The sequence below is a fragment of the Polyodon spathula genome, chromosome 6 (genome assembly GCF_017654505.1).
Source record: "Polyodon spathula isolate WHYD16114869_AA chromosome 6, ASM1765450v1, whole genome shotgun sequence".
NCBI classification, from domain to species: Eukaryota; Metazoa; Chordata; class Actinopteri; order Acipenseriformes; family Polyodontidae; genus Polyodon; species Polyodon spathula.
In genome coordinates this window covers 19,095,170-19,239,348 of record NC_054539.1, presented here as the reverse complement: position 1 = coordinate 19,239,348, position 144,179 = coordinate 19,095,170, and the positions used below count along the sequence as shown (strand labels likewise).

General features: G+C 36.8%; 7 protein-coding genes across 14 annotated transcripts; 2 read left to right on the top strand and 5 right to left on the bottom strand.

Moving 5' to 3' along the window:
• The first annotated feature begins 5,326 nt into the window (after positions 1-5,326).
• LOC121316661 (hormonally up-regulated neu tumor-associated kinase homolog A) lies at positions 5,327-20,448 on the top strand. Its single transcript, XM_041251701.1, has 9 exons — positions 5,327-5,566; positions 7,831-8,123; positions 8,737-8,792; positions 10,430-10,568; positions 11,387-11,514; positions 12,794-12,929; positions 13,728-13,905; positions 15,257-15,488; positions 19,249-20,448. Exons 1-9 carry the CDS (start codon positions 5,327-5,329, stop codon positions 20,016-20,018), a joined length of 2,172 nt encoding a protein of 723 aa, XP_041107635.1. The 3' UTR covers positions 20,019-20,448.
• Positions 20,449-36,304: 15,856 nt separating this feature from the next.
• LOC121316971 (dynein light chain Tctex-type 1) lies at positions 36,305-41,492 on the top strand. The gene is made up of 5 exons (XM_041252428.1): positions 36,305-36,408; positions 37,128-37,169; positions 40,108-40,231; positions 40,842-40,919; positions 41,180-41,492. Exons 1-5 carry the CDS (start codon positions 36,340-36,342, stop codon positions 41,248-41,250), a joined length of 384 nt encoding a protein of 127 aa, XP_041108362.1. The 5' UTR covers positions 36,305-36,339; the 3' UTR covers positions 41,251-41,492.
• A 3,459-nt stretch (positions 41,493-44,951) lies between these two features.
• LOC121316970 (transmembrane protein 181-like) lies at positions 44,952-61,000 on the bottom strand. 3 transcript variants are annotated; one of them, XM_041252425.1, is made up of 17 exons: positions 60,403-61,000; positions 54,183-54,286; positions 52,993-53,060; positions 52,794-52,884; positions 52,182-52,303; positions 51,820-51,939; positions 51,320-51,400; positions 50,573-50,672; positions 49,997-50,127; positions 49,556-49,647; positions 48,872-48,929; positions 48,492-48,594; positions 48,346-48,397; positions 47,836-47,918; positions 46,811-46,900; positions 46,282-46,348; positions 44,952-45,770 (listed from the first exon to the last, which is right to left on the bottom strand). In XM_041252425.1, the coding sequence occupies exons 1-17, from the start codon at positions 60,531-60,533 to the stop codon at positions 45,686-45,688; spliced, it is 1,578 nt and encodes a 525-aa protein (XP_041108359.1). In that variant the 5' UTR covers positions 60,534-61,000; the 3' UTR covers positions 44,952-45,685. The 3 variants fall into 3 exon arrangements, with proteins under 3 accessions (XP_041108359.1, XP_041108360.1, XP_041108361.1); XM_041252426.1 differs by lacking the exon at positions 60,403-61,000 and adding an exon at positions 57,614-57,699; XM_041252427.1 differs by lacking the exon at positions 54,183-54,286 and having other exon boundaries at positions 60,403-60,509.
• Positions 61,001-62,374: 1,374 nt separating this feature from the next.
• On the bottom strand, positions 62,375-109,297 carry LOC121316969 (tubby-related protein 4-like). Of its 3 annotated transcripts, XM_041252424.1 has the most exons (17): positions 109,263-109,297; positions 100,844-102,562; positions 84,520-84,648; positions 83,460-83,621; positions 81,708-81,888; positions 80,695-80,829; positions 80,353-80,519; positions 74,783-75,007; positions 73,954-74,188; positions 71,843-71,987; positions 71,235-71,379; positions 70,836-70,929; positions 70,320-70,463; positions 67,023-70,057; positions 65,435-66,738; positions 63,540-64,622; positions 62,375-63,281 (listed from the first exon to the last, which is right to left on the bottom strand). In XM_041252424.1, exons 2-15 carry the CDS (start codon positions 101,090-101,092, stop codon positions 66,622-66,624), a joined length of 5,163 nt encoding a protein of 1,720 aa, XP_041108358.1. In that variant the 5' UTR covers positions 101,093-102,562; positions 109,263-109,297; the 3' UTR covers positions 62,375-63,281; positions 63,540-64,622; positions 65,435-66,621. The 3 variants fall into 3 exon arrangements, with proteins under 3 accessions (XP_041108358.1, XP_041108356.1, XP_041108357.1); XM_041252422.1 differs by having other exon boundaries at positions 62,375-64,622; XM_041252423.1 differs by having other exon boundaries at positions 62,375-64,622; positions 65,441-66,738.
• A 2,327-nt stretch (positions 109,298-111,624) lies between these two features.
• On the bottom strand, positions 111,625-113,224 carry gtf2h5 (general transcription factor IIH, polypeptide 5). Its single transcript, XM_041251553.1, has 3 exons — positions 113,136-113,224; positions 112,451-112,527; positions 111,625-111,884 (listed from the first exon to the last, which is right to left on the bottom strand). The coding sequence occupies exons 2-3, from the start codon at positions 112,483-112,485 to the stop codon at positions 111,704-111,706; spliced, it is 216 nt and encodes a 71-aa protein (XP_041107487.1). The 5' UTR covers positions 112,486-112,527; positions 113,136-113,224; the 3' UTR covers positions 111,625-111,703.
• Positions 113,225-115,607: 2,383 nt separating this feature from the next.
• Positions 115,608-136,603, bottom strand: serac1 (serine active site containing 1). Of its 4 annotated transcripts, none has more exons than XM_041252418.1 (17): positions 136,513-136,603; positions 135,560-135,659; positions 134,959-134,995; positions 133,957-134,093; positions 132,027-132,128; positions 131,491-131,622; positions 130,829-130,950; positions 129,571-129,699; positions 128,808-128,921; positions 121,430-121,592; positions 120,789-120,939; positions 120,479-120,614; positions 119,198-119,298; positions 118,400-118,497; positions 117,743-117,925; positions 117,502-117,645; positions 115,608-117,018 (listed from the first exon to the last, which is right to left on the bottom strand). In XM_041252418.1, exons 2-17 carry the CDS (start codon positions 135,648-135,650, stop codon positions 116,882-116,884), a joined length of 1,977 nt encoding a protein of 658 aa, XP_041108352.1. In that variant the 5' UTR covers positions 135,651-135,659; positions 136,513-136,603; the 3' UTR covers positions 115,608-116,881. The 4 variants fall into 4 exon arrangements, with proteins under 4 accessions (XP_041108352.1, XP_041108351.1, XP_041108353.1 ...); XM_041252417.1 differs by having other exon boundaries at positions 136,435-136,591; XM_041252419.1 differs by having other exon boundaries at positions 132,027-132,116; positions 136,435-136,591.
• Positions 136,604-139,044: 2,441 nt separating this feature from the next.
• On the bottom strand, positions 139,045-142,821 carry myct1a (myc target 1a). The gene is made up of 2 exons (XM_041252416.1): positions 142,670-142,821; positions 139,045-140,171 (listed from the first exon to the last, which is right to left on the bottom strand). The coding sequence occupies exons 1-2, from the start codon at positions 142,725-142,727 to the stop codon at positions 139,648-139,650; spliced, it is 582 nt and encodes a 193-aa protein (XP_041108350.1). The 5' UTR covers positions 142,728-142,821; the 3' UTR covers positions 139,045-139,647.
• Between the last annotated feature and the right edge of the window lie 1,358 nt (positions 142,822-144,179).

The following is a 144,179-nucleotide window of genomic DNA, read 5'->3' as shown; positions in this document are numbered from 1 at the left end:
TCAATAATTACCTCTAGGACAGAGATTGACATCTTCTCCAAAAGACTGACATCTTCTCCACATCTTCTCACAATATATAATAATATAGTCATGTGTTGGTTAACTTTGTCTTTGATATAGGGTGGGTATAGACTGTCTGCACATCCGTGTATCTCTATGACTCACTTACATTTTTGCCTAAGGTATTGAGAATATCAGAGTGTTTGTCTATCCTTTCATCAATCTGTCTGTAGGTCACACTTATAGTTTGCCTATATGTGGATAATCGCTTCTCAAATTGTCATGAGAAAGTTTTGAATTATTATTACACACTACCCCAGCTTTTAAGTTCATTGGAAAGCTAGGACTGCAGTTAAATAAAAACAACTAGCCACTTGTTTATTTACTTCTGGTTTAAGTAATCAAGCCTCCAGTCTAGTTAATCCATCACTGAAGTAATTTAGGAAATCCAACCAAAATGTTAATGACTATACATAAGTAGTCAAGGTCTCTGCTTTAATTTTGTAGTAAACTAATCAGAAAAGAAGATACTGTATGGTCTACATAAAATTATCTCCACTGAAGCTACATCTATGTGGGGGAGCTTTTTATTGGCGTATATTATATAAACCTGTCAACTAGTATATAATCAAAGCTGTAAATCAGAGACCTTGAAGGAATCCTGCAACCATTTTACTCAAGTCAAAAGTAGCAGATTTCAATTTCATTATAACCTACCCCGTACTGTTTTCTTATTGTTGTTTGGAAATGCTTTTATTGCAAACACTATTTTAAAAAGTTGTTTTTAATTTATATATAGCTGTGGCAGCTGGTATAATGCTCTAAGCTATAATTGTTGTTTTTTTGTTTGTTTGTTTGTTTGTTACAGGTGAGATAGAATTGCTTTGCTTGCTCCACCAAATTTGCCAATGGCATAATATTTAAAAACATAAAAAGTGTGAAGGAAATTTTAATGTTTTAAGATACAGCAAACCGAACAACATTGCTGACACGTACTGCTTGGGTCACTGTAAATTTACAGTGTAATCATAAATCTCGAAAAACTACTCACTTCTAAATCTTTTGTAGTTATTTTTGTATTACTTTCGTATAAATACATGTTAATTTGGATTCATATGTTGTTTTTTTCTGACTTTATGTGAACGAAAAGACACAAATTCGCCAGTTTTCTCATTGAAAATAGTGATATTTTGAAATTTACCTGTCCTGGTCACAAAAGCAAAGTTTGTGGGGAATAATAGCCATTTTCTATACTTTTGAGGCATAAGCAATTAGGAAATAACACTTACTACCCAGGAACAAAAAATAAATAAAAAATGTTACACGGTGTAATCTGTCACTGGAAATCTTGTTAGACCCAAGGTATTTCTACTGATTTCTTGTGCTGCATCTTCACAATTATGTACTACTGTGCATTGGCAATTCAACTCTTGCCAGTTTCAACCTATGAACATTCCTCTTTTTGAGCAAAAGATTCATTCAAGACCAGGGGATTCAGGCAGCATGTTAACACTTTCCGAAGTCAACCTTAACTGAGAATTACTGCACTCCAACTGCAGTGATTTTACATCACTCTGGATTTAAGACTAGGTCATGGGTTCTAAAAATATATGTACTGTGTATATATAAAGTACATAAATACACACATTCAACCACTATGCCACTCCTATACGGCCAGATTGTTAAACTAATCACAAGGACTGAAACGTTTCTTTGATCCTGGCAACTCTGTGTTGTTTGATGTTTCTGAACCACACTGGATTTGTTAGAGAACAGGGTGGACTGTTGAAGAAGGCATTCCATTTGAGGGTTATGTTGGTCTTCAGAAGATCCAAGCCTTTAATACCACTGTTTGAGCAGGAGCTCAGGAATTTGCTGTGATCTTCTGCCATTGCAGAGCAAATAAGAAACAGAAAGATATCCCTCTGTGAGGAAAGAGGGGTTTATTTGCGCAATGATCTTACTCTTAACCCTTTCTTTTTTTTGTGGTTAACGTGTGTAGAATTCCGACAGCACTTTATTCTTCCATACAGGGATAGAAAAAGAAGTGGAAATGTAAGTGTTTAAGTGGCAATGTGTATGTATAGTAGAGGCGTGTGCATGTAAGGAAAGAAAGAAAGAAAGATCAGCAAAAGCCCTCGTGGGATTATTTCAGAAAGCAGCCACACCTAGCACCAACTGCCAAACAAATTCTAAAGTCTTGTACTAGGGATTTATATAGAAATTAAAATGAAGATGGTGCAGATTGTTTCTTTTACCTCACGTCCCAGCCGATTGAGACGAAATTCTATATGTGTCACTTGGCTGGTTCAGCACCATGGAAAGCAGTCGTGGAGAAGCGCTACTTGCACAGTTTCAGCACCTCTCACTAGATGTCCTAATGGAACAGAATCCATGATAAGGTTTGTGTCTGAATTCCTGCTGACTGAAAGAAGATAGTTAATTGTGTCTGCACATGAAATGTGGAGAAATTAACTTGCTACATATGCCATTAAACAGATTGAAATAAACCACAATAGTGAAGTAACTTCAAGTATATGAGAAACAGCAAAGTCATTTAGTTTGGTCAATTTGCAGGATTTATAATAATGATTAAAAAAAAATGTGTTTGGAGTTCCAAGTTTTTGTATGGAATTTAATCACAGAGGTATTTTTTCCTTATAGAGTTTGCCAGCCTTTGTTTTTGTGTCCTAACTCTTGTCCAGTGTATTATAAACAATCAAAGATATTATGGGCAGAGCAATTCCAAACTGAAGTGTTGCTTTGATCAACAGAACTCAGTGGTAGGATACTTAAATGGTACACATATCATTACAATGCAATATGTGTGGACTAGTGATTGTAATCTGCATAGAAAGCTTAAAGTAAAATATATATGTATTACATAAACCATCTATAATCTGACAGCTGTGTGGAAAAAGCTTTGAAGAATGTGTTTAGTCACTGTTTTGCCAACATATCAGTAAGAAATCACAATATATCAATACCTTGTTTTAGGTTTTAAGATTATACACCACCGCTCAACATGTAACCTACAGAAATCGACCTGGGGGACGGATATAATCCAAAAATCAGCCTGAGTATCCAGAAAACATTTAAAAAAATTCTGAATGGAGTCAGAAGCATAAACCTTTTTTGTAATCTATTAAACCAAACCACTTGTGTTTGGCTTGGCAGAAGAATTGACAGGTAGTCTAAGAGATGCATGAGAATGTACTGAAGAAAATATTCTGTATCTTTAAAACAAGTTGTAAAAATATTTGCATAAATGTTGATATAGATAGCATTTAGCCTGGCAACAAAAAATTCTGGGCCTTTGCACGGGCTTAAAATGTCTAAAACACGTGTTTGTGTGTATAACGGGGATTTGTTACATGTGTGGGTCATCATTGAATAATACTGAATCAAACACAGAGCAGTGGGTGTTGACATGCCCCTTAGATATTATAAGAGCTCATGCAGTCAAGACAGACTGTCTTTGAAATCTCTGCTCTGTTCAGGGATTTTGGGAAACAACAACAGTATGCAATGGTGTTGTGCTGTTTATTATAATGTATTTTGTATACAGAGAAGAATGTACGCAATGACACACCAACAAAACAAAAAAATCCTGACATGCGCTTAACCATATTGAGTTTTTCTACCGTGCTTTATTCTCAGTATTGTTATGGTTGATGTCACCACCTTTAAATTAAAACATATCAGTGGCACTTCTCAGAATTTCCTTCAACTGCAACCTTTTACCTCATTTCAATGAAAATCACAGTGGTCATGAAAGAACCAAACTGGAGGAGAGCCCAATTAGGTTATGAATGGTGGAGAAGGTTTGGTCTGTTATTTGAAAATGTTATGTCAGTTTTTGGTATGCCCACAACATAAAAGTATTGTCTCTATTTTGTTTAAAAAAAGAGATGATATGCCATGGTGCAAATAAAAAAAAAACACATTTATTTAGAAATCTTTGTTTGCATTTGTTTGCACATTGTGGAGTACTGCTTCAAGCCATGGACTGTTTAAATAGACAGTTTCTATGTTTTAAGGGAACACGGCTCTTACATGATTTCCTGAATTGTTTACCTATGAAACTAATCATAAGTGATTTGAGATGTAATACATCTGACAACCTATTTACATGTATAGAATGAAAACGTGATTTTAAATGATGTGACTGGCAGTCACATGGTTTCAATGTGTGTTGACTGGGCAATATTTAGTTAGTGTGGATAGGAAATCCATAAATAAAGTTTAGTGGTTCCAAAATGATTTGTGTATTTCAGGTTTTTTAAACTGTCCACAGGTCCACTCTCTTATAGGCATGGTTCAAGATCATTCCGGGGGGGTTGTGGGGGAATGTGCAAAAGCTTTAGGCTTTAAAACTTTGAAATGTTGTTTAACACATCTGTGATCAATCATAACTACTGACTACTTCCCATCACACTGTAAGCTATCCACAATGTACGACACGCCCATTATTTTGTGATTCATTTAACTGTTGTCATTTTTATTTGTCTTCTATTCAATTAATTTAATTTTAAAAGAACACTGTACATCAAGTGCTGACTTTTATCCTTTTCCATTTCAACTCCATTAATATAAACAATGCCATGTCATATCATTTTGAGAATTTTAGAAGAAAAAAAATAGTGTCCCTCATAATATCTTCCAGATATGTAATAGCTCTTACAGATACTGTATGTATAAACTTTTAGAAGATGATATTACACTAATGCTGGTTAGTATAATTTAGATTATTTTCACTATTCAAGATTAATGATAAGAAAATGTTAAGAATTTAAAATCCATGTTAAAATGTATTTGTGTTGTAGTTCTTAAATTGTACCCCTGAAAGCTATTGTAATGTTAGTTGATAATTAGCTTTGGAGAACTATCCTTCAGTTCGTACCCAAAATGTATTTGTGTTGTAGTTCTTAAATTGTACCCCTGAAAGCTATTGTAATGTTAGTTGATAATTAGCTTTGGAGAACTATCCTTCAGTTCGTACCCAAGCTGCCTTTTGTTAAACAATGTGATGTGCTGTACTCAGGGACACTAATAGTATACATTATCCTTGCTGTTAGCTCCAGGACATTCATACATAGTGTATCAGGTTTGGTTAATTATCTACTGCTTGGTTCTGCTTGAGCAAACCAGTTTGCCTGCAGACAGAGATTGTTGACTGAGAGGCAGTCGTCTGAGGGAGGATCTGCCTTTGATGAGTGCTATGAGTGATTGTTTCCAGTGGAAGTAACAGAGTAAACAGTTTGTCATTCACATCTGCAGGAGCTGCTACCTTGTCTGCCTCCACGGAGTTAGATAAGCAGTAACAATGCCTGTAGCAATTAAGACAGTGGAGGCTATCATAGCAGACACTGGGGACTTGGAGAGAATCATTCCAGGCTGGGGCAGGGACAATCAGGTGACAGCCTGCCTCAGTAACATACCTCAGGATGTGGTGAAGAACTTCCCACACACCAAGCGTGTTGGGAACTACCTGGTGGGCAAGATGATCAACAAAGGGTCGTTCGCCAAAGTGATGGAGGGCCTTCATATCAGCACAGGGGAGAAGGTAATTTCAACTGGGTTGATTATTAGGAATGTGGTGTTTTAGCTGCATACCGTCACACTGGAGACTTCCTTCCTTGAGCAGATGGATTTAAACTTTAGAATTCTTCTAGTGGAACTGTTGAAGTGTTTTAGCATACATATCACTGTATAAAAAGTGAATACTGTACTCCCTCGAGAATTCACCATTCGATAATTCATTAATTGGGTTGATTCACTGTTATGCCATGTTACCAGTAAACAGAAAGTCCTATATTTCCCTTGATAAGGTTCTGTCACTAATTCAGTGTTTTCAATATTTCAAAGTTTGTCTAAGTGACACAGAGAAATAAAGAAGGAGCAATGTATAAATTTATTTTTAAACATTTCTGAGTTAATGGCAAATAAACCAAAACTAAAACTGATTTTGAGATGCTTACCAAGGTAGATACTTGCAATAAATTGCTTAGGTTGCTGGTAGTTTTCAAGAGCAATAACTTTATAAATGATACTGCTTACATTACAACTGGAAATAATTGTCCTAAACTTCCATCCAATATACACAAGAGCTTGTTTTAAAAGTATATAATAGCAAGGAGTGTGTATTACTTTATTGACACATAAAGCTGCTGCTTCTTTTTTCCTTTGACTATTTTTCATTTCCTTTTTCATAACTGGTTTGTTTTCCTTATGAACTAATTATCTATTAACTTGATAAAATAATGGATTTTTTTCTTCGCGCATTGTTAGTTAATCTTATTCGCTACATAATTTTCTTGTTTTTTCATCATGCTAAAGTGTGTAGAATGCAAACACCTATATTCAAATCATGTGAACTGTCTAATGCACGCCCAAATCAGTACTGGACTGTTACATATCAAAACACAGGCATCACTACATCAATATACTTCAAATATTTATTTTATGTTATTTATATTAAATTTGTATTAGATGTGCACTTACCAGGTACCGGTGTCTGAAATACTTTGATAGCCTACTCTTGACGACGGGATAATGTGATACCGTAGGTATGGTAATAAATCCATAACTTCACAGAGATAAATTAATTAAACTGCGTTAAGTAAACAAATGCTTAGGATAATGTTTTAATCAGAGAAGAGTTGATTTTCTTAATGGAATTCATTACCAGATTGTAACTTTAATTAAATCCTCACTGTCCCAAAGTGGACATATACAGTAAAATAATATTTAATTAACCCTTACAAAAAATATATATTATGGTACCATTTGTATAGAGTACACTGAATATTATGGATACTATGTTTTACAATACAGTGTCCTAATGCGTACAGTACAGGAATGCCTGTACATATCATTTTAAATGCCTGTTGCCTAGCAATGCCTGTCATAGGGGTTATCCTGAAAACAATATGCAGCATATCAAGTTATCTTTGTAAAACGTAAAAAAAAATAAAATACAAAATGCCCAGAAACCAACAGACACAGATAAAAAAAAAAGTGAGGTAAACTAGCAAGAATTTTTACCTACAATGCTTTATTTTTAGGAACACATGATTTAATACAATAAAAGATAAGAATGTGTAAGATTAAGATTCTTATTTTAGGAATCAATGTATCTTAGTTACTAATGCTTTCATCAAGGTTTAAGAAAACAATTACAAGTGAAGAATAAATAAGTGAAATATGCCCTTTAGTAATATTTTAACCTTGAATAACAGCTACCAGAGTTAATGTTTCACATGCTGGAAGCATTATCTTCTACAGGCAAAGGATTGAGTATTACAATTAATATGTAGGTCCTGATTAAAAGAATAATAAATGAGGACTGTTTATAGTTACCAGGAACAGTTGCTCAGAACTACTGCCTTACATTTTACTCCCCTACAAATCTAATGAATGTGTCACCAGGCTACAGACCACAGCACAGCAGATAATGATGTTATAGGGGACAGATCAGCATTCAGGCACTGTCCTGTAAAGCATGGGAGAATAAACAGGGAATGAGCAAAATGATAGAAACACAGGGGCTAATTGTCCCCAAAAAGTGCCATTAAAATAACTTGGAGTAAATTGAATGATCACATTTAGCATGAAGACATTATTCATGTGTAAGCAGAAGGGTTGCCAGGGTGCTGGTTTGTGACATTAAAAAAAACAAAATACAATAACAAAAAACAGCTTGTTCCCTAGGTAATGAATCTCACCCACAATAATGTCACCACCATCAATGGCTTACCTAAAGAATACATTTCCAACTGTGTAAGACTACTTAAGTGTAACAGTACAGAATTAAAAATGTATCCCCAGGTGGCAATAAAAGTGATTGACAAGAAGAAAGCAAAACAGGACTCTTATGTTCTAAAGAACATGAAAAGGGAGCCCCGGATTCACCAGATGATTAAGCACCCGAACATCGTGCAGCTGTACGAGACGCTGGAGACGGAAAACTCCTACTACATGGTGATGGAGCTGTGCCTGGGAGGGGACCTCATGGACAAGATCTGTGACAGGAAGAAGCTGGAAGAGAGGGAGGTCAGAAAGTACACCAGGCAGATCATGTCAGCAGTGGAGCACATGCACCGCCATGGCATTGTACACAGGTAGAAACGCTATTGTTAGAGACGGAATACTCTTTGGTCACACTTTAGTTTCGGAGCTGCAGGGTCCAGTCATTCAGTCCTGGGTCCCCCTCAAGTATAGACTGACAACCGTGCAAACTTTGAATTGAACTCATGTCCAATGGTATCCATTTCTCATACGACCTGATCCAGATTTCCCAACAGCCCCCTGTATGTAAAATGTAATTGAATTTAACTAATGCTTACTTAGTGTGAATTGATTTTGTGTTATTGATTAAAAAACATAAACACATGGTAAAACTATTGTGCTTTACAGTAGTGTAATTGATATGCATTACCGGTACACAGAAATATTATTTAAGTACAATTCAATAATAGTTTATATTTATTTAAACTAATTCTGGATTTGTAACCAATAAACTATAGTTGTACCCACATTTTATCAGTTTGATGTGTTAAACATAGTTTCAATTTATTCATATATTTTAACATTTTAAAGTAAAAGCCTGTGTTAAATGTATTAAATTTAGAGTATCTTGTTAAGTTTTAAGTCTGTTTCAATTGAGTTTACTTTTTAGTTGTTTTATGCTCTTATTCTTTGCATTATTTATTGTTCTCTCGTTTATGTTCGTAGGGATCTAAAAATTGAAAACTTTCTTTTGGATGAATACAACAACATAAAAATTGTCGGTATGTATAGATATTGAAAATTTTAAAAATTGCCTCATAATCTAAAAACTTGGCAATTAAACCCATTTATGACTATGAGGCCTCTCAAATCTGAAACCTTTTTACTACCAGCTCCCTAAAGCTGGTTGACTTGAACAAGATTCTGGACTTAAATGAAATGGAAGATGATTTATTTTATTGTACTGTTTAATGTGTACCAGTGATTCAGAAACCTGCATCCGGGGGTACCCTGCAAAGTTTTGTGTTTTTAAGGAAAGTATTTTCAAGGAAACTAATTAATGTGAAAAACATGATGTTATTCGACACAACAGAAGTAGGAAGTAGGTAATTAAAAACATGAAGCAAAGTCAATGGACTAGGCTCAAGAGACAACAAGGTAGGACTTTTAACTGTGTTTCCTTGGATACACAACTTTCAGAATACTTCATATTATAATTTATTTTCAATCCTTATATCATGCTAGCACATACAATCACATCATCAAAAACTTAAGCTCCTAACTTATCGCCCATTCCGTACTATTCCATTCTTTGCTGTCTCAATTATCCAAACTCATCTCATCTCATCTCACTCCTTTAACAACATAATTATTTAATACATGTTTTAGAAAGTGTTTTAAATTTGTTATGTACAAATTAAACCTCTCTAGGGTTTCCCCATGGTGCATTGTGGTACAGAAGCATCACAGGTTTACATGTATTTTAATTGTTTCAATAGAGTTTTTCTGTGTGTGCCTTCAACAGTGAATGAGGTTTCATTTACAATATCGACCATAGCGATAACCCATAAAGCATACAAAAGCGTTTGAGAAATTAGGTTAAAAAATTTGTGGTGGGGAAGGGATAAACAGATGAAAAAATATAACATTTGTAAATATTATGTAACGCTTGTAAATGTTAGATTAGGAGTTGCTGAAATAATCGATGTAATTCACTGAAAGAAATTAGGGGTTTAAAAAATCTTACAAATCTTACTCAAATCATGTTTATTTCTACTGTATTTAATTACATTTTTAATTTACATTTTTTTTTTACCAGTATCAAAATGTAATATACATTTAAAATATATACTGTATAATAACACTATACTGTATAATAATACTTTCAATTACAGAGCAAATAAAATACAACTTAGTAATTATCATACTGAGTCATTGTTAACGGAAAGCGTTATCATAAAAAGCAAAGCAGTACTTGGGTATCATTTTGATACAAAAAAACAAAAAAACAAAACAACATGACCCAGTTTGAAGCCTGCAATTACAGTGTGAAATGTGTGAATGCTATATATATATATATATATATATATATATATATATATATATATATATATATATATATATATATATATATATCGTTAAACGTTTGAAGCATGTTCAAAGGCAAAAGGACATTTTCTGAGAAAATGACCCTGTAACAGTGTAAATCTAGTTTCAGAAAGGAACAGTTAGATTTCTATGTATTTATTTGAATTTTTTTGTCCACTCATAACTACAATGGCATAAATTACCTTTACTATAAAGTGTGCCCAGTCTAGTCAAAAAGTGTAAAATTGTATCAGAGGTCAAGCTTGTGTACGTGTGCTGTAGCTGAATGGATTTGAAAATGTACCTACATGTTCTCCTTCTATGTACACAGATTTTGGGTTGAGCAACACTTTGAAACCAGAGTCTCTATCCCTGGAGCTGCTAAATACACAGTGTGGGAGTCCTGCTTATGCTGCTCCAGAGCTCCTGGCTCATAAGAAATATGGTCGAAAGGTAGACGTGTGGTCAATGTAAGTAGCTAACAGGACAGAGAGCTAGTTTACGGTCTTAAGGAGTCCTGAAAATAGTGCTTAGTCAATAACAAATGTTTGTGGCAAATACTTGCAGCCATGTGGAATCTGTGGCCGTCACCTCACTTTTTATCCCCTTTATTTCACTTTCATAAGTTTATTAGAGAGGTATATTGGTTATGGAAAGTTCAGCAGTTCCTTTAATAAAAAGTGGATTGGATTTCCATTAGATGTTTTTTTAGGTTTACACTCTAATTAATGCAGAGGTTTCTGGTCGCCAGTTTGCTTCAGACCACTGCAGACTGGCTTGAAAAAAAAATTACTGGAGTAAATCATTAATGTTGCTCGGTGATTGTAAACAGTAAGAGAAAAAAAAAAATGATATCCACACAACATTAAGTCTCCATATGCAAAGCATTATAATTTTAGTGTCATTAACCCTGAAACCATAGCACACTGTGCAAGGGGTAAAATAAAATACAATCCGTATTTCAGTAGGCCAGGTCAATTCGCCCTTGTGCCATGATTATTTCATAAAGACGAGTTTGCAATCTGACACCCATAAAATATTAGATCCCAGTGGCTATTAAGCATTTATGGAGATCAGTTCGGCAATTGGAGTTTACTATAATTATACCAAACCTGACTGGCTGAATTGTTGAAGGCGATACTGTATCTTGGGATTGCTGCCAGCCTGATGTTTCAGATACTCAGTTGACTTTCAATGAGATTACATATGTTTACCATTTAGGATTTGGCAAACTGTTTATTGTTAGATTTGTAATACATTTTAATCCTGTTGCCGTTGGTGTTGACAGTGGCGTAAGCATGTTCGCTATGCTGACCGGCACCTTGCCTTTTACTGTGGAGCCATTTAACATTAAACAACTGCATCAGAAGATGGTCAATGGTGAAATCAGTCCTATCCCGCCTGACATCAGCAAAGGTAACGTGTACGTTCTAAAAGTGATGTTATTAATAATCTTACGTCAGCGATTGCATTGTTTCATTGTTACGGAAGTCAAATACTTATGGAGGGAGGGTTGGAGTAAGTCATGTGTTAATAAGCCATTTTCTTTCTCCTGATAAATAATACAGTTCTCCTAATCTGCAGTAGTGCTGGTGCCAGGATTCTTGAAGGCACACAAACATACTGCTATAGAGTGATTTCTATACTATTGTTTGCTGTGTTAGCCCTGATCATCACAACACATAAGCACACACTCAAATCTCAATTTCGAGTTATTTTTATTCAGGTAACATTAAAATATAATCTAACCAGAATATCAGTGGAGATATATATATATATATAATTTTATATATATATATATTATATATATATATATCTATATATATATATATATATATATATATATATATGTGTGTGTGTGTGTGTGTGTGTGTGTGTGTGTGTGTGTGTGTGTGTGTGTGTGTGTAAAGCAAGAAGAACAGTGCAATCTCTCTGGATTAATTTCACAGGTTTTAAACCCTGATCAACACCTGGGTGGTGATGTCAGGGTTCCTGAGTTCAGTCTCTCACGGCTGTCACATGGGTTACGTCATGTTGTACATCAAGACCAAGAGAGAACTTGACCAGGGAGACTTGAGACAGCCAGATAATTATAACTCGATATCTGAGCTGGTACAGCACCACCTTGCTTATCAGGTGACCTGGGTTTACCTGATTGATTTCTTTATACTGTGCCTCAGTTGCTTCAACAAAGCCTTTTCCCAGGCAAGCTCACTGGGCGATGCTGTAATGGCCATTCCTAAACAGGGATGCAAGCAAATTACATTTTCATTCAATACTCGCGTCATCTGACTGAAGTCCTGTCGTAATAATAAACTTTTAAAAAAGATTTAAAAAAAAAAAAACATATACTGTGTTATGTTAAAAGTGTTACCAATAATTTAATAGGAAATTGCAGCTGCAAATCTACTGTATATTCCTATAAATTGGAAATGTGAATTTTTGACATTTAATTACTGGAGATGCATATCTTACATACATGTCACACTTTAAGAAACCACTTATACACTTGTGATGACATTTAAGATAGTAGAGGGTATTAGAAAAAAAAGCCACCCTGTCAGTCTGTCCATCTATTTGTCTGTATGTCACAAGTATTTTATCTACAAACCGTTTGTATTGAGAATGGCAGGCTATGAAGCAGGTAACTTGGCTCCAAGTATGTGTCAGTAATCCCGGGTTGTGTTCTTTACAGGGGCTGTGCAATTTATGCTGTCTTTCCTTGAGCCCGACCCTGCCAAACGACCGCACATTAAAGACGCTATGGAAGAGAAATGGTTAAACAATGGCTATATCAAGAGACCCCTTCATTCAGTATCTTATAAAAACAGGTACAATGTATTAATATTTCAGAGAAATAATGTTCGGAGAAAAAGGAATGCTTTCTGGAATACTATTTTAGTATTTTAATATTTTTTTTTCCAGATTATCAGTAGTGCTGCAAGTGAGCTCAGGGTGGAGCTCTGATTTGTTGGCTGTGGTCCACTTCTTTTCAACGATCAGCTTGTGTATCTTTATATCTCTATCCTTGACTCACTCACTGTTTCACAATGGTGTGTATACCACACTGTCCGGAAAGTTGTGGCTAGTGAGTGAAGTCGGGCAAATGATTGGCTGTCATTATGGGAAAATAATTTAGTTATGTAGGTTGTTTTATTATTATTATTACTACTACCATGAAATCTTTATTTTTAAGACTTGTTTCTCAGAAATGAGGGGGTGTTCAGAAAATCAATTTGGGGAGTGCTTTACATATTTCAGAAAGAAGAAAACGGGGGCTGTTGGATAATTAGGTTTTACTCTAATGTTGAGAATAAAGCTTCATCATAACATTGTTTTGTGTAGCAAAGTTATGAAAGTCAAATATGTAACAGTGCATGCACGTCTATAGTGTTTTCCTCATCTTCTTATTAACACTTTAAAAGCTTTTACTGATCAACAGCATGTAACCTGGTCCACTTAAGTGGATGCCTGCAGAGCTGCTAGTAATGAAATACACAGTGTGACAAATACACAGTGACCTATGATTACAAGTTGTTAATATTGGTGCCATGCTTGTACCAGATTATTAATCAGGAAAAACTAATCAACTGCCTTAACGAACCACTTACTTATACGTTCTGTTCTAGGCTCCGTCCAGATGAGCTCAATTCTGCAGTTTTAAACCACATGACAGAAAATCTGGACTTCAGCCTTTCAGACATCATTAACACATTGATCAACAACCGTCCATCTTCAATCTTGGCAGCTTACTGCTTACTTGTGAGGAAACTGATAAGGCACCAAAAAGAAATTAAAACCATGAAGGTACGTTTATTGTAATGATTATACATGTAATATTGTCATTAATACGTTAACGCCCTTGTATTCAGGTGTGTATATTATTATACTTGATTGATAATTGTTGGTAATGGAGATATTACAATGTAAAGGCAACTATTCTAACAATTTTATTTTATTGAACCAAAACAAATACTGCAATGCTAGCATCAATACTACTACGACGATGACTACTACTCGCAGTTCTCCTCAACCCCCTTCCCCTCCTCGTCAAGGACAACCCTGTACGTGATGCTGCTCCACACCCTCCACTTCCTCGCCCTCCTCTCCCGTCGAGACATCGCTTGGCAGGAGCCCCTCCGACCACTGGAAGGCGTCGGTCCCCAGTGGGAGGAGGTCCTGCACTCCCCGCTGGTCCCTAGGGGTAGCTGGGGACGTGAGATGGAGGGTGCTGCACAGAGCGCTCGCGTCAGGAGAGATCCTGAGTCACTTTACCGACTCGGACGCCGCATGCCCTTTCTGCGGTCAGTCCGAGTCGGTTGTTCATATTTATTATTTGTGCACCAGGCTGCAGCCGTTCTTCCTTCTGTTGAATAACCTTTTGCTGCAGTTCTGGCTGCATTTCTCCCCCACCCTTCTCATTTCTGGGCACCCTGTTCGTGGCTCCATCAAGGCGAGAGACCACCTGATGAATCTACTCCTGGATCTTGCTAGACTGGCATCTACAAGACCAGGAAGCGTAAGATCACTGGGGAGGGTCTCTTTGACTGCGGAGCCATGTTCAGGGCCCTGGTCTGGTCCCGGGTTAATTTGGAGCATGCCCACGAGAGTCCGCTGCCAACATGACGGCTTTTGTCGACCAATGGGCTCTGTACCACCCCCCACCCCCCACCCCTTTTTCTGACTATTTAATTTGCAGTCTTTTTGACCGGTTTTATTATTTAAAATCAGTTAAGGTTCACCCTTTTTAAGGGTGCTATATAGAATTTTTTCCAGCTGTCGTTTGACAGCGGGTGCAGTCCCATTGTTATGGGCCTTAAATAACACTACTACTACTACTACTACTACTAATAATAATAATAATAATAATAATAATAATAATAATAATAATAATAATAATAATAATAATAATAATAATAATAACTATAGAATTATACATACATAAGTTCCTACTCTAATCATTATAGAAATTGTTGTCAGATTATTGATGCATTGAATGTTTAGTATTGGGTTACTATAGTGTCAGTTGCAGCTGCTGCTATGTAATCCTCTCTGTTGTTATTAAACATGTCCCATCTTTAAAACGAACGTTAAAAAACAAAAGATGCATGTTGTGTGAAACTGGTCACTAAGAGACCTCCTTTGAAAATTCTTTCAGAGGGACACTGTCACAGAAAAGAGTGCAAAGCAAATCAACAAACCATTCGCGAACCCCAGTCATGAGGCTGAATCCGAGAGCAGAAAGAAGACTGTGATGGCAGTACAAGAAAACCAGAAGAACAGTGAGAAGAACGTAGCTATCCCTTCCCCAGCTCCTGCACTGGCTCAAGTGATAACTGAGGAGGAAATTGACATCACACTGGAAAACAAAGAAAGTTACTTTCCTGAAGGTAATGTGACTTTGACTGTAGGACCCAGTCTTATAAGACTACTCCAGGGTGATCTAGTCTGGGATAATGACTAACACCTGAATCTTTTTTAGCTCTTTTGAGCCAGTTTTTACATTAGAGATGTAGGTTATCTGAAAGTTGGGCATACATTTCTGGGAAGCTAGCTAGTGGTAGAAATAGAAGAGAGGGAAATATAGGAAGATTCAAACATAGAGTAATTATTTATTACAGAAATGTAAAACAAAATTCTCAATACATTATAATTATCCAATTGTCCAATAAATAACTAAAGTTGCAGCTTAATACAATATTTAATAACGGGTACAAAATTTGTGAAAATAAAATCTAAATAATATCAATTCAGCAGAAGCCAGAGAGAGATTCAAGTTACTCCTGATTAATATAAATATCAATCATGTTAACAAACAACTAACCTCTGTAGAACTATGCCATGCTGTTCTTTAGTGCAAGCATACTATATGAGGTTACGAATATAACTTGCATCATCAGGTTACGAATATAACATGCTCTGTGAGTGTATAAGACACATGTATACTATCCTATCAAAAACAACAATCTATAGCAGTGGTTCCAAACCTGCGGTTCAGACCCGGACCAACTCCAGGTGGTCCATAAACAACTCACAAAAGTTCTAAGCAACACAACAAACGATTGTATAAACATGATCATACTGAAGTGTCATTCTGGGGCCATGAACACGATAACAAACTTCGTTTCTGTGATTTGATGGGCAAGCATAATTTTCAGAACTGCTTGTTAACGCATTTCATTGGACTGGGGAGGAATTGAATTGCACTGCCTGCTTGTTTGTTTTTTCCTGTAACGTCACTGGGACGTGTATTTAATTTTTAAAGTGCCGAGACATTTTCAACAGCACAGAGAAGCAAAACATGAAACTAAAACTTGTTTACAGCTAAGAAAGCAAACAAAAATGAAAACACTGTAAATCTGATGTATTTGACTTATAGTGATATTAGAATATTGTTTGTGTTTTAATATAATTATTTAAACACTTGATTCTAATTATCCCCTTAATTGAGCTGATAAAACCAGGGGTTCGCTTACTTTTTCACATACCCTGAATCTTAATTACTCATTGTTTGTCTAATTCATACATCATTTTGTTTCAAAAGACATGGAATTGGTTAATCCTACTTGCTATTTAAGAAAAGATTGTTTTTGATTGGTTTGATTTTGAAAAGACTGGAATTTCCATAATTATCATTGGCATTCACAAACTTTTTCTCAGCACTGTATAGGGCAGCTGGCTCTCTTTGATATATATATATATATATATATATATATATATATATATATATATATATATATATATGTGTGTGTGTGTGTGTGTGTGTGTGTGTGTGTGTGTGTGTGTGTGTGTGTTTTTTACAACATTTATAAATATCAAGAAAACGAGTGGATATAAGCAGATACTATTTCATGAACTAAATTTGTCAGGTATGTTTTTTTTATTATTATTATTTACTATATTTTATCTTATGTGTATAATGTATGAATATATTATATATATATATATATATATATATATATATATATATATATATATATATATTGGAAAATAAGAGAAAATAATCGAGATTAGTGTCCATTCTTGCTTAAAGACCCACCCTCAGAATAATTGTGTATTATGTCATTCCAATCACTCAGGTGAAAACAAATATGTCAATATGTATAAATATACCATTTTAAGGAAGTATTGTAAGGTCCCTCGGCCATAGAATAACATGCCATAGAATAATAAAAAATAAAAAAAAAAAAAAAAAAAAGACTTGTTATCAAACATACCAAAGACCTTTGTAGATGAAATATTACAAGGGTACTTTATACCAATTTTTTCCTGGTGAACTGGTTAAAAATATATGTAACCAAGCATGCTACTTTTAAAAATATATGTTTTTAGTGAATTTATAGGAGGAGAGAAAATTACAGCCAAAAAAAAAAAAACTGGTCCTGGGGGAGCATCTCACTGAAAAACGCTTGGTCCTTAAAGGGTTAACCACATTATATATAATTATAACACGTCTGTAGTCTGCATTCTTCCCCTTTATCTGTTTTCTTTTATTGTAATAGTTATTGGTGACTCAGTGAGTGCAATACGTTGTGTTACTACACAAGGTAACGGTTGTGGGGCCCAGCACTGGGATTTACATTTACTGGATCCGAGGACGAAACAGTGCATTATTTATCAGGAGGTTTTGTCAAACAAAACTCTTAATCCTGCAAAATTGAGATGCCATTTATCTAAAAAGCATTCAGAATGTGAAAAAAATAATGTTAAACAAAAGAAACAGGAGCTTTGCCTTTACTTTACTTTCAAAACATAAAATGACAGCATTCCTTGATGAACTGGTAGTGAAAATTAAAGCCCAGGAATCTCATTAAGTTAGGTACGTTACATGAATTATTTACTTTCTACATGTAGTTATACACAAACAAATTAGATTCAAAATACTTACACTGAAAAAGTTTGGGAATCACTGATCTATACTATAATGCATACCTTGTATATAAACAACGTATACAGTATATATGTAAAATGCATACATTCTTATAAATTTAAGTACATATAAAAACTTGTTACAATATGGGGGCCCTTATCCTTCCGTCACACTATACCAAGTAAGCACAATAACTGCCTTGATTGTGCACCAGTCTTCAGGAACCTGTTGTCATAGACTCATAGCCTCCTGCAGACATTTCAGATTGACTAAAAACTTTGGATTTGATATAAATATTTGTATTCTGTACATGCACTCATTCACTTTTTTACTTTAAGTAGTCCAGAAGCACTATTTTATGCCATATCCATCTACTGCAATTGCACAAATATACTGTAGATGCTAGAGAAATCCATCAAGTAACATTGGGTTGTAAAGTAAAATGTAATGCCTGTTATACAGGCAATACACATAGCACATTACTTTCCACAGCAAAAAGCCGGGGTGAAGTTAGTTACTCATAAATATTTGCAACCAATATATTGGGCGAATCTCACACATAAAACCTATTTTGCTCCAGAAATGTTGGCAACCAGTGGCAATATACGAAGTATGTATTGTTAGTGGAGTTTGAAATTCGTGCCAAAAATGTGTGTTTTTTTTGTTTTTTTTTTCATACGCCAAAAAACGCATAATAAAAGGCTCGGAAATATTTATGGCTTTAGATTAAATGCCATTTAATTTTAATTTCCAACGTGTTAAACCAAAACAACATGCATTCAATGTCATATCACTGTCGTCAACGTTAATCTTTCGTTCTTGAACAAATACGGTTGCAACATTATAACAGGTGAGTTTGAAAAATAATTACAGTGTTGTAAACATTTTATTAATGGTTCTAAAGTAAAAATTGAACACGTCACTCACTTATTCTATGAACTGCGGATGTGCACACATATTGAAGTAACACCTTCTACTGTAAGCCAAGTTTTAACCGAATAGAATGCTGCTCCACTTAATTGATATTAAATTACCCGCATAGTCTACTCTTGTCAATATAACACATCTACATTTAAACAGTTACACAGATAGAATTTGTGTTCTATAAAGTACAATATCTAGTAAGTTAAATATAAAAAATTCATTGACCCACGTGTCTGTATAATTAAGTTGTAATTAAACTGAAGCATAGTGTATTCTGTTAACCTAGTAAAATGTATTGACTGATTAGGTTAGCTTCATTTAGTAGCTTTATGACTTCCTATCTTTATTATTTGCAGTTTCGAAATTTGCTGATAGAGAACTTGTCCATCTTGCACCACCAAAGTGTTCTGGGAAGGACGTCTTGGATAAGCCAGGAGAGCCAGTTGTGGATATACAAGTAAAGGCTGAGGTAAACATTGACCCAGTGGAAGCCAGGAAATCAGCAAAACTTCCAGAGCAAAGAACAAATGCCTTTGAGAATACTCCTGTGGAGCCAATAAAATATCAAGATGAACAAACTTCAAATCCTCAAACACCATCCAAGGACAAAGGGACTCCCAGACTAGGTCTGGAGAACAAAGCTCACAGCACTGGATCACATCAGGAAACAAGGTTTAAAGATATTCTTCAAGTGATGGATGACAAGGGACTGTCTCCTGCTTGGCGTTGCCAAGAGAAGGAAGGACGGAATTTTGTTGCAATTGATTCACCTCAGCTGTCCCCTTTGCCAAAGCTGAGGCAGACTGCACTGAGGGACAGTATCACCAGGAAGGTCACATGGGTTGGGACAGCGAAACACTCAACAGATGATTCCCCTCCATTCCTAGTCAACGGCTTGAGACCTCCTTTTTTTCCTTCTTCGCGTCAGCAAACACTGATTGTTAAAAGCTTGCGTCATTCCAAAGAAAAGACTCGCGCTCCTGTCAATAACAACATTGCCAAGAGGAACTCCATACAGATCAGACACACTCATAAAGGGACTGACTTGAATCTGCCAGTGCTATCTCAACCCTTTCAGTTCAAGTCCAACAAGAAGACTGAGTTGTTAAGAATAGATTTGGGGTAAATGAGATTCGGGAGAGGGAATCTGAGGTTTTAACCTGCACTTGCAAAATACATAGGCACATACTGTACAGTAGCAGCAGCTGCTCATTTTTAATGCATGATAATTATACTTTTTATTCTTTTGCCAATAATTTCATTAAGGAAATCCAATGAGACTGACATACACATACAGTGCATGAATCACAGTAAGAGTGACAGGCTGCACTGTCCTTTGATTCTGTAACAGATTTATAGGGCCATATGAATTCACATTAGGACAGGATGAATTCATTTGCGGATGGGAAGGCTATGTAGTACTGATGTGGGTGCTCTGATGTGATAATGTTGGTCTAATAGTCTAACCCTAATGCATGTTTATAGATCTTAGAGATGTGTTACCGGGTGACTTCAGTGCACTGATATGTGTACAAAATGTTGTATTAAATGCATGTGCCAAGGCTTGATACTCACTCTGAGAACTAATGATGAAGCAACACATTTGACTTAATTATTTAAATAATAATCAATTTGACTTAATTATTTAAATAATAATCAAACAATCTGGTATAATTTTTTATTTCATATTTTTTGTGACGATAAATGTGGCAGTACATTTCTTGTACGTGGTTCAAAAACAAGGATTTTGCTATATATTGACTATTTAAAACATTCACTTTTACCTACGGGTAAAAGTTGTACACAGAGTGGTTTGCATATGTTTCCAGTAAGAAATATAAATATGTGTAAAAAAAGATTACAGTTATGTAAATATGAAAGTTTACAGTTTTTAAATGAATGTTTATTGTATTATTGTAATAAATATGTTTGGTTGTAAAATGACAGTTACCAAATACATTTTAAAAAAAAAAAATACCACTGCTGTAAAACAGCCACAATGGGCCATTTAGGCAAATTCCTTTTCCAGTATTTATTTGCCTTTTTAAAAAATATATTTATACTTATCTGTTCAGAACTGTACATCAGTGGATATTGTTGAGTGTATTGTGTGTTAATTCAAGGTGACCTGCTTTTTTAAGGCTCTGACACAGAACTGGCTAAGCTAATCAAACCCCTTGTCTGATTTGAATTAAACTATGCATTTGTCATGGAGTGCCACTATACATACTGTGTCTTGGTGGCATGCCTTTTCACAGTATTGACACTTGTAATACTATTAAAATGTCTATTTTATATCAATAGGTTTTCTATTCTTTTTTTTCTTTTTTTCTTTTTAAAAATCAGTGGTACAATATTTAATATGGCTATGGCTTTTCAAAATTATATCAGTAAAACAAAGAGAAGTAACCCAGTACTGCTCTTTTTTGTCTCATGTTACAGAAGTATCATGTGGTACCACAAATTATTTCTGAAGTGAATTTATGATAATCTATTCTTTCAAGGGGCCAGTAACAGCTTTTAATAAGTACCAGAGTAGAATATCTGTTGCACAAGATACCCAGCTTTTAAGGTTAGTATCCTGGATTTAGCAGGGTGCATAATTGTTATGTTTACAGAACTCCAATTTCAAAACAAGTTTACAGTCATAGAAGCTCAAGGCATTCTGAGTATTCAGAAATTATTTTGATAACATCAAGGTCACACGTGGCGACAGAAAGTGGCTTCAAATAAAATATCTTAACCCCAAAGTGCCATGTGAATAATGTAAAGTCCAGCAAAAATGAACATATACTTGTGATAATGGTTTTAACAATCATCTTATCTGAGATTTCAACACCAATACAATTAAAACAATAAAACATATCGTTTGACGACAGCACAATAAATGCTAATGTTTTCTGTTAAAGTTAAAACAGTTATGTTTAAAAAAAAAAAATCATATTTACAAAACTATACGCTTCAATTAACTTTAAAAATGTTAGAAGCTTAACATTAGGGTGTCCTTGAAGAAGCAACTCACTTCGAGCAACAATCAGACTTCATTTTCTTGTGTTAATCTTGTTTTTTATGCAAGCAGTGCCTGAAAATAAAATCCAGCTCCATTTTTTTTTCCTCTGGTGGTACAGAACAGCACCAGTAGTTTTGAAGTTCTTACCCTTTTTGTGATGTCATCAAATTCACCCTCCTTCTAAGCGACTGATGTATTTACAGATAGGGAAATGCAGAAATTAGCCACTTGTTTTCAGATTTCCAGACTGAGAAATAAAAAAATGACACCAACAGCAAATAATGATGCAGACCAGCAATGAAGAAAACTCAGCCCGATAGAATAATAAACTCAAAATAAAAACAACAACATTGAATACAGACAGACAACATGAAAAGAAAACACATTTCAGAAGCCTGAAGGAACTAAAAGGTACTCCTTGTCTACAAAGGTCTTTTTGTTTGTCTTTCTGTATTTTTTTTTTATTTAGTTATTTTACATTTTGTTTATAGGTGTATGGCATACACATACAAAAGTAGCCAGGGCAGTATTAAATGTATAGAGTCACGCATCACTGGTAAGGCTGGTTATCAGCAGGAGAGAGAGACTCAGAGACACAGAGCTGCAGTCAAGGTGCACACTTATTATTAACAAGAAGCCAGAAACAAAGAAATAAGGCACAGAGGCTGAAGTAAAAGGTTCAGCCAAAACAATGCCCCTCCAGTTCACCATAAACTCCTCCACCAAACAAAGCATTTGCGCTCCTTATACAGCATGTGGTTGGGCTTAATTGATCCTCAGTTGATCAATTAAACCCCAGCCACGTTCTGCACAAGGATTTTGCAGAGATGAGATTTTACCCCCCCCCCCCCCCCCCCCCCCCCCCTTCCACTGTTCACACTGGTAAAGCTTCTGGCCTACTACAGGCTCTCTAAGGGTTTTCAGTGGCAAATTAACTTCTGTTGTGTGTTATTTTTCTTTTAAATGCAATAGCAGATTCAAATAAAGTGAAATTATGAAAATAGACATTGTATGCTATTTAGTCTCCAAAATCGGTTCATACGGATGAATCCGTTATACTAACCTTCAGTTACATTTCTAAAGGTTTTTTTTTTTCTAAACAGAAAAATACACGTTTATTAATAATTCAGTTGTAAAGGAATCTTTGATTAGGTTCTGAACACTTCCTGAATTATTAACTAGCTGTTGTGATACCAGATATCCCATTCAATAGAGCTGTCATTGCAGTGTGAAATGACGAAGAGAGATTGAAATGACTGAAGTCCTGTGCACTTCTCCAGTTACTGTTTATGAGCAATAAAAGAAAAATTACAAAAGAACCACCCTATCATCATTTATATTATATCCCCCTGCAAGAGCTCTTTGGTGACATGTCATTCTCATCTAATTGCTTTGGTGAGCGAGTAATAAACAATAAGTGTACGTGTAATGAGTTAGAAATGTACATTGTAAAATTCCTGTTTTGGAAACACTATTGTAACTAGTTTAAATGTGTTATTATTTACAATTGTTCGGTCCAATAAAAGGGTTAATCCCTGTGCATTGAGGGAACTGTAGGCTGTACTGCTGAAGGGAAAACGCAGTTTTTGTTCTCTCTAAATATGTCTTCCTGCATGGAGTAAGAGAGCACAGGCAATGACATAGAAAGGGTTAATGACTGAGCAATTCTGCTCCACCCTTCAGTTTTTTTATTAGCAAGTTCAAGCGATTTAAGTATTAATGCAATAATATTGTGAATGTTATTGCCATTTATTTTTCACTGTCAAATTAACTAGTACACACTCATAATGGAGACAAACGGTGATACAGGGGAAATGTTTGGTCAGATGCATGACGATACTGGAAAAGTACAATTTACTCCTGTTCTGAATCCTAGAAAAAGTGATTAGTATGTTACATAGTCTTCTGGAGCAGACTGCACAAAGGCAATAGTGTTTCATAGGCAGGCCCCACATTCTCAGTCCCAACCAACTCAAAGTCTTCCATGTAAAGTATGTGGAGATCAGGCCCACACAACTTAACCACAACAAGGAATAACCGCTGTCTGGGTGGTTATACATTAGACCATCAGCAGAGAAATCGTCCACTAAGAGTTCCCACTGTTTGAGGTGCTGACCCAATTAGCAGGTTCCCAGTCAATTTTCAGGGAAACTAGATAGCCTGCATTGAGCAAGGGGCAGTGTAGAAATACCCTCAATAACTGATCAGGATCTGGAGTTACTTTATTCGTATTACTGTGAGATTTTCCCTGATAGCACCACAGTTATTATTTTTTTTTTTTAACAATTATTTTTATTCATTTTCCAGTTTTTCTCCCAATTTTGGAATGTCCAATTATTATTCAACCTGGCTCACCGCTGCCATCCCTGAATTGATTCGGGAGAGACGAAGATGAGCATTCACGTCCTCTGAAATGAGTGCAGTCAGCCATCTGTTTTTTTTCACTCTGCAAGTCCAGCGTGCGTCAGAGGACCGTGCAGTTATGAATTGCGTACAGGCCGGCCTGCAGGTGTCCAGCCAGTCTCTTGTGTGCGGTGAGCCACAAACTCCCCAACTGACCTAATCCCTACCCTGCCCAGACAGCGCTTGGCCAATTGTGCGCCGCCCCCCTCGGAACTCCCGTCCACGGTCGGCAGTGGCATAACTTGGATTCGAACCAGCGATCTCCAGGCTGAACACAAATTGATGGCAGCTGGAGCTTTGTGTGAGATCCATATCCAACAGATGTGATTTTGGTTGGGTGTGGAAGCAAACAAACTCAACCAAAAAGGGTTGTATGACCTAAAAGTATATTATTTGCCTTTCAGGTTGTAGTGCTCACTCTTCTTGTGATTGGACAGAAGGATGAACTTACCCTGGGAACTAATGTAAGTGAACATGTCATCCGCCATTCTAGGAGCTCTGATGGATACTGGAGGCTTATATCGAAGTCTGACCAGGCCAATCCTGAGGACAGTAGCAAATTCTTGCAGATGGTATCAAGCCTAGACAGATGGAGAAGGGGGGCTATCCCAAACAAAACTGGAACAGTTAGGCTAAAGAAAACTGTCACCCTGATGCCCAAGCTAGAACACCTGGTCTGGGGTAAGTTACCAGACAAAGCCTCCCTCTCAATTGGCAGTATTGTTGTAGATGAATCCATAACTGCTAGAGTGAGACCAAGGAACATCTACGTGGGTCAAATACATATATTGTGAATACATATATTGTAATAAGTATAAAGTGAATAGTCTCTTTTTTTTTTTTGCTAATATGAGATTCATCATGCTTTCTTATCATTACAATCGTAAATCTATCATGTAACGGAAACTGGTGATGTATTGTTGCAAGTAATTAAGCAATGAAAAGCACAATGCATTGTGTTAGTGACACAGGGCAGTTTATGAACTTGACTTCTGTACGTAGTCTGAGAAAACAACGCATGTAGCAACCTTTCATCATTACATATCTACTCCACAGATGCATTGTTCAGAATAAAAGATCAGATAAATTAAAATGCTTTATTTAAATATGCACGTTATCAATGATTTTAACATATACAGGAAGCAAAGTCACAGCCACTTCGCTCTAAAAAATATATTTTGTTGAGGCACCAAATGATATCCAACAAGACTGTAGCCCTCCTAGAGGGTGTCAAGTAGGTAATAGTTACAGGGATTCAATCATCATTGGAAACAGGAGAATGCATAATTTTCACACAACATGGGGAGCATTGTGTGTGGCATTCTCCAGTTTTTTTACATAAATGACTTTGCAATACACCGTCCTTTGTTGATTTGACCTATTTCCCCAGTCTGTCTGATAACAGCATCAATATGCACTTGCGATATTCCCCTTGTTTATGCAGGCTTCAAAACCGGTGCTTTTTCCATCAACTTTTTTGAGATCATATGATCTGTGTGGGTGAATCATCTGTTTTATTTATCTTTTAATGAGCCCAGTTCACAAAGTATCTATCAGGCATCTAGAGAGGCTGTGTTGATCAATTTAGTTTGAAATTACTGAAACTGCTCTAGACCAGTTGATGTATTTAACAACAGTCTAGAAAAGTTGTATGCATACTGTACGATCTAGCAAAAAAGACTCAACAAACTATTTCAATACGAGTCATGTGTTAAAGCTGTTTGAATCTTGTTGAATATTTCCATATTTTGTGGGTATGGCAGTTGCCAGAAAAGGCTAGATAAGTAAAATTGACACATAAATGCTGATTTGGTTCCTTAGACTGGCAGAGGAGCCTTAATCATTTTGGGATGCTAGGTTCTCTTAGTGAAATATTCTGCAAGCCGTGACATGATTGCAGTAAATGGCTGACGGGTCGGTTAGTTATTTGACTTCTTATCTCTGGCCAAACAAGATGCTTAGCTATTGTTGCTTTGTCTATGTAAGCTATAAAGCACTGCAAATACCATTACAGACCTCACTGGCACTGGCAAATCATTAACTGCAGCTTGCTGAGGGAGACATGTTGGAACAGGGCTGAAAACACATTAGAATAGTAACGAAGCATGCTGACAGCACATAATGAACTCTCATTGGGAAGGATGAAATATTAAACATGAAGCATTCAAAACGTCAAATGGAGAATGGAAACTTTATAGGAGAACTGGGCTTCAGGACTCCTGTTATAACTTTCCAGTGCAAATAGAATATATACAGCTGCCAACCTCTATAGAAAGAACAACACAGTACTGTTATGATTAAGTCATCGTTTGAGCGAGTAGGCGTCTGTCACATCAATTTATATTTATTATAAGAGATTTTATTATTTATTATTAAATTTTCTTTTTACTAAATTCGTCTCTGCATTTTAAAAGTATGGTTACTTATTTTAAAGATTTGTAAAGACATTAATATAACCAGAGTTGAACAGCTCACCAATGTCTATGCAAAGCTTGGGTTATTAAATAACTATTAAATACATAATTGTAACTAATTATCTATCTATTAGTTATTACATTTTCAAGCTTTTTTTTTTTTTTTTTTTTTTTTTTTTTAACAGTTATCTGTTTATATAGGCAAATTGTGCCATTTATTTCATGGTTAAATGTGAAATACATATGTAATAAAAAACAAACACACTTTTAAATAAAAAAAAAAGGCAACAAAAATAATCATGCATTTATCAAAGTAGAAAAACATTTTACTGAATTTTTGAAGTTTAATGATTCCTAAAGTTCTGTAAAGTGTCACCGTTGACTGAACAGTATTCTTTGATGATTTTCAAAGTTTGATATATGGCACGTTTAAATACAGTATTTCATTACCTTAACCGTAGGCATTAAAGTTTTACTGAATTGCATTAATTTAATGATTTGTAAAGCTTTGTAATTGTGTATGCTTAATATGATAAAATCGATTACTAGCTATATAGCATCAGTAGGTACTTGTCTACAAAGTACTTGTGTATGTTAACTTTATTCCCTACATTACTAAAGGTACAGTAAATTTTATTAATACATGTTCGATTATCCATACAAATCGATTATGCAAACTAGTATTGGTCCCAGTTAGTGTAGATAATTGACTCTACTCTATATTTTTTTAAATTGGAGTCTCATATTCCAGAGCCGCTCAGAACGATCATACTGTAAAACAAAATGACAGTTGAGCTCTTTAAGTAAATAGCACTACATTTTTATTTTCTGTGCTAACCTATGCATGGGAGACAGGGTCATACAACATCGGTTCTAAAACCACTTGTACAAAGGGACCCTGTCATGTTCTACAGTGGTAAAGACGCTCACTTGGAAAGTAGCCAGTTCAGCTGTTACCCCATACCTACCAGCACTGCTATTATCAGTGACGCTCCTGCTTCACTTTTCAATCAAAACCATTTCAATTCCACCCCTTTTTATTTTATTATCTTGCTGGTTTATTCTGTTATCAAAATGAGACCCCATCCTGAGAATAACAGCATTCCCACAACTCTGACTTCATGGAATTCTGATCAAAAGTTATAATAGTGCATTGATTCATAGGGTGGCTACAGGTATGGGTCTGTTGCCTGGAACATCAAAAGATGGGAGGTGTTATTAAACGTGTTCTCAGGGAGCAATACAAGACTATTCATTCACTGCTTCTGTGTTGTGCTTGTGGTTGCTTTCAAAAATTAAAAAAAAAATTAAAAATCACACACTCGCAGAATGCACTTTCTCAGGACCGGGTTTATAAACATTTCTGTAACAGTTTTTGTTCTATAATGACTCCAGTTTTGTAATGAAAAAAATGAAGCACTTGTTCAGCCGCTGAAATAATGAGGTGTTTATAGATTTGACAGGTTGGAGTGTTCAAAAAGGTGTCAGAAAGATGGCAATAATTATGAGAGACAGCTAAATTCCGGTTTGGAGTAATGATGACAATGTTAAAAGGAAAGTATTTAATGTGGCAAATTAAGCAATTGACATGTAATGTTAGGCACTGATATGTCTACAGAACTCTGCATCCATATGTTATAAAAATAACTTGCTGTGCTGTTTCTTATCTTCCTGGATCACTTAAAATAACTTTCAATACTTTTTTGTCATTATGAACTATGATGAAAAACATTATTATTTTGTTGTTGTTCATCTTATACTGTATTTGTCAGCCTTTTCTCCTCTGTGTGTAGAAGGGTCATATAGTTAAACAATTTGAAATCCATATTATAGATATAGTGGCATTGCAGCAAGAAATGACCCATTTCTTACTGAATACAGAGAACACAGGGAATTCAATAGAACAAATAGCAGTCCTGACAAACGCTTTCATAAATAAGATCCCATATTGGCAGGGTTTAATGTCTCTATTGTCATGTGGTCTACATTCTCAAGGCTCTTTTTTCTAAATACTTATTAGCAGAAATAAACAACTCAGACATCTGAGAGCTTGGAAGAATTATTATTATTATTATTATTATTATTATTATTATTATTATTATTATTATTTGTTTTTAGAATTTTATTTGGTTCCCTTTAGAACAAAAAATATGCTAATTACATCTGGAGTAAAAAGGTTTGAGCATTTGGCCCAATATTTTAACATGCATACTCCCAATCCTGGTCCTGGAGAGCCCCTGTCCAGCAGGTTTTATATGTGTCTTTACATCATCAGTGGCTATAGATCTGGAATACCTGTTAGTCTTGACTAATTAAGCCAATAATTGGTGCAATTAAGTAACCAAGAGATTGGTTGAAACGAAAACCAGCAGCCACAGTAGCTCTCCAGGACCAAGGTTGGAGACCCCTGCCTATTATTTAATCAAAATACAGAACAGGCTATCATACAGTTCATGTAAAATCTGCTGTCAGCATGGGCTAATCTTAATTGTCAAATCATCAAATAACCAGAGAAGACCGACAAGACTGTGCCAATGTAATTAAAATTAAATCATATTAGATAAAAGCATCTCCTATTGCAAACTATGACTGATGGCCAACAAATGGTCTCCTGTGGCATTTCAAATGGACTTCACAACACTTACATGCATTTTGGCTTATTAAATGCACTGTTTACTGTAAGTTTATCAAATCTAGAGAAGTATCTGAATACTGTGTTCATTGGGGGTCACAAACTTAAACCATGTCCTTATTTCACACTATCAGTCAGATCTGTAATGTTTAACAAATGAAATTCAGTGTTGAATAAATAATAGGAAATCTGTCTCCTAGGAAACAAAGAATAAAGCTGGGTCATATCGGAATGAGAGTATAAACTTTTGTTTTGGTCTGCATGCAACATTTTTAGGAAATGCATATTTCGTAATGGCAATACTGCTATATGAAAGGATTTTTAACCAGTGTTTCATTATCACTTGTGAAGGAAGAGAGGGTTAAACACTGCCCATAGGTGTCCCCCCCCCCGTGGTTATTAGATGTTGGTATGAAATCTGAGGTCCTTTGATGTAGTCACAACTGCAAATGCAAACCTGACTCATGTTTCTAGGGGAAATAATAACTGTGGACTAATGCTTATCAGGTTGCCAATGATATTCATTCATAATTAAACAGTACACTAAGAGAATACTACAGGACAGCATAAAGGTTTCAGACCAGGCGTGGGGTCATCTGCACTAAAAACGCTGAAAGACAAGGGAACTGTACACTGACGCTGTTTAATTCATGTTGTCTCCTATTAACCTTTAGTTAGTATTTGAGTCAATGTCAGGTTCAGAAAATACAAAATTGCAAAGACGTATCTCTAATGGTTTGTTTTTGTTTGTTTTGTTTTTTTGTAGGTGTCATCAGTGTTGTGAGTTCAGAATTGAAAACAATGCTCGGTGTGCGTTAATGTTGTAATTAATTAGGTTAATTATACCATTAACCTAATGCTCCATAGGCAGATTAATAGAAGGTGTTTCTTGAGAAACAATAGTATCAAATGTAGCACATTTCCTAATTGGGAGGATTGAAAGACAGATTGGAGCAACCAGGAAGATTAATTGTGGTTGAGATCCGGTGTTGCAACACATGGAACTTCTCAGCCACAGTATCTTTTGCCCACTGAATGAACACTGGAAAGATGAACTATAGTGAGAGTGAAAACCTAAACAGTGCATACAAAGTCTACTGCTGGATCAGAACTGATAAGGAATCTCCTTTTTTATGAAACCTATACATGTTGATAAATGCTAATAACACTGGGGCTTACTTTCAAAGCCTTTTGCTCCTAACAGGTGTTTTCTGATTGTTTTAAAGGAGAAAAGCACCTGTTAGTTACAAAACTAGAACATAGACTTTTTTTTTTAAAGGGGGGGTTTGTTTATTTTAAAGTACACTTTTTTTCTAAAAGGAAGGACATTGTTCTAACTAATAAAATACTTACTTTAGAGCAAAACCTGATTTGTTCATTGATTTATTTTAATAATAAAAAAAAAATCAAATGTATATATTCCCTTTCAGAAAAACAAAAGTTTTTTTTTTTAAGTGTAAATCCAGATGCATTTTAAACAATATTTTGAATAATATCATTTGAATGGTAAATGTATAACTACTGTATATGATTAATTTAATTAAAACCCTGCTATTTATTACATCAACATGATTATCAAAATAATCTGTTAAGATATATTGACAGCTGAAAACACAGAGATGCTGAACGCACCAGTTTCCTGTTAAGTTTTCAGACCTAACAATGTATGGTACTATTGCTTTCACTTCCAACGTTGTTCTGCATAACATTTGCATAATATTTAGCGGTGGTTGACAAATATTTCAGTTGTACCTGCAACTTAAACCTTGTTCTCATCTTCAATGATTGTGAGACTTGAATCTTAGCTATTCAGATCTATTCTTACCAAATAATGATTTCCTAAAATATGTTTCTACATTTGCATAGAGCGCCCTCGTCTGGGGTACTAATAAAAAAATAAATAGAAGCAATGTTGTTCTGTTCAGTGCAACTGCATACGTACTTGGTGAAGAGTTCTAACACTGTCTTCTGCTGGTACCATGCTGAAGAGTGAACCTTGTAGAAAAGCATTTTGACAAGGAAAGGGCTGTATAGGAATTGTTAATGGATGTGAGCACAGAGACCTCTGTTGGTGAGTATTGGTACTGACTGACAGTTGCTTTCCCCGATCCACAATTGATTGCAGATGGTGGCCGAGGGCTCTATTAATAAAGTACTAGCATGCACAGAAATATATATGACTGACATGCACCCATTGACACTAACTGATGAGAAAGGGATGTTTTATTTTCAAAAGCTTGAAATTGTGTCTTGAGTTAGAGATACTCCTGTGATTAATCAAAGCATGTATCAACAGATAACCAATTAACAAGATACAAGTATGATACCTGGTTTGGCATTCAGCTTCGCTTTTTAATGTACTTGGTAAAATGTCTCTAATTGACATCACTCAGTCTGCAGGAAGTGATGTAATTGGAGGGAAGAGAACTGCAGACAAAGGTGGTTTAAATGTACATGGCTCGACTGTGCAGTAATTGGTTCCTACTGAATGACTGACAGACACAATAAGAAATCTGATTGGTCTAATCTTTGCTTTAAGTTGTTGCTAGGTTGATAGAATTACATGCCTGGTACTGATTTGCAAATCACAATCTGATCAAAGTTAAATGGCCTATAATCTCTGGTAGCCTGTCTGAAACCGCTTCACCAGTAGCTGAAAGATATATCCCAACACAATAGCTCACACTAAAAGAATAACAGAAGAAAATAACTTATTTTAAAAGGAAATACTCCCCCCAACAGGGGAATTCAAAATCTGAAAAACATTCTATCTGGATATAGTCTAGTTTTGAGGTGAGTGCAACATTTATTAATATCCTTCAAATTCTGAATTACCATTTATACCACAAGAGTGTGTATATAGCGCGGGATATATTTTTGTTATCTCACTTGAGTGGGATAACATGAGTGGATAACATGCTTACCGGGACTAGTTTTCAGTGTGTCTTTGTCTACATTCCAATCCAGTGCTGTTCTGCTGAAATTGAGGACAGAGCTGCATGTTGGTAGTTCAAACTATACTGCCACCTATACATGTTTTGTAACAACTTCAAAATGTCTGAAATAATTACATTTGTATTGTTGTTTTGACTTGGACTCCCGATTACCTTGAACAAGTTTAGTCAAGAAATGCCAGTTATCTATCTGCCTGCGTGAGACTTAACCAAACAGCTTTTATGTAGCCCCTTCATTAAAACTGGTGAAGGTAGGAAACAAAAGAGAGGATGTATGACATCTAAAAATGGTTGTGAAGAGGCCATAAACAGGGTTCGAAATTAATCCACGTCAAATCATAGTTTGTTGACAATGAAAATGCCAGGTAAAATAATCCCGTAATTAATTGATTTAATCTAAATAATGTATGAATGATCATTCAGTATTCTTGATTTATTAGAAAAGCCTGACTTGGCAAATGCTGCTCATAAAAGCTCCATACCCTGAACATATCCTCTGTATTCGGTATTCAAAGCTACAATAAAATGTTATTATTAAAACGTTTTTTGGATCATTGTGTTTGACTATAGTAAACATTTACTTTAAGTAGGGCAAAAATGGCAAAATGTTATACACATGTTTACAGAAGTACGTATGCAGCTGCACAACTACACCATTAATCAGGGTGCGAAATACTGGCAGACTACAGTAGCTACAATAAAAAGCTGTGCTGTTTTGAAGAATAGGTTAAGAGACTGTAGGGGATTTTAATTGCTCTAAAATACACTGCAAGGTACTACTAGTTTAATGAACTCTCATACCTACAGAATTAATTATCATCCATTTATCAATCTTTGTACCACTATCAAAAATCCCTACCCAATAGTCTTTTTTGTATCTTTTGTATAGCTGGATGGAGATACATTAGAAAGCCACTTTGCAATACAGAGCAGGTATACTCCCTGTCAGTCGCGGCTGGTAGTGGTAATTCCCTTTCGGACAACCAATGACAACCATTACTGAATTGGAAGAGCCCTCTGAGCTGCGCCGACCTCGACGCCGATAGACTCGGCACCGACCTTGGTGCCGACCTCGTCCGAACCTGCCACGTCAGTTGGGCAGGCCACAGCGGGGGATCTATACCGCCCCTTCCACATGTATCACAGAGGGAGGAGTTCCAGGCCTTGATGAAGTGTGCAGCTGCTTCCATGGATGTTCCCTGGCCAGCTGAGCAAGAGGGAAAGGGGAACCTACAGAATGCCCTCCCCTTGTGCCAGGACTTTCTTGAGCTGATGTGCTCATCCTGGAGCAACCCAGCATCCGCCCCCTCATCCTCTAGAACAGCAGAGGCCCTGATACACACCGCAGGAGCCCAAGAAGCAGGTCTAGGCATGTTCCCCACCATCAGGGATACAGTCACAGTACTGGTGAAGGGGTCCACCTTCACCAAAGGGGACAAAGACCCTACTGCCCTTCCAAGCCGTGCGATGCCAAAAAAAGGTGTACGTGTCAACGGCACTGTCAACTAGAGTGGCCAATGCTATGGCCATACTGGTCTTGTACTAGACACAGCTGGCTGAGAGGCTGCAGGATAGGGCAACGAAGATGGACACAGGTGACCTATTGGCGGTAACAAGGGCAATGACCAACCTAAAGGAGGAGTTAGGTCAGGCATCAGGCAGGTCTCTAGCGGCACTGGTAGCCACCCGAAGACACCTGTGGCTAACTCAGGCCAAGGTGGTAGAGACCGAGAAGGTGGCATTATTGAAAGACCCATTACACCGGGCCAAACGTTTGGGGCGACCATTGTTGTGAGCCTTGAGAGGTCCCATAAGACCACGGAGGTTGCTTCCAAATTTTCGTGCCTTTCTGCTTACCATCAATGCCTAACATTCCTGGTGTCCAAAAGGGACGGTGGTTTCAGACCTATTCTGGACCTCAGGGTCCTCAACTTGTTCCTCAAATAGAGGAAGTTCAACATGTTAACAGCACAGCGTATCCTCCAGTCCATCCAGCTGGGCAAATGGTTCACATCGATCGACCTGCAAGACGCCTACTTCCATGTCCCAATCTGCGCTTCGCCTTTCAAGGCAACGCGTCTGAATTCTGCGAGCTGCTGTTTGGCCTCTCACTGCCATTCTGCACTTTCTCAAAGTACATGGATGCAGCACTGCCTCCGCTGTGGGGTATTCGGATCCTGAACTATCTGGATGATTGGCTAGTTTGCGTGCATTTCAAAGCATGCGCCGAGGCACACACAATACAGGTCATAGATCATGTGGTGAAGCTAAGGCTCTCTATACATCAACAGAAGAGCAACTTCATACCGTCTCAGTCCACAGTGTTCCTAGGAATAAAACTGAACTCTGTGAGCATGCTTGCCTCACTGTCGGAAGACAGGATTCGGTCGTTAGAAGCCACACTCCCTATTCAGAGAGGATGCTCTCCTACAGGCCCGCCTCGAGAATCCTTCCACTAGGTCTGATAGGACACCGAGCACTAGAGCCCAGTAGTAGAAAGTTTTCCAAGACTGGTGCATTGCCGAAGGTAACAATCCTGTGACCTGCTTTATTGAGACAATATTAACCTTCTTACAACACTGTTTGACGCAGGAAAATCAGCATCCACTTTGAAGGTATTCCTGGCAACAATATCAGTGTGCCACAACAAAATTGACTCTGTGTCCCCTGGGGCACACTTCCTGGCAGTGCAATTTCTTAAAGGGGCTCAGAGGCTTCGTCCTACCATGAAAAGTATGGTCCCCAAGTAGGATCTAGAACTGGTACTGCTGGTCCTTACGGGTCTCTCATTCGAGCACCTGGCGTCAGCAGAACGGAGCCCTGTTCCAATGAAGGTGGCGTTTTTAATAGCCATTACGTCTGCCAGACAAGTAAGTGAGCTTCATACACTCTCCATCGATGACACATGCATGGCTTTCACAGGAAATGACATTAAGAACAGTCCAGCCTTTTTGCCAAAGGTGATATCTTCATTCCACATTAACCAACCAGTGGTTTTGGAAACTTTCAGACCTCCCCCGCATGAGTCAGAGGAGGACCGTAGACAGCACACGCTTTGCCCAGTTCGGGCTCTGCGCTGTTACTTGGATAGGACGGCGTCCTGGAGAGTCCAACCAGCTGTTTTTCTGCTATGGGTCCCACTCTAAAGGTCAGGCCCTATCGAAGCAACGTCTAGCGCACTGGGTGGCGGATGCGATACGCCTGGCGTATGAACAGACGGACTCCCCCTTACCAGGGGACATTACGGCCCATTCTACCAGGGGCCAGGCAACTTCGTGGGCTTTCCTTCATGGCGCCTCCTTAGATGAGCTATGCAATGCTGCTACATGAACTGGTAGTCAGACATTTGCACAGTTTGTTCTTGATGTTGCAAACCGAGCGAGACCCTCTCTGGGCTCTAGAGTTTTGCAGGCGGAATGCCCTTAGGCGTCATGTGGGCTCTGAGGCTATTGCCGTCAGGCTGTACTGTCGGTAATCTGGAGCCACGACATCTTGGACATCACATGGTTGTCATTCCATTGAAAAGGAAAGTTAGGTTATTACCATAACCCTGGTTCCCTGAAAAAGAATGACAACCATTACTCTTCGAGGTAGTGTCCCCAGCTGACCTCTGATTTCGAAAGAAAATGGCCATATGCTACTGTGAGGACGTCCCTCTTCAGCAGGAGGTGGGAGGGACTTCCCCCTCACAGCTGGGCCCTGGTAGGGCAGCTTTTTTAATATATGATCAGTGATTGACGGTCAGTGAGGGCTCTTCACATTTGGTAATGGTTGTCATTCTTTTTCAGGGTTATGGTAATAACCTAACGGTATAACTTGACTAGAGAAAGTTTCCCCTGGACTGCATTGTAGAATCCGAAACTGTTACTAATAAGCCATAACCTCTGCTTGTAGCAAAGCGACACAGCATTTTACGAGCTGCAGCTGTGTCAAGCCGATTTGAGATTTGCACGACCTCACTCTTCTCCCGGCAGTGGTACAAATACAGGGATTCCATGCCCCCTTTGGAAGGGCCTAATTTAACAGCTGTGTGCATGCGCAGTAATTGGAGCACGGGAAGCATATTCAGTAACAACATGGAAGAGTTTCAGACTGGCGAGGAGGTAAACAATGCATTATATTTCGGTTTATGAAACTACCAATAAAAGTAATACAAAATCGACTATAACTGCACAAATAATGCGGTTTTGTTATTACGTTATGGGGTTATTTATACAACATCTAAATAACTGTAATAGATGACACAATGTCCAATTTTCATTTGTGGCGTCAGGTTGAAAAGACAAAAGTGAACTGGACAGTTTAATTATAAAGAAAACAATGTTCAGTTTATGCAAAAAAAAAAAAAAAAAAAAAAAAAATCGATGTGATTTATTTTACATATCGTCTTATCGGCAGTGAAGATTTTGGTCGTTGATGTTTTTCACTAGTTAAGACATTAAGTGTTGTGTGTGTTTTTTTTTTTTTTTTTTTAATAATTAAGCAAGATCCTATTTATTTATTTAAATTGATTTAATGTAATAACCATACTCATACATAATGTACGTTAATTTTTGTATTTTGTTCGTTTACAAATTACAGTCAGTTATATTTTAATTTAAGAATTATTTTAAATTCTGACATCCTTGTAATGCAAACACGACCAATCAAGTGCCAGGGTGTTTGGGAAAGCGTGTTCATCCCAGACTTCTTTCTGAATCCTGAAAATACTTTACAAGCGGGGTTTGTGTCTGTACTATATGTTGTATTTACCAATTTTTAATGTTTGCTACCAAAAATGACATTCATCAAAATCTAAATGCTGTCTCTTTGTTTCTAATAGACTACCTTTGTTGTTGACGAAATTAGCACCATCATCAAAGAGGTAAGGCGGAGACTATAATGTTGTCTATTACTTGCTAAGTCTCTTACAAAAATGTTGCTGCCTTATTTGTTTGTTGTATTACTTTGAATTAGCGCCCCGCCTCGAATTTACACCTCTCAGATATCAGCTTTTTAATAGACGCCACCCTCCAATAAATGCCGCAATAAATAAATAAAGAAATGTAAAGATTATTTTTTTTGTACCCCTGCTCAAAAAATAAAGAAACGCACAACTCTGGCTCTGTATATGTGATGCCCCTAAAAGACGGCAGCCTCAATCCAGCATGTATTACAAACTAATGTACACACACTTTAGTCAGCAGAGTGGGACTTTATGGTAAATGAATACTGCAGCTACCAGCCTCTACTCTAACCAGGGAGTTTAAGTGCGCCAAGGTCCAGCTGGAAATGACATTCATAGATTCATGCGACATGCGTAAGGGAGGCAGCACCTGTGTTGAAAACTGAAAGAAAGTGGGCGGCAAAGAAAGCCATGGAAGATGCTAAGGCTGACTTTCGAATCGGTAATATTATGGGGCGAGTTCAGCATGGAAGAGTGGGGCTTGATCTCAGTTCCACTCCTATTACATGGCACAAGGCAATCCCAGCTCAACGGAGGAAGCTGGTAGTCAACGAGGTGCAAAAGCAGGAGAGGATGAGGTGTGTAAAGGCCTTTTCCCAGGCCAAGCAGGGATAATGGATGAGATGGGAGACTGTGGAACAAATCCTATGGATAGTGGAACAGAATGTTCATCCATCACCACAGAACCTAAACCTCTGGGTGGGTGAGGATCCCTCATGTCCTTTGTTTTCATCATCTGCAACATTTAAGGCACATTTTGACAGGATGTAAGATGGGCCTTAGCCAAGGACGGTTTACTTGGTGCCATGACCAGGTGCTGCAATGTTTGGCCTTAGCATTGGAAGACAAGCGTAACATGACCAATAAGTTGCCACCAGTTCCATCAAAGCATTACACACAAGAGACAATATTCCTCCATCCAGGAGAGTAACCACTAAGAAAAGGTGTTAAAACCAAGCCTCGCCCAGGACAACTGGAAGCTGCTAGAGGCTGGAAAATGCTGGCAGATGTTAGTCAACGGCTTATTTTTCCACCGGAGATTGCCACTACTAACCTTCGGCCATACCTTTTCTTGTGGTCTGGATCAACATGCCTTGTTCTTCTGGTAGAGGTAACAGTGCCATGGTAGGATGCTGTGGATGAGGCGTATGAGATGAAGAAACTTCGGTTTGCTCAACTAGCTGCTGAAGCAGAACAGCTAGGATGGAGAGTCCGGGTTTAGCCAATGGAGGCGGGTTGTCAAGGATTTGTGGCACACTCTACAACCCGATTTCTCAGATGTCAGGTTCAGTGGCCAAGAGTTGTGTCGCACAGTGAAGAACTTATCTGAAGCAGCAGAAAGGAGCAGCAACTGGCTGTGGTTGAGACGGAAAGATTCTGGTTAGAAAGAAAGCAACGCTGATGTACAACTAAGTAAGCTGGGTTGATTTGAGGGAGGAATGGAGGGGGGTGGTGATGGGACGCCAGAATCACTGTCGACCCCTCCTGAGGTGTCGTAGGCTAGTCGACGAAACACAGAGGACGGAAGGTGCCCACTTGAAGACCCCAGAGATGTACCCTACTTAGCTCGGTCCAGAAGGTTGTCATGCTGATGCGCTGGGGAGACCACATTGTGGTTGATCCATGGAGCCAGCATCGCAGCAGTTATGTAAGCTGATGCGCTGGGAAGGCAAAATAAGCTGATCCCTGGAGCCAGCATTGCACTTCAGCCATCAACAGCAGGCAGAAGGATATTGACATCATCAGATGGAAAGAAATGCAAATGGATGGAGATGCAGATGGATCACATTAGTTTACTGTAAAGCTACGTCTTAGTTGGTGCTTGATGAGAGCTGAGTTCAGATCAGCATGAAGTTTTAACATCTACTCTCATGTAATGGAAATCACACACTTTAGTAAGCAAATTGTATTTTATAGTACAGTCCTGAAAGACCACCCAATATGAACTATTTACAGCACAGCAGTCCTTCATGGGGTCCCCCCACCCCCCCTAGCCCCAGCAGAGTTTAGTGCCAACACAGCAGGGGATAAAACAAGGGTGTCTGTTTACCTCGTCACCAGCTTGGATGGTGAAAACTTAAACTCAGGGGAACTTGGAGCTTTGCTGGTCACTCTAACCACTAGCTGGCTGAAGATGTCGTCTTTTAGGGGGTTTAGTTGTTTTGTTTTTTTATTCAATTGGAATTTCTCAGTCCTATACAAATACATAATAAGCAATTTTTTTTTTTTTTTTTTTTTCTATGAGAAGATTTAGTTTCGGTTTCTCTTAGAGAAATTACAAACAAGCAGGTTAATTAAAAAGAAAAAAAAAACAGTAGGATCTATTTTAGTTTTAACAGAAATCAAACCGATATTCGGAGGTAATATTTTTTGTTATGAAAAACAACTGCATCACACTCAACTACCGTTCTCTCTCTCTCTCTCTCTCTCTCTCTCTCTCTCTCTCCTCCTCTTCTCCCGTCCCATAGCAACCAAGACACACTCCTGATTCACTGGTACAATACTCCCGACCTCCCAACTCCAACCTTATGGGTCATAACCGTCCGTAAATGTGCTGTATTCAAGCCCCCAAAACACACAAATATATTGCCGCAGATCGGAAGCTCTCACGGCACAACTTCTAAAATGCCTTAAATCATGTAATAAAATACAGCACCATTCAAAAACCATAGTATTTCTGATAAACACCGCCCTCAATTAAGTGCCGCAGCTGTTTTTAACAATTGAAAATAAACACAATTGAAAGTAAACTTGCGGCGCCAATTCAAAGTAATACTGTATTTATTTAAAGATCTTTTTTTTTGTTATTGAAAACTTTATTGAAGATAAATCGTTACCAATTTTCATTTGTTTCCAGTCAGTTGAAGGTGCTATTGGAGGAAATGCTTACCAGCATAGCAGAGTAAACCAGTGGTCATCAAATGTTGTGGAGCAGTGTCTAAGTCAACTGACAAAACTGGGCAAACCTTTTAAATACATTGGTGAGTGTAAAGAGAGAAATACAATTACTGTTGTACATTGCTGTGGAATTTATGATGCTTAGGTATGACTATTTCCCCTTTTGCAGCATATAACTGCCTTAGTTTGTCCAAGTAAAGGAAATGTGCTCAAAAACAAGCTTTACATTATTTTTAAACATTATTTATTGTAAAATGTAAAACTTCTTCATAGAATTGGTATTAAAGCTGCAGTGTCCTACATTCATTTGTAATGATGTGTTGCACATGCTTCTGTAGTTCAGCTTTCTGTGTAATGAACTTTATTCAAAAACCATTAGTTTACATAAAATCCCCTAGTTTCAGCTATAAGTACACAAGCTTCCTCTGCTCTTAAAACATGCTTCCTGCAGTGCCTCTCTGTAAGAAGAATAGTATTGCAGCAGTACATTATAAAGCACATTTTCAAACTGTCATAGCTCAGGAGCAAAACAGACACTTGAAGGGTCTGCTTTTGTCTCCAGTTGATGTTTTGTTATGCTGATAACATTTAATAAAACACTACTGAGATTACATTTTCAGCATGGTCCAACACAGCATTGCCTTTCTAAATATGTAAATTGAGACACTAACAATATCTGTATTATTTCAACAGTGACTTGTATTATCATGCAGAAGAATGGTGCAGGGCTTCAAACTGCTAGTTCCTGCTTCTGGGACAATTCCACTGATGGTATGTTGAGAGGAAGTAGACCTGGGTAAAATACATGTGAAACTGATTTAGAATATTGCAGATTTCATTGAGGAGGTGTGTCCAGTTGGTAGTTAACAAGAGGACTTTAAGAAAATATTGACACCTGGGAAATATCTTAAGTTTGGGATTCTATGTTTTTACCGTTTGTTCTTATTTGTGGTTTGACGTGGGGTGGTCTAAGTTGTGTTTGTAATACATTTGTTTTAACGTTTTTAACAAACTCTTTTCTGTGTTTTCAGGAAGCTGCACTGTGAGATGGGAGAATAAATCTATGTACTGTATTGTCAGTGTATTTGGACTAGCTTTATAAAATACAAGTCTTGTTTGGTAATTTTCATGCAAATACCAGTGGTTATGTTCATTTAAAATACATTTTTGTCTGTAGGCTATGTTCAGTGTGTGTAGGTGTTATTTGTGGATTTTAACTGTTACCATAATTCAACATAAATTTTCTAAGGTGTTAAACCTGTAACATTCTGCACTTTGAATTGTTTTGTGTTTTTCTAACCCACGTTGTGTCGAATTTTAAATAAATTATTACACATTTCTAAATATTGTTTTATTCAGAAAATAGCTACAAGAATGATTTAAAGATCTTTTATTTTACGTCCCTTGCAATGTTGCTCTGTCATTTATAACCGTTTTATACAGTATAATACCAAGGTAATTTAAATGTTTTTATCACTCCAGCTACACAGCTCCCTCGCTATAAGGCTCTTGATTATAATGCACCTTGGATATAATACTCCTACAGCATATCTCCAATTCCCTATACTACTGATTCATGTAATATTTTTACAGTAAGTACAGTACCAGTGTTCAAACTGTAAACAACTTCTCAGGCTAACTTCTGTTTGTCTCCCTTTTGATACAGTATCTGAACTGAAGAAAAGCTGCGCTTGCACTTTAACACAGACATCTTATTCAGTGTTAGTTTTATAACTAAATAAATATTAGGCCTATTACTTGGTTATCTTTCCTAATGTATTTACTTTTTTGCTGCGAGCGGCAGCTTCCTCCGGGAGAACAGACACTTCAGCCCCGCTCCGGCAGCTGAACCTGGGGCAACCCCATTCCCTCTTCCCCTCGCCCAAACCGCTCTCCTTCTCACACTTGGTTTGCTTGTCTATCACTTCGAACTGAACTCCAGACAGCTGTTTAGCCAGGCTATTTGTAGTTTTAAAAGTGCTAATTTAAAGTGATCCATATGTGGGGAATGTGTTTTTTACAAAACAAAAAAAAAAAATATAGCATTGATTACATGGTGCTTTGTGCATGGTTAATTCAGTTTAATTTTTGCCTCAGTATACATGCATTAGAGAGGGAGTTTTATTTTTTTTATTTGAATCATATGCATGTTGTGTCCCACGGTGCCCCTCTTCCCGTTTGTAACGCTGTTTGGTTACAACGCTCATATTGTGTGTGTGTGTGTCCTCGACCTGTGTTATAGCAAGGGAGCACTGTATTTGGCTTTAAGCAAAGTGGGATGCTAAAATTATTGAAGTAAAACATTGTTTAAAATAATCTACTATTGTGCCAAGTTTCATTACAGTGTGCTTTGTTTCTTCAGCAAGAACAAGCTTTTCCACTTTAACTGCCTATTTTTCGTTAACTTATTTTTGTATGTAATGCATACAGGAAAATAATGATGACATTACAATATTTGGAATAGCTGCAGCACTACCCTTGGTTTGCTATAATGTTTGGTCGTGTACAGAGTCACAGTAGTTATTTCTTCACCCTTTTATAAGTCCATATTGTACAAATTAAGTTCTACTTTATTTTTGTTTGTTGAATTCATGAAAATATACTTGGTAATTAAATATTTTTTACATTTGTGCACAATAGCACACCCACACTTAAATCTGATTTAATTGTATCTACCATTAGTTAAAATTAAAAAAAACATAACTATACATTTAAAAAAAAAAAAAAAAAAAAAAAAAAAAAAAAAAAAACATGAAGAAAGGACTTGTGGTCACAAAACAAAAATACAATTACTTTTTCCATAACTTGTAAGAGAACCAAAAATTAATTTTTCTCCTGGCTAATAAAATGTCATTCTGGTTATTAGTGTTAAAGATGCAATCTTGCCTTGAAGAGTCCCTTAAGAGCAACTAGACTTCAGAGAATAACTACCTTTTTCTATTGGTGCCTGCACATTTCTAAACTTGTTTTTCTTAGTAAGAGGGAGAGAGTATCTTTGTGATTTATTAACACTTTATAGCTGCATCTCCAGTTTTAAAGTTGTGTTCCTCTATATTGTACATAGTGAGTTAACTAGCACTGTTTGTGCAGCTTGATATTAACTCTACATTCATTTTATCATACACATCTTACATCACTTTCCTAGATGAGTTACAGATTAATTTCATACAAACATACAATATACAACACAATAATTACCTACATAATGACCTGTGGTTTGCCATTCAGAACTGTACAATAGGTAACTGGCACCCACGTGACATTACAAATACAAATTAATCAAAAGGTACAAATCTAGTGATTATATATGGTTTCATGTCATGATGAAAGGTTCCATATACAAGGCACAAGTTTGTTGTTTTTGTGCTATTTGTGCAGAAGAAAAACTGAGAGGCTTCAATTGTGAATTATTGTGCAGCACAGTATATGCTACCTGTTTACACGTTTTTTCATAAGTGTTAACATGAAAAGGATCAATCCCTGCATATAACAAAAAAATCTACGTTTCTTCCATTTGATTACAATGATTAACAATAAAAACTAATACAGCAAATGTAGGGTTCAATTCCGCGTACTATGAAAAGTACATATAGTATTGGCAGCCAACTAAAATAATCCAGAAAATGTTGTTTCAAGATCCTACCCAGCTTAAAAATGGGCATATTACGACTACTACTACTACTAGTACTAATAATAATAATAATAATAATAATAATATCAAACCACCAAAAAAGGCAGTTGCTATTTGGCATTTAACATTTAGAATTTGAGGAAAGCTTTCTCTAATGCATTGCTGTATTTTAAAACTTTCAAAAAAAGTGACCAACTTAAAGAATGTTGGCACAAATATGTAAGAGTTTTCCAACATTGTTTGGTTTGTCAGTTAGCCATCAGGGGGTGTCTAATGCGAGTATTTTACAGATGTTTATTGGAGTACAAGCCATGCTGGTTAGTTGTATAAATAGTTAAAGTCAAAGCATATTTGCCAATGAAGAGTTGAGGTTTTAGTATGTGATGTTTTTATAGCACGCTTTTAATCTATTCTAACTGGATAAATGTAAGGGCCCCAGTTGTGTTTAAGAAGGTGTAGCACAGAATGTACTGGATGAGGACATAAGAACTGTCATTTCAACAGGATAAACCACTAAAACCAACCTCCAGCAACAAAAACTTAGCTTCTATACGTTCACATATGGTAAGTTATATACAGTTATGATACAGTTTAGCAGCCCTTCCAGTGTGTGAAATCCCTAGAAAAAAAAATTATGCCAATCGCCTACTTTTGGAAATCCAAGAAATAACTGCAGCTTTATGTTTTTAATTAACAAACTTCTACCTCAAACAAAACCACCCACTACTGTGCGATTTTACTACAATGTAATACATTTCATGCTTTGAAAAGGTGTATGTGCTATGGGCAAAGACTGAATTCAGAGAACAATGACAATACATGGGCAATATCTGAAATAAAATTCAATAAAATACAATTCCTTTTCATACACTGCCACTGCAATGTCCTCCTTGCCCACACATTAAAAGCCTGACTGATGGGCCCCAAATCCTAACAGGAAAAAAAAAACAGCTGTTCTATTTCACCTTAACATATGAGCGCTGCTTTTTTCATGATACAATTTTTTAAATGTACAGTAATCTGAAGTATAAATACCATCATGCAATACAGAAAATACACATTAATACAAAAGAAAAGTCAGCAGCTTCAGCATTAAACATGGAATGTAAAGTTGACACATCAGCACGTGCTAACTAAAAAATTGTAAAAAAAATACTGTATTTTAAAAGAAAAAAATAATTATGAATTGGGAAACACTGTACTTCCCTGGTTACCTCAGAAATATAAAGAACACCGTTAGAGAAATCAGGGAATCAAAGCATGAATATATCAAAACGTGCAATTTAAAGCTATAAAAAATGCTACAAATAATGATGTAAACAGGTGTGTAAAGATTTACATCAACTGTAGAAGGGCAATTCTTTCATAAAACACTTCCATTCCTTTCCCTGTTAAGTTCTGAGTAAAACTTGGCCAACTTAAAATAATACACCTATAAATCATAAAGAAAAATTAAAAAAAAAACACAATGCACTTCTTCAAAAATAAAAATATGATTTTAACGTAAATACATAATGTTTTTTTCAGCTAGATATTTTTATACATTATGATGAACAAAATGTATATTTACCTCAAATTAAAGGGGTTTCTTATTATACAAAAAAAAATAATTTTTTTCAGTAGGTCAAATCTTAACTACCTCTCCTTGTATCGTGTTGTGACTGAAGTTAATGTTTGGTAGCAAAATCAATCACCAATCTCCCGGGCAGCAGTACAATTATAACTAACTGTTCCTTGTTAAGTGGCATTTGATTTCTAAATAATAATTTTAAAAAAATATCACCATCCCCCATACTTTTAAATAAAATGCAATTCAGTAGTACACGTAATATTTATACTTATGGTTTTAGTTTGCTACCAAAGCTTAACAGTTACACAAACAGTTTCATTGAAATAATGAGAATGCTCAGTCGCTGTCTGTCTCATCTTCGTACTTGGTACTAGCTTTTACTGCACGTCCATTTTGTAGGGGCATTTCTTCATAGTCACTCCTTTATAAAAAAAAAAAAACATAATAAAAAAGTCATATTGTGTTATTTCATCAAAAGGAAAAAAAAAAACATCAAACCACAGGAAGAATCCTGCTTGAGGAAACAAATTAGTTTTGTTTCCTTTGGCCTTACTCTTCTATTTGAGCTGCTGGAGACAACTACTGAAAAACAGAACACAAAATACAAAGACTTCCTCTGTACACAGTGTAAGAAATAAAATGGAAAAGCAACCGTAATGGATTATAGAGGATGTTCCATAGTCCTGGTCCATGAAGACTATCACAACTACTGTCAGCCCGGACTTTTGGAACACCCTGCGTGTGTGACATTATATATATATGTTTTGAGTTACACAGCTTATATAATAATGATGAAATATGAATACTTTAAAATGTGTACTTCTTTAATAAGCACATTGTGAATATTTCATGTTTTGCTATTTATAACCTAACTTGTTACCAACAAATAAGTAAAATCAACAAAAGCTTCCAAATTGAACCAGAATAGTTACCCATAAATAACCTCGTCGTCCGAGTCATTCAGCATACTAAAGGCTGGATTGTCCTTCAACTGGGAATCTACAGAGAACAATGGTCAACCATTTAACTGACAAAATGCAGTCATTAGAATATATTTTTTGTTTGTTGTTCATATTAATTAAGATAGTCTTTGTCTTGCTGTCTTCACATCACATTAACTCAATTTAATTTAATTATCTAATTAATGTAAATGGTGTATCGTCCAATAGCTGTTTTGTTCTATTTTAATATTTAAGCACTAATCTAAATACTATTATGGGTTCATTCTTTAACAATCCACTTATTACTACATACAATGAAAATACAGGGAAACAAAGTATGTAAAAAAACAGTTATAAATGAATGTTTACGTCATTAGAATAGACTAATGAAATAACTTAGTTTGGACAAATTATATAAAGTCTTCAAAATGTGTACCATAGTGTGGTAGAAAATGATACAACACCAAAAGCCAACCAATGGCTAATTTCTTAGTGTTTGTAACAGAAAAATGTCACTTACTATATAGAGCATTTTTCGAAGGAGAGTACACAAAGGCCAACGTGTAGAGGTAAAAGTTCAATAAACCATAGAAGGATAAAAATTCGGCCGGTGTATACTGAGTTAAGGAAGATCTTAAACAAGAGTATTAAAGCATTCTCAGAAGATCCTCACTACATCTGTATGCTATCCAAAATGACAATGAAAAGCAGACATTTTAATAGCCATTCAGGAAAAGATAACAAGATACAAAATAGTAACAACAAAAAACAGTAGGTAGTTTCTAAAATCAGCTTGAAGTGGCGTTTGTACCATTGTTTATTTTACATTCCCACAACTTTTCATGATGTTTGCAATTTTTTACGAGTAGTTCCGAGTACAGCTGCTCAGACAGTTAAGAGATGTTTTTCATATGAGCTAAGAAAATTATTAAAGCTTTTTTGAAAAGCTCAGAACATTATGGTCGTGAATTTCAATGGACACCTGTAGCATCCATTGATCCCTCCATGACACCACTCTAAAAATCTAAAAAAAAAAATCAGATTCTGATGCAACAAGCACAACACGGACTGGATGATCAATTATATTGTGTGAACAAAGTGTTACGATAATTAAACTCTCAAATAAACCTGCAGCCGCCAATTTTGAAAAGCAAAGTTTTTTGTTTTTTTTTCTGTGAGAGGTCAAACAAAGCACACTACTGGTAGTCATAACAGGAAGAAGAAAGAAAACAGAAGTTACAGCAACTTCAACAAGTTGTGGGGCTTTTCAAAACAGATCAAAGCACTGCCCCACTTCATACTTGCACGTCCATTTTGTTGGGGCATTTGTTCATAGTTGGTCCTTTAAGTCACTCAAGTTCTAATTCAGAACTGCTCAGGCAATTGCAAATAACATAAAAAGGTAAGGAAATGGTAAAATAAATAAACAGATAAATACAAATAAAAAGCCATTTGAGGCTACTTGCTCTTTAACATTCAAAACAACAACGCAAACGGCAGAACTTAAAACAGCTGCTATTTGTGATCATCATCTTGAAAGGATATAGTTTTGATAGTTGGTTGACAGCTCAGATACAAAGTTATCTTGCAAAACCTTTGCTCCAAACCTCAGGTAGAGTATAGCAATGCTGGAAAAAGAAGACTTTTAAAACTGATTGCATCTCAGTTTACTATATCATTATAGCCTTATCAAGTATTATTGGACTGCAGAACATGAGGCCATGTCCAGTATTAAAAATGTACACTTGCATATAGGCCCACCCTAAATGACAGTAGTAAGCTACAGACATGGTACTGGCAGCTTGTTTTGTAGAACCATCAGAATCCCGCCATTGGGAGATTCAGAAGCTTGTAAAAATATCCACTGCTTACCATATGGTCGAGTGAAAAGTGTACTGTAATCAAATGATGTGTACAAAAATGAAAAGGTGACAGTAATAGTATATTAGACAAACAGAAAATACACCCAGTAGGAGTTTTGAAAGGGATATGCATCGTTTAAAACAACTGGTAGCTTTACATTTTGATGATATAAAAAATGTGAGGCACTTTTACCTGATAACCAGCACAACAAATGTCAATGCAGTCAAAAACTTCAATCTAAGATCTAGAAGGAGCAAATAAAATAAAAACAAATAAGTACAAAATCATGTTGCCTTTAAATGATACAGTAAATTATTTACGAAGTCAAAAGAACCTACCAATATATGGCATATTTTTCAACTCTGAGCAGGCTCTTACAATCAAGAAGATGAGATATAAAATATACAAGGAGACCACAATCAGAAAGAAAACCTTCATTCCCTTCAACCAAAAAAAACAAACAAAAAGATTGTAAACATGTAGAAAATGAATTAAGCAAAATTAAAAGCAACTTTATCAAGGCGTTTTAATAAGACGTTTATTTTTATTTTTAAATTTAGTTGTCTCCATTTTTTTTACCCCCCTTTTCTCCCCAATTTAGTGTGCCCAATTATTATCTGTATCCTGGGCTCATCGCTCATGAAATAATAAAATTGCAGCTAATATATTAAATGAATATTGCTTTATGATCAGTTTAATATATATAGTCAGTACTGACCTGGAAATTGCCAGTGTCTACTTTGAATTGGTAGGTTGGGTCGTGCAGCTCATTCACTCTAAAAGACACATGGGAGAAAAATAAAAAGAACTGCAATCTTATAAAATATATCCTCAAATGTGTGCTTTATAGTTTAAAACAGTCTCTAAATTTTCTGAACACCACTCTCACATGTGCATGACTTACTTAATTAGATTCCCCTACTGCACTGTAACAGTCAATTATCTCAACGAAGTCAGGGCGGAGAGCACAATTATGCTTGCATAATTATTCACCTTCAGTCAGCAGTGATTGATAAGGATGTCAGTATAGAAGCAAGCTGGTCTAGTGATTACAGAGCAAACATGTTTGGCAAGCCAGACCAGTATTGAATTCCATGAAAACTGGCGCAGACAACTTTCAGCACAGACTGGTTTGCAAACATGAAAGTAAAATGAATATGTGAAAAATATAACATTACTGATTACACATACCAAAACAATCTTAATAACCAGAAACAGAAACTTGATAGCACAGCAACTATTTTGAGTTATTTAAATTGTAATCCATGTTTATGTATATTAAGTAAAATATTCTACTATGAAACGCTCCAAATTTTAAAACAGAATATTCAAAATTATTTGAACACTGCACATATAAAATTAGGTAAAGAAAAAAAACTTTATTAGGTAATATATTACTTACGTTTGCCATATCCCTAGTGTTACAGCAGATAACCAAAGAAGGCCAACAATAAAAAGCTTGGGCATATAGAATGTTAAACACTTCCGTTCTCCCTAAAACGAAAGTTGAGATATAGTAAAACAAGTTGGAAACCTTGCATATCAATGATAGTGACATACTGGTTTCATTTATATGGTAAAACCTATTAAAAGTACTAAAAAGAAACTTGTTAGACAAACATTTTCACAGGTTGTTTCGATCAAGGTCTTCAAGTGAACATGTACTGCATCAATATGTGCACCTTCTCTTCTTTATTATCAGGAATGGGGGTTTAATAAAGTTTCTTTACTACCTTGAGGTTGACATCTGAGGGTTAAAGCAGACCAGATTAACCAGTTATTCTGTATTACCAGCACAGGCACTGATCTTCAGGAGACAGAGATGTACAAATATCTTCCTTACCTGAACCCGAAATCCGTGGTAGACACAGAGCCAGAATAGTAAAAGGGCACACAGGAATACAGCCTGGAAAAGATCATCCAGCATCCCTGGAAACCAGCTGTTCATCAGGAATGAGAGAGGGAAGAATGGATCTAAGACAAACACATACAAGCTTTAGAAATCACAGGGAAAAGTTCTGCATGTAGCAGTGAGACAGTCAGCGGTTTCTGGACAACAACAATGCAATTTGTTTGAAAGAATCATAGAAAACAGTACCAACTGTAAAAACAGCAACTGTAAAGAGTGTGTGGTTTGCATCATTGATATGGCCTAGGCCTAAAGGTTACAACAGTGAGGTAAAAATGTTACTGGACAACAGGTTGATCTAATTGAGAACAATTTGGGTATCAAATATTAAGAGAATTTTCTGTGGCAGATTTGGCACATGACCACATTTTATGTAATCCATCTTAAGTTACAGGTAAAAGTGAAGGGCACCGTTATCACATTTAGCCCAGTTTCCATAACGAGGACAATATCAAAAGAAAAGTGTACATTCAACACTCCGAGCCTGAAATGAGAAGAGTGGTGGCTAACCGTTATAAAGCAGCAGCAGTGGTAACAGGATAGACATCCATTTCTGTTCGATTCCCCAGTCTCTCATGGAGAACTTTCGGAGGGAGTGCGCAAACAAGCACTGAAAGAAAGACATTACAGGGTTGCTCTTAACTCTGTACAGTCCTTACAAGGCTACCAAATACAACTGCAGCAAAGAATGTGTGCAAGGCAGAAAGAAAAAAACAAAAACACACATTTTTAGGTTTTAGTTAGGTTATTGGATTTATTGATGTGCACATATTATTATTATTATTATTATTATTATTATTATTAATAATAATAATAATTATATTTATGTATAGTTTTTTTTTTAAACATCACTCTGGATTTTTTTTATTTGTTTAGGCTGTGCCTCTGAGGATAAGACTGGGCTCAATCTGGCAGGCAGGACCGCTGTGGGCTGCAGTCAGTAGGACAGGGCTGGGCAGGGGGCTCCTACCCAGGATCTTTCCTTAAAGATGGTGTCACGTTCAGGGTTACAAAAAACTGAAACCAGACACTCTACAAAAGCCAATAACAGAACCTTGTGGCTTAAGTGTCTGTGTATCCCAACACCCTAGACCACTAATGCTAGTACTAGACTTGAATGTACTTTCCAAGATCTGCACTTTTGTCTGCATTACATTGCTGGACCAATATGGCTGCTATATTTGAGATCAAGTAATCCAATAATAAAATGGCTCCACTGTTTGTTTTTTTGTTTATAAAATACACATATATACTTACTGTGACCATAAATGTGAAGACCACGAAAACAAACCGAAACCAAATTTCAACTTGAGAAAATGAGGGATTGTACATCTTCCACTGCAAGTTGAATAAACAATGAATTCAAAAGGGCAATGTGAATTTAAAAAAAAAAAGGATCAGTCACTTCTGCATTTTAAAATGTCAGAATATACACTAGCCATTTAGGTTAAAGTATTTAATAAAATATTTTATTTTCATAATTTTAAGCTTCAAGTTACAAATAATTGTTTTCATTTTGTAAACAGTGATGGATTTACAGTAACAACCAATAATTCTGAGGTACTGTACCTATCAAGTTCATACAATTTTAGTCAACTTAGCAACATTCCTGAGAACCTCAAAATAAAAATAAAAACTTTACCTCAGGTTGACTGTCCTGCCTGAGTGAAATCTTTGTCTCCAAATGGGTTTTATGTGTATTTAATCCCATTTATAGACATCACCAAAAAATACATATTTTAAAATGCTGTACTTACCGTGAAATATACCTCCTTAATTTCGTATTTCATTGTCTGGAGTTTCGCTAAGTTAACGTTTATCTGATACCTTGTATAATTTAGATACCCAAGGTGTACCACAATGATTTCCTCACAATTCTGAAAATGTACAAAGCAAAGCTGAATGTTACATTCCTACAATTATTTAAAGGAATACAGATTTTCTTTCAGTCCCAAAGGAAACTGATAAATAAACAATGTACCTTTTAAATATAGTTCTATAACTGGTAACAAAATTGCACAGAAGAAAATGTATTTGATTTGCTGCATTAAGTTGGGCACCAGGTTTATTCAACTAAAAAAAAAAACATTGAGATTTGATAAGCTTGTGTAATACTTACAGCACCACAGTGAAGTAACCTGCTACGATTATAAACGTTGTCACGGATGTGCATCACACTAGCATTCTGTATTATACCTTTTATCTCAACGCTCATATCAAACTCTTTATGAAAATCCATATCTACAATGCAGGAGAGACATACAGTTAGTACTGTTTGATTAGTTTTCTGATTAAACAATATTCTTGTCTGATGAAAAAGCAGTGGTTCCACTGTTCACATCTGTAAATTTTCAGTTTACTAAAACAAAACATTCAATCTAAACTCAGAGATATCAGACACTAGACTAACTCAGTGCATTATTTACTTGCTTTTTAGTAACTTGAGAGCATTTATATGAACAAGCTGTACTGCTTACTAAATAGGGACCCCTTTTTCACCAATGTATGAATGTTAGTTTTGCAGGTTGTGCTTCTTGGAGAATTTGGCACCAAAGATAAGTGGCTAAGTGTAAACAGTACTGTTTAGTTTACTGAAGTCAGAGAACACAATTACATTTAGTAACCACTGCTGTCCCACTGTGGAGCTATAACTGTTCAAAGGACACGCTATCAGATGCAAGGGCTCAACAGTGAGAACTCTACCCTAGCAGTGAGACATTAGAACACTTACCATCAACCTGAATCAGCTCTATTTGACAAGTCAGCCATAGCTGCTGATTATATGTCGACAATGCTGGCGACGTCAGCTGAAATGGACCAGTCTAAAAGAAAAACAAGCATACATAACTTAAGACATTATTCATAACAGTTCATTCACAACTGCAGTGAGGCTTAAGGCATTACTAAACAGCTACAAGGTGTAGTTCTACCTTTGAAGTGTTGCTCAGTATTGACAGCTTGGACCCACTAAATGTTGACTTGTCAATGATTTTAGGGCCTGTGGGGAAAACAATTTAAAAAGAAAAAATATAAGGCATTTAATACGGCACAAGATGTGCGTACTATACAAGAAGTGTGAATTCTAAAAAGGATGCTTACTGCTAAATACTTTCCTTTTGCCTACTTCAGATACAACCCTTTGTGGTTGTAATGTGTAACAAACCTACCATACCATACCTTTACAATCTGTTTCAAAGCTCTTTTCGAAATGGCCGCTCTAGTGCACCGATAGTGAAAGGATTACTGCCCACCTTGTCGAACAGATAAAACAGCAATAACAATCCTTGATGTTGTACGGAACAGAAAAGCCAGAGCACTTGTTATGTAATGTTTTTTATTTTTTGTTTTTCAAAATCGCTCTTCCTCCAGTGATTTAGAGGACAGATCTCAAACCCCAGTGCATTAGGGTACATTTTGAAAAGAGCTTTGAAACAGGCTTCAAAGTTATGTGTAAAAAGTTATCAGGATGTTAATGAAAAAAAAACAAACAAACAAAAAAAAAAAACAGGTATGTTATTTAAACAGTTGTAGCAACACCTATAACATATTTTTCGGAACCCCGCTACTAACTTTTTAAAGCACAGCTGTCTGCATGTTTGAAACCGGGAAATGTTTTGCTTATCTACCAAAGTCGACAGCAGCATTTCCCCAAAGGCACAGAAAATTGAAAATGGCACAGTACATGTTAAGAATGCGTTACATTCAAAAAATGAAAAATGCTTCTAATTTTTAGCAACTAGAAACTGGATGTTAATGAGAACCTTAACATGTAATAAAACGCCTTGTCAAATTACCAAGGTACGTTTCTATTCAGCGTCTCTGAAACCAGGACAAGGATATGCAATCTCTGAAAAATGCACTTCACTGTAAACCCACCAAGAGTTGATTCAGCAGTACTCAGATTGATACACTTTAAAATGTGAGGCAGGTCTGACATCACTGTAATTACTGCCTTTGGATAACAAAGGTTAGCACTGACAACACACAAAGGGTTGCACCACAGCCCTTAGCAGAAACAACCTTTAGCACTTACTGTGTAAGGCAATAATAATTCCTGTAGTTTAGGCTTATTGTCTATAATTTGTCACAATATAAAAGAGCATCTTTTTTTTTTTCTTACCTGCTATACCAATGAAAACTGTTATCCCAAAGCAGATGAAGAAAATGACAAAAACAAGGACAAAGTGTCGCTTGGAGAGAGTGTACAGCCGCATCGGCGCCAGCCTGAAACAAACACAAAAGGCCATCATGTCAGGCCTTGAATACTCTAATTCAGTTCCAAATTGTTTTTACTTAAATTCGAACTGAATTATACGCCCATGATTTTGGTACTCCAGGACCTTCTGAAAATAGGGCTATGCCACATCCAGCCTATCGAGATGTTAGGATAAAAGGTCCGAATTTGGTCAATCTTAAAGCGTTACCGGTAAATGTCAACTTTTACCAAATAAGGTGGTAAATGTCAGAAATGAAGATGAAATAGATTGCCTTTCAGACATTTACCAGTTACTCTTATGATTTACCAAAGAATGTACTTATTCCTGCATATAAATTGTCAATTAACAAAATAACACCGTGTAACAATTTTTTTTTTTTTTTTTTTTTTTTTGGTTCCTGGGTAGTAAGTGTTATTTCCTAATTGCTTATGCCTCAAAAGTACAGAAAATGGCTATTATTCCTCACAAACTTTGCTTTCGTGACCAGGACAGTGATATTTTGAAATTTACCTATTTTCCAGAACATTCCAGATAGATTCAGTGCTGAGTAAACTTGGAGTAACTTCTAGAACTTTCTAGAACTTTCCAGTAATATAAATAGTAGTATAAATACAGGGGCTTTAAGCCCACCAGTTCAGTTTAGTTCCAGCTGCCTAAGTGGATACATATCTGCATTTTTCTGAGATGGCATCAAGAGGCTGCAATGGTGGCATTCCTGATGGGTCTCCAAGGCGTTTTTACCAAGTTTCCCTGCTATCTTTGCCTTTGGGACAGCAGGGACACCAAGGCGCACTACCACAGGCAGGACTGGCCACAGCGGACCGAGTTCTCTGTGGGGAGGAACAACGTCAAGTGGGAGCCACTGGTGGACCCCCGGAAGGTGCTGATGCCACCACTGCACATCAAATTGGGCCTTATGAAACAATTTGTCAGAGCTCTAGATAAGGAGTCGGCAGCCTTCAAGTACCTTCAAGACTTCTTCCCTAAGCTGTCTGAGGCAAAGGTCAAAGCCGGTGTTTTCGTCGGACCACAGATAAAGAAGATCCTGGAGTGCAATTAATTCTCCAAGAAGTTCACTAGTAAGGAGAAAGCGGCTTAGAACAGCTTTGTCGCAGTGGTTCGGGGCTTCCTGGGCAATCACAAGGCCGAAAACTATGTGCTGGTTGAGACTCTGGTGAAGAACTACGGCACAATGGGCTGTAGGATGTCCCTCAAAGTCCATATCCTTGATGCTCATCTTGATAAATTCAAGGAGAACATGGGAGCGTACTCGGAGGAGCAAGACGAGTGCTTCCACCAGGATATACTGGACTTTGAACGCCGCTACCAAGGACAGTATAACAAGAACATGATGGGAGATACATTTGGGGGCTGATTCATGAAAGTGATTTACAGTATAATCGTAAATCTCGAAAAACTACTCACTTCTAAATCTTTTGTAGTCATTTTTGTATTACTTTAGTATAAATACATGTTAATTTGGATTCATATGTTGTTTTTTTCTAACTTTATGTGAACGAAAAGACACAAATTCGCCCGTTTTCTCATTGGAAATAGGTAAATTTCAAAATATCACTGTCCTGGTCACAAAAGCAAAGTTTGTGGGGAATAATAGCCATTTTCTATACTTTTGAGGCATAAGCAATTAGGAAATAACACTTACTACCCAGGAACAAAAATTGTGTTACATAGTGTCATTAATGTCAGATTATATTTATTTCTGCATACACATTTTACATTAAGAAAAAAAAATTGATGTCAAACATGCCTCTTCCATTATGAAAATAATAACGAATAAGCTTACAGTAATGCACAATTGAGCGATTTAAACTAGTTCAACATGGTACTGAACAATATTGTGATCCAGTAATGCAGAACAACCAACATTCTGGTAAATTTGCATATAAACAATTCACAATGGTGTTGAAGGATACGGTACTCCAAATACACAGTAGTTTGATGAAAAATATGCAAATTAATCATTTCGGACCTTAGTTTTTTCAACAGAAAATCCCACTGGTTATGACACAAAATGCCAGACAGGCAGTGAATAGCTATATTTACTTATTGCAGCGTGGTAGACTTTTGTGTCACTTGGAGTTACACATGACTACTGTAAAGAGTGGCAAGTGAATTTGTAAAAGTACTCTGAAGTCAAGTGTTTGGCTCTTAAGTGTTCTATCCCTTCCAGTTGAATTGATTTCTCTGTTGGAGATGGAAAACTAGAAGTAAATTGTGAAGACTTGAACAAAGTACAAGCGGGCCAGACAACAACAAAAAAAAACAACAACATCCAGGTTGGATATACCATTTGTGCAGCACAACCTGCAAATATGAAGCCATTCCAACTTGGTCCAATGTATATTTTTACGGCACAATTTAATACTGAAGATGTTTTTTGTGCAAAAAGATGAATTTGTTGAGTAGTTGTAAACAAAGTAGTTTTGTGTTATGTTTTATTTCTCGATGTATAGTGTAACGTTAGAAGGGGTTGATTAATTTCTGCTTGCACATGCTCTTTAGGAAAAATATGTTCTACCGAAAAACAAACAAAATTCACTATAATGCACGTGTTACATATTTGGCGCTGTATAAATCGCTGCATTTGTTAGACACGTTTTGTTTACTATCCTGTAATTCCTGTCCGCAATTTATGTAGCATCAAGAACACAAGCAGCGTTCCCACCATCTCTATCAATACAATGAAACACAACTACATACGTGTCTACTCTAACATTATACCCGAGTTTTAACTTTTTACCTCAAATCAACACTGAGATCAAATACTGATAAATGAAAATGTGTATCTGTGTGTCTGACTTTTTATTATTATTATTATTATTATTATTATTTATTATTATTATTATTATTAGATTTCAAAGCGCTCAGTAGCAAGGCAGTAACGTTAACTCAACTTCCACGTCCTGCAGGCGTTTAATCGTGAATTCCAGATTTCTTCATTGGGCATGTCGATTTATGGTTGCATTTACTGTTCAAATGCCCGTTTTTAAAAATGCAGTTTTTATTATTGGCACTGAGGTATCTGCGCTATTTGTAAAGTATATAACGTAGACAAATACATTTTTTGTCGACTCCTAAACAACTGAACCTTGTATGCAACGTGTCATGAGGCATATGTCAAAGCACTTCAACACCCGTCACCAATCGACTGCGTGGGGTGTACTTATGCAGGGCTAAATTATAATTCAAACATGTAGTCAGACCCTGAGTTTTAAACCAAGCAGACTAAACCAACTATTGGAACGTAGGCTATTGATAACTTCTCAAAACCTAATTAATAGATTATCAGACATTACCAAAAATATTTACTTACCGATCCATGATTATACTTTGGAATCAGGCTGAAGCCCAAAGATAAACTCACTCCCACCAGCCCATATCCGCATACCTCAATCGGCGCAACTGCGATTGCTACGAAACGTCACACTCAAATCATGTGACGAGTGATCACAACAAAGGAGGGCGGGGCAAGTAATTATATAGAGCCATTCACTGCAGCAGCTTCTTTCTCCAGCTCTTTCACAGCGGAGTGGAAGATGCAATACAAAACATGAACGATTATATATATATATATATATATATATATATATATATATATATATATATATATATATATAAAAGGCACCACCTTGAGGGCTATAACCATTTTCTGACTGTAATATATAATCGTTCATATTTTGTATTGTATCTTCAACTCCGCTGTGAAAGAGCTGGAGAAAGAAGCTGCTGTGTGTGTGTGTGTGTGTGTATATATAAAGTAGCTCAAATCAAGATTGATATATGCAACTTGAACTATTCATAACAGCAAAAATGCTGCCTACTGAACAAATCCTAAACAGTAACAAATACTGTACTATGAAAACTCAAATGCATCTAATTTAATTACACCAACATTATAGTTTTACTTTGCTTTTCCATTCAGAAAGTAGTGCCATCTGGTTAGTGTGAAAACAGGCCTTTTAAATATTGAGACTACAGAGATGGAAGCATTATCAAAATGCTTGCCCAGTAAGCCAGGTTGGCTATTCCAGCTTGTTTAAGAGCCCCATCACTGTGCACACACCTGTCACAAATCTATTTGAAAATATTACCAGAAGGATAATACTGAATGTGCCCAGAGGTGAATGTGCCATGTTTCTGTGCAAAAAAAAATATGCTTTGATTATTGTTAGCAGGCAGTCCTTTAAACAAAACAAAATATAGCTAGCACTTTCTAAACCTGATTATCTGAAATTAAATTTGATTATCCAAACAAATGTCACATCTTCTCAAAGTCTAGCCTTTATTATCTCAAATACATTTTATTTTTTTTTCAGTTTAATATTTTTTAAAACAACTGTTAAGAAAGTAAGCTTCCCATTTTAAAATCAAAGGTAAACAATGACACCTAAAAGAGGCCAATTTGGGGTGATTTCAATTGCCTGAATCTGCCACAAAGCACAGATGGTGTTTTTTTTTTTTGTTTTGTTTTGTTTTTTCAATAAGCATTTTATTGGTGCCACTGTAGTTCTTTAAAAAAAAGGATGTGACTTAATTTATTGCTCTACATGCTTGTTTGCTGTTACCAGTTGTATATGCAAAATAAACATTGAGAAATACTGGAATATTTTACCATGGAGGAAACACATGGGTTTGTTTACTGATCCATTTATCTGTGATGAACCTCAACAGGGACAGGATATTACTGTTATGGTACAACAATAGCTGAGGATCAGATTTGTTTGAGGTGGCCGATGTAAGGAAAAAATAAAAGACTTTAATATAAGTCTATACTATTAATTATCACTTAATGGATTTAGTAAGTATATTGCTTTCTGACTAATGGGGCTTTGCTATGGAGACCTTATGCCCTGCCCTACCCAATATTTGAATGTATATTTTAATGTCTGCATATTTTATATTAATTATAAACCACAATTAATCTGGCAATGACAGATCTGTATTATAGAAAACCTGTTTTTTAATGTGTCAATGCTGTACAACAAGAAGCATTTTCTTTACTTTTAACAGATGTAGTGTAAAACACAGTCAACTTATTAGTTGGTACTGTATTAATATTGTACGTTTTACAATACCCGTGGGATGTGTGTGTTTATTGTGCTGAATTGAATAAGTTTATTATCATATAATAGTGCTGCGTGAAAGGGGATCCACATCTTCCTCAGATAAGCCATTGTTTCAGTGAATCATCACTATCTAATCAGTGACCATATAGAAAAGACATGTACAGATTTTGTAAAATTGCTTAAGGGATGTTTTCCTTCTCAGTGGTCGTGCTCCTGGCACATGTGGTATGTGAGCCCTCGTTTTACAGAGATAATGTGAAAAGTGAACAACCGTTATTCTATTATAAAAATCTTCACTGAAAAAATCTATTTAAAACCCATTTGCCAATAGAGCATCAATAGACCAAGATGGCTGCTGCGTACCTGCTATATAGTACAGTATAGCAGTTTCAGGAACATACCCACGCAGTCGCCAATTTGAGCACACAGTGTTTATTATATAAAACGTACAAAGTTATTCCTAAGAATACACCAGACGACCGGGAAGGGGCTTTAAAATGATTCGCATTATGACAATTCCCAGCAGTCATTTAACCGCGCGCGGGGGACATTTTGAAAGAACTTGTCATCATTCATTCTGTTGCATTACTGCATATGTAACATTTTGGTATTTCCCAATAAAATGCAATGATGCTTGATATAACAAATTATGCCAAAATAATCCCCCGAATAAAGATAAATGACAGGTGCGATTTGAATGGCTTTTTTTTTTTTTTTCCACCCCGTGATCGTCCGGTTTTTCTTAGGGAGCAGTGATTTCTATGCCCACGACTCTAGTAAAAACAGAATGGGTGTAATGTGTCACAAAAACAAGACACCAGATAATTACACTTGTATATAATGCTTTTGTGCACATAACCCTGCACAAATTTGATTAAACATGAGTTTGCAATATCTGCCCCAGCTTACTCAAGTGGTTTGGTTCAATACTGCTAGGATGAGAGGAGGTTTAGCATTTATAAATATCTCATCTTTGAAAGCAAACACATAGTCCTGTAATTAATATCTGTGGGTGGTGCGTATATTGAATTATTACCTGTAATATCGATCATCTCTATCCGGTGTTAGGTCCTCCTTTAATTGTTTATAGGCTTCGTGCGCCTTTTTACAGAAGTACTTCAGCTCGGTGTACAGCGGAATTTCAAAGCCAGGATACTCTGAGTCCATAATGATGTATTAATGTTGCTGCTTTATTTTTCTTTGTGGAAATGGCGATATTGAAGCCCTTTTTATTCTGCCTTTATGTTTTCTTCGTAGTTCTGTTATCGATGATGTAAAAGCAGCAGCTGCATCTTTTTGTTGTGTTGTTCTTAATAAGCAAAGGTATATTTATAAGTCGTGGAAAACGAAGACAGTACCACTTGCGTTGTTTGTGAGCACTGCGCCTAATTTCATCACCAAGGTTAGAGCACTGTTTAACCTTGAAATAATATAGGTATGTTACTATTATGATGTGCTCTGTGCAAGTGCTCAAATGGTAAATCAGCCAGGTTTTTTTTTTCTTCTTTTTTTTTTTTTTTTTGGTGTTGCAGGTGTAAAAGACAAATGTGCTGGTGCTACTCCGTATAGACTATACCGATGGATGGAGTCCCGAAGCCTGCAGCACAGGAGGTGAATCATAATGCAGCACAGGATAAATGGACGTCACCACAACATGACAGAAACTTGAAAGTGGTTATATGTCACTCAAAATGCTGAAGGTGTTTTTGGTCGATACCTACCTACTATATTTCATGGATGTTAATCCCACCAAATTGAAGTGCTTTGTACCCAGGGGCATGTTAATGCTTGTTTAATAAAAGTCAACTGCCGGGAAACTGAATTTCAATAAGGTACAATGTTGGTCCCTTGAAAAAAATAATTTGAAGCTGAATCTAGTTCTTATCTTTGATTACAGTATGTGATTTGTACATAGTATACTGTATGCAAAAACGACACAAGTATGAAAGTGTTGTTCTTCAGAGAAGTGTGACAATTTACCAAAGGTTACCACTTCTGCAAATGGTGTTCTCCAGAATGTCCCACAATGCCACTAACACCGCAACAAGCACCATAGATCTGGATATAGAACTATCTCCAATATAAACTGCCAGCTCAGCTGTTTCTTTTTCCACAGGGAGATATACAGAATAAAAGCTGAGAATTCAATTTTAATTAATTGAGGGGCAATGCATTTATTTACACAAAAACATGTGTAGGTGTTAGCAACGGAAAGGACCATCCACTAGAAAGTGTCTTGAGGGCATCAGATGATTCTAGGCATTTACCAAGCACTGCCACCTTTCACTTTCTGAGCTCGTCACCTGTCCAACCCCAGCACTAAAACATGAACCTAACCATTAAGGATCATCGGATGCCCAGAATACAGTTTGTAGTGGATAGTCCTTTGTGCTGCTAGGTGTTATTGGAAGCTTTTTAAAACACCTCAGGATATTCAAAATTACTTAATGTGCTATACAATTGGGTGTGTTCATTTGTGATTTGTCATGGGTTGTGTGACATTTTGGGGCTGCTTTGTCTGTTTTGCAAAGATAAATGATTTAGGGAAACATTTTAAATATCTCAGACCTCTTCCTTTGTCGGCTTTCTCTGTCTGTGAAAGGGATCAAGACAGTAAAGCATCTTGTCCCTGTATCACCATTGGCAACCCAAACATTAATTCTGTTGTACTCACAAGTCTAGAATTATAAGGGGGACTGATTTGTGAGTCAATACTGTACCATGATCCCCAACCATAAACTGTTCATGTAAAAATGTGAGTCAAGTTCGTCCACAAATCCAGACTCCCAGTTCATAATGTTGCAACCATTTTTTTTTTACCACAAAACATTTCTCTAGATGCAAGTTAACAGGTAGGAGTAACATACATGTACAGACTGCAGAGCAAATTGCACACTTCTTGGTAGTAAACCAACAGACTGAGCCCATAATACATGCAATCCTGGAAAGTAGTTTATGAATTCTACAATAGTAATTTACCTTAATACAATGATAACTGAGAACATAGGTCATTTTTCAAACTGCAGATTTTATTTTATTTAAAGCAACAGCTGGACAACTCACAACTACATTTTTTCCAAGGGGGGAAAAAAATAAATAAATAAAAAAATAAAAAAAACATTGGGGCAGTTTGTTACTTCCATTTCATTACAGTACATTACAAAACCTTGCACAAACCAGTAACAATAATGAGAATTGTATAATTTAAGGTTATTTAAAAAAAAAAAAAAAGGAACAACAGCAGGGCAGTTTAGTGTTGCACTTGAAAACTGGCTTACAAAATAGTTTCAGAAAAAAATGATCAAAGAAAACCTGTGTCAAGTAAACATACATCCCATTTCACAAATACTGGCACTTCAAGTGCTTAGTACTGCTATGGGTTATTTCAATGGGGGGGGGGAACACAACATTATTCCTCTTTAACACACAAGCCCACAAGAGTTTTGATCAAATTAAACAATTATGTTCAGTGTTACAGTACTAAATAATGCATTTATAAACAAATGCAAATACCTTTTCTAGAAAATGTCACAGTGCCTTGCCTTTTTTAATCAGAAGCATACCCATGCTTTTTTCTAAAACACAAATGTTTGTCACAAGAAAACAGAGTAAAGTGAATGCCTTGTCTTATCGCCATGAACCTTAATACCAGTCTACTTTGACCCATTTGTCCTCATGTATTCAGAGGAACCTGCAAAAGCCAACTTGAGTGCCAATCCAGATTGTGTCTTGACCACTGATATGAAGCCATTTTCATTTTCAAGAGAATCCTAAAATGTGTATTAATTTGAGCATATACATTTGTGATCTCTCACTAGACAAAGAGAAACATCAGAAACTTTATTTCTTCATATCAAAACTCTCTCTTATTCCAAATCAATGTTTGGCCTGCACCTTTTTTTTTCAAAGTAGCATCTTCCAATGTTCCCACAGGCCCCTTACTTTGATAAAGTTTCCCATGCTTTTTCTCTGACTGACCTAAATTCATGTCCTGTGCAACAGGTATCAGGGGCCCAACTGAGCCTCCCAGTGTAAGTGCTGTCCTAATGCTTGCTGCACAGCATGCAAGTTAATTGTGTGGTAGAACGAATCACCAAAGCAAAATTATAAGGGCATTGTGCAAATGAGGTTACTGCTTATGCTATGAGAAACTTTTTTTTTTTTTTTTTTTACCTGTTTAAAACATCAAGTAATCCTGTTAAAGTAAGATCATGAGTAAAGACCAGATTAGTGCTAAGCAATGTTGTGTGGCTTGTTTGGTTTTAATAAAGCATACAGATATTAGGAATAGGTCATCTTTTTTTAAGAGGTTATTCATGTTGACAAGGCAATATTAAAAAACAACAGAAAACTATAGAACACAAAACATGTAAGAGAAACAGAAAACTGACCAAATATGTTGAGACTGCACAAATAACACCAACAGAATTAATCAACTCTACAGACAAGGCATGTCCTACAACACAAACTACAATAGTCAACTACTTAATACTTACTAATGTTCTTTCATTTGCATTACAAAACAGTTCTTGCATAACACTCAACATCGACCTCCTCACAATACACTGTGAACAAATACCTTCAACACAAAGAACAGCTTCCCAGCAAATCCCCAAAATTATAATTGTTAGTTTCAAATATTCTTATACAAATAAAGTAACTGTATATAAACCACCAATACAAGGATAGATTAACCTCCTTAATCCACACCTTCTACACATAACCTGTGTAAAAAGGACTGTCAAGAAATTTCAAATCAAATTTGAAAAAAAAAATATATATACTGTTATGTTCTTAAATAAAATTTAAATATTGCACAACTAAAAACCGTCAGTCAACACACTAGGCAATATATAAATAAACAGGACTAACCATCAACATTCTTTTCTCAGATAACACATATCACATAAATGCTGCAAGTCCACCTTGACTGCAATTACTTAAGCAGAATGGTCAGCTTTAGATGTATTCTAGAAAAATATTTTGACAGACTTGTCTTGAGTTTTTTTCTGCCTAATGCAGAACCCAAAACACACAGCTCATCAACCCAATAGATCTGAAGTGCTGGGATCAGTCAGTCACAAAACTACTTGTGACATCAGGAAATACAGAAGACAAATATTGATCAATTATCTGATTTTAATGCATTTGATTTCCATTCCATACACTGCTCCAGTCCATGAACAAGGCTGGTGTTTTCCAGTGGAGTGGCTATATTTATATTGCACTGCAGTCTTCATAATGCCCATGCCAGCCCTAAAAATGAAAGGTGCATATGAACATTTTACCAAACAGCTGCAGTCAGAATATAAATGATATCCTATTTTGGGCAGAGGTGATTGTAAACACACGGTGCATCACATATAAGCATGATTTCTACCATTGAAAGCTCACAGAGTTCTGTCTGAGCAAAAACTGAAAATTCTTAGTTCTATCTAAGGTAGACGTTTTACAGCCGCAAGACCAAATCAAGGTCTTTCAACTCTGATGTCTTGAATAATTAGATAATTAAAAGTGGTAAGAGAGCCTGGATCCAAGTCAGTTTGGCTGAAAACTCCCCACTTATAAATACAGGTAGATGTGATACCTGTTAAACACAGTCAGGCTGTCTCATTTTCTTTTAATGAACGTTGCAGTAAGTAGTAGTATAAATATATAATATATATATATCTATATATATATAGTATATATATAAAGTGTATTATATATATATATATCTAGATATATATCTAAATCATAATATACAACATTTTTTTTTTCATGCTAATATAACTCTTTTACAGTAGCTTAACTTACAAGTTTTCTGCATGTGATGGGTAAAAAAGTGTAATCTGGTCCATCTTTAACAAACAATCTGCATTAGTTATGAGCAACCAACACTAATGCAGCAGATTTCAGTTAAATCATTTTTAAATCAACTATTTCTTTTATAGTTATCAGTTCTAAAAGTGTTGTTTGCCATATTTGTGAAAAATCGCTTTCCTCTTTCTGAATGTATACTAATTGATTAATATGTAAACAACAGTTTACATTATAAAAATATATGAAATGGCAGAAATGAAATTTACCTGTACCTTGATCACACAACACTAGGGGGCGACACTGGTGTCAGTCATGTAGCCAGTAACGGATGCCTGTAAGAACACTTCACAGAAGTGACAACAGAAGTGTACCCACTGGTGCCAGAGTGGTACCACATTCTCCAATTTAGATTTTTCTCTTTTTTCTTTTGCGAAATATGTATAATTAAAAATCTCAAACTAAAATTTAAACATTAACATTTAAAGCAATCACAAAACCTGAAACAAAAAAGGATATAAAGAAACTTATTATTTACCCCTTAATAAAGCTGTTACCTTTTAAATGTGACTACCTGTCCCCCAATAAAACAAACATCTCAACAACAATGTAAACAAGGTACAAAGATGACCTAATGTTACATAAAATAATAATAATAATAATAATAATAATAAGTACATTTAAATAGATTTAAGAACACAGAAATTGTACTATAGGAGATTCAGTGCACTGAACTGTGTGGCTCTGATAATGGTTTTACTTTAACAAGTTCTTCTGATTTGCAAAATGAATCAAGTATTCGTTCTCCATTTTGCCACTTCAATTTCAAGTACAGTGCCCCTGATTTCCAAAAATTGGATGGCTTGTGACCAAAACATAGTTATGTTTAGTAGTCTGCTTCAGTCCTTGAAACATAGCCCTAAATTAGGCACTATGTTTCAAATATTCATATCTGAGCCAAAATACTTACTGTATTATGAATAGTTTTTTTTAATTTTTTTTTATAGCTATATATTCCAGTGCTGGGTAGTACCTGTAATTTCTAGCTGATGAGCTTTTGCTTTTCCAGATATCATTTTCAAGTATTACTGTTGTGTTTAAAACCTGGACTGAAAAAACTCTGTGTAACAGTATTAAAAGGAAACAATAAAAGTGATATAAGGCAGTCTGTAAAGAGGACACTGTTTCTACTAGCTTCTGTCAGCTACAGCAGCATATACAATTGCAGAACAACCACAGTAAGTGAAGCTCGTGTCTCCGAAGATGACCCCTTAGGCCACTCTCTCCACTCTTCTCTCCAGCCAGCACTAGAAATACGGCTCCAACATATGGAAGCCAGCAGCACTGCAACTCTGATGCCACGGTTAATTCGCTTACACAGCACACTGAACAAGAACTTTATGTATCAGTCTAATTAGGATATTCAAAAGAAAAGCCTTTTTCTGAGCTCTATTCTTCACTTGAGGCGCTGGGTGACGTTGGCCAAGGCCACAGCGAAGGCCTGCACTGCTGAGAACGGGTACTGAAAGTCTAGGATGTAGGCATTGCCATCAATCCTTCCGAACTGCATCACCTGCAAAATAATATAGACAGGCAAGTGTAGATTAAAATCACCATTTACACAAAAAAAAGCTTTTTTTTTCCCCCTTTATTTGTAAGTTTAATGCATTTCATTATCTATTGCCAATTCTTAGCCCAATCTGCTAATTCTCCTAAAAAAAAAAAAAAAAAAAAACATTACAATGTACATATTTAGCCAATATAATATTCTATATATTTTTAGTTCTGCAGTAGTCACTTAAAAATGTAATTTCAGTGTAATTATTTAGAACTACATATTTCTGTAATGTGTCATACCTGTCTTCCCTCCATCTCAATCTGGAAGTTTTTTGCAGACTCTTGTGTCACCCTCCCTCCGAAGTCCAGCTGGTAGACCTGTGTAGCTTCGTTCCACAGTGGCTGCTTGTTGGCCATGATGTACACAAAGCCCTGGCTGCCCAGGCCACGGTCCTCCTTTTCGTTGGCTTTGCGACACTTGAACTCATCAAGTTCACTGGCCGTGCGCAGGCTTCGCTTGCTCTTCCAGCCCTTCTTGTTACTCTGGCTCTGGTTCATCAGTTCATCACCACTGATAAAAAGTTCTGGCTCACTCTCCGAGCTGTCCTGGAACTCATTAGTCTTGTTTAGCTTTTTGGACTTAAGCTGCTCCTTTTGACTCTTGGGCTTCTTCTTTTCCCGGCCTAGCCTGGGGCTGGAGATCAGGGAATTGAAGTCACTGAGAGCCCGGGCCTCCTTCTTCACCTTGCCCTCTGCGATGGCTGGCACATTGCCCTCCTCTGCCCGGCTATCAAGCCTCTTGTGGCTCTTCTTGTTAAACTTGTCTGCCCGTTGGGTGATAGGGCTCTCTGCCACTTCTTGGAAGTTGTCCCCTGCCTCTGCCATGGCCTCGCTGGTACCCATATGGTTCATGAGCTCTGCAGAGGGAGGAGGGGAAAGGACTGGCTTTTCAACCACCAGGTGAGGCTTGGGTGGGTGAGGCAATGTTCCAGAGGAGTTCTGCATAGGTGGACATGGGTTATAGGAGTTCCAAGGGTGCAAGGCAAGGGAAGGCAACTGCAGACCTGCACAGGCACTACCACCTGGGTACATGGGTGGAAGAGGGCAGCAAGCGAGGTTGGCAAGGTTAGGCGGGTAACTGGGCGGCAAGACCATTGTGGGCTCCTGTTGGGTGAAAGGGACAGGTGCCACCATTTCCTTGGGAGAACAAGGTTGCGGAGTTGGCTGCATGGCCTGCATTTGAGGTCCACCATAACCTGCATTCGGTGAAAAGGGCAAGGTTATCTGGTAACCAGCCTGGAAAGTAGCATTGGGACTGGTAGGGGATTTCTGGGAAAGAACAAATGGTAGACGGGACACATCTAAGTGTTGGGCAGGGTTGAGGATGAGAGGTGAGGGTTTGTGAGCTCCTGGGGGTGCATTCAGCCCCGAGCGGTCCTGGGGTACCCAGATCTCCTCAGTGGTCGAGGGGTCCCACTGGTAAGGTGGAGGACGCTTGGTGGCCAGACTGACCTCACTGATGTTCAGGTGCCGGATGGACTTTTCTAGCTGGCACTGCTGGTTGAGGGCCTCATCCTCTGTAAAGGCAGAGTTAATATATTCTGTCCTGTCCCTACAGCTGTCTGGGGGGCTCAGCAGGTTGTATGACGACTGAGAAGCCAGTGGTGAGGTGCTGTTGGAATGGACTATAACTGTGCTGTGTTGGCCGCTGTTCCCTGCTGGCAAATCTTGACGAACGATGCTCCCACCTGAGATGCCGTTGCTGTTACTGTTGTTTCCCCCGCCACTGCCACTAGCACTTCCGCTACTGCTGCTATTACTGCACTGACTGCAAGTGTATAAAGCCGTGGGCACTCTCTGCTGGTAGGAAGTTGCCACTGCACCACTGCTAACCTTGGATTTGGTTGGGAGAGTTCTCTGTAGGTCCGTCATCTGGGAAACTTTGAGGGCCGCCTCCCTGCTGTTGCGGCGGAGTGTGGCATGAATAAGGCTGCTGTCAATGCGTTGGCCAGGGCTTCTCCCTGACCCAGTCTGGTTGGCTAGATCAGGGTAAGGGGGCGGGTCTCCGCTGGGAATGGAGTACCGGGGCACCTTGAGCCGGTTGAGGGTGGCTGTGGCACAGGGAATCTGCACCTTCTTCTTTTCAGAGGAGGTCACCCTCAGGGTGGCGGAGCTGCCCGGGCCGGGCAGAGTATATATGTTCTGGTTGCACAAAATCCTGGTGCGGGGGCGGCACACCTCCTCTACGTTACCGCTGCTGTCGAAGGTGGTGATCCTCTCATAGCCCAGAGGGGTCTGGTACTGTGCTGCTGCTGGGTATAGGGAGAATTCATTCTTCTTGACTAACAGATCCACTGAAGGAGAAGCGGCTTTATTGTTATTGGCCGCAGAAGCTGCAGCCGCAGCTGCTGCCACAGTGCCAGGATATGGCGGTGGAGGGTTCATTTTGCTAATCTGGATCTCCAGAGGGGCACTGAAGACCACAGCATCCCCTTCAGCCAGCTGGGGTACAGACCGGAGAGGCTTGCTTTTTTGGAGATGCTCATGGTTCCTGTCGGTCCCATGTTCTGCAGTTGAAGGTGGTAGCTGGATCGCCCCTTGTAGCTGATGGATTGGCCCCGAGGGCTGATGCGGAGACTGATGGGAGGGCTGATGGGAAGGCTGGTGCGAGGGCTGATGGGATGGCTGGTGTGAGGGCTGATGGGAAGGCTGGTGCGAGGGCTGATGGGAAGGCTGGTGCGAGGGCTGATGGGAAGGCTGGTGCGAGGGCTGATGGGAAGGCTGGTGCGAGGGCTGATGGGAAGGCTGGTGCGAGGGCTGATGCGAAGGCTGGTGCGAGGGCTGATGCGAAGGCTGGTGCGAGGGCTGATGCGAAGGCTGGTGCGAGGGCTGATGCGAAGGCTGGTGCGAGGGCTGATGGGAAGGATGGTGCGAGGGCTGATGGGAAGGATGGAGGTAGGGCACGGGTTGCTGTGTTGGCGGCAGCTGCTGTTGTTGATGGGGATGGAGAAGGGGAGGTGGAGGACCAACAATTAGGCGTCCCATCTCCAGCCCTCCGAAGATCACCTGGCCAGGGTTGGAGTACCTATTGGACACCTGATACTGGGTGCCCATCCCTCTGTCCTGATTATGATCTGAGACCCCAGCAGATGATCCTGCTGTGGCAGTGGGATTGGTCAAGACATCCAGTTGGACGTTCTGATTGGCTAGTAGGGACTGGACCAGTCCGATGCTCTGGGTTGGGGACATAGCCTGAGCCGAGCTGTGAATAGGAGCAATAGGAATGTTTACAGTGCAGGTGGGGTTGTCATCAGACACTCCAGAAGTTCCAGTTGCTGCAAAAAAATAACAAATAAAATTATAAAAATCATCATATAGTGCTCCCCCTGTATGAGGCTGCCCATAATATGTTATTCTATGTGAAACTTTGTATGTATGTTATCATGTATGTTTAGACAGTTACATCTCGACAATCAGATTCCAGGATCTCTAAGCTTTAATGTCTGTACCACCACCTTGTTATTGCCATTGGAAAGTTTCATGGAAGACAGATTTATCATGCTAGGATCTTATTTTTGTGGTCTTAAATCTGCTTACCTGGCAGATCATCTTCATCTTCGCTAAACACATTGGGATTGAACGCAGGAAGGTTGATGTAGTCCATGGAAACTTTACGGACCTCTGGCAGGTAAATAGTCATCTGTCTAGGCTGAAGATGCAGCAAACTTGTCTTGTATATAACTGGGGGAAAATCACATAAACGGTCTGGTTTGTAGTAGAAAGTAGGAAGTACATTATATTTGTATTAAAATTGCTCATACATAAATTGTCTCATAAGTGTTGATTCTGGAGATGATCGTCCTTATTCAGACAAGAAGCAAGCCTAAAATGACTAAACTCTGGTCCCTGGCTGTACCCTTTCCATTTCTAAAGCTATTCAACCACAAACTGGGTTTGATTCACAGCCTTACACAAGGCAACACATTTCTACACAGAAAATCATTTATGTATTCTGCATTTAAAAGGTTTATGGTTAGCTAAGATAATTCACCTAGTGTAAACTGCAGTAAACCCATGTAGTATTAAAAAAAACATTATTGGCACCACTTTTACCTGCACCAAGATTAGTTGGTAGAAATGAAGCAAGTCCTACAATCTTGAACTTTGTTCCCCAGATATTAGAAGTGACCTGAGCAAGATAGTTATGCTGTACAAACAAAGAGATAAAAACATGATTTTACAAATAGAAAAGTGATGCAACAACATCATCTGACGTGTTTTTGCCCCATTCTACTACATGTCCATTGCTCTCCTCTTTAAAAAGAGATTAATGTTTCGTCTAGCATCCTAATGCTTGTCACACAGACAGTCTACAGTGTGAGGTGGCAGGTAAAATGGACTTCACCAGAGAAAGTGAAAATAGTCCAGTTCTTGAATGCTGTTTTAGATCAAAGTGAAAGTTAATTCAGGAGGATGGGTATAACCCAATCCCTTATGTAAAGCAGATAATACCTGAGTGATATCTTCAAAAGGAAACTCTCTGCAAGCCAGACTGGGAGATCCAATAGAAGTCTTCCTGATTGGTAACCGTGGCGACCGGGAAATTTCCTGTGTAGCCCGGGAAAGCTTAGGAGATTTTCTAGCTTCAATATTAATCCTGCCAATAAAAGAGAAGTCCTGTCATCAAAATTCAACATGCAATGAAACTACCCTACACATACATTAGATATTTAGCTTCAAACGATCCAAGTATTGTAGACTGACTGCTGTAATTCAGTAAAATGGCTGCTCCTAACCAGCTGAGCACTAAACACTTACATGAACTCACTTCCCATCCACGTTATTGACTCACACTGTGCAAACAGGCAATGGCTATGCAACTGCCATGATAACACAGCCTAGCATAGCATGGATTAATAGGTGCTCAGAATAAACCACAAAAGTCCTTCTTTATTTGCAGGTATACTGTATCTAGAATTTAAATCTATTAGACTTCAGATGCACATTAATCATATCCCCTTGGAGAAAAAAATGAATCAGTGTAGAGCTATATGCTGCATATACAGACAGTTATGATGACAACAATATAGCTGTCCATGCTACTTGTGTGAAGTGAGTACCTGGGAAGTTTAGGCGACTTGCTGCCTCTTGTTATCTTTGGTGATTTCTTTCCAACCCAGTCATCGCTCAGCTCGATATCACTGGAGTCGGAACAGTTACAGCTGTCGATCACAGACAAATTCAAGCTGTTTCCATACACCTCGTCTATAGAAATGACACAAACCTGAGTTTAGAAGACTGCATTTTTTACAAGTGGGATTGTGGGATTATGGGATCAGTTTTTTTTTTTTTTTTTAAAACGTACATATATTTTGAAACATTCTAGTACATTTAATCTCCTGCCACTATTTTATTTCAAAGGTTTACTACTAATATTTTTTGAAAACGTATTAAATAGTAGACAGTGTATTTTGTAGTAGTGTACAGTATATGATCATGACTCAACAAATAACTAAAACGAACAAGGAGTAACAAGAACCTACAGTACTGCTAGTGTAAAACTGGTTATTTATTAAACCAGCGATTATTGAATTAAGCAGCAGAGGGCACTGTTCTTTCCCTCAGTATAACAGAATCAAGCAAAGTAAGCATAATAAATCTTTAACAACAACTTATTTTGAACATGTGCAATTTTTAACTTATGTAAAACACATCTACTATAAAGCTGTGATTTTAATCTAAAATCTGTTCATTTTTGTTTCGATGTTCCTTGTTCTGAAGGTCTGCCTGTCACTCAGAACAGGAATGAAAGAACAGAGGGAGTGATTTGGACTCTGCCTGAGAATTTTGCCCAGGCAAAGCCTGAAATAAGTTATTTTAATTTTTATTTCGAGCTTTGCTCAAAGTCAGCAGGCAATTGTGTATATATATAGAATTGTATTACATTAGAGGTCGGCATGGGTAGAAAACCCCAAACCGGGTACCCGCTGTGAAAAATACCCGGGTAGCAGGATCATTTTGGGTAATGTCCCTTCAGATCTGTAGACTTGTGTAACCTTTTTCAGTACTGGAAACCTCAAAATAATAATAATATTAATAATAATAATAATAATAATAATAATAATAATAATAATAATAATAATAATAATAATAATAGTAATAATAATAATCTCTGTTTCAATACAGTTATTAATATTAATTGCGCATCATGCTGCAGGATTCTTTGCGACATATATTGGTCATATTCCGCTGTTGTTGTTGTTGTTAACATGGCTGTTATGTTCAGTTTTAAAACTAATGCAGTAATACAGCACTGTTATTACATTATGGACTGTCACTGTCACTCAAAATAGCTACAGTAAATTGAGCCAGCTGGGTTTTGACAGCAGTCACAAAAGACACATGTGCATCTGTTAGGTTGTAACAATAAAGTGCCATTCCTGATAACTAAATGCTGTCTTCTGAATACATAACAATGGCACCCAAGCAAAGCACTGGGTGGAATTTCTTTACCAAGCAGGAGAAAACAGAATTTGCAAACTCTGCCAAGTAAATATTTCATTCGAAAGCAGGAAACACACTTACTTAATGTGCTCCACATTATTATTTTGTTTATTATTTTATTTATTTGCAGCTCGCTGTGTGTGTTAATGTTTTCTGTAAAACATTGATATCCTGTCCGTTAAGAAACGGCATAATGCAAAGCTTGTTTTAATGTTGTCTTTATAAATCGTAACCCGGGTAGCGTCAGGTAACGTAAAACCCAACCGGTACCAGAGTTTTTTTGTAATCAGTTCGCTTTTAAGAATCAACCCCTTATAAAGGATCAAATCATCCGTGACAGATGTGATCATTATAAACAGAGTGCACTGTAGTGAGAAAAAGATCTTATTTTATTATGCCATACCTTGACCTGTGGAAAAAAAAATAATAATAATAATATTGAGTCAAATGTATTAAGATCTTTACAAAAAAATGCAATTTGCTAAATTTTTGTTAATAGGAAAATCCTTCAATAAATCTGGGTTGCTGGTTACTAGATTTGTACAAAAAAAAAAAAAAAAAAAAAAAAAAATCTGTGACAACAAAAAAGATAAAAACAACATTTTGGTGTAAATACCTTAATAATCCTGGCCCATTAGGTGGTTACATTGTTCAGAAAAGCAGGTTGTATGTGCCTGGATGAATAGTACAGTATGTCTCCTTTGTAGTAACTGCACCACGACCGTACCTGCTTTGCCATCAGTCTTCGGATCCATGATGACAAACTCTGGGCGCAGCTTGCTGATGCGTCTTCCCTTGAGAATGGGCACCAGGCCTCCCAGGTACTCCAGGTAGAGTGTGTAGCAGGGGCCGCCCACCTCGGGGTTGTCCTCTGTGCGCTTCATAGTGCAGTGCAGCCGCTCATTCCCTGCTGTCGGGTAGCTCACAAAGTCCCGCATATTGTTTGTGTCAGGGATGGGAGGCTGCAATAAGAAAGAGTGTTCTCTCTGATAATCAGACATAGCAAAAGGAAAGATTTGTTCATCAAGCACCAAGTATCTTATTTGAAGATGCAGAGCACAAAGCTTTAACTCATGAGCTTTTAAAGAAAAAAAAAAAATGCTTTGGATAGTTAGTTATTGAATTGAGGAAGTGTTTAAAATAGCTAACAGTCTATGACAGTTTCATAAATATTAGATGCAGATGCTTAGAAAATCTGAATAATTCCCTTTAAAAAGTTTTTTTTTGACATTAGGTATGAAATGAAACAAGCCTGTTAAAAATGTGTTCATTTCACAAGAAAAGCAGCCTTTCCATCATCTTTGCAATGAACTCCTGCAGTGAGTGATTTAAAAAATGAAATACTGGTTTAAATTACTCTGGAGTTAAAGGTTTTAATTTGGGAGTACAGTATTGCCCATTGCAGCAAGGCTTAATGCCAGACTATTGTTTTAAATCATCTTTAACACCACTTGAACTAATTTGTGTTATATACAGTTTTATCAATGTCTAAATCAGATGGGTATCCCATTCTGTCGCCTTCAAAAAGCGGCTCAACAGAAGCGAGTTGCTGGAACCTTGATTGTTGGTATGAAGGCGGTGGTGAGGTATGAGCAGAGGCGGGATGGGAGCGTCAACTTGCTGATATCCTTCTCTTCACGCAGTGCACTAGCTATTGCCTGCTGGCACAGGAGTTGCAGATTTGCGACTTTGTGTTCGACCCGAACAACGTACAGCGCCGGTCCACAAGCCAGAAACAGCCGCGAGTCTCTGTGTCCCCAGCATATTGTAGTTATGGGCCTCTGCAGAGACACAATCATACATCACCATTATGCATCACATTGGATGATCCAATTACACAGTTTTGCCAGCCCTTTTGGACTGGTATGATGCATATGCTAGAAACAGCAAGCTTAGTGCTCTGTTTCCCAGTCTTGGAGATCAGGGAGAACATTTTGAAATGTACATTTACCCACCTCCCCCACAAACAGTGTATTCACATAGAGAGGATCTTAATAATCTCACATTGTAAATATTATGTAAAAATTGTACAAAATCAAGTTTACAACATTATACACAAATGCAATCTGAGAGATCTAAAAAAACAGGATAAAAGGATTGGTGAAAATTCAAGGTGGATATCACGTTCCCCAATTAGTGTGAAACAAATGGAAAGATAGATATTGGGCCTAATGGAGAAAGGTTGTTATTTTATTTATTTAGTCATCACCAATGGTTTTTACCCTGGTTTTCTCCCCAATTTGCAATGCCCAATTATTGTTTTTATCCCGGTTCACTGCTGCAACCCCCAGAGACTCGGGAAACGGCGGCAGGAACACCTATCCTCTGAAACGTGCTCCTGCAAATCCGTCATTTTTCGCATTGCGGATCCACAGCAATGCCACCAGACCTGTAGTGCTGGAGGACAACACAGATCCGAATGGCTCCACTGCAGATCCGCTGGCGCCCTATCGGCCACAGGGGTCGCTGATGTGTGGTGAGCTATGGATTCCCCTGCCGACCTAATCCCTCCCTACCCGGGCGGCGCTCAGCCAATTGTGCGCCACCCCCTAGGAACTCCCGGGCACGGTCGGCAGTGACATAGCCTGGAGTGTGAGGATTTTTTTTTTTTTTGATGACCCACTTTAATAACACCTGCAACAGGACCCGAACCTGCAAGTGTTTGTCCTTTATCTACTGCCTGCGTCGACTGACTCTCACAGACATCTCCCATTCTCCATAGACAGAGTTTATACAGTAGACTATACAGCATGGTCATTTTCTCTAGTGGTCTAGATATATTTTAACATTCTAACATATAAACTATCTCTGCTTACTTTACTATAAAATACATGTCTATTCCTTTTGTGCCACAAGTACCAGTTTTGTGGCTGTCGTTCACAAAAACATAATGACTGGATTTGTCTTGTAAAACCTGTCACAAGTTCATTATTTTCATTCACTATGATTCCAAAAGAATTCCACACTTCTGATTTACTTCTCAAACTATTATCCACTACATGATATAAACCCTGCGCTAACTTGTGTTTCAACTAGTCCACAGAGATTTTTAATATCACCAAGTAGACGTGATCAAAGGAAAGGGTTACAGATGAGTACACTGAAAGGACAGGACATTTTTGGTGAGTCAAATTCAGACCTGAGTCTGAACCAAAAATTTAATTTCATGACCCGCACCCGAACCACAAACTGTGAAAAAGTTTGCATTCTGACCCTCTTTTGCGGGCACCTGCAGCAGTATCTTTTTTTACACTCAATTTTAGTGACTACAGAAATATTCTGCATATTTTCCCTTGCAAAGCAGAAGACTTCAAGTGCGATTTTAACTTGTACACGGCACATAAAGTGCCCTCTGAAGCAAAACAGCACTTAATACAGGAGAAGCGAAAACCAGTCATCTCGCAGAGCCAGTAACTTTCATAATTGTGAACATTTAAAATCGATAAAAATCAAGACAAGAGCTTAAAAATAAAACATTGATATCGGTCGAAATTATGAAATAAAATTCAAATTCTGCCAAACCTATTAATGCATTTAAAAGAAAAGAGCTTGTACGCACAAGAGGGTGCTGTTTCTCCAGCTCCTGGTAGGCTCAACAATTATTTTACAAGGCTCTGACATGCAACATCAAGCAATACTATCAACTACTATTCTGTCTCACCTTCGCCAAGAGAAAACAAAGATTACCTGCAATATGGTTTCTGCCAAGGATGATGCTCTCCACACACAAAGTGAACTCCCAGTCACAATGTTGCTTGGGCCAGGAGAACAAACCAATCTCTAACACAGAGATCACTGTAATGTAAGCAGGGCTTTTTCTGTGTTTATTCAATATATTTTTCTGTGTTTATTTATTTTTTATTTTTTTTAGCTATTTTCGAGTTTTACACAGATACCCTAAAAAATTTTTTCAGGACCTTCGCTTTTTATATACTGTATGAAATTATTCTTTTCATTCCAAATACTTTCCAAAATTCTTGGCCGTTTGTTTCTATCACAATATGTATGTAACTCGACAGTAACTGCACATTTATACCTTTTTAACTTTGCTGTCTTCCACAGCAAAATCCTTATGGTCACAGGCATATTCTTCTGGGGTTTTTGTGTGTCTAGGTATTTTTTTTACATTTCACCACACTTTGCAATTGTGTTTGTACTGTACCTATCTAAGTGTAATACAGCTTTAAATCCTCAGTTTCTAATTCAAATCTCATTTTAAATCTTGTACAATCCTCCCGACTGCGGAGTTTCCAATAGAAATGTAAGGATTTGCTGCCACTCAGTAGTTGGGGTGGGATATAAGTCAGGAAGGAGAGACATTGACTAACAGTCAATAACTGCACTGGGAAAGGTTTCTTTTTTTTTTTGTTTTTATTACAGTAGTCTCCGCGTATAGGAGCACCTCCCAAGGAGACTATTTCACCTAAGAGAACACCTTGGTGGTGAAAAGGATTTTTCCCATTGTAAATGCTCTGCCTAAGGAATAGGAACTTTGCTTAAAAGAACACCTTTCTGGCACCGCTAGCTATTCATTCACAACTGGTACAGTACTGTTTTGTAACCTGATAATTGATCATCATCAAACTTAAGTTCAAATGGTTTATTCAATTTTTTCAAAAGTTACTTGTCGTTGCAAGAGTGTCTTGAGGCACACTGGTTGGTTTATTAAATCTTTCCAGAACCGCTGTCACAGCATTGCCTCGTTTTGTATTCTGATTTCCATGAGTGCACCTCACTGCTACAAAATGGCATGTAAACAAACGCCGAAATACACTGCTGTTCCTCTTGTTACAAAAAACTGGAAATTGTTCAAGCTCCAGAAAAAAAACCTGAATCAGACACAAGAGTGTGTTTTCCGTTCTGGTGAGTTGCTTCACCATTCTGTTAAATACTTTTTTTGCATGTTTTGAATATTGCTCCTGTATAGGTATTCATAATTAATCTAGAGCTGCTGCTGCATTACTTTTGTAACGTGTGTAGGGGTGCTGTGTTAACTTAGTCTGACAGTTAGTTTATTAACGCTATAATTTATTTTTATAGTTTATTAACATACACTTGCCTATTGCTTTTCTCTTGCTTATTCTATTAATTTAATATGCTGATGCACATGCATCACCACAAGTAATACATATTTATTTATTTATTGATTAATATTGGTGTCTGGTGGCTAACTCCGTCTTGAACAAAACTTCGCCCAAGAGCACACTTTGCTTGCTTCCCGAGGGGTGTTCTCTTAGCCGGAGACTACTATAGTAGGTTTTTTTCACTGAGAAAGGGGTGAAGTAAATATTTAACTGAGTAACCATTTCCAGTGTTTTTCCAGTGTTTATTGGATATACACAGATTTCATTTTTTTATTGGGGGTGTTTTAATAAAGGAAAAAAAAAAAGAAAAGAAAATCAGAAGCCCTAGATATAATCCTTTTTGGCACCAGTCAGTGTCCCCCATAAAACCAGATGTCATTCCAGATTAATTGTCCAAATTTTAAAAAATAAGATAGGATAGAAAAAAGGGTAAGGTGGGTGGAGTTTATCATCCTACAAAGAAACCATATTACAGGTAATCGCCATACTCTTACCTAGAATGATGAGCTCCACACTCAAAGTGAACCATACCAAAGGATGCAAGACAAGTGGGTGGCAGGTTAGATGTTTGCAGAGGAATCCATTGATAACACAGTGAGCAAAAGTAGCCTGAGAATAACCACAATTAAGTTATAATGCTTGATAAAGGTCTCGAAGGAGGTCCAGGTAGCAGTTGTAGATGGCTTGTACTGGGACAGATTTTAGTTTTGACCATGTAGTAACCACTCCCCTTACGGAGTGGGCTTTGACAGATCCTAGAGCTGGTTTCTTTTCAAGGCTGTAACAGAAGTTGATGCAGGATGTGATCCAGTTTGAAATTGGATCTTTGGACACAGGTTTGCCCCAGGTTTGTAAGATAAGAAGGAGACAAACAGTTGGCCTGATGGTCTGATATTGAGTCCTGTGTGTGTAGAAATCCAGGACATCAATTAGCTGGCGTCTGGCCTTCTGTTCAGATAATATGAGGTTTTGGGTGGAAATCAGGAAACGTCATAACCCAAGCCAAATGAAACGCAATGAAAAGACGATTGTTTTTTAAGGAAGTAGGATGTTAGTTGTTCTCATAGCCACTGGTTCCTTTGTAGTTGCTGTTCCATCTCCAGGCCACTAGTTGTAACATGGAGAGATGGCGGTGGAGCACCTACCTGTTGTTCTGAAAGAGCCGATAATGGCTCACTAGTAGGTGAAGAGGCCCGGTTTGGCCATTTCCAGGATCTCGGAGGCTGGTTCACTATGAAATACAGGCCCTGTTGCTATGGCTACTCTCTGCTGAAAGTGGGAGCAAAAACAGTGACAGCTGGGTGGTCTCTGTTGTTGCAAACAGGTCTACCTTTGGATGACGTAGGCTGCTGAATACCTACTGTATCACATCTGGGTGGATCTGCCACTCGTAGGTGAGCATTTCTCCAAGTAGGTCTGCAATATTTTTGTTTATATTTGAGTCCAGACATGTAGGTTGCTTGGATTGTTATGTCTTGTGTCCTGCACCAGTTCCAGATCTTCATGGATAGGAGGCAGAGATTCCAAAACTTTGTGCCTCCTTGGAGACCGGTTTATTTTACAGCTGTGGTGTTATTGGTAAGAATAAGCACCAGCCTTTGTTTTAAGACTGGGTAAAAGTGTTTCAATGCCAGGAAAATATGGAAGCTAGATAGAGAAGAGGGATTATCCTACTCTTCACAAAACGAAAATGAAGCTAAGGGACAAAAATAACATTTTACAATTGTTTTTTTTAATTATTTTTTTTTACTAAGAACAAACAAACAAACAAAAAGCACAGATATGCCAACAACTACTGAGTCCATACCCAAGCAAACGCAGGAGAAATTTAGATAATGAATCTGGAATGATGTCTGGTTTTATGGGACAGGGACACAAATTTTGGCACCAAAGGGATTAAATCATAATGATCTCTGGGTAAGAGATTGGTTTGGTTCTTCTGTCCCAAGCAACATGGAAACTGGGAGTTTAGTTTGTGTGTGGAGTTTGTCATATGAGTTAAGAAATTCGGTCGATTGTGCCTTTAGAGCATCCCTTCTCACCTGGGCTGGGGTCTCCAGTGTGTAGATATGCTCTCCACGGACATTGTAAAATTGAACAAGCGCGTTCCTTAAGAGGGGGGCACAACCAGGGTCTGTTGGTAGGCTCTGCCTCTCAATCCCTGCCACTGCCAGAAGATCTCCCTGTGAGCACCACTGAATAATGACATCTGACAATAAACACAGAGAAACAACTTAAACACTTACCAAATGTTTTTAAATACACAGGCAGCTGTATTCATGACACAGAGGGGGAATAATGATGATAGTCAATCCTAATGTTACTCAAAAGTCTTTTTTAAAATATTTATTTATTTATTTTTAGTGACTATAGTATATACGTACCCTTCAGTCCTGAGTGGATAACAGCAGGAGACAGGTCATCATAGTTGTTCATTAGACTGATGTCCCCGGAAGTAAAGCTGACTGTTAGTAGGGGTTTCATGTTCTGTACTGGAATTGGATAGACAGTTGGACCATCTAGGAAATGAAGGACCAAACAACCATTCTATTAATAACAATAAAAATACATTCAACCAGAAGAAGAGTTGATAACTGGGTCAGGTTAGCCACCTTTTTTTTTTTTTTTAAATAAATGTTCTTCTCTAAATTGATGAAAAAAAGTCACTTGTGTTCCAAGCTATTCATTAATTGCTGTTCATATAAACAAAGATGTTGGCATTGAACAAGCAAGTTATACAGTATGTAATGAATACAATCAATAAATATATTATCAAATTATTATTTATTCAGTATTGGGCAGATTAGGGAAAGGACACATTCCTCTCAGCAATAAGGGATTTGCGCAAGTACACTGAGTGTGTGCAAGGTCATTAACAGTGCACAGTGCCCCCTGGGGCTGCGCTTCTTGGTCTTAAACACCAAACTATTCTTGTTGTGTTGTGTATTGTTTTCACTTACATTTCAGATACTTTACTTTGTCTCTGCTCTAGCTTGAGCTTTATATTCTACCATGGTTTCAAGAGAAACAACTTCCTATAAGAATAGTAATTATAATACTAATAATATAACAATAACAATATTATATGTTATTATATTATATATCATGCTATCGATCAATCAGACCTGTACTGCAAAGTGTTCTAAGCAATTGTGGCAGGGCAGATGCTCTGCCTGGGTAAAATGTGTGTCTTATTTTGTATTTAAATTTGGCAGGGAGGGTAAGTTACACTGTGTTGTTGATCTCAATGGTTTGGTGTGTGAAGGCGAATGCTCAGCCAACCTGATATTAGCGGGTTTTTCAGCTGTTTATTTTTGCCCTTTTGTACAGGGAACTGTACTCACTTAGACCTACCCATGGCTATATTTTTTTTTTTTTTTTAAAAACAGCATGATACCTTGTGGTGGGGAATAGTCATCAGAGTCAGTGTCACTCTCACTGCTGTCCTCCACCAGGAAGCTGGGGTAGTTCCAGGACATGCTTACAATGCCATCTGACTCATGGAGGAGAACGTGAGCCAGCATCCGCCCGTGGCAGTCCATGACAATCACCTGGCCATCCGCAGTGCCAAACAGCACCTGTGGGGAAAGACAACAAGACCAAGCTTTCACTGGGGACTTTGTGCATCAAATGAAACCTGCTTTTTCTTTCCAGTCACTAAACACCATCAATTATGTTTAGAAAGCACTGTTTTTAGTGCAGCCTAACTGAAAATCTCTGCTCGTAAAAGGCTACTCACAACTCCCTCCTAAAACTTGTTGGTATTTATCTCACCATGACATTTTTTTTTTTCTAAAACTAAGGAAGGATTGCATATATAATAAAAAGGCAATATAAACTAATATAAAATATAAAAGAAAATGTAAGAGAAAATGTAAGCTACCTGCTCCCTTGTCAGGCAGAAAGTTATCAAAATATGAGTCAGTGCTGTGTTTGTGGTGTCATGGAAACTAACGTAGGCGCATCGTTGAGCAGAATGGCTTCCTCTTGTACATAATAATAATCTTTATTTTTATATAGCGCCTTTTATAGTGGACCACCATCACAAAGTACTTTACAAGATACAAGACTAGGGTGTGTGAGCTATGCATCAGCTGCAGAGTCACTTACAACAACATCTCACCCAGAAGACAGAGCACAAGGAGGTTAAGTGACTTGCTCAGAGCCACACAGTGAGTCAGTGGCTGAGCTGGGATTGAACCCGGGACCTCCTGGTTACAAGCCCGTTTCTTTAACCACCAGACCACACAGCCTTGATGCCTACATGCGTTTTCTTATGTTCTAGTCCAACAGGCAACATGAATAAACTCAATTTAATGCATCTTACTTATTAACTATATTGTTACATATGACACATAGTCCTGCTGCTGGCCTAATACAGAATCATTCAAAGAAAAAATCCCTAATAGCAAAACATTCTCACAACCCAGCATAATTATCTATGGCTCTAATGACCTGCTACATTACCCATAATACAGCATGGATATTTATATATTTAAAATTATATACAGTAGAATGTAATCATAATACGACAATTAGTTAAATACAGCTTCCCCAGGTAACATTTACTTCAGCCAAGGTTCAGCAATAGTACTGAGACTAACAGCTCTGTTATAGTTTAGCCATAATGCTGTCACGTTAAAAAAACAAACAAACAAACAAATAAAGATAAATCTGAGTTCTTCATTACAGGATTAAATGAGCTGTAAACTGATGAAACCAAAAGTCTTTGATGAACATTAAACACCTGTAACAAAACAATTAATCACTGATGTTAAACGAAATATTTCGCAGTCAGTATCTTCTCAGTATTTAATTATTTTAAATGATGTCTTGATCAGCTACTCTTTTTTAGATACTTCACTTATGCATATCCACGGGAGCTGCATGTTATAGAAAAAACTGTTACATTTACATTTAAACCCAAAATTAAAGACTATAAATCACAGTTCTTTTTTACTGATGTGGACAGCCATCTCTTATCAGCAGTTCAATCCTGAATCCACACCTCTGGACATGATGGAGAAAGTGTTCCGATATCTGTGTCTGGATCACAGTAGATGATCCTGGAATTATAGCGTTCCAACAGGTCCAGTACATTTTGGAATTAGGATAGTCCCTGGTGATCAAAAAGAAAACAGAGCAGTACCTGTTGGTCATCCGGTGTCCATATTCCACAAGTTATCTGGCTCTCCAGGTTGATCTCGGAAGACCAGTGCCTTTGTCCACTAACTGACCCGACCAGTACAAAGCCATCCCGGTACGAAATAAGAGCCTGGGTCCCATCATGGCTCCATGTAAAGTCGCTCACCTTCAGAACAGACCAAGGTAAAACTAACCAAAACTAACTTGTGCCACAATTATTACATTCAATTTAGCACTACAATATAAAACTCATTTGCATCACGGTTTAAGAAAGATGTTTCTGTTAATATAGTATCTACTGAACAAACAGTATGGGTAGTTAAAGCAGTCAGAGAACAATCAATTGATGCCTCATTAAGGGCTATTCACTTTCATGTCATAAATAGACTACTTCACTTATTATAAAACATTTACATGTTTTCAATAGGTGAACCAAGGTAAAAAAAAAAAAAAGAAGAAAAAAAACACTGTACACTTGGATGAAAGTTTGATGAAAGAACTTGGTGAGTTTTAAGGGAAGGTAGGGGGGCAACATAGTGCCTGCCACCTTTAAATACATGAAGTCTGTCGAGTTCATCACTAAAAAATTGTTTAGAAAACACAACTATAAAACAAACACTGAGCAGCTGAATAAGTGAATAATGTTTCTCTCCAAAGAATAAAAAGATACCCAGTCCAACAATGTGGGGACTAACTGCCAAGAACACATTGTTAGATTTCACAGCTGAGTCGTTCATAGGGGAACAGATCACAGTTATTGAGAAACACATTGTGATTTGTAGCGGCAGCATTACACCGACACATTATACTATAAAAAGAGACCTATCCTATAAAAAGAGACCTATCCTATAAAAAGAGACCTATTGCAGCACATTATTGAATCACCATGTCCTCCGGGCACATGTCCCCTTTCTTTGACTTCTGTCAGAAAACATACAATTTTATTCTATACATTAAATTATAAAACCAGACTGCTCTCTAGCCTTTTATTAAAAGGTTTTAAGAGGTCACCCCACCAGTTTACATCTCTACTGCAAACACTTGAGACTATATTTTGAAATTACCTGTGCTCCTCGGTCATTCACGAGTTCCACTGACCATCTGCCCTCATACTGGATCCACACAAATATCCCTCCATCAGCATCGCAGGTTGCCAACTTCTGAAAGGGCTCATTCCATCGGACCAGCACCACCTGAAACACACAACACATATTACAGTATGTTGGTTCAACAGCACAATACAGTTCACTAGATACTGCATGGCAAGGTGGTATATATTTTTTATTATTTTTTAATTGAGTGTGCCCAACTATTTTACCTCTGATTTTCTCCCCAATTTGGAATGTCCGCAGCAATTCTTCGCACAGCAAGGGAGATTCGAAGGTTCAGTGGGCATCCTCCGACCCCACAACCAAGCCTGGTTCCTCTTTTACACCCAGGAACTCGAGAGCGGATGTCAGCAAGCTACTGCCCTCTGGAGGACAAAGTCCAGCCATGCAGGTGTCCGCTCTGAGCTCACTGGGTGTGATGAGGAGAAGCTGTCCCTGACGGTTTTGCCTCCCCTGCGAAGTCCATCGAACCTATGCTGTATGACTCACCCTGCACACCACGCAGCTGTCCGTTCACCAGGTGAGCCACCCAGGGACCCAAGGAGGTATATTTATTATTTTTTTTTTTTATTATTATTACATGCCTAATTTTTACTCTCCTAAAAACACACTTGCTCATAAATGAGTATGCACATAGATCTACAGTATTTATAGTTTTGATTGTCTTAGGGGAACACTTTTACTGTATACAGTAATCTGCAATTGTGCTTTAACCTTGGGATTAGTAACAAAAAACAAAACAAAAACAAAGACAAAAAGCACACAAAAAAACAGGAAAATGTTATGAAAACCAAAGTATGGAAAAGCATGCAGGCTGGAAAGCTTTCAAGACATGTATAAGTCATCCAGACTTTAATTGAAATACATTTTCAATTAAAGGAACATTTGTTCTTTTAAAGCAAGTTCACCATGTTCCCCTCCATTTTTAAAAGCTTGCCTCACCTTTTTGTTTCACTCGTTTCTAATGGCAGCCATCATTCTCTAACTTTGTCTAATATTCCAAAGCAAATTACAGTATACCATACTTTTTTTTTTTTTTTAAAGAAACTGGGGCAAATTCTTCAGTTTCTATTAAGCACTGTATTATACTTTTTATTTTGCCAAGGGCAAATTATAGGACACAAAGTCTACATGAAAAGCAGTCAGGAATTGATATGCATTGTACAGCACCTTTGCAACTACAGTGTGAGTGCCCAATTTGGACATTTAAGTGGTTACTTATAGTATACTATGAACCTGAATATTCAATAGTACATTCCTGAGATAAGAATTCAGCACTAAACCCTTATTCTAAGCAAGCTACTGTAGTATGCCAGAGATTTAAAAAAAAAAAAATAGATTATGGGGACAAAAAAAAAAAAAGTGTAAATCCTTGTGTAATGTGAAAAGTCACTACTAAAAACACTTGAGCGTCCGATCGACCAATGGGTGCTAAAGTAGAGTAATTACTGTCCTTCCTGGGTGTCGCACACTGCTAAGACTGAATTAGACTGACCACAACTAGATCCTGGTGATTACTATGTATGCAAATTGATTTAATACTGCCCTGTACACATTGTTTTACCCTCACATTATGCACGGTATTGTATTTACATTGTTTTACCCTCACATTATGCATGGTATGGTATTTACTTTGTTTACCCTCACATTATGCATGGTATTATTGTTTTACCCTCACATTATGCTTGGTATCGTATTCTGATTAGACAGCTCTGAGAGGCAACCAAAAAGAAGCAATCAATCTATTAATTTAGCTATTGACCATTTACACTGTGCAAACATTTCAGGCAGTGTTTGACTTTTTCTATAGTTTGACTACTACTACTACTACTTTAGCCTGTGGTAAATAAAATCCAACCTGTTAATTTTTATTTGACTTTGGCCTCGTATCGCTTTTTGTGTAGCTCTTTCTTGTGGCTTTGTGATTGTATTGAGTTTTTGTTTTAGACATTGTGGGGTAGTACAAATATAGGCAGCTACTTCACTGACACTAAAACAAAATACCACATAAACTCACTTGTAGTTCCAAGTGCTTTTGCAATTTCTGTTGTCACGTAGGTTTTGGAATTACGATCGGAGTTCGCTTTAGCAATGCAATCGTACAAACACGGACTACTGGTCCACATTTGGACGAGCTCATCTTCACGATCTTTTGTCCAATATTCCGCCATTTTGTATGACAAGTCACATGACAAGCCATGTCTCTTAAACCAGCTTCACCATTCGCTGACACAGACAGACTGATCACATCTGAACGAAACTGCGACTGAAAAAGATTCAACATGTTAAATCTTCAAATCTGAAGACATCCCGACTGAAATCTGGATAATCTTGATTTTAAGGGCACACACACCAATACCATTCATTCAGACTGTGTATGGCCAGTTGAGATGAGATGAGTCGGGACGGCTCGAGTCGGGCTGTGTGCGGCGGGCTTAAGAAATGCTAAAAAACAAAGAAACCAAAAAAAAAAAAAAAAACACTGCATTGCTTTTTAAAATAAATTTTATATTTAGACATTAGTCCCCAAAAATGTACAATTTCCCTAGTCCAAGAAAGAAAAGGTTGTCATTTACAATTTTGTATATTAAGAATGTACATAAAGATGAAAAAGAAAAAGCTTTTACGTTCACACAGTACACAGGCTGGGAAGCCGTGAATTATGCACGTCTAGATATTTATTTATCCTGCAACCTCTTTTGTTATACAAATTTAATCTGACACCAAAACCCAGGAGCGGTGATGACGAGCACGACCAGCTGAAAGGTCACAGCAACATCACAGTCTACTAACAGAGTCTTATTTAGCTCCGGATTAACACAATGTGTCTATTAGGGAAACGTGTCTATTTTATTAAGTACTACAATACTTTTCAAAGTATGCCATGTTAACATTTGAGAGGAATTAAAAAAGTTACACATTACTTTGAAAGTCAAGAGTTCCTAGCTACTACCAAGTGATTTGTGAAGTGGAAAACACTGCTTGACATGGAAACGTACATTTTCACTGTAGCACACAGCAAAATAGCTCGGCCTGGGAATTATATGGACATCTCTGAACATTTTCAGGGTATTTTATTTCTATTACTATCAAAATAAACTGCTACACCAAGTTTAATTAATGACACAACACACATATGTTTGAGCATAAATAAACTTTTTTTTTGTATGATTACATTTGCTTAAAAAACATCAACAAAGCTGCAGTGAAATACTCAGCATTTAGCAAAAATGTGTTGTTTACGATAAAAAATGATAGTGTATAATCATGACCACAAATCCAGTTAGCAGATAGAACTTTAAACAGGATAGATGATGTGAAGAGGATGCACACCACTGATACGTAAGACACATCACAGCAATGAGTGGGTTATGCTGCTCTGTCAATATTACTTATTACACTGATTTAACTGCTACTCATAAACATCAACAGAATTAACAGCTATACGGTATAAATACAATACTGTTGTTAAATTAGGAGTTTTATTTTGAAGATAGGTAATATAATTTGATATTCATTTTATTTGCTTTGGAGTAGAGATTCTGCACTCAGAACCCTGTTTGGTCGGCAGTGGAACATTACACAATATTCAAGATCCGAAAGTCAACGTGGTCTTTGTTTTTCTGTCCACTGATACAGTACTTCATACCGACAGCATGTCAACAAACATACTGTTGTACAGCATTTTTTACCTTGTGACTTTTTTTTTTTCACAAAACAGCAGGATTTTATACTGTCAGATGTCAAAGGATGTTGTGAAGTATGAGAAGGAAACGGAAGCACATTATTTAATGGATCCATTTATAGCACTCAAACTACGTCAATCCTAATTTGTTTCTTCATCTTCATTAAATAACACAGCCAAGTAATTGGACTGAGTACCGTGCAGAGTAAATTAAAAAAGGTCAAGAGTTATCTGCGGCAAACAGATTTCACTCATTCAAGGCCGCTGTAAATGCACACAAGACAAACACCATCAGCCACCTGGTGTCCCAACGGGCCAGAAGTTGAAGTAAACATATTTTTTTTCCCCTGAGATTCACAGAATCCTTAGGATTTGTGGTGAATCCATGAGATTTACAATAGGCTAATAGAGACATGTTTTTTTTTTAATGTTGACAGGTGTGCTGAAACCATCTGAAGGTAGAACCGTTTGCATCAGACATGTTGATTGTCTTTGTGCCCAGACAAGTCTCTATATATATATATACACACATACAGTACATATATACATATACAATATATATATATACACATACAGTACTGTGCAAAAGTTTTAGGCAGGTGTGAAAAAATGCTGTAAAGAATGCTTTCAAAAATAGACATGTTAATAGATTACATTTATCAATTAACAAAATGCAAAGTGAGTGAACAGAAGAAAAATGTACATCAAATTAATATTTGGTGCGACCATCCTTTGCCTGGCAACACTGATTGTTTTTATTTAGCAAGTTAATATTTTGGGGAAAAAAAAAATACAAAAATCTCATCACATCACAGGAGGCCCTGCTGACAAATCTTGTATTCAGCTCAAGTACTGTATACGCTCGAGATTTTATCAACTAGTTAAAGCTGAATATAACACTGCAATAATCCTTGGCATGACTGACAGCTTTATCTATTGCATAAAGTACTATAAATACTACCGTGTTAAGCAGTGTTTGGTAGCAGCACGGCCATATAGTTAGGCCTGTGAGATCTTGGACATCCCTGTAAAGTATTAGACAGTTAAACGAGGAAAATGAAGGTGTTCTCTCATAATCACAGAAACAATACAGTGTGTAAACTGTACAATTAGCTTGAGATTGAGTAAACTGACCCAGGATTAATTCAGCATTAATACTGTACATTCACCCATGACCCACTTTAAAAACATCCTCTGCAGAAATCCTTCATTCTGGGAATGATGGATAATCCCACAGTGAGACTGTTTGGGGTACACTGGCTGCTGAAACTTCTGTATCTTGTACACATAGCTGCTAAGTTTATTATCAAAGGCAAGCCAAAACAATACAGAATGAAAAGGTGACTTCTTAAAACACAACAGCACAGCTTTTTAGTCTGCAATGTTCAGTTCACTGAATTGTACTTAAGAAAGCCACAAATGGTGCTTGCATCTCTGCTGCCTGTGAGCCATAAACTACGTGAGCAATGACAGCGTTTATTACGGTGCAGCCCAGGAACTGCTGTTCTTTCTGGCACGACATCAATCAACCACTGAACTCAACTGGAGAAAAGTACAGTCCAGCAGCCTTCATGATTTGCAGGTGGACAAAGGGCACCAGCATGCATGGGACAGCAGGAGCAGTATAATGCTCCAAAACAAACAAAAAAACAGGTATAGCGTATAACCAGCAGTGTATAGGTGACCAAATCAGCCAAAATTATAAAATGAGTAGGCGGGGTACTGAAATGATTCCTGCCTGTGGCAATCAGATGATGCTTTTTTAAGATACTGTATATATTGAGAATTACTTTTGTATGAAATGCTTACAAATGCATAACAAAGATAGCTACAGTATAAAAAACTCCAGCTCTCCAACCTTTTTTTTTTTTTTTAAATGAATAAAACCTTTTGCCAATTGTTGCTTAACAAGTACACTCCAACATTTCTTCAGAGTTGTAAACGGTTTACAATGAATGACACATACAGCAAGATTGTTTTACATTTACTATGGATCATAGGTCTAAATCGTACAAGAGAGCATAAGACTCTAGTAAAATATATTTATCATAACCTTTTTTATTGTCAACAAACTTGTCATTTCACTGGACATGGTGGGACAATACAATGCCTCCAAGGTGCGTAAAAGGTTAATAAGCATTTTCAACTTAACCACATATCTAATTTCTCTGTGACAGCACCACTAGAGCTGCAGTGCAATACTATACATAGCACACGCATCCTACCTGGCCAGACTACAAATCTTCAGCTGTCTCATCTGGAAATAGAGCATCTCAAAGTCTGCCCATAAATCATCTGATAGGCCTTCACAGTGTGTAGTAAAGACCCTCTTCACACAGTCATAAGTGCAAGTCTCAACAGGAGACTTACAACTCGGGAGAATGCAGTAAAGCTTCTGCTACAGATCTCAATTCTGCTAGCTTTAGAGGTCATTCTTCCTAGATTGAGAAAACTAGAACAGTCCTGGCAATAAGGTGTACATTAGTTATAGTTAACACTGCAGATCTACTGTACTGTAATACTATTGTACTCCAGTACAGTAAGTGCATGTGAATGAAGACAGGTTGAATCTGTCTATAAATTAATTCAGGGGTGGCTCTGCTGTCTGGACGACTTCTTGTTGGTAGTGGTTGCTATAAAAAAAATATTTTCTAAATATTCTGTAATCTCTACTTTATTAAAGTGGACTGTAGGGTGTGCAATACAAGATATTACCAATTAGGACACTGACATACATTGATATGGCATAGGAGTTACATACGTCCATGACTGACGATTCTGGTTTCCAAGATAATCAAGGTAAGGTTCAGGAGAGATCAATTCTGGTCAGGGTGTAAATAAATAACAGACTGCAGTGGCCATGTGCAATGGCACAGTATTACCATAATTCAGGCAACACGTGTATGGGATATTCAACATGAGATATTCTGTCTCTGAAGTGAAAAGACAAAGAAAAACCTTCTGAATAGTTTTGGGTGATAGTTACATTTTTATTTCGTTTTTTTTTTTTTGGGGGGGGGGGTGTAAATCACAGCAATCACGAATAAAGTGAGAGTAAATAAAACATGTAGAATTATTCGCTCCCTGTATTTAGTCCGTTTTCAGAGGTAAGCTCTTAAAGAGTTGTTGCATGAGATCCAAGACAATGGCATTGGCAGCCCCACAGTGTTCCTGCCATACCATTCCAGAAATTCTGTTCTGTTTGTTATACCCTCTCTAATCAAACTTTTTCAAACTTTTAATTTACTCTGTAGCCTCTGCCATATTTTGATTTTTCTAACAGATGTCATGTTTGCATGTGAATACAATCTGGATGATGACCTCCAAGATGTATTTAGAGAATGTCGATTCTCCTTGCAAGGAACAGTTTTGAGACAATGCCCACACAAGTTTATTACCTTATGGCTCACTTTCAGCAATAATAAAAAAAGAAATCTTACAGGACTAATGCTGTTTTATTACAGGTGTCATTGTATTATAATTCCTTTTAACATACTGGAAGGTTATACAGTAAAATCATGGCCTTAAGTGAGCATCATGTTTTACTATTTTTTTACTTTCCTATGCATGTTCCCTTGCCAGTAACCCAATACAATACCAAGCACTTCCAGTTAGGCTGCTAAAAAATGAAGGTCAACCATTCTGGTCACACAAAAAAAAAACTCTCATTTAGTAGTACCTGTATCGGTTAAATTCAAGTAAAGTTTCAAGCAACAGTAAATTGGTATGCACAATAAAAAGCAACCTACAGTATTACAGTGATTCACAGCATGCAAATAAATCCATTATATAACATTGTTCTGTAGTTGATAACATGCACAGAACAGATTCAAATAATATCACTCTAGTGAGCGCATCACTTTGTTTTTATTAAAAAAATTAAAAAAGCAATTTTGTAGACCCTGTCCTTGAGTTTCACTTATATTGAACATTTTCATAAGTAATTTTACTTTAATCTTAGCAACAGCACACAGGTTAAGTTTAAAATGAGTGTTAAAAACTGACATGGGGGCTTGTCACCTGTGGGAGCTACAGAATATTCAGTAAACACCACATTATAGTGTCAGTACATTTGAAGTAGGTCACTATGATCTCCTGCGCAGTATTTGTGGAACAGAATGACTGTAATTGATGAAATAATGCTTGGAGTGGTATAGGGTGTTTTTTTATTTGTTTTGTTTGTTTTTTGTTTTTAAACCAATATCCTCCAAAAGATTAGATGTTAATGTCTGTCTAATGCAAATACAGCAGATGACCTCATCTGACATTTAAATTAATATTCAGAAGCGCCCTACTGTGCATGTATTAATATGCAGCTCATCATTGTGTAACTGTAACAATAATTTAAAACCCAGATAACTCCACTGCGTTGCCTTTCCTTACACCCAACAGAATAAATTATAGCAGCCCTAAGAGATCTTGACCAGACTTGAAAGTGACAATATGCTTCTATCCGGTCCCCAGACAAAAAAAAATGTGCTATGAAAAAGATTCTCAAATACTACAGTAAGCACTGTTCTACGCATTAATAAGCAACAGTTGGATTTTGTTAATACAATGATGCTTGGGGCATTTAGAACTGCTGGAGTTAAATAAACTGAAGACACGACGTACCTACCCACAAATGTTGCTAATATAATAACAATTTGTAGTATCTTAAACAAACAAACAACTTAGTCTGGAATACAAACTTTAAGTCTTTTTCAATGTAATTTGGAAAAAATTTTCATAAATGCTGGATTCACAAGAAGCCTGCCACACTCAAACTAACAGCCTTGCCTGTGCCTACGGCGACTCAGAAGAGCAGTAGAGTAGATACAATACTGCACCTCTACATAACATGTCTGGAACACTCCGTCTCCCTTTGACGAGGCAGAAGGAAGGAATGGTAGACCAAGCAAACAAAATGCATCAACAGCACGCAGGAGAGGAACATCTAGTACAAATAGAAAATGGATTACAAATGCAAGTTATCATCAATGTCTCTTTAAATTTGCGGAAAAAAAAAAAAAAACATAAAAAAACTAAAAAAAACAATTGCGTATCTCTGTAGAGATACACTGTAGGTTTTTGACGTTCACTTGATAGGTTAATGATCAGCGATAATTGACCATGTACTATATGACCAAACAAGAGTTGCAGGACAACAGATTTTTTTTTCAATGTTTTTACATGTATGTGGGTTGGACAAAAATATAAAATTTCACAGCTTTAATATAGAAACCACCTACTGTACCAAAAAAAATCACAGAAATAATGCAACACAGGGCTCCGGAGTGGTGCATCCAGTAAAGGAGCTCCGTGCGGAGTGCAGAATGAGCCTTATAGCCTGGAGATCGCAAGTTCGCAAATTGGCACACAATTGGCCGAGCACTGCCCGGGTAGGGAGGGCTTAGGTCGACAGGGGAATCCACGGCTCACCGTGCATCAGCGACCCCTGTGGCCGATAGGGTGCCTGTCGTTCTGCAGTGGAGCCACCAGATCTGTGTTGTCGTACGGCACTATAGGTCTGGTGGCCTCGCTGTGGAGCCGCAGTGTGTAAAATGATGGATTGGCAGGAGCACGTTTCAGAGGACGCGTGTTCCAGCCGCTGTTCCCGAGTCAGCGGGGGGGGTTGCGAGTGGTGAGTCGGGATACACATAATAATTTGGCATACTAAACTGGGGAGAAAACCAGGGTAAAGAATAGGCGACGACTAAATTAAAAAAAAAAAAAAAGAGAGAAATAATGCAACAAGTAGGCTATAGTGTAAAATAACTAAAATCCTAAAGTGATGTGGAAATAATAAAAAGGTGTCTACAAATAACTTAGGAGTTTCTGAAAACTTTCTTGTTCTAAAAAGAACAACGCCCTCAGAGCAAGCATCTAGAATTACATGTTTAATAGCAGTAAAGTATACACAAATCTGATCCTTTAAAATACCCCCAAAAAATGCATATTTACCTCCTCTCTATCTTACAGTAAAAACCTATTTTTCTGTCCTATATTTCTTTGCCCAATCCAATGAGAGGAAGATCCTATTTAGTCAGTAAACAGGCCACTGAGTGTATCATTCACCAGGGAGAACTTCCTAAATGTACAAGGAGACCTCACAGGGAATTAAAAATAAAATGTAACATGGGGGACATGTTCGTGATCAACTTAGTCTCTGCGCTGAATAATGAAGAGCACATCCTCCTACTCTTTAATTGCCTTCCTCAGTGATGGAATAATTGACTCTCCCTCCGGTATTTGTCCAGGTGAATGTGAGGTCACAATAGCACATCTGTTTGGAGAACTACTGTTATATATACCATTATATATACCCATTGGGAAATTAAGGCTGGTTTGAGAGTTGGATGTGGTCTGGGCAGTAAAACAGTTCTTGATAGACTTGTCCTAACTTGATGTGCGATAAAAAATAAATAAAAAAAAAACAAACACTCATTGTAAGAGAAAGGACAAACACCCAGAAGTTGGGAACTTTTCTTTTGAACACAAATGTTGTTTCACCTTTAACAGTACCCTACAATTATACTGCAGAAATGAACTTGTCTATTGCCACATTCTTATTTTTCACATGTGTATTGAATTCTAAGCTCACTTGTACAAGTTTGCTCATTTTAGGTCATTTTGCCTACTTTCCACCTTTACTTTTTTATGTAAGCACCATCTTCAAACATCTTTATTTTTTTTTTACATTTACCAAGTACCAAGTGCAACATGCTGAATACTGAAGTTGTTTAAAAGGTGGTGTTCAGACAAAAAAATGGAGGTAAAAGTAGGAACGTGTACTTAACAATGAACAAAATTGCAAAAATGTACCCTACGGTATGATATTTCCATTAAGCTTCCATAGTAAATATTATATTTTTTGGCTTCAAAAATCCTATCTTGTAGATCTTGTCCTTAGATCCAAGAATCTAGAAGGGTACCGATAAAAAAGAAAAAACTAAAATGTAAGAGAGACAACTGTACCTATGCGCATTTAATGAGGCTGTCCTGTAGTGTAACAGTTTTAATGAATTCTCTATTGCAGGACTTTTACTGTGCAATCTAACATCTTGGAGGGCTTAGTAGCAGTAGACTTTATCAAGGCCTTACAGTAAATCGAACCTTGTAGTATAAAATGTGTGACAGGAAGACAGATAATTGCAGTCTTGCAGAAAAACACCTTTTAAAAGATGTCTCTGTTGTGGGAGAAATTCTTAAACTACAAATCTTAAACTAGGAAACTTGAGATATGATGTGATGTTAATTAAATATTCCTGCTGATCTACTTCAAAGGGTTATATATTAGTAACAGAGTTTCGTAAAGATTTAAATTAGGGAATAGTTTAGATTACCTGCTTTGCTGACCTGGCAGTCTGGTCTAAACAAACAAAGCTGATTCTCATCTGTTAATTAAGAATGTCTGTCTGAAAGACAATACAACCATAAATATAAACATTTTAATATATACTTTGATGTGTAGGTGTTTTTATTTATTTTAGTTTTTTTAAACGTTGTAGTTAAATCTGTGCGATGTTAAAACGTTACTTGCTTATTTAGGGTTCATTTGCTTATAAAATACTAACCAGAGCTGTCAGTATCATAATGTAATTTAAATAGTGTGTGTGGATATGGTTTAAACGCTGACATTGCAAGTTTAAACGTTCGTAAAAATTTACCAAAAGCACGTCCCGATAAATTATTCAATGACTCAGAACCTTATCTGGAGCACTGCTTACAAGGATTACTTAATTGTATGTGATTAACTAGTATGTACATTGATTAAAAAAAAGAATAATAAATTTAAATGTATAAGCTATATTCATCAAGATTTAATGTTCCAATAAATGCAGTGGATGCATTTTTTGTCCTGCTAATGCTTTGTGAATACAGCCTATTAATAGTTTTTCCTAAATTCCAACCCTAACTGTACAGACTTGTCACATAAAAAGGCATCAAGATCATGCAAATGAGGTACAGCATCAATCATAACCTGACAGAATTCATTAACAGCACAATTTTCAAACCGTCAGTGCTGAAAATGATCCGACAAGCAAATGATGAATTTTGCATTTATGGGTATGAATTTCAACAGCTGACTACAGTACATTCGCTAGGCTGTAAATCTACAGTATTAAAACACAGTACATTCAAACACTGGCATGCCCACCATGACACTTCTGCAATGACATCTCTCCTGCCCTTGCAAAACAAAATTAAAAACCAAAATGTTCATGCCTCCAGATTATCATCCGAGCATCAAATCTGATGATGAACCACAATCCCTGGAAGAGATCAATTTCACAGTGCTTTTGGGACACTAGGATGTCAATGTGGTACAATGAACAATTTCTATTTGAAATTAATATTTTAAAAGTTAGTAGTGGTGGTGATAAGACAAATGAAAATAACTACAGTTTTACACCTTGGATTAACACAAAAGTGGGATCACCGAAACTTATTTTATTTTACAGCAATAACCCAAATCATTTGGGGCAGTGCCCACAGAACTGAGGATAGTACCAGTTTTGTTTTTCCCTTCAAACCAAACATCTTCTGCTATCCTAAAGTACAAAGTACACCCTCCCCCTTTCCCAATTAAAATTAAAAGAACAGTGCGTACTACATGCTTACATGCTCTTCTTTAGCTTAGTATAGTACAAACACTAATGTGTTTAACCTGATCTTCCAGGCGTGTTGGAGCACAGAGCCACAAGCTCTTGCAATCCTTTCCTCCACATCTGACTTGTGTGTTCTATAGTACATCTCTTTTTTTTTTAACACAGCCAACATTTTACTTACAAAGATCCACTGGAAAAGCTTTGATGAACATGTCATTTCTCTCAACAGTGTAATTACCTTCAGTGCTCAATACTTTAAAGTATTTGAACCACTCAAAAATCTAATACCTCACTTCCACTAGCCACATCTAGTGGAAACGGGGTATAATAGGCCTAAACAAAATCCTCTGAAATAATGTAATGCTCCAACACAGTACTTGCTTCTATTCTTAGGATATCAATTCATATTCCAACAAGCAGCGTCTAGAGAAATACATGTTTCACCGAGGACCATTATCCTTTAATGCACCCAATTCATAGAAGTACGGCAAATAAGTAAAAATTAAGATTGCATTTCATAATCCTCTAATTCAAATTTAAGCCCCCCCCAACCCCAAAAGGATCAGCATCAAAAATTGTAATGCACTTAAAAAAAAAAAAAAAAAAAAAAAAAACTAGTTAGAGCATGTTTGAAATATATTTAGAACGTGTTCCAAATCAATCTATATTTTCTAATTTGATAAACAGGAAATTAAACCAAAACCAAGTAAGTAGATGTGGAACACTGTTTTAATGCACTAGCTGTGCTATGTTTCAAACTGATGGCAAACAAGACATTTTGACGGAATTACATTTAGTAGTGGTTCACTATAAAACGGACATATAGACTGCATTAGCTACCCTCTGATTTGGATCATTGCTGCTCTCTCCTCTCCTCTCCTCCTTCTTTACAGCCCTCACCTCTGCCAAACACTCATACTATCAATCTATTATCCTGTCCTCCACCAATGCCCCCTGCTGACTTTTCTCCACCTTTTCCCTCCTTTCTCCCTCTGATTTGGATCATTGCTGCTCTCTCCTCTCCTCTCCTCCTTCTTTACAGCCCTCACCTCTGCCAAACACTCATACTATCAATCTATTATCCTGTCCTCCACCAATGCCCCCTGCTGACTTTTCTCCACCTTTTCCCTCCTTTCTCCCCTCCCTCATTCTCAACTTTCACACCACTACCTGGCTCTGACCTTTGCACCTTACTCCTGGATTCCAGGCCAACTATCTGCAACCTGGATGCGGTTCCTACTCGCTTCTTCCAATCCACTGACCCAGCACTTCTTCCTTTTATCTCCTCCCTCATTAACACCTGTGCTCTCTGACTCATTTCCCTCAGATATCAAAACTGCTTGCATCACACCCACTCTCAAGAAACCTTCTCTTGACCCTTCCTCTACCCAGAACGATCGCCCTGTCTCTCTCCTCCCATTCCTCTCTAAAACTCTAGCCTGCATCCTACTTCATCAAGCATCCTGCTTGACGGTCTTTAATCCGGGTTCCATTCTGTCTTTCCAATGCACATAAATCGCCATCCTCTCTGTAACTGACTCTCCTCGGGCTGTCTCCCTCTCCTCCATTCTAACTTTCTTGCCTTTGACACTGTCGATCATGCTATTCTCCTCTCTCTGACCTGGGGATCCCAGGAACTGCTCTTCCCTGGTTTTCCTCCTATCTCTCTAACCGTTCCCTCCAGGTTCCCTAGCATGGCTCTCTCTCTTCTCCTCGACCCCTCTCCACAGCTGTGCCTCAAGGATCTGTCCTTGGACCCCTCCTCTACTCCCAATTGCTGGGTACTCCCACCTCCACTTTTGGCTTCTCCTACCACCTTTATGCTGATGATGTCCAGATCTTCCTTTCCTTTCCCTCCTTTGACTCCCACATCATCTCCCGCATCTCAGAATGCCTCTCGGCTACCTCAACATGGAGGCATTCTCACTACTTCAAAACAACCCCTCTAAATCTGACCTCTTCTACTTTCCTTCTGCTTTTTCTCCCTGCATCTCAGTATCCCTTGACTATCGCTGTCTCTCCAATGCCTTCTGCTAAACAGTCTCTGTAAGTCGCCTTGGATAAAAGTATCTGCTAAATAAACAAATAATAATAACGACAATATAACCCTAGGTGTTAATTCTTGACCCCTCCTCCTCTTAACACATCTCTTCCCTGGCACGCACTTGCCGCTTCTTTCTTAACAGCATCTACTGAATCCATCCTTTTCTTTCTACTTACTTCAACTCAACTCCTGGTCCAAGCGCTTGTACTCTGCAGATTGGACTACTGTAACTTTCCTTGCTGGTCTCCCTGCCTTGTCTATCTGCCCCCTTCAGCTCATTCGAAATTCTGCTGCTCGTCTGTATTCTCCTAACATCACTACTCTCATGCTGCCCCGCTGCTTCACACCCTCCACTGGCTATCTATCTTTGCTCGCATTCCGTTCAAGGCTAAGGATGTGCCAAGTGGCCAAAGATGGTGTTGCAGGGAAGCACACGGACAACAGAAGTTTTGTTTGCAAACTTTTTTTTTCTTTATCTTTTTTTCCCCCAAAGTCTCAGAAAATTGAACAGAACTAAGTTATAGCAAAAACAAAATTTAAATAAATAAATAAATAAATAACTTTTTACAGAATAAAATAAAAATATCCTAAGTGCAGGATGATTCACCTGTTTTTAGCAGGAACAGACGAGAGACATTTTCCGGATGCAACAACAGCACCCATCTCTCTAAACCTTCTCTTCATCTCTGATCACCATTTTCCATTGTTCTGCCACAGCCTCCTTTTATACTGTGCGCAGGTCACTCCTCCCCCAGGGGAGAAACCATTAACCAGAATAAAAAACTAAAACTTTAGAAACCATTTACATCCAGTCAGCAAACTAGTATATAAATATATCAAAATAGTTATATAAAATCACTAGGTTTTATATTAAAATTCCACCTAGACTGTACAAATAAAAAAAATAAAATGTACAATTTTTACTTTTGATCAATTACAACACCCCTTGACTTTAGTCATGGCATGGTCTGCCCTTCAGTTACATGACGGTAACAGTAAAATTTACTTGCGCCTTGGAATCAGGCTTTACAGTACAACCGAGGTATTATATGCCTGGCACAATCATGGTGCCTCCAAGTAATACCAGGCACGCACAAACATGGGCCGCCGAGGCACGACATGGAATTAGTATTAACAAAGAAACAGTCATTATTTTCTTTGAATATTTCTTTTATAGTTTTACTTTTATAGATAATTTAGGTTACTGAATAACAAATTCAGCACCGCTCCAACCCAGCTTTCCGCTTCTGCGTTTCATTTTTTCCCCTCTCTCGCCCATCCTGGCCCCAACCCACAGTACCGCCCAATACCACAGGTAAGGACAGTACTTGTTTTGAATTCAACTTGCATAAAGAATGTACTGTGTGTCAATAAGTATTATGCAGTCTTTTTAGGCATGTCGCTTTCTCTCATTAAACAGGGCGGTTGTGATTATAAACGTATGCTTATTTATGCATGTAAGTATACATTTTACAAGACAAAACTATGTTGTTTTTTATTACAATTATTAAGGCTAAAAACACATTAAGGACGCAGTTTGGAATACAAAGTCGACCTTTTCTAAACATGTTGCAGACCACGCTGGGATTTTACCCAATTACAGAGCCGATTTGTGCTTTTCATGAATTACACTGCAGAGCTACTGGAATAGGTATAAATGTAAATAATGTGTATGATGTTACTATTGAAATGAACAAGGAACCCCTCTATATTGTAATTAGTGATTAAACATGGTGCCTTAGTGCGCTTCTATGACTATCAATTGAAATAATGATTTCGCTATCCAACAAACTATTTTTACAGCACCAATTTGACTCCACTATCGTAAAAAAGTCACAATTTATGGAATAAATTAATTGACAATGTTCACACTTGGTCACTTGAGATACTACTGTACATAAACAAGGCTGTTATTGTAACCCGAGACAGAAAGAGAGAACAGAACCTGAAAACACTTACCTCGCTATTGTGTCCTCTTAAATTGAAATTGATCCGTTGTGGATACCGCTCTCTTTTGCAGTGACTGGAAGTGAATGTTACTCCAACAACACCCCTGCCATTCCCGGTGGCCAGCCAGCCTTCCTCGTAGTAGCGTCTCCTGCATACCGGTTTCTCCTTTTCGCTCTTGGGGACTCTGCCTTTCCATGAAAGGCATAGGATGTTAGAGTCGCTGCAAAGAACAGGACCATGTTCCACAGCAGCAAACATCCTGCTGTATAATACAGTTGTCTGGGTAGGCAGGAAAGGTGGTCTCAGTTTTTGTACTATTTGTATTATTAGTATTGGATGTGGTGGTGTTTATTTAAGGTCTTTAGAAATACAAACCTAACAATTACTGGGAAAATCTATCCAATGAATAGTGAAGTCACATATGCGCATTATATGGGCATGGCAATGATTGTTCCAGTTTCCTGAACAGAAAATATGCGTACTCCTCCCTGTCAGGTAAACCTATTCAGGAGATCCTGGCTTCCCAAAGGATTATATCAAGTCTGACAACTGCCTCAATATGAACTGACGGTTGCACGTCCAAGCTCAGAAGTGACTACAAATTCAAAATGAAGTGCCTGAGCGATCTTGTAAGACAAAAGTTGTTCCTTCAATGAAAGAAAACACATTTAATTCAGCAAGTGGGTTTGCTTGTTAGGGTATACAGTTTATCTCACATAAGATAAACACCACTATTAAATTTGCATAAATAAAAAGGCACACAAACAAGTGACTCATTATGGTTTAACTAGTATTTTTTGCTGTTGTTTTTTACTTTAACATTAGATGGTTATAACATTGTTTCCCTGTAACCAGGAAATTAAAATGGAGGTTCTGTTATCCTTCAGAGGGGAAATTAGCAAGCACCGGGTTTCATTTTGTCTTGTCAGTTTTTGTTTTTTTTCCTTGTTGCGTTTTAAACTCAAGCGTAGCATGGTTCTAAACGGAGAAAGCATAAGAGAAAACCCAGCACGTATCATAAATTAACTATACTGAGTCATACAATCCTGAAATGTAGAAATTGACCAAAGAAAATATCCAGATGCCCTTGCAGTACACCCAACAGCATCAGTTAAAAAAACTGCTTTCTGTAAATAACCTGCCATTCGAATTTCAGCTCACCAGTCTCACATGTGATTTGTCTTGAATTTGTTGGAGGCAAACTGAGCCTGCCGTAGAGAACTGAGAGTCTTAATTTGAAATCATCAATATTTCACCCCGACAGCTACGCAAAGTCCTCAGTTACTTGTCAAATATTTGCTCTATTATTCCCATTTCACTGCAAACAACCTCCAAATCTTCTTTCAAATTGCACACGAACAGCACCAAAGCAATTAATTCAAAAGTACTATGCGTCTCTATGTGGGAGATTTTGAAACTATCCTACAAAAACGTATATTCAATCAATCTTTGACAAACTCTGTGGATGACAGCTGTCCAATAGCAATTCCCCGTGTTGGTTCATGCTTGGCCATTAGAGAGCTTTTTTTCTTCAGTATCTAATGGTCTGAGTGATCAGTGGGATCCAATAGTGCTTACACTCTCCTCAGTTCTGATCTCCTATCTGTAACATTTCGGAAGTCCATGTATCAATAGTCCATCTGCAGAAGGTCCTTTCTCCTGGCAATGTCATTACATCACCGTGCCTGCCGCCAATCAAGGTCGGGAATCCCAAACAGCCAAAGGTTTCTGTAAAATAACCGACACAAATCCATTAGAATACATCTTGAGTAGTGTACATGTATGATTAGGTATTGCAATTTAAAGGTTATATTGTTACTAGTTTTCCATGGTATATCATGATACCAAAATATCAGGGTAAATTAAATATACAAAAGTATCACAATTTTTTGATACAGCATTTTGTTTTTTAAAACAAAACTCAATTGTGTGCTTTAAAAACAATATAAACTAAGCTTACTCATTTTGTGACCAACTATCCTGCGCGTTCTGGGAAGCTTGGTGTGGAACTATTTTGGATTTCAGCCAGATGACAACAGAAACCTGGTTGAAGGTGGTCAATCAATATGTCAAAAGTGTTTTAAAGAAGTGAAAAACCTGTGTTTTGAATTGTATGCATGAGCAGTGGAAAGACGAGAATGAACACAGACTTCACTGCCAGCATATCAGTTTCCCTAACAGGATCAATGTGACTCTTCACCTGCAGAGGAAAGCACCTGACCTACAAAGCTTCAGTCACAATGCAAAAGTCCACCAATGCAGACAGTTACAGGTTCAGCATGAAAACAACACAAAGTATTTACATTTAATTATCGTAGCCAGCGTGGTTGTCTTTTGTCTAATTTACTTTATTTGAAAGACAGACTTTTAACAACCAAACGAGCAAGATGGGCCAAATGGCCTCTTCTCATTAGTAAAAAGTCTTATGTTCTTATTTACCACCCCGACCTCCGGCAACTCAGTTGTAAAATAATTGTTGGACTTATAAAATCTAAAGATCAGGGTTATAAAAAAAAAATACTAACAGGTTCTATTTTAGTGATGTCGCTCGCTGCTGGTGTGGATATTCCCATTTGACTGCAGTGACTTCTAAATGATTCGCTCGCGTCCAGTTTGGATCCAGTTTAACTTTGAATGTTTCACTGTTGAATTGTGTATGATAGCAGCGTCTTTGCCAGAAATATTTTTCTTTTTTTTTTTTAATCCGCTGAACTAAATGTATTAAATTATTTGGAAGTGGTGATTTTCAACACTATAAAATTGTAAAATGAACGCATAGTGTTTAAAATTAAGAAATACAAGGTTTGTGTGTATTCCCTAATGTAACACATTACTGTGTTCATTAGAAAAAGAAAAAAAAAATACAGTGTGCATGAATCAATCAGGCTAGTCTAATTTAGCATTATACTCTGTGTTTACTTGTTTTACTTTCTAAAAGATTTGAACAGTACAGATTCATGGAGGTGTTATGTTGTATATGACTTTTTATGAACATAAGAAATGTCACAAACAAGGGGAGGTCCATTTGGCCAATCTTGCTCATTTGGTTGTTTATTGATCCAAGCAAGAACCTCATCAAGCCATTTCTTGAAGTAACCATGTAAATCAGTTTCCACAACAGTGCTTCATTTTTTCATTCCTTGCTCACATTTTTAGGGCACTTCTAAGATACTTCTGCATGTAAAACATCTGCCTAGTTATACAAAGTCTGCTTCAAGGAAAGTATTACTGTGTTATTTTGTTATATATAAAAATTAAGAGATTCCTTGTAACTGGAGTATTTGAAGCCGGCCGAAACACCACAGCTCTCTTTTTACATGCATGAAAATGGTGTCTTTCACATTGTGTTGTGCTTTCTTACAAGTTTTATTTGAACTTTATAGTTGGTGGCAATGACCTTTGAATACACTGGAACTTGCAGTATATATATATATATATATATATATATATATATATATATATATATATATATATATATATTGTGTGTGTGTTCTCAAAGAGCCAGCTGCCCTATACAGTGCCAAGAAAAAAGTTTGTGAACCCCAATGATAATTATGGAAATTCCATAGTTTTCCCATGATAGCCTTCTTGAATCAAAACCAGTCTTTTCTTAAATATCCAATAGGGTTTATATTAACCAATTCCATGTCTTTTGAAACAAAATGATGTATGAATTAGACAAACAATGAGTAATTAAGATTCAGGGTATGTGAAAAAGTAAGTGAACCCCTGGTTTTATCAGCTCAATTAAGGGGATAATTAGAATCAAGTATTTAAATAATTAGGTAGATCTTCAGGGGTGAGTTTGGGAGACCCCACCCTATATAAAGATCAGAACCTTTGTGAGTTTGGTCTTCACCATACAGGAGTGTGGAAACACGTCATGCCACGATCAAAAGAAATCTATGAAGACCTCAGAAAAATAGTTATTGATGCTCATCAGTCTAGAAAGGGTTAAAAACAATTTCTAAGGATTTGGAGCTCCACCAATCCACTGTCAGACAGATAGTCCACAAATGGAGCAAGTTCAAGACTACAGTCACTCTACCCAGGAGCGGTCATTCTACCAAAATCTCTCCAAGAACAAACCGGAAAATCATCAAGGAAGTCACAAAGAATCCCAGAGTAACATCTAAGGATCTGCAGGCCACTCTCGCCTTGGCTAACGTGAGTCTTCATGACTCAACTACCAGAAAGACTCAACATTGATGCCCTTCTGAAGTTCGCCAAAGAGCACATAGATGATCCACAAGACTTCTGGAACAATGTTCTCTGGACAGACGAGCCAAAGGTAGAACTTTTTGGCCTCAATGAGAAACGTTATGTTTGGAGAAAAACAAACACTAAGTTTGAACAGAAGAACCTCATCCCAACCATCAAGTATGATGGTAGGAGTGTGATGGTTTGGGGCTGTTTTGCAACCATGAATTCTGTATTGTATCAGAAGATTCTAGAGGATAATGTCAGGCCATCCGTCCGTGAGCTGTAGCTGAACAGAAAGTGTGTAATGCAGCAAGATCCTAATGCAGCAAATGATCCTAAACATACAAGCAGATCTACAAAAGAATGGCTACAGAAGAAGAAATTCCGCTTTTAGAATGACCTAGTCAAAGTCCGGACCTAAACCCCATCAATATGTTGTGGCACGACCTGAAGCGAGCTGTCCATGCAAGGAAGCCCTCAAATGTCACCGAGTTGAAGTAGTTCTTTAAGGAGGAATGGGCCAAAATTCCTCAAAAAACAATGTTTTTGTGTAATTTGTTTAATCAGGTTATCTTTATCTATTATTAGGACTTAGAATAAGATCTAATGACATTTTAGGTTTGAAATATGCGAAAAAAGTGAAAATCCTAAGAGGTTCACAAACTTTTTCTTGGCACTGTATATGTGTGTGTGTGTGTGTGCGTGTGTGTGTGTGTGTGTATATATATATATATATATATATATATATATATATATATATATATATGTAAACAGCAAGCATTCCACCATGCTGTAGCACTAGTAAGTGTGTATTAGCCTCCAAATGCACTTTGCACTTGCAAAAACGGAATTTGGCAGCCATGTAACATGTAATGGATATAAGTTCCAAAGTATTGCGATAGTATGGAATATCATGATACTGTGCAAGGTATCCTATCAATACTCCCTAAATGAGGTATCGAAGTACACTCCCTCCCACAAGCACACATGATCATCACTGAACTTTTAAGCTAACACCACCACACACCATGAGTATACTATTAATAGGGATGTAAATAATTTTCAATTTAAACGTTTTAACATTAGTAAAGTGTCATATGTTTTTAATTTTGCTTAATTGTTTAAACTTTGTCAAAAATGTGCATCAAGTAAAGATGTTCCACGTTGAGTGCAGGATGTGCCCTACAGCCTGGAGATCACAGGTTCAAATCCATGCTGTCATTACCGACCGTCACCAGGGGTTCCTAGGGTGCGGCGCACAACTGGCCGAGCGCCGAGCGCTGCCCGGGTAGGGAGGGCTTAGGTTGGCAGGGCAATCCTCTGTTCACCGCGCACCAGCGACCCCTGTGGCTGATAGGGAGCCTGCGGGTCTGCAGTGGAGCCATCAGATCTGTGTTGTCCTCCAGCTGGTGGATCCACAGTGCGAATAATGACGGATTGGCAGGAGCATATTTCGGAGGACGCATGTTTCAGGGAGATAGCAGCGGTGAACCGGGATTAAAATAATAACTGGTCATTTCAAACTGGGAGAAAACGGGGGTAAAAACCATTGGTGATAACTAAATATTAGAGAGAGAAAAAAAGATGCGTCTGCAAATAACGGATACTCATTTTTTGTTACTTCCTACCTTTGTAACGTGGCATCATTGTCATTGGATATTCACCCCCCAATGTCCAGCATGCTTTTGGTCACTTGAGTAGCCTGCTTCTACTAGACCTTGACCTAGTATGGAGGAGGTGGGGCCCAGACATACAAGCCACGTGTTAGGAAATGCAATAAAATTCGGACTGAAAACATAACACGGTTCATTATTGAGACAATCGCAAATGGCATGAAACTAATTTCAATTGTGGAGGATACCGGGTTCAACTTTAATGTATTTTATTTTAGCTCTAGTACAACAATCCAATGTACAGAATTAAAATGAATATACTATAGAATAGTCTTTTTTGTAACAATGTCATTGGTTTAAAAGCAAACAAGCGTATCCATTAACTGATGTTCATAGAAAATAAATATAACAGTACAAATTTATCAATGCGCTTGCTGTTCACACCTATCTGCGAGCAACAGGACCCATACATTTCTTGAGAATGGAGTTTACACAATTCTGCACGGTTCTCCTAATGCCGGCATTAAACAAAGTAATTTGAAAAATGACTAAATATATTTTAATATTTTTGTGAGTTTTGTCCAGTTCGGCTTGGACTTTGGTGTCTGACCAAATTTCGTATTGTTGCTTCGTTTCTCGTACTGTCGGTGAAGTTTAGGATTACCAGATTTCCAAAGTGAAAAACGGGGGCTTTTTTCCCCATTTCACTGACGCCGTAGCATGAGCCTGTTACAAAAAAAAAAAAAAAACCTACAAAAAAAAAAATACCTTATATAATAAAAATGAAAAATCGGCTGAATTTGTCACAGGTTATAACAACTCTATTTTCTTTATATTGTCATCTAGTCAAAACATGTTAAATGTACAAAGAGCCAGATTTAAATAAATAGATCAGCGATTACCATTTTAACATATGGTGTACACACCTAATCACAATGATTAAACAAATAACCCATAAGACTTTGTTTTACTTTTGAATGGCGCTAACACACAACCCAATACATGACCTCTGAGCACGCCGATTAAAAAAAGTATCTAATAGCAAAACTGGGACGATTAACAATGTCATTGTTTCCGACGGGGACAAAAAAATAAGGCTGAAAACTGTGACAATCTTGATTTTCCCAGGATGTCTGGTAACCCCAATGTAGTTCCGCCGAGACATGTTTTAGTTTTTTGCTCTACTTGTTTCCTCAGAATATGAACAAAACCGTTGTATAGTCAGTTCCCTATGTACAAAATGACCCGAGTCCAGCAGTTGTTCACATTGACATTAACCAAACTTACCTGGTTCCGTTTACTCATGACTACCACTAAATAAATAAAATAGCAATTTATAGGACCAGTAAGATATATATTTACGGTGTTTAGTAAATCAATCATGATTGTACACTGAAGGTAACACTTTCTCTTCAGAACATCAAGTTCCCTTTTACACTGCTGTCTGCTTCTGATAGCGAGTCCCTGCAGTCTCGATACATTTTTACAATATAATTAAATCTAACTTCAATTCTATGTTTTTTGTTTTGTTTTTATTTTGTTTTTGGGATACGGACATTTTTATTGTAAAGAGATTACCTGGAAGTGGGATAAGATTGACATGCTGTTTTGCAACCAATGACAACACCACATACCTGCACATTGGCGACCACTGTCACTTTGCATTCTGGTTTGCAATAAAACGCTGAAATGTTACTTTCCCAAAAGCAGCACCGAAGACCCCAAATATCAATTAATACATATTAAACCAAACAGCCATACATGTATTTACATACTCTGTATTACACATACACAAGACCAAAGCTGAGGTTATTTCAATTCCAATTATAATCTCAAAGGCTTTATTTAGCAGACAAATACCGTACAACTTAACGAACTTGTCAGGTAACCTGATAAAGTCTACGGCATAAACCTCAGTAAAGACTACGCCGTAAAAAGGCATAGGAATTGGAACTGTAGGAAAGGGCACTGGGATTGGAAATAGAATTGGAATCGAAAAAATTTAAATTAACCGCAACTCTGCACAAGACTACTAAAATGACTGTACATATATACAGATAGTCAAAAGAGAGTCTATCGCACAATTATTTTCTAGATGAAAACTGAAATTTACGAAATATAGGTAGTTGGCTTATGTGCTGGCAAGGAAAAAGACTCAAATACCCTTACCCATGTGTATTACAAGATGGTACAGACTCGCTGGGAAGCTGATTCGGTAGCATACACATTTACATTATGCAAAAACACACTTGTAAAATACAACACCACTCCGATTATGAAAAAATAAATAAATAAATAAATAAATCGAAATGTCACCTTTAATAAAGTTTTATTAAAGGTAGATATTAACTACATAGCAAAGCATAACATGTAGTTGCTAGAAGAAAAATCAAAATCATACATAATAGATATATGTACGTTAGTCCATTAACCCTCATCTGTTTTTATTTTATGTCTCGTTACCGTATACATTCATTTTTCTGAGCATCAGAGCAATGCATCGGTCTGGCTAAACGTATGAATTTGATATAATCAAATTCTTTGTAATAAAAAAAATGTCCTTGCAGAACTCGATATTTTCCCTTTATTTAAAAATCAACCTCTTGTCTTACCTCTTCTCTGTTCCTGCCACTCTGCTGGGCCTGGCTCCAGTGTCACGTGACCGTCACGTGACTTGTTTTGGTTATCAACCCATCCCCCCCCCATACTGTCTGTCCGCATCTATTACTGCAGCCTCAAGCATAAAGTCTACATTTGACAGTATTAGCTTAGAGCTAATCATTTTACAACATCTTTAACATTATATCATACGTTTACTCAACCAGAATTATTGATACAAGGTATTATAGATGATGTTATAAAAACCACAGACAAACATTTTGCATGTTATGTAAATACTAAAATGGCAAGGTCTAACATATTACTAACATTGGCCATATTCAGTATACACTTCATTATTTCATCGTGGGGTCTTTGGATCCAACCGTAAATCTCTCACTAAAAGTGCAATGTTGTACAAAAAAATATTTATGATCTACAGCCTGATGGGTATGGACCAACCCCCAACAAATTGTATTACATTATGTTCTATTGACCCACCCCAAAAGACGGATCTCATTGAATTTGGGCAATTTCATTATTATTATTATTATTATTATTATTATTATTATTATTATTATTATAATAATAATAATAATAATAATTGAAGTAACTTACAAAAAATGATGGTGAGTAAGTAGATTCAAGAAAATGCACAGAGTCCTTTTCTTCAATCAGTTGCCAGGTTTATTGAAATATGCAGGGAGTCTGGTCCCAGGTACAGGACAAACAGAATACTCATCATTACAATGTTTGCATGACATTAAATACCCTTCTGTATAGATGGTCCACCTCCCCTTTCTCTGACATTAACCAATGGTCAAGGTACAACACATTATTCTGTTAATTTAGTGTGTGTGTGTGTGTCTGTGTGTGTGTGTGTGTGTGTGTGTGTGTGTGTGTGTGTAGTCTAGTGTAACAACCTCTGAACTCAGTGCGTTCTTCACACTCCTGGAGAAAAAAAGGTCCATAAATCTGCCCCTTTGATCCCAGTGGCATTATCTCTTTCGATCTCTCTGAGAACCTCTGGGTCCAATGCCAGTCCCTGGGAGCCTTTTAGCCCCTTTATGCTTTGCATTCCAAAGTCTTAGAGCCTGGCCCCTTCTGGTCCACAGCATTGTTATCTTTTTAGCTTCCAGTCAATGCTGGGCAAGAAACTTGTAGACGCAATGTCTCTATCAATTGTAAGCAGTACATGCAATTTGAACCAAACAGTCTGCTATCTGTAATATTAGTCTCTTTTCAGAAAAAAACACCAGTATAGCTCTGCCAGTCCACATGTGTAGCAAACTGCTAATCAATTCTCAATCCATGTTTTCCAACAATAATAATAATGTATATTTATTGGTAGTGGTACTGTACATAAAAAAAATGTTATAATGAATATTATCTCAGGTCCCCCTTTTCAGTGTGTTGCTAATCTTTAGATTTTATATAGCTTTTTTCTGTATTCAGGAATACTGTATGCAAATATTTAAAATGCTGCCAAAAAGATCTTTATCATGAAACTTGTGATAAACTTTAAGCCATGGCTTTTAAACCCAAAATTAAATGATCATGGTGTAATCACCACAAACTACATCCCCTATACTTTGGGACAGGTTTTAGTTGTTAAATCTAATTTCCATTTATATATATATTGATAATGAATTGTATGTAATAAGTTCATAACATGTCATCAAATACATCATCCCAAAAATGATGACAATCTCTTTACTTTGCTCCCTTCCCCAACAAGGACACAGTTGTTACCATTTAGAGTAATAAAATACTGGTATACTGCCTTTATTGGGTCATGCATAAACCAAAATGAGACACCAACCAAAAAAGTAGACTCAACAGATCATAATATTACATAAACATTTTTCAAAGCACCAACCACAGTTTTGCCCCCAATATGGAAAAGAAGAGAAAATAAATAAAAAAAATAAGCAGGCAACACAAGTGACCAACCTAATGTCTGCCTTTTCCTAGAGAGGGTGGGGGCAGGGGAGGTGGTGGGCTGATTGGAAAACTACAGCTGGGGAGATTTAATTAATTGATTGATTTGGTGAAGTAGGAGTGTCACCAGCACTTTGGAAAATACATGTTAAATATAACTCCATGAAAAAAAAATCTGTTTATACAACGCTATAAACAAAGATATTGTGGGAATTCTTCAAATTACCATTCAACAAAGTTGTAATATGATATACATTTCAATGCTTTGAATACATTATTTATATGGTACAGCACTACTTTAAAAACATTATTATGCTGTATAAATCTATAATATTAGTCAGAGCAAGGAAAGAAATTAAAGAGCAACTGAATTTCCAATATTAACAAGCATCTAAATAAATTGAGACACCAACATAACATTCAAACAGTCTCTTCTTTGAATTCCATAGCCTCTGTTATATAGTTGTTGTTGTGTTTTTTTGTTTTGTTTTGTTGTTTATTTTTTCTTGTTACTTTATTTCTGGGTGACAGGGAACGAGTTCTGGTCCATTAACTCCCCTACTCTTTCCTGAAGGATTTGAACTACTTCTGCTAAAATGAAGATGTGTGTGTCATCCAAGTCTTGAATGATAAACTTCTTTCCCAGAGCTGATGTTTCATCCAAGTACAGCAGAAACTGTTTCATGGCGGGATCACTGTAAAATAATGCAAAAACATGGTTGCTCATTTAACAATTTGTTTTAAACATACATCTTCGTAGGTTCTAAAATGATTATATTTTGGTTATTGTTTGGTGGTTGAGCCTAGAAATCATTGTCAAGAAAAAAGCTGTATGGTTTTCTGAGTTAAAACAGCTAATTTCTAAAAAAAAAATAATAATTAGCTCTACTTTACCATTATTACTATGTCCTGTATTTGAAAGATTAATATTAGATTTGTTCGATGTTGATTTATTTTTTGACCTTACAGCTAGAAATGCATGGGCTATTATTTACTGTAGTAATAATACCAACCTGCATTCACATTATAAGTAGATGTTAGTACTAGTAATTATTTTTAGTTATTTCTTTTTTTAGCAAGGTAAGTCAAAACAAAATTATCCTTTATATTTTAACACCCTGGATAGGAGCCTCACTAAAATACAGCAAATGTTAAAATACCAACAGCATCATCAGTTAAATGTTAGGCAAAGCCACACATCACAGTTCAGGGAATAATTAGTAAATCCAACACAGATACATTCATTTTAGCACTAACTTACCATTCGACAAGAACTCCTTTAAGAACATTGACCATCTTCACTTGTGTGTGTGAGCACTTTTTGTTCCTTTAGTCTATCTAGAGAAACGTAAATGGAGTAAAAAGAATGATTTAATACAAAGAGATTATTATCTATCGTCATAGTACTTTATCATTTGCATTGGGAATGTCTGTGACAAGTGCACCGATCCTGACATACATACAAACGGAAAAAATAAATTTAGTGGTAAGTTTAGTTACTGTACAGTGCTTCATTGAAAATGTATTAAAATGTGTAGGCATGTTGCCTAAATGTGTTTTAGCGTCTTGTAAGTTTTACAATGCAGACTTGATATATTTCCATCATTATTTTACATTCATGTAAAAGGTTATTTTAGACGCTATAAACGTTGGGCAGCTGGCTCTTTGAGATATATATATATATATATATATATATATATATATATATATATATATATATATACACACACACACACACATATATATAAATGAAGGTCCATCAACAGCTCTAAGAGCCAGCTGCCCGTTGCAGCAGGTAGTAGTCGGGCCAGTACAACATACATTGAGACTGTGAGCGCTTATTCTAGTAATTCACCCTTTCCTCCTCTGCGCTTGACAAAAAACAAACAGTATAGATTTAAACTACTGTTCTACATAAAACTAATTAAAAACAACAATAACATCACCTCTCTCTCCTTGATACGCCGTTCACCAGGACAATATTTTGTTTTATCAGGATGTATACGTCACTATTTTACGGTGAGCGAATTAGGACACACTTCAGAAACAGGCGCAGGGCTTGTACCAAAGATTCTATGCCAATAGTGTCTATTTCTTACGTATTTTTCTTTGAAAATGTAGTTTCTTTTTTTGTTTTTTTTATAGTATACAAATTAAATATGGACAACCAAAATATAACTTTTAACCACGTATTGTGCTCTACTCTTTGCTGAGTTTTTGTGTTTCATTTGTAAACTACACAAAATATAAAACCTGCCCCAGGTTATTCTAAAGTGTGTTGTTATTCTTAAGGAGTTTGCAAAGTTGTTCAATACATTTGTATTACGATTTTATATATATACATGTATATCGTGGTGAGCCAATTTCCTGGTCACCAATCTGTATTTTAGAATACTTTGTGTGTGTGTGTGTGTGTGTGTGTGTGTGTATATATATATATATATATATATATATATATATATATATATATATATATATATATATATATATATATATATGTAAAATCTGTTAGCCCACTTTTCCTGATTTTGCAAGATATATTATGGGTATGTAAAGTTCTATATAAATAAATAAAAACATTCCCTTTTTCACCTGTCTCTCTCCAGTTCTTGGATAAAAAAAAAATGTGGACAGAGAGAGGGTCAAGAACCTATCCTTATTTACATCATTCAGAAACACTCCGTAACCTTACTGAGGACAGAAGATTTCTGGCTCAGATACTGTTGACATGAAGCAAATGCTGATCTGCAATTATATATATATATATATATATATATATATATAAGAACATAAGAAAGTTTACAAACGAGAGGAGGCCATTCGGCCCATCTTGCTCGTTTGGTTGTTAGTAGCTTATTGATCCCAGAATCTCATCAAGCAGCTTCTTGAAGGATCCCAGGGTGTCAGCTTCAACAACATTACTGGGAAGTTGATTCCAGACCCTAAACAACGATGGGAATGATTCCTAACACAAGGTATATATGGGAAGTAGATTATATATATATATATATATGGGGTATATATATATATATATTTTTCATACACAAAAATATGACGATATAGTGTTCATATACACAAAAAACTGACACATGGACTTTCACAACAGATAAGTATGTTTACATGGTACAAGTATTCAGAATATTAAGTATTTTGAATACTGGAATATTTTAAATGCTCTGTATACATGCAGGCGAAATTCTTATTCCTTTCGTATTCTGCATTTACATGGTAAGCAAAATATTCTTTTTATGCCATTAATGCAGGTGTACCTTGCTTTGCACTTCAAACCAAGAGTGCTGATTGTAGTGGAATAGTTTGTTGTTTATTGTAAAGAGCTGGTGGTGTGGACGTATATTTCTGTTATTTGTTTTTGTTTTTTCAGCTATGGAATCTGATATTCTGAGATTGTGTAGATGCTTCAGGGTCTTAATCCAGTGCAAGACATGCACGCTTATGTCTTTATTAAAATAACAAGGAGATAGATTGAAGATGAGTTGCCCGTTTGACTAAATGTTTTTGGTTTCTTTTTAATCACTCGATCATTCATCCTTGACCATGACACGCTTGAGAGACAATGACTGAAGCATATGCGCTTAATCACCTAATTAGTGAGACAGTTCATTGGACATTGGATATGGAGTGATTTCAGCTGTTGAATTGCAAGCTTGAATAAAAGCAATAAAGGAAATCGCAAAAAAAAAAAACACCAATATGCCACGTCTGTCAAGAGAGCAGCACCTTCGTGCAGTCGGCATGTTGGAGGCTTGATTGGACACTGAATATGGAGTGATCTCAGCTGTTGAATTGCAAGCTTGAATAAAAGCAATAAAGGAAATCGCAAAAAAAAAAAAAACACCAATATGCCACGTCTGTCAAGAGAGCAGCACCTTCGTGCAGTCGGCATGTTGGAGGCTGGATTAGGCCTTGGGTGCTCACAGTCAGCAATTTCAAATCTGACAAGACGGTATAACCAGACACACTCTGTCTATGTTAGGCCACGAATTGGGAGATGTGAGGCTTCTAGGGCTCAGAGGCCACTGAACAGGCAGATGCTTATCCAGACACTACAAGAGGAATGGGCCAGGATTCCACAAGACAACATCCGAAACCTGGTGCAAAGCATGCGTCTCAGATGTACTTTTGGATCACATCCAGTGAATTTTATCCAAATAAGTGATACATTTCTTTTGATGCTCAAATATAAGTGATAAGTTTCTTTTGATGTTCAAATATAAGTGTTAAGATTATTTTGATGCTCAGTATATATATATATATATATATATATATATATATATATATATATATATATATATATATATATATATATATATATAATGTCATCACATGCTGTGGCAGGTTGGCTGCATGCTGTGACGTTACAGACCCGGAAGATAAACAGGCAACATTCAGCAATGGAGTAACGAATGAATGCGCTAGTGCGCAGATTTATTGTAAAATAAAAGGTTTAAACAAGAAACAAAACAGATACAAAACAAAATGCACGATGGCCCAAAACAGACAAACACACCAACCAGCAGCAATTATTAAATTTAAGTTTCTCTCTCTCTCTCGCGCGCGCAAGCATCTTGTACCGTCTCTGAACAAACACCACGTTCAGCCACAGCTGCAGGTTTTTATATTGTGACAGAGGGATTAACTGGTTATTAATTACCTAGTTTATGCCTCTGTCACATTCGGCACTGGATTGCTCATATGCGTGGTCAACAGCCAGTTTGCCAATAATCACTCCTGTTGACCAGGCATTCTCATGATTTTATCTGGATATGGGGCATTTTAACCCCAGCTGTAAACAATAATAACAATAAAATGGCGTGTTTTTAAATAAAACACACAACAGAACATCTGAATAACAAAACACGAAATACGCTCATGGGTGGGAGTACCCCGTCACACATGCATAGTTAATTTTTCAAAGAACATTCTGTCATTGAGAGCTGTGATTACATATAAATAAATAAGTGTGTGCTGTTTTTAAATGTTGATGTATGTATGTTCGGGTCAAACTGACAGGTCGCAACCCTACCTCACCAGACCAAAAGTAACTGCTGTGAGTTATTGCACGTGCCTGTTGTGGGTTACACTTCATAGTCTGAATATGCCATTTCCATGGCTTGATATTCCGCATACAGAGGAATATGCCACCTCCAATATTCCGAACATGCTGTTTACATGGCAGAATATATATTTGGATTATTCAGTATTCTGAATACTAGTGGAATATTACTGGCCATGTAAACGCAAGATCAAGTATGTATTTATAAATATGAACTGAAACAAAACCAAGCACATTCGGTGCTTCAGTAAAGAATAAATCATCTATTTGACACCAGTGGCTTCTGACAACAAATCCACTTAACAGTAGAACAACTGACTGTTCTCTACTGCCGTGCTGTGATAGAACTGTAAACAGTTGTAAGGGGCTCTCAAGATAATGGCTAAATCCTGTTTGAGTTTTTATCAGAATCTCCATCAACAGTAAAATTTAAATATTCCAGTACATTTATTGATTTAATATTGCTTATCCTATTGCGAGACAAAGTGATTTTTAACAGACAGAAAATGGCACTTTGCATCTGCAAACAAAAGAAGAAAAAAAACAGGACATTTATTTGCTGGTAATAAGCTGTTAAAACAGTACTGTGACATAGGAATCTTTTGCGTAAAGTATTTATTAATTGCAGAGTACGTCTGCCAGTGCATCTACGATGAACTGTAAACTGCGCTTGTAGAGGAGAGAGTCTTTGTTCTCTGGTTTACAAATGTTCAGATGATCGACTTCTACCTGAATTAGGTCACCAAATTCCAAATCTGAAACGAAACAATAAATAGATGATTTTCGTTATTAAAATTTGATACAAAATAAAAGAACATTAAATGCAGGTTAACACAGGATCCAAAAATAAATACATTACTCTTGATACAGGCATCCTGTTTTAAATCTGGGCACGTACTGATATAAACGAACACATTACATCATCATTATTATTATTATTATTATTATTATTATTATTATTATTATTATTATTATTATTATTATTATTATTATTATTATTATTATTATTAAGGCAAAATCACCTGTGCTTGACAACAGCCTACTTAGGGTTCTTATTAAAATGTATGGTACAATAACGACACTTATCATGCTATTCATGATAAAAGAACACTCTTTAGGTCTCTGGATGCACAATTTCAATCAAACATGCTTTTTGCTTACACAAATTAGTACTTGTATCAGAGGCAATGACAGATATCTTCTTAACAACCCCCAAGAAAATAAAAATAAACCCATACCTGCAGAATGCACTGGCACAACATGCATCTTCATCATAGGGCCTATAGTTGTCGGCAAGGTTTCTGCAAAGCTTAACACTTCAAACTCCCTTTTTTTGGCCATGCTTAGAAAGCTCTCGTTCAGTTCTCGCAACGCAGGAGAATCTGTAGAAGATCCAAGGACACATGTAAGAAGCACTAACCCATTAAAGATAAAGCAATCTAAACAGAATAGTCACCTGGAGTTCAGCACGGAACTTACCTTTACTGAGTTCCTTAACCTCTATAGAAGGAAAAAGTAAATATCTAACATTGACCGAATATTCCGCCATTAAAGTGCCATGGTGAGGAACGCTGTAAAAGATGATGCCTTTGGTATTGTCTATCAAAGTCTGCAAACTTGGGTCCTTTGAGGCATCTTGGAGCATCTTTTTCACAAGCAGTCCTGTAATATAAAGGATTGATCATTTACAATGTTGGTTCATTATATTATGCTATGTAAACAGACAATGAATCAGAAACAAGCGTTGTCACAAGGAAGCTATAAAACTACAGTTCATGAAAACTAGATTTTTGTTTTTGGTGATATAAAACAACATTCATTTGTTATATTCCTTGGTACCATGGAAACGAAATGCTATATTGAAAAAATATTTCTGCAACAAAGAAATACAGTGCATTCAAAATAAAGACATGGACATTCAACCAAACAAAGACATGAATTCTAAATTAAACAAAACAAGGTTCACACCAAACACAAAAGGAAACATTTTTAAAAAGGCAAATAAATGAAAATACAAGGGAAAACAAACAAACCTGTATGCTGTGGTAGAAACAGACATTTTGCTGTTTTTTTAAGTCTTATTATTAAAAAATATGAATAAAGTTGCTTTGCAAAACAATTCCAAACTGCTCTTACCTCCCATACTATGTGCTACCCACACTAAAGGCTTGTCCCCAACACCAGCTGCCTTTATCGCATTGAGTAGCTCACGACTCCTGTAAGCCATAGACCTCCTGCAATACAGCAGTGGACAAAGAGAGATCAGTGCAGTTCACGTCTGCAACAGGTTCACAAAATAGTCAAGTTCTGGTAAGGTTGGAAACCCATCTCTGATTTGATATGGTAAGCCTAAGTAACAGCAGTTAAAAGAATCTAGTAAATACTAGTCTAAAACTTCTTCGCACACATCAGTAGAAATTATCTACTGCAGCAGAAGCCTTCATATTTAATTATATATGCTATATATAAATTGATATTTACAAGCCACCATTAGGATGCATCACATAGAGTGTATCTCTATACATATATATATATATATATATATATATAATATCATATATATATATATATATATATATATATATATATATATATAATAATCAGTGAATTTGCAGCAAAGTATTCTAGAATTCTATAAGGCACATATTTGACTATGAACGAACATCACTGATATGGCTTATTCGCTTTAAAAATAAATAATCTCATGTTCCCATTATTATTTACAGAAGCATCCTTACCTTAAATAATACTACCCCAATGTGTTTCTGCAATATGCCGTTTGTCATAAAACTAGACTATGTGTAAACAAAAATAATGTTGTGTGCTCATTATTAGTAAATTTCTGTGATCTGAAAATGATATATCAGTTTTCCTCTTGTAAAGACTACAGTACATTTGACTGTGAAATACACTTTGTTTGTATTCGCTGTGCACCTTTGGTTTTCAATAGGACACTTTGCTCTCCAGTCACTGAGATGAGTGTCATACTCAACAGACAGGACCCTTAGATTAGGACAGTCCTCAGCCAGCCATGTCTAACAAGAAACAAACACAACCCGCAAGCAAGTTAGAAACCAAGTCTTATCATAGTGATAAACATCATACTGAAAAAATACAACTGTACCAAAGTGACAACTTTGTCTTTTTCCCACAATATAGACAAAGGAGATCAAGAAGGCAGAAGACAGTCCAATTCTCTTCCGATTCAATAGTTTGTTTTTATTTCTCAGCTGCCAGTGTTAACTCAACAGGTTCACTACAGTTACAGTTCATTATTCACAACTGGCTTTCTAAACACCATGGTGATTTAGGGTTTGAATTAGGGACCCTGTGCCTGTTGGTTGTCCTCTCAGATGTAAATTTGGGTAAAATCAGAGCACCAATGGAAATGACATGAATAAAATGTAATCAAAATTTCCTGTGCCAGAGTGAAGTATAACGGTCAATTCAAAATACTGCAAGAGGAATATGTATGACAAAAACAGGTCTGGAAAACAGTATACCATAAGCTGTTTGAACTGAAGAACTCAAATACAATTTTTGCCCCACATGTTCTATATGGTAAAAATAAAAACATAGTAAAGTAAATCTGGGGATTAAATATGTAGCTGGACAGATAGATATTTAACACTCAGTATTCCAATGCATTTTTAACCCAGAAGTTTCTTTCTTTATATACAGAAGTATCAGGTTTGTTCAGATTAAACAAATGCTAGCAACGATAACTATTTAAATTAAACCAGGATGAAAACGAAAACACCGAGTACAGGCTGTCACTTCCCAACTGACTATGCAATACAATAGAAAGCTGATTTTATGACACCCAGGGTTAGTACAGCATGTAAGGAGCATAAATTAAATAAGTTCAGAATGAACAATGCAGCTAAATGTGCACAGGTGTCTTGTCGGAGAAAATCAAAACTGCCAACCCATTTGATGTGAATAGAGACTGATGAACTACCCTTTCACACCATGAGGGTCTCTCTTCAGTGCAGGGATAATGCATATAGACAGAGCTGTGTGAGACTACTTGCATTGCCACTGGCTTGGCTAAATTAAAACTTAATTTTATAGTGGCATCTGTCCAACACCTTCACAAGCACTAAAACAATCATCACAAAAAAAGTCATCAGTATGGGCTGAATCAACGATTTAAGGAAAAGAGCTAAAACACACATTTTTAACCTCTGCTCTTCCTGTCACTAAGTGGAATACCTTTGGCCAGCATTCAGTGTAGTCCTCCTTTTCGCTGGTATCGTTCCCATTTTGTGTTTGATCCTGCTGTCGCCACGTCTTAAATGCTGCTCCCAGCAGACCGTGAATGAAGAGGACATCTGCCTTAACTGGCTGGCTTGAAGAAGCAAAAGTTGAAAGTCATGCGACTGCAGTATATCCACAATGCAACAGCAGTACAGGATTATTCACTTTTTATATAGCACACATGAAAGGGTCATTAATGTAACTGCTTTAACCCTTTTCAAACTGTTTAATTATGTACTGGCGACAAGGAGGAATGCAGTCTCACCTAGTACGATAATGAGGATGTAAAACGTACACTCCATCATGATATTTCTCTTGCAACACGTCCCTGTCCAAATTAGCCAAGGATCTAGCTGCATGGGAGGCCTGGATATTGTGTGGGGATTTTATTAATTCCGCCAGTACAGAAATCCATCCTGGATATTAGCATTTCAAAAAACAGCAAGTTTTAGAAACAACAAGTATTATAAATCACAAAATTCCATACCTGAATTCCCAACTTAATTGGCAGTACCCTTAACTGAATCCCGGTACTGCCCAGCAAAATTAACAAGCCATATGTTTTCATACAACACCTTGATACAAAAAAAAAATCAGATTGCCTACAATAGAGTGTTCTGTACATCAAAATGGAGCAATTCTGCCAAAAAAAAAATGTATTCATTAAAATGTTTAAAACACAGCATGATTCTAAATCCTAGCTACAATCTATTTTTAAATCTCAGATTTTAAATCTTAGATTTGGAATTGTGCTTTCATGGTCTATGTCCCTAATGGATCAGCGTGTGGAATAAGTCGAGTAGTATGTAGAGTGACAACTCATTAAGGAAATAAAACTGTTGTTGGCAGGGTCCTTTTAATTATTACTTTTATTTGATACCCACTCACTGGAGCAACATACTGTACCTGACTGCACTATCGCTGCGTGTAAATTCTCACACAGGGCCAAGTTTCCTATGATACGGACAATGTTCCTCTGTATTTTCTGGGAATCATTCCGGAGTTGGTATACCCTCTGCAAGAGTTGCAGACCACCTTTTGCTACAATTGTCTCACAGTGACTGGGAACCTGTCAATGCAAGAGGGATACTTGTATTGGGAGGAAAAAAAAACAAACCTATAAGAGCCTAAGACAAACTTTATGTACTGTATTTACCATTTATTTTGATGTTCACATAGGAATGAAACAACACTTTTTGTGCACCAGTTGCAGTAATTAGTAAAAAAAAAAAAAAAAAAAAAAAAAAAAAAATTCAAATGTGGTGAAGTGGTTCTGTATTTTTCACGAATATTCCTGTAGATGAAACACACTGCAATAAACTGGATATAAATTATAAGAAGATAACTTATATAAATACACAGAAAAACACACACACATATTGGATTTCACTTATTTTATATCAGTGGGATCACAAAATAAAGTGCTAAAATGCCAGTAGCTCTAGTATGTCAAACACAATAACTAATTGAAAACACTCACGACTGGTGGAAACACAAATGCTTTTGCATTAACAGTTAACTACTCAGAAAATTGGCAAGAACAAATAAATACAAAAAAATAAAAGCCAGAGTAATGTTTACTGTACTTTAGTATTGATCACACTCCTGTATCTTAAATCAGATTTAATATATGCACAATAAAAAGGAAACTTGAAAACAGAATTATAGCTGCATGGACATGTGAAGACTACTTATAATTGTTAATACAATTCTTATCAATACATGGGTCTGACTTATAAAGTCCAGAATGCCACCTGTGTTTTTAAGTGATCCAACCCCCCAGATTCCAGACATTCTTTGAAGATGACACCTTTGGAAAGATACAAGACTTAAGTGGATTATAAATTGAAAGAACTCTTTTTTTTCTGTTTTAATAAAGATTCCAGCTGTTAAGAGCAATCAGATGTGACTTCGTTAAACAAATTCAAATCTTTATCAGATTAAATATTGCTCTTTAAAACAAAACATTTCATACTTCAATAATGTCAATAATTTTCTATATACTAGACATTGTGACTGAATGGATAGTCAATAAGAAATCTGGTCAAAAAGAGTAATATTGCCGTCTAGCGGATGATGGAGATGGTTCAGTCTTTAATTAAAATGTCTTTAACTGTTTAAAAAAAAAAAAAACAGCATTCTCATGGGGCCAGATCTTCGAAAGGTTTGCGCACCGCGCAGAGGGGTATGCGCGTCACAAATGGCCGTTGTGCCGAAATTGTGCCAGGTTGCCACATTCGAAACATCCTTTTGCGCGTCACAATCCATTCTGCACTGTGCAGAAATAAAACGTATGCATTGCGCAATGGGGGGGGTGGGGGAGTGGTCGACAATATGCGTGATCCTGGTATAGTCGAAGGTATGCGCCAAGCACAAAACCAGGTTTGTGATACACCCATCTTGTGGCCTGTTGCTTTATTAATCTATTCCATAGATTGCTGCGTATTACGGGTGTAGAGGTGAGCAGCTGCACTTCGGAGAGCCAATCACCGTCAGGGCACTCTTGCTGTGAAAGGCATGCTTACGTTTTCCTAAAGCCAGACCGGTGATACGATCAATTAATTAATAATAATAATAATAATAATAATAATAAATAATAATAATAATAATAATAATAATAATAATAATAATTAAAATAGAATTAATTATTATTCTTACAGAAAAAAAAAAAAGTGTCATAATGAAAAAATCCATTCCGGCGACACTCAAAACCTTGCAAACTGGGCTTAATCATGATGTACAAATGGGTGAGTAGAATGAATAACATAACGCATTTCTGTGTATTGTGTATATAAAAATGTTTGACTGATGTTTACTTTGCTGGTGAATGACCTTGTTACATTTACAAATCAGAGAGTGTGCTACCACAGTTAGACTTTGTCATGGCACGACTTATACATATAACAAATTATTAAAAAAAAATAAAATAAAAACACCAGACAGTATCCAAAGCCTTTTTTTACTTCAAATACATACAGCTATGTCAGATCAGCTGGCATTTAAAGAAACCTATATAGTATTTCCTTGTGATACAATACTGTCCATATTCAATAAAACAGTGGCGTTATCAGTATATTAATTTGAAAACTTGGTGCCTAGCTGTGGAGCCAATTGTGTATTTGAATGGTCCATTTGTATGTGTGCACGATATATTGTGTGGTCTTGTCTGCTGTCAAATCAGTACATACTGTAGCGACACCAATGATAGCAGCTTGTCGGGATAATGCCATTACTAATTGTGACTGTCCATCATTCTGCATTCTCGCTTGACTGTGGTGTGCAGTTGCTATATTGGTAGTGAATGCGCAGACGGTTTTGCAAGACACAAACGAACTTTGCGAATTGCTCAAAAAACTGCTATATTCCAATGTCTTGCAACTGCTTTGTGTCATTTTGGAATATCTCTCATTTCGTGCCAAAGCACTATTTTTTTTGCGAGGCACAAATTTAGCGAGGGGATTGTGCAAAGATCGGGCCCCTAGACTTAAATTTACTAACATATAAAATAGTGTATTAAAAGCCTTACTTAAATCACGATCATTCACGAAATTGATTAAAATCAAATTTATTCATTAGAATGATAATTATGAGACTTATATTATTTATTTCTGGTGTTGCACTGTGTGAAATCACATCAGGAAAATAGAAATATGAGAATAAAAGTATTTTTAACTAAATGCATTTTGTAAAGATTTACGATCTTTTGGTTTTAATAAAGATGGGAGTTATCTTTCTGATGAAGTTATGATGTCATTTGCTTACATTCGAAACAACCAATAAGATGACCTGATTGAGGATTTACCAATGGAATGACTAGGGAAGTCAATCAATTGAAAGACAATAACACTGTGTAACAACATTTTTTTTTTTTTTGTTGTTGTTCCTGGGTAGTAAGTATTATTTCCTAATTGCTTATGCCTCAAAAGTATAGAAAATGGCTATTATTCCCCACAAACTTTGCTTTTGTGACCAGGACAGTGACACCCGTTCCCCCTACCAACCACTTTGCCACACACAACTACAAACATTTCCGTGTGACAAACATGGCAAAAAAATACATAGGTGCCTGATGAGCCAAGTTGATTTTGTAACATTGCTGAATAGTAAATTCATAACAATGGTAAATAGTGAACAGATATAATATATATTTTTTTATTTAATCAAAGTAGTGTTGTATAATATTTTGTTGTAATAAAAAAACTGTATTTTTCGTTTTGCAACTTAAATAAAACAATATAGAACGATTCACATCCACAAACACTACAGTGCGACTGCAACTCATTTTTCCAACGATACCGAACGCCTCATCTGTGTGTTTTTGCACTCCAGGAAATGTCTCAGCAAATGACAAAGACGCATATACGACTCCTTAGACATACGTACACTTTTAATCCAGTAATTTGGAAACCACTCAAGTCATTCCCACCAGTCTTCTCGACAGAAGATCGCCCAAATGTTTCCATCTACCGCCATGGTACTGCAGATCATCACCACTGTATTTAACAGTGCAGAAAAAGCAAAACGGCATCTCGCGCACTGTTTTGCTCTCAATCAATTACGCTTTCTTCCAAAAGCATAAACAAAAACACAGTCGCCATGTTATGTTGTCACACAAAACCTCACGATCAGCATGTAATGATGACCCAAATTCAGTGATTTGTTTAAACAGGGAGTGCACTCACTTCAGTAATGAAAGGTGTGTGTGTGTGTACAACAAAAAACCACAGGGAGTGCTGTATGTAAATACGGTTGTCGAGCCACCTGCAGTGTGTGTGTACTTAGCCTAAGAGATACATCTATTCTCTAATCTTATAAAAATTCAAAGAACATAAAAGATATATATCTCTCTCGCTATCTCTCCCTAAACTGCTTATCAAAACTTGCTGATTCCTGGGTCTTGTTGACCTGTGCTAGAGTGAATTAAAAAGACTACTTATTTGAATGCTTTGCTAAGAAAGAAAATATTCCTGCTACAAGTGAACTTCAAGACTGCCTATTTCTTTCCTTTAGACTAAAGAAACCTTTCTTCAATCAGGTGGACTCAATGTACTGCGAGAAATCTCTTTACCCGACTATTCAATAACTATAAGCTTCTTTACCACGTTGACTTCAAATAACTACACACATGCTGTGTATCACAGTTATCATTATATATATATATATATATATATATATATATATATATATATATATATATATCTATGTGTGATACACACACACTGAAATAAATTCATTAGGCCCTAATCCATGGATTTCACATGACTGGGAATACAGATATGCATCTGTTGGTCACAGATACCTTAAAAAAAAAAAAAAAAAAAAAGGTAGAGGCGTGGATCAGAAAACCAGTCAGTATCTGGTGTGACCACCATTTGCCTCATGCAGAGACATATCTCTTTTGCATAGAGTTGATCAGGCTGTTGATTGTGGCCTGTGGAATATTGTCCCACTCCTCTTCAATGGCTGTGCGAAGTTGCTGGATATTGCCAGGAACTGGAACACGCTGTCGTACATGTCGATCCAGAGCATCCCAAACATGCTCAATGGGTTACATGTCAGGTGAGTATGCAGGAATTGGAAGAACTGGGACATTTTCAGCTTCCAGGAATTGTGTACAGATCCTTGCGACATGGGGCCATGCATTATCATGCTGAAACATGAGATGATGGCAGCGGATGAATGGCATAACATTGGGCCTCAGGATCTCGTCACAGTATCTCTGTGTATTCAAATTGCCACTGATAAAATGCAAATGTGTTCGTTGTCCGTAGCTTATGCCTACACATACCATAACCCCACGGGCACTCTGTTCACAAAGTTGACATCAGCAAACCGCTCGCCCACACGACACAATACACGCTGTCTGCCATCTGCCCGGGACAGTTGAAACCGGCATTCATCTGTGAAGAGCACACTTCTCCAGCGTGCCAGTGGCCATCGAAGGTGAGCATTTGCCCACTGAAGTCGGTTACGACGCCGAACTGCAGTCAGGTCAAGACCCTGGTGAGGACGACGAGCACGCAGATGAGCTTCCCTGAGACGGTTTCTGACAGTTTGTGCAGAAATTCTTCGGTTGTGCAAACCTACAGTTTCATCAGCTGTCCGAGTGGATGGTCTCAGAAGATCCCGCAGGTGAAGAAGCCGGATGTGGAGGTCCTGGGCCTGCGTGGTTACACATGGTCTGCGGTTGTGAGACCAGTTGGACGTACTGCCAAATTCGCTAAAACGACGTTGGAGGCAGCTTATGGTAGAGAAATGAACATTCAATTCTCTGGCAAAAGCTCTGGTGGACATTCCTGCAGTCAGTCAGCTGACGCACAGCTGAGTCATGCATCAATACAATGATCCGAAATACACAAGCAAGTCTACATCAAAATGGTTGAAGAACAAGAAATTTAAAGTTTTGGAATGGCCTAGTCAAAGTTCAGACCTAAACCCCATTGAGAAATTGTGGCAGGACGTGAAACGAGCAGTTTACTCTCGAATACCCACAAATGTCACTCAGTTGAAGCAGTTCTGCATGAAGGAGTGGGCCAAAATCCCTCCACAGCGCTGTGAGAGACTGATCAATAACTACAGGAAACATTTGGTTGCAGTTATTGCTGCTAAAGGTGGCGTAACCAGTTACTGAGTCTAAGGGGAAGATTACTTTTTCACACGGGCGCATTAGGTGTTGCATAACTTTAATAAATAAATGAAATAAGTATCAGAATTGTGTGTTATTTGTTCACTCAGGGTTCCTTTTATCTAATATTAGATTTTGGTTGAAGATCTGATAACATTAAGTGTCAAAAATATGCATAAATGCAGAAAATCAGACAGGGGCAAATACATTTTCATGGCACTGTGTTAAATGCTGTAACTTGCTTAAATAACTTTAGAATGTGTCAGTACATTGTTTTTAATTTATTTAGTTTATTTTAAGACATTTCAAGATGAAATATGAATATTTTTGACACTGAATGTTATCAGATCTTCAACCAAAATCTAATATTAGATAAAAGGGACCTTGAGTTAACAAATAACACACAATTCTGATACTTATTTCATATATCTATTTTTATTAAGAACTTTGAAATATATCCAGAAAGTGCAATTAAAATATAAGTTTAGCATTTATGTTAAGAACATTTAGAATTTAGTTAATTTATTAATATTATAATTAATGCATATCAAATATTAATGTGGTAGGCGAAACACTCTAGACTTAAAACTTTTATCACCACATAATGTACAACAAATTATGGTAACCAGGTCTATATTATATATCATATATATATATATATATATCATATATATATTATATATATATATATATATATATTAAAATATTAAATAAAAATAAAAAACACAGCCGTTCCTTACGGTGAAATTTTACAACTGGATTAGGGTAAGCTTTGGCCCCAAGGCTGGTGTAAGAGATGTAAAGGTCTTAAATATTTACATCACTTGCTAGTTTACTCTTTTCTAAATTTAGATATAACATTTCAGTATATTTTGATATTGGTTCAATGGAAAATCAGCTGAGATTTGAAGTTATCCACAATGAACCAATATAATAACTTTAGATGTAGATACGCAGACACTTCTGAACAATGTCTTATTTCAGTTCTTCATTTAAGATTCCTATTTTTTCTTGTATCAATCATAGGTCAAAAAGAGTTTTTAAAACCTTTACGAGGTACATTGAAGAAACGGCAAATCTAGTTACCGAAAAGTACAACATATTTTCTGCCAGTTGTAAAAGTACAAAGTCAATGAGTTTGCAGTTTACAATAACCTGCAATGTCAAGGTTACTTCAAGCCGCAACTGCCTATAAATTACATTGTAATTACCTGTGTGTTATGAATGCAGTTTCCAGTATTTAATTATACTTGAAACGCCCTCTCATTCAGAGACCAGAGTACTTATGTACTTGTATACTTGTATACAATTTAAACAAAACATGTATAAAAGGGGGTCTATCATCTTAGGATGCCAAGGAAGCCCCAGAACAACATGATATCAACATAATGAGCAAATATGACTGGCCTCCAGTCTTTATTTAATTACAATTTATTAATAAGGAAAAAGAATCTAACCAACGCATCTTTACAGAAACAGACAATCAACTGGCCTTGAGGTTCCTGTAGTACTGTCCTTGAAATTAAATGTTTGCACCTGATTGATGTCACTGTGAAGCACTCATGCTCAAGTTCTGTTAGTCAAACAAATGTATCTTTGAAGTGACAGTCTCCCTTGTCTGCTGACATTATTACTTTATAAGAAATGTAATACCGGTACCTTAGAGTGCTGAACCAATGCCTGCAAACAGAATGATTCCACTTTCTCAGAAGGCACGGAGCTCAAACTCTGTGCATAGGGTAATCCATTTCCTCCAAAACACCACAATCCACCCTAGAACAGAAACACAACAGTTGTCTCAGCTCAGATGTTCTTTAAATGTGTATTCCATGAATAGTGTGGATGAATCGTTTAAGATGAGGCATAGGGGAGAGGATCCAATTCCAGAACAGCTACCTAAATACTGTTGTAACTTGTCTGGCAAGATTCACTACCTGCTGATGCCACAGTGTGCCAAAGCTGTGAAAGTGGGTACCAGCAGACTGAAAATAAGATCCTGAATCTGAGATCAGCTCAATGTGTGCTCATTATTGGACCTTAAAATAACAAATGAGTTGTTGCCTAATATCTGTTTCAGACATAAGTTGGACATGATGCAAAGTCAATAGAGCTCCTGAGTCTAGCTATAAAAAAACGGACTCAATTTGCACACAATATTTCTTTTTTATTATTATTTCTTGCAAAAAATACTCTCTCATGGAGTAAATATTGTTATTTTTGTACTGAATTACACAGGGCAAATGCACTGTAATTCACAACTGATAAACAGAAGGCAATTATTTCTTTATTGCTTTGATTTCACACAATAAATTGTTATCAGAAACACTTTTTCCATATCTGGAAACATTTGTCATAATACTAGAAGAAATACAAAAAAGGCCTTGGTGCTCTAAAAAGACCTGTATCAGAGCTTAATGATTACCCTTTGTGCTGCTAAGGCCTGACTGCTTTCCCTCAAAGCAAGAGATGTGAAGTACTGCACACATTGATCCACCTCAGACTGGGGAAGAGAGGCCAGCAACTGTCTCAGTCTATCTTCTATGGAGAAGTCCTGAAAGAGTCAAATGAAAAAAACTGCACTGTACAGATTTTCAAAAACAGCAATACAGTGGAAAAACACACAAAATAAAGGAGACAGATGTAGTAAGAGATGGCTCCAGTACAAAACGGCAGCATTAAGAAAATAAACGAAAAATAAACTAGAAAAGCCTTTAAAGTTTGTGTTAATGCAACAACATTTCAGAGGTATAAAACAGTTGTAACTGTATAAAACTAGAACAAGCAACAGTATCTAAGTAATGTGCAATCATGTGTTTAAACCTTGCTATTACGATTCAATTACATTTACAATAACATTATTCACATTTGATAATCACAGAATATTTCATTATTGTGAATCACTTGGTTCTTTTTTAGTGCTACCATAATTTTACAATGTACTTTTATATTGTAATATATAGTGGTCATTGACATCAGTGCGATGACACACTCAGAAATGTCTTGACATTGCATAATTTATTACACATCAAAATAGTCACTCAGATAACACCGTGTAACAATTTTTTTTTTTTTTTTGTTCCTGGGTAGTAAGTGTTATTTCCTAATTGCTTATGCCTCAGAAGTATAGAAAATGGCTATTATTCCCCACAAACTTTGCTTTTGTGACCAGGACAGGTAAATTTCAAAATATCACTATTTCCAATGAGAAAACGGGCGAATTTGCGTCTTTTCGTTCACATAAAAAAAACATTTACAGTATAAACTTACAGTATAATCGTAAAACTCGAAAAACTACTCACTTCTAAATCTTTTGTAGTCATTTTTGTATTACTTTAGTATAAATACATGTTAATTTGGATTCATATGTTGTTTTTTTCTGACTTTATGTGAACGAAAAGACACAAATTCGCCCGTTTTCTCATTGGAAATAGTGATATTTTGAAATTTACCTGTCCTGGTCACAAAAGCAAAGTTTGTGGGGAATAATAGCCATTTTATATACTTTTGAGGCATAAGCAATTAGGAAATAACACTTACTACCCAGAAACAAAAATTGTGTTACATAGTGTAATAAATGATCTTAATCCACAATAAATAGACTAAGAAAAAATACAATAAAACCCCTTTGATTTCCAACAAGGGTTTATGATTTTTAAGGAACCCTTGTGTGGTTTACATACATCATCCACCTTGGGCAACTGAGATGGGGGCAAAAAGAATCGCAGATCAACATCCTTGGATCGAGCCAAGCCAATTGCTGTCCGCTGATCACAGGCCTGAGCTACAGTCCTGTATTGGTAATCTGGAACAAAAAAAAGAAAAAAAGAAGAAAAAAAAATACCACATCAATAACGTGAACCCTGTCCACAAGCCTAAGTAGGAATACTTGATGTAAATTTGAGATGCTACATAGTGTTATCAGGTTTGCAGTCAGTTTCTTACAGCTAGAATCAGGAGCTCAATTTTTCTGAGAGGAATAAAACAACTAAATGAATACAACTAGAGAGAAACAATTGGGGAAGGAGCAGTTCAATTGTTGTTCCAAGTAGTTTCTTGCTCGTTTTCTACCATTTACTGTATATATTTGTTTCCTCTCTGAGAATATGCCTTTCCATTTACACTTCCTTCAAAACTGGACTACTACAATATTTGGTTGGAACCCAGAGTCCCATTCACCTTCCTAGGTCCATGGGTCCAAGGGTTTACATCAATATTCTATTGTACCTGCAACTCACAAGTTTTTTTTGTATAAAGTTGGGGGGGGGGGGGTCAAATTAACAGTATGATTTCTGGTTAAAGTATATTTATTTACAATTTCAATTTAACTTCCCTGGTTGCTTACCATGCCAGTGAGAGCTCTCTGCCAGTTCCTGGACAGCTTGCAGCCGTGTGTCTTTATCTTTCGCCTTGGATTTCTTCAGGAGGAGCCAAACAGCGTAGTCATGAGTGCCCACATCCAGGCTTGTCAGGTGTTCTGCCAAACAGACATGCAACCAAAAAAAAAAAAAAAAAAAAAAAGTAAAATAATAATAATAATAATAATAATAATAAAATAATTCTGCTGCTGCTGCTTCTTCTTCTTCTTCTTCTTCAGTTAAGATAAAAGACAGGGACTTAGCTATGTAATATATACCAGTATTTCCTAAATAAAAATAAAAATCATCAAGCAATTATGCTTATATGTAGAATGAACTAGAATTAGGCAAGACTGTCTATGTTGTGCAGTGATGCTTGTAACTGATCCCTAACAATGATGGTAAATCATCACCATTATCAATTCCTTTATATTCAGCACATTATTCACATTACTTGTATAAAGCCAACACTGACTTCCATTTTGCATCTTAAGCTCAAGATTATATTCTCCAAAGTGCTTACCATCCAAGGGCCTATGAAGAACTTTAGCAGAAGTTTCCAGAAATCTTCTTACTGCCCTGTGCAGTTCCTTCCTGATTTTGTATGTGATACCTGGAAACAAACCTGTTTTTATACAATACTTTCATGAAATAATGTATTTATAGGTACACTCTTTACCAGTGTACAATGAGTAATTTCTGGCACTGTAATGTAACATTTCGTGGGCAAGGTGCGGCAAAAACAATTCACAGAAAAGTCACCAAATAATGTATCTTTACCTACATCAACATGCACTTGAGCTTTTAAATAGTACTCCAAAAACAATAATATAAAAGAATACTGCTTTTGACTACTGACAAGTTTAACTGTTACATACTTCAGACTACAACATCATTTCAGGTCGGAGTCGAGGGTCTTCGGCCCAGTGCGACAATCAGAATTATGTCTCCTACAATCTTGCGATGTGCGTACAGCCTTAACAGATCAACTCAACTTTCACCTGTCATTCTAGAATACCTCAAATATTTCTCTAATTAAGATGTGAAATTCTCCCTTTCGGGTTCTCTGTTGGTTGAGAGGACTGATGTACCAACAACGTCGCTTTTGAGGTTTTTTAAACCTCTTGTATAAGAGGTACAAACTCTGCACATCTACTCAAATGTCACTTTATCTAATTTCACAAATGCAGTTTGTATTTAAAGCATGAGCAACAGCTGCGACCACTTTTCACAGTCAAAAGGGCTGCGACGCGATGCACCATTTGTACGGCAAATAGTGAAGCTGCACATCTGATTGTTAACCAAAGTATTCAAACAGCTGACCTTAATTATCCCTTTAATTGAGTTGAGTTAACTGGGGGGGGGGGGGGGGGGGGGGGGGAATAACTTTTTCACACCTGAAGATTGCATGTTTGATTACCTTGTACACCAAACAAATGAAAGAAGCACCAAACATTGGTGTCATTTTTTCTTTCAGAATCCCTATATACACTACTACAACCCACAAAAAGATCTGACCAAATTCAATGTGAAAACTGTGCAAAAATGCAGAAGCTCAGATAAAGGGCAAATACTTTTTCACAGCACTGTACAGTTACATGTAAATGCTGCATGCATCATTAGCGCCCGCAGCCGTACGCATATTAAGCCCTGTGAAACCTCTGATTTGCAAAATGTTGTCTTCATGAGTGCAGACTTGCATGCAGCGGTTAAGGTTACTCATGACTTCAAGGTAATGTTGCATTTTACTCCCTACTCTTAAAATTAGAGAGTAAGTTACTCCCAGACCCAAACTGACTTCACAACAGCACACAAACTCGCAGTTAATGAAAAAGACGACCAGACTTCAAAATCTTACTGATGAAAACAGAGATGTGTTAGTTGAAAATCGGGAAAATGCTGCCACAAGATGCTGAGAAGTATAAATTTCCTAAAACTTTTAGTAAAAGCATAACTGGAAGAAAATGGAGAAAACAGGAAAATTAATCAAATACCAGTACAGCAGCTTGCCAACATTATGGTATACTGGGAAGCAAAGACAGGTATTTAACGCGACACAAATATGAAAGTTCAATTTACTACGGTATCCAAATGAACTTCACAAAAACAAAAGAAAGTTTAGTGGCAAAACAAAAGCATTAAAACCAATAAGGTATGTTTAAATTATTAAAAAGTATTGTACAGAAGATGCTTCAGATGCTTCAAAGATCTCAATAACATGTACATGAACAACATGTTAACCCCAATAGCCATTTGTTGTTGCAACATGCCTTTTTTGTGAATTTCTAAACTTTATACAACTGGTGTATAAAGATAGATATCACAAGTTTATACAGCTGATCCCATAACTTGCCTAAAAGTAGGACAATATATCTAGAATTGCATTACTGGCTCTCAAGACATCGGTAAAAATGTGTGACATACGCAGAATAGACTGAGAAAAAAAAACATACCAAAGGTCTCCTTTTCCTCGAAAGGGGTGGTGTTTAGATAAATATAGGACTTAAGCTTCTCTTTCTGTGTAGCTTGGGTATCAAGGGTCACACGTTTGTTTAGTGCAACCACCTCATAAGTAATAAAAACACAGCCTCTGGAAGGAAAAGTAAAAATGCAGTCACACCACTTACTGCAGTAATCTACAATAACCTAGAATGCCAGTTTTAAGTTTGTAGTTTGCCAATTACTATCAACAACTGCATGAATGAAACCATGAATACTGGCACTTGATCTGACAACATTATCACTCCCTTGTAATAAGTCCCTTATTATTTTGCCGTTGATCTGTTTGAAATGATTGCCTCTTTCACAGAACTGTACTGTGAGTTTATATCCTGTGCTACTGGTACCTTGGGTTATATTACTGTAACACAGACATTTGGATAAAATAAAAGTGAAAAAATGAAAAGAAACTAATTAACAGAAAAACAATAAGGGCATTTACATTAGCTTTGAACAATTCTACTTTTATTTTCAGACAAAACTGTTCTTACAATTCAATATCATATTGATACATATTTAATTGAAAACATATATTGTATACTTTACCTTCAAGATCCAGGATCACTTTTAACCTTCATAGTGTTTTACACATATTCTTATTAAATTCTGAACAATTTTACCACTGTGCCATGTGCTTTAACATCACTTAACTAGCTTTATTAGAACTAAAACAATGAATAATTTCATATTCAGTAAATTTGTGCTATATGACATGATTCATGGCAACTCTTGAGAACAGGATGAATCATTTTTGCACATATGTAAATTGGAAGTGGGAACCACTAAGTTCACACCAGTCTTTACTTCTAACCATTAACTGACCACTTGGAATGCCACATTTTGTAACAGGCTGTTTTACAGACTGATCCTTTGGTACCATTTGGATGCAACAGATTGGTGTCTTAGGCTGCCAAGGTCTGAGTTGGTATGTAAGCTTATCTTTTCTGAACACTTACCCTAAAACAACCGCTCCGGTAATCTTTGCAAGTTTCCCTACACAAGTGAAAGGAAATCAAAGCATTATGTTGCGACTTTCTTCCAGATAAATTGACAAACTCAGTTTGTTTTAATAATTAATACACAGCATGTCCCTTTACTGACAAACAAACAACAAAATGCCTGTTGAACATCAATGGCTGGTTTTCCAGACCCAGATTTTCATTATTCTTGGAGACAGGAGATAGGTTAATTAGAGGAGATAGGTTAAGATTAATGTCGATTTGGGTCTGTAAAACCAGCTACCACATAAATTATCATGCAATATAACATTTTTCATGTCCTTGAATTATACAAGAAAATACAAGATTCCCTTCAATTACATGTTCTGCAATCCACAGAAATTCCCCTGAAGTTGTAAATGACCACCTATAAACCATTGTAACTAATGCATACTATCTTTATTTTAAATGCAACTTCCTGCAGTTTGTGTGGATGTATATGCAAATTAATGATGTGCTGTTTTTGTCGTTATGTGGTTTTTTGACATACAACTGCCAAAAAGGATTGGGGATAAGGGATTCAAAATAAAATCAGCTGCCTAGTGTAATTTTTACTCACTGATATACTTCCACAGTGTAGGTCTTTTTTCAGCAGGGCCAGCAGTACTCATACTTCTACAACAAACCATGCAACAGGCTGCCAGGGCCATTCTCTAGTTCTACAGATATAAAATGAGAAAAGGGATGAACACACAGTTAATGTGTTCTTTTAAATAATATTGAACAACAGACCTAAATTGACATGATTTGAAACCAAGATTTCAAAATCCCATCTTAATGTGACACTGGTTATAACATCATCTAGCATAATTATATCTGTGCAGTAATAGTGCATGCTTCAGATCATGATGTTAGCCCAGTGCTAATCTACACCTACATAGAGGGGTGTTGCCTGGCTATGTTGTGCGAATACTAAATGTGACGTATGTTCTTGGTAAAGAGAATTTCTGGACCCATACAATGAAATCCAGCTCAGTACTGTACCATCTAACAAAGGACGCAGTCAGCCACTGAAACGCATAAAAGTGAGGTGGTACGGCTTTATCAAACAGGGTTTATTTTGCTATTATTTAAAATTGTGCATGCATACTAGGTCATGTTACTAGTATAAAAGGCTGACCCTGTGCAATGCAATTTAGGTACAAGCAAATAATCGTACGGGTCGTATACAGCACTGACATTAACATGGGGACATTACATATCAAGAAACATATATTAATAGTACGTCCAAAAACTACGTTCAACCACTTAATATTATTTAATAAAACGAAGTTTCTACAACAAGTTATCATACTATATTTTGTGACGTGGGTAATTAAAAGGGCGTTATAATGTTATATAAACGATTTGTTTTCCAGGTTAACACCGTATAACAGGTAAGATTTCAGGAATTACACTCCTAATACAGCCGAAAGTACTGTGTCTTGCACGTACCGGTTTGCAGACTTTAATATTTTCAGAAAGTTGTTAATCTTTTTTTTCAAATTGCTGCTCTAGGGTGAGGATACATACAGTACAGTGGCGTTACATCTCTCGCCTCCGCCTATCTGTCAGTTCTGCAAGACCACCATCACGTGTCTCAGAAAATAGACGTCATCACCACTCGAACTCTGCCATGGATATACAAAAGAAGAAGGCGATCAGTCTATGGTCCTATCAAATTGAAGGAGGCGGGATTTCCTTTTGCCGTACTGTACTGTTAATGGTAACATGACTTTTGACCATTTACTAAAGAAATTCACCTTTAAACAAAGTATACACAATTTATGTATTACTAATTATTATTTTATTATTTACGATTAATATATTTTTAATTTCAAATTCGCGGGGCTGACTTTTATTATTTCTATATTGGACTGAAAATTGTATTTATATCTAAGAGAAAGTGAGATATTACGAATTTGTCTTAAAAAATAAAATAAGATTAAGGAAAATAGTAAAATATTTTACTATTTTTTTTTTTTTTTATTTACTGAAATTTGTATTTATATCTGAGAGAAAGTGAGTTATATTACGGATTTGTCTTAAAAAAATAAAATAAGATTAAGGAAATAGTAAAATATTTCTCACATCGTGGTGTAGCAGTGGCTCCAGGTTTCCCAGTATCCCCAACCCTTTGGTTAATTGGAGATCTCTCCGTCTTTGATATCCTTCTAACAGTCCACATTTCTACTTCTCTCTCTTGCAATAGCAAAAAAGTAATATTACAAAACTGGAAAAACAAGACAAATGTCTCACATACAGGCTTAATTGAACCTGCATCTCGAGAGACTGCAAGACTTCACGATAAAACCACAGAATCTGATATCGTCTGTAATTCCTTTTTTTTTTTCTTTTTTTTTTACTTTCTAGAGTACTGTTGCCTTAACCAATCAATAAATAACTTTCTCAACACTATCATTGTTTTATCTATTTCTCTGTTTATTTTTTTTTAAATATTGAGTTTGATATTTATAACCGTTATTATAATTATCTTTGTTTTAAATTGTTTACTTGTCAGATTCTATGGCTGGGGGGTGGCTTGAAGAGTATGATTGGGAGGGTGGGGTACGTGTCCTGTAACGGCTTTCCTTAGATTTTGTTTGTTTATATGTAATATAAGTATATAAAAAAGAACAAGCATAACTTGGTTTTTAACTGGTCATACTGGTTCATGAATCATGAGACTAAAAGCTGCTAAAAAGCGTAATTCCAGTTGTACTTAAATATTTCCAACAGGTTTATTAAGAAGGCTGCAGGAGGAACAGTTTTCTTTGCATATCTGTCAGTGAAGCAAGACTCGCAGCCTGTTTCGTTCACAATTACTTTAATACCTCTTATAGTTCGACTGACTGCTGGACTAATACTTTTTTTTCACACTTGAGCAACATGAATCCAGGAGTTGAATTTGGTAACAAATCCAGTAGTTAATGTGGCTTTGCTCACTGTTCTGTTCACGCTAGAAACTAATCCCACATTTGATGCAGTTTGGTTTTTCTTCAGTGTAGAGACACTAAAGCTGGAATTGACTCCGCAGTGCAGTTGTTTGAGCTGCGCCTGTGAAAAGCACATTGTATATGTATGACTCATGCAAAATCCTTTTTTTTTTTAATGTGGCTTAGTTTGTGTACACATGCTAATGAGGGGTGAAACTATTCTGGTAGTGATTAATGCAAAGTTGAAACTACCCCAGGATTTAGATTAGCTAATCCAATAGCCTGTCACACTGAAAGATGCATTAAGGTAAGTGGGAACACAACAGGTGTTGCTTTAGTTCACACTTAGCAGTGCTCTAAAGTGTGAAAACTATTAGAGACTAGACATGATAGAGCCATATTGAGGCCACATGGGTGCTGTAAACCTTTTTACATTCTAATGTATTGATTTTTCAATGCAATTTTGCTTTGTGTGTAAAAAAAAAAAAAAAAAAAATTATTTATCCACAACTACATGTACCAAACTTCCTTTCCCAATGCAAGTCTAACAGTTTCCTTAGAGTGGAACCTCTTTTCTAAAATATTCTTCTCCACAATCAGCCCTAATGAGTCTTTTCAAAAGTATTTTTGCTGGAATAGTAAGCATGGCAAATAATGATCTAAGCTTAAATGACAGTAGAAAATTAAAGAGAACACATATAACAGTATATGAATTACTTATTAATTAAATATTATGAAAATGATCGGTTTATGCTGAATCTTTGTTCAAAAATTGTTTAATAGCGTGTATATAGTCTTTTAACTACAGGAATCCACAGCTAATTTATTTAATGTAAGGGGTTACAGGCTTTGGGATGCCTGTCTTGGTATTCCCAGGACTGACTTGGTGATGAGGTAGATGTCCAGCAGCTGCAAATCCTGTACTACAGCAACTGATTAGAGAACCAAGTAACAATATTACTGAAACAGACACATATAATGAATTGGTTTTCAAAAGCAATGGTATACATGGTAGCTAGTAGATTTTCCACAGAGTTTTAAACTGTATTTAAAATATTCAGAATATTCAGATGGAAAGTCTATTTTTTTCAGAGTAATCAAGCCTAACAAAAAACACAAAGGTAAGTTCAAAATTATTCAATGTTTTAATAGCAATGCAGTTTAATAGAGGGAATTACTTTGATAGTTGACCTTATCTGTACAAAAATAAGCAAAAGTGTAAAAAAAAAAATACACAGAAATTATTACAGAAATTAATACCATTTTACAAAGTCGTTTTTAGAGTAAAAGTAATTGTAAGTTTTGGAGGTTTTAGTTCTGATTGTTTTTGACTCAAAATAAAAACATTTGCACCGACTGTCATTTTAGATGGCGCTATCTCACAGATGCCCAAGCTTGATTGTGCATAAGACTAAGCAACTGTCGCTCAGAGCAGTGTAAGGATGAGACACTCAAGGACAGGGAGCTGCATAGAAAACATCTCTCAATAAAGACATTTATTACAATTTTATTCTAAAAAAATATTATAATACAAGGACATAGACAACCAAAATAACAAACATACCATATCCCATTCTCCAAACTATGTTCTACAGTATAATACTTCTAGAGCTTTAATACCTGGTTGATGTAATTTAATGTCAAGTCTCAACTTTCTATGATACCATAAACTACAAGGCACTAGACTAAATACATTTAGTAATGCTTTCTCTCTCTTTCTCATTGCTGGAACTCAAGTGGAAGTCTCTTGGAAAGCTCGAATAACAGTCTCATAGGGAGGCGGTGGGGTCTGTGTGGAGTAAAAACCTGACCAGGTATTAGACCAGAAGGAGTCGGGCCGGGCCAGTCCGCCCACGTTGACAGCGGAACCAGTGTTACTTCTTGGGAGTGCTGTTTGGCTCCCTTCCTCGGCCTCACGGGCGATCTGGCTGCATTGAAGCAGCGGCTGAAAGGTTGAGGCCCTAAAGCTGGGTTTCCGGGCAAATGGGTCAGCCTGCTCCAGAGAGGTCTGGTGCTGGAAAGTGAGAGCTGCGCTAGCCAGGCTGTTGTTGCTCCTTCGGTCATAGCTGCTGTGTCGATAGAACCCAGAGCGGCTCTGCAGGAAGCTGTGAGGGGAGGTCCGCGACTGCCTGGGGTTTCGTCTGGAGATGCGGGCTGAGGCTCTGCGCCGAGACAGCCATGTCAAGAGGATACAAATGACAGCACCAATCGTCAGGCCTGCCACCATTGACAGGCTGAAGGACAGGATTAAATTATCTGTGGAAATGATATCAACATATGTAAAACTGTGGTAAATAGTATATTGCCCAGGATCTCATAAACCGTAATAAAAACAATTATACAAAATCATTTAGCATTCTGTGGTTCATATGCATTGTGCTTCAACGGATGAACGCATCGCACATTGTTGGCAGCCTAAAGCAAAATGAGAATTCCCGCTCAAGACAATCCAATTCTGAAAGAAACCACAGCGAATGATTCCATAAACAGACACATTAACTTGTAACTGCAGTTGTTAAGCCCTAAAGATTTCTGACTGTTATAAGGTCCAAAAAAATTAAAATTTTATTAACCTTGGACTTTTTCTTCATGTAGAAGATTACCTTCCTACAGTAAGCACTAATTATATTAGATGAAGGACTGGTCATTAAAACAACAACTAGTACTATTAATGTAATAATAAATTCTTCACTTGGCAGAGGTAGGGATACTAAAAATAAGTACAAAAACAGTATACCCTTATTAGTTTAGAGTCAATGCGGAGATTGCAGCAGTGGGCCGGGCTTAAAATTGGGTATTTCAAATTGGGGAGAAAACAGGGTAAAAAAAAAAAAAAATGCAGATTCTTAATTTAAAATAAAAATAAAATAAAATAAAAAATGCTATTGTGTACCATCCCAAAACACTATATTTTTTCAATAGGGCCCAATTGCTGGCACTTGATCATATTTACCAAGGTAACTGTACAGTAGTTCTACAAAAACAGGACTGGGTGCAAGAAAATCGGATTTGTCCATCCTTGTTTGTATTAAAAAACTGCATTAGTCTGTAGACCAGGGGTCTCCAAGCCTGGTCCTGGAGAGCTAAATGGTCTGGTTTTCATTTCAACTGAGCTATGTTACTTAATTGCCCCAATTACTGGCTTAATTAGTCAAGGTTAACAAGTTTTCCAGCTCTTCAGCCATTGATGATGTAAAGACAACTATAAAACCTGCAGGATTGGGACTCTCCAGGACCAAGGTTGGAGACCCCTGCTGTAGACCATTACTGAAGTGCAGGGTAAAATCATTGTTGGAGAACGGAGAACTTATATCAGTGAAAGGAGTTACAGTACAACTAATGAAATAATCCATAAATCTTATGTGTTGTGCTCTTCAGTTCTCTGTGTAGGTCTCACAGGGGCAGTTTTTAAACTCGTTATAGCAAACATAAAAAAAAGCCTGTTATATAGGGCATCAGAATAGGTTAATGAAAGCTGCAAGTTTGTATGCCATACATTAGTTTGTTATGGTTGCACAAGCGAGGTCATTCCACCTGGAGAGTGAAATTGCCTCCCCCTTCAACATCTTCTTTCAGTTATTAACCAACCACCTGCTTCCCCTCATAACTGACACGCTTTGTTTTTGAGGTTAAATGACAACAAAAGTAATAGATGACCTAAAGGTAAAATTGATTATTATTATTATTATTATTATTATTATTATTATTATTATTTTATTTAGCTGATTTTTGCTTTTTTCTGCTTTTTTTGCTACATGAAGGAATGAAAGATACTGAATAAATGTTATTTATATTTCTACTTTGTGCAAATTACTTAGTGTTCTTCTAAAATAAACAACTGATACTGTTCAAACTCAGAAATACAGTTAATATATTTGTTCCTTATATATTATTGGTATATTCTGAACATGACATAAATGTTTATTTGCATTGTATGACTCGCATGGCGTTGAAACATAATGCCAGGTGGCAGTAAGACATTTTGTATTTCCATTAAAGCATACAGGGATTATTTTTATACATATTATGCTACTTTAATTTCTAACATATTGTTTAAAATACAAATTAATTTCATATACATTACTCCTCAATTCTGTATCATCGTTCCTTGAACATTTCTATAAGATTAATACAAGACATTTGACCTTGCCTACCTTATAAAGTCATTAATATATAGTAGACACTGATATTTATTTTTCTTTGTATCCGATGGCTTGTATCAGGTAGTTTGTATCAGATGGAAATTACATCACACTAAGATTTGTTTTCTGTTTTCTTCTATTTATTTTTTATTATTTTTTTTAAATACAAATGCTTATTTAACTACATATTAGATAAAATGCAGGATAGGTTGCTGAGTAAGATACATGTTGGTTTCCACCCCACTCAAGGTCAAAATCACATGGAGCAGATATCAGCTAGTATCATACACAGTATACAATATTATATGTATTATAAATAAATATCTAAACAAATAGTTATCAGAATAAAACAAGGCTCAATGATTTCCCCCATTCATTCTCCTACACAATACAGTATTGTACTGTATTGTACTAATTAGATTTTTTTTTCCTGCATTGTCTTCTGTTTCTATATGAATGTTCTTAAATACACAGTAATACATTTCAGACCAGTAATAACATGGAGTGAAGTTTTAGTAAATCAAGGAAATGTAGAGAAAATATAGTTAATGATTTTGAATATGTTACTTTAACATTTTCCTATAGCTTACTAGCATAACTGATACATCTTACCATAGAAGTTATCTGGCAGCTTCAAATAATGTTGGGTTTCAGTGTGATTGGTATCCATAGCACCCACAGAAACATGTAAAACTAGAAGAGTAGAGACATTCACATGCGGTTCACACTTGTCTATTGCTTGTTCCCTATAGTACAGCTGAACAAAAGGCAACCCTGTTGTTTGTCCAAACGGAAACATCAGTGTAACATTTCCTGCTATTCTACTCAGATTAGCAACTATAGCCTTATCTGTGAGAACCAGAATTCCTGATGAATGGGATAGTTTCCTTTCTCGTCATTTCCTCAAGTTTAATTAATGAAAAACACTGCTGAAATGGTTTCGTCATTTTAAACTGACCTGCTTAGAAGTTTAATTTGAACTTATTCTTAAAACAAATGGCAGCATGGGAGATTACTTTCAGGAAGGCATATTCTGTTTTGTATTACTGAACTGCTATTTCAGATTATGCAAATTAGTGGTGACAATTGAAGCTTAAAAATTACCATTAGCTTCTTAAAATGAAAGTGAAAGGAAAATGATAGAAAAGGGTTCCTGTGATTTCCCCTTTATAGTCAACTGCTGTAAATAATCTTACTTGGTCAAAAATAATTTCAAGGTCAATTAAAGATTGTCATCCTCTGTATGCTTGATATTTGGTAGTTGAATAAAATCCACTGGCTTTTTTTTAGTCAATTTAAAGTACATATAGATTTCCTTTATCTCATCTTTATCTTCATGATGCTTGAATGGTTTGGAGTTCTGTTGCTTTAATATTAAAATTGTGTATCATGTTTGAAATCATGCCTGCAGGCCAGTGCTTTTTTGTGCTTTTTGAAATCATGTGAACCTGTAACTTCATCTCTGCTCCACACACTTCACTTGACATCAATGGCAAAGCACTGGTGTCCCATTGTATTATTTATCATTTCATACCTGGGCCTTCTGTGCAGTCTGCACTACAGTTGGTTTAGAGTCCTCAGTTTAAGGTGTAGACATACAAACCCTCTTGAAACCTGATTTACAAATAAGTCAATACTATCTTAAACCATTTAAGACCAGTTTGGTAACAGGGGCTACTGATTTACAGGTACTTGTTTCAAACCCAGATACTTGAAACTTGCAAGACCCCATTGTATTCCCTGCCGTAGATATGACTACCACAACCCAACCCAACCCAACAATCTTTAACCATTCACACTGTAAACTTGACGATGACCAGGAAATGTTTCATGCTTTAATACATGCTCTTCTGCCATTATGGCATGTGGCAAGGTAACATACATTCTTCCTGACTGCAGGATAACCCACTACTTCCTCTGGCGCAGAGACACTTTTGGCACAAGAGCTAGGTCAACTTATATTACATTCTAAACTGACAGAAGCTATGTCATTCTTTTGTTGTCTAGGTAACACTGTGAATAAATTAGAGACAGCTACACTAACTGAATAATGCCAAACAATAGATCTTCATGTGCTATAGAATAACAATTAGATGTCATGTGCTGTAGAATAACAATTAGA

Excerpts from the sequence above, each read along its gene's own strand:
- LOC121316661 (XM_041251701.1), top strand. The coding sequence starts at position 5,327 with ATGCCTGTAGCAATTAAGACAGTGGAGGCTATCATAGCAGACACTGGG. Across the intron at positions 5,567-7,830 it reads ATATCAGCACAGGGGAGAAG|GTGGCAATAAAAGTGATTGA; the intron begins GTAATTTCAACT and ends ATGTATCCCCAG. Across the intron at positions 13,906-15,256 it reads AAGAAATTAAAACCATGAAG|AGGGACACTGTCACAGAAAA; the intron begins GTACGTTTATTG and ends AAATTCTTTCAG.
- gtf2h5 (XM_041251553.1), bottom strand. The coding sequence starts at position 112,485 with ATGGTCAATGTTCTTAAAGGAGTTCTTGTCGAATG. Across the intron at positions 111,885-112,450 it reads AAAGGAGTTCTTGTCGAATG|TGATCCCGCCATGAAACAGT; the intron begins GTAAGTTAGTGC and ends ATTATTTTACAG.
- LOC121316969 (XM_041252422.1), bottom strand. The coding sequence starts at position 101,092 with ATGTTTGCTGCTGTGGAACATGGTCCTGTTCTTTGCAGCGACTCTAAC. Across the intron at positions 80,520-80,694 it reads TATCCACTCAGGACTGAAGG|ATGTCATTATTCAGTGGTGC; the intron begins GTACGTATATAC and ends GTTTATTGTCAG. Across the intron at positions 74,189-74,782 it reads CCTTCATACCAACAATCAAG|CCTCCCATCCCTGACACAAA; the intron begins GTTCCAGCAACT and ends TTCTTATTGCAG.
- LOC121316970 (XM_041252425.1), bottom strand. The coding sequence starts at position 60,533 with ATGGACTCAGAGTATCCTGGCTTTGAAATTCCGCTGTACACCGAGCTG. Across the intron at positions 54,287-60,402 it reads AGAGATGATCGATATTACAG|GCTGGCGCCGATGCGGCTGT; the intron begins GTAATAATTCAA and ends TGTTTGTTTCAG. Across the intron at positions 45,771-46,281 it reads GACGACGAGGTTATTTATGG|GAGTGACTATGAAGAAATGC; the intron begins GTAACTATTCTG and ends TTTTTTATAAAG.
- myct1a (XM_041252416.1), bottom strand. The coding sequence starts at position 142,727 with ATGGATACCAATCACACTGAAACCCAACATTATTTGAAGCTGCCAGAT. Across the intron at positions 140,172-142,669 it reads GCTGCCAGATAACTTCTATG|ATAATTTAATCCTGTCCTTC; the intron begins GTAAGATGTATC and ends TCATTTCCACAG.
- LOC121316971 (XM_041252428.1), top strand. The coding sequence starts at position 36,340 with ATGCGCAGTAATTGGAGCACGGGAAGCATATTCAGTAACAACATGGAA. Across the intron at positions 36,409-37,127 it reads AGTTTCAGACTGGCGAGGAG|ACTACCTTTGTTGTTGACGA; the intron begins GTAAACAATGCA and ends TGTTTCTAATAG. Across the intron at positions 40,920-41,179 it reads CTGGGACAATTCCACTGATG|GAAGCTGCACTGTGAGATGG; the intron begins GTATGTTGAGAG and ends CTGTGTTTTCAG.
- serac1 (XM_041252418.1), bottom strand. The coding sequence starts at position 135,650 with ATGGCCCTGGCAGCCTGTTGCATGGTTTGTTGTAGAAGTATGAGTACT. Across the intron at positions 129,700-130,828 it reads AGTTGCCCAAGGTGGATGAT|GACTTCTCCATAGAAGATAG; the intron begins GTATGTAAACCA and ends TGACTCTTTCAG. Across the intron at positions 120,615-120,788 it reads CATCCTCATTATCGTACTAG|CCAGCCAGTTAAGGCAGATG; the intron begins GTGAGACTGCAT and ends TGCTTCTTCAAG.